Here is a 144,179-nt window from a genome sequence, read left to right as displayed (position 1 = left end):
TGAGGATGTGGGTCAAAAGTTCTCTCCCAGAACAATCTGTAAACAAGGCTAGACCTGAAGTCAAATACCATATCAGTAAACAACTTGAAAAAATCAGGTAGGCCATTAGTCACAGACAGGTCAAGCAAACAAATTAATTCTATAAAACAGTTGGTCATAAATGAACTTGGTACCAATTAGACCACCATGGCAACCATTTTAAACTTCTTAATATAGTTACTTTTCCTGAAAAGATAGTCGTATTGACATATTGGCCACATTGAAAATCTTATTTTCACTACTCCTTCTGAATGGATGGTTGTAACAATCTTAATTATTTGTATTTGGTCAGTAACATTGGATGATTGTAACAATCTTAATTATTTGTATTTCGTCAGTAGCAATGAGGCCAATGTGACCTCCCCATGTTTGAGGGGGAAAATGTTGTAACAGCTAGTTCTTCTAAACAAACAACCATGCCAACAATGAAATGTGTTTTTAATTTTAACAAAAAATATAGGGTTTTTTCTATATTAAAATAACAATCTAACTTCCAAATTGACTGTTTTGATGACCATTCAGAAAATCTTGACATGGCTACTTCTTCAAAATCATGGTTGTATCGACATCAGTTTTTCACCAAAACATTTGAACAGTATGTTGCTGGTGCTGAATTAAGAGGGTGCTCATCTGGCCACTAACATGGTAACATAATGGCTGTCTTGGAAATCCATTTATCACTACTCCTTGCTAAAATGCTTCCTGCTAAATTTAATTGGTTGTGGCTGAAAATGGTGCAGATGTGACCACTGCCATATCTGCACTTTTGTAAAAGAGTTGAGAAAACCAGGTCTAATTGACCTTGGAGTCATATCAAAGATCATTGATTATATTTTTGTATTTAGGTAAGCTTATGAACACTGCCTTGCACATTTACAAGTGAATTTTGAAAAGACTTTTTGCTTAGTTGCATTTCATTAAAAACGTTGATAGCACTCTGACATGGTTTCTAAGATCAAAGCTCTTAATTCAGGATTTTAGCTGTACTTGCTTGTGAACGTGATAATACCAAACAGTCTCCATTTATTTTTATCAAACCAAAATGTGTGGATATATTAGAAGAATACATGGAACGATGCTACTTAACTTATCTCTTCCCACCCACCCCTCAAAAAAACACATGAATAGGTTTAACCAGATTTCCATGTGGATCTATTCAGACATTGTCTGAAATAAGTTCAATGATTTCTTCTTCAAATACGTTACCCAATTACAATACCTTAGGAGAACTACAACTGCCTCACAAATAGCAGAGAGAGAGAGAGAGAGAGAACAGACCTTTTTTGCTAGAATGTCATTTTTGAAAAAATAAGGCTTCCTACAAAAACAAAAACAAAAAAATAATGCCAATAACATCAAACCAGAGCCTCTAACTGACCAACAGTTTTTCTAATTGGGTTAGGTTTTTTTATTGTCATTTGTGTTTACCCGTCTGGACACTTATTTGTGGTTGCACCCTCTCTACTGCTTTTTTTTTTATCCAAAGATTTTATCAAGACCTATACGATATCGCGATAGAGGATCATGTAAATTTATTGTTATAAATCGTTGTGGAGTAGATTGTGCTTTTGAAAAGAGGTTTTTGAACTTAATCATGTCCATGTCCCCACTACACCAAGTCTGATGAATATTTCGCAGAGTATGTTTATCAAATCCATTAAACACAACTAAAATATTACAATTATCTCTGATCACTTTAGGTATTTGTGTATATCACTGAGTAACATAAATCACATCAGTATTTTTATGTCTGCCTTGAGAAAATATTCTTGCTGGATTTGATTGTCTAGCATTACATCGTCATATACTACTAAATATTTAATAAATTCATCGAGGTCATCTACAGATGGGGCTTCATCAATATCAGTGATAAAATCAATATCATTACCCTCTTCATCCAACAATTTTGCATTTTCATTAAAATCTTAAGTACATCGTAACATCTCTGATCATCAACTGACGGAGCTACTAAGTACAACTTATCCCATTTGAGCCATCTCCTTATCAAATTAAGTAATAATTGTGTTTTATCATACCCAGATGGACCTATTATTACCATTTTGATGGAATTTGGTAATACTGAAATATGACTGGCTCTTGCTTTCATGTCACTGAGAAATAGATGACATCCATGTTGTACAAATATAATAAATAATATGGATTTATATTGTGTTTGATGTAGAGCATCTACCCCCACAAATGGATTAACAACAATAATAACAAGAAATAAAAAGCTTGCACTTACAGGCAAGTGTGTGAAATGTGGTACAAATAAGTACAAATTTATTTAGTCTCATATGAAAACGGGTAGTGATATTGCTACTTCATTAGAAAAATTACCAGGGACTTCATGGGCTAAATACCCAGGAGAAAAACATCTTCCAGGATATAATTATTGTGGTCCTGGAACCCGACTTGATATCTGACTTGATGAGCAAGATCAACGAAGACCTGGAGAGTATCCTATAAATGCTATTGATTAAGCATGCCACATTCGTGATGTAGTTTATAAAAATCCAGATCTGCAACGACATGTTGCAGATGTGAAGTTGATTCACTCTTTAAATTCCATAAAATATATATTTTTTAGAGAATCATTAGCTGATTGGTTGATAAGATCTGTGATGAAAGGTAAACTAGTGCTAGGGGCTGATAATTAATATCTGATTATTAAAATAATGGAATCGATTTATTATAGCCCAAGAGGATATTGGAAAGGTAGAGCAGACATTAGTAAACTCGCTGATGCAGCAAATGTTACACGTTCTATTGCTGCAAATTGGTTAGCACAACAGCCAATATGGCAAATTTATATGCCACCACCTAAAAATATTCCGCATGCACATTTTGATGTCAGCACTCCAAACGAAGGTCGTCAAGCAGATATTTTATTTTTACCACATGATACGTTAAAATTGGAAGACGCCAATCACGTACATACAAATACGCGTTAACTGTCTTTGACGTTGCAAGTACATATAAAGAAGCAGAGCCGTTATCAACGAAAAAAGCAGCTGAACCTATATCTGCTTTGAACGAATTTATCAACGAGGACCCTTGCGATGGCCAGAGTTACTACAAGTTGATCCTAGCAAGGAATTTCTTGGTGTAGTATCATCTCTGATGAAAAAACATAACGTGAAAATCAGACGAGGACATACCGCAATTCATCGCGATCAGGCGATCGTCGAACAATTTAATGGAACTCTTGCTGAGTGGTTATTTGGATATCAATGTGCGAATGTAATAATTCAGAACGATATGAGATCTCGCGAATGGGTTGCAAGATTACCAAGTGATAGCTGCATTAAATAATGAAATTATTCGTGCAACTTCTATGAAACCCATTAATGCAATTACAACAACAACAAAAACACATACCAATACAACAACATGAATTTTCAAAATAACCAGTATTAAGCAATGCTACTGTAAGCTATTTATATGAACCTGGTGAACTTGAAGGTGGTAAAAAAAAGAGCGAGTGATCCTATTTGGAGTATTACGACACGTACAATTTCTAGCATGGTAAGATCTACAGGTAGACCTGCAATCTACAGACTAGATTCAACTGCTCCTGAACGTGGATTTGTACGTGAACAATATAAGTAATTCCCGAAGACACAATTACCACCGCATTCACTTTTGTAAACTAGCACGTCAACGTCGATTACATTCAAGACAGGTCAGCATTACATTTTCGCATGTGTGACCAAGACTACTATTAATTCTGTCTACGGTAAATTGTGTTGGATTATTATTTGAATATTGCCACATTACTGTATTACAGCACGCACAATGGATATTTTGTCGTTGTTTCAATGTCATGATAAATTCAGCACCGACATCAAAGTCGCGCTTTTTTTCACATTGTTTATAACTAATTTTTTGCTTACTACATCATCGTTAGTTACTTGAATTTGATTATTATTTTCTGTAAAGACTATAATAACCCTCAGCAACTGAGATAGTCTTCTGACTCGAGACACTGCAAGATGAACTAAATTTGACCATTCGATACGATCATCGACGATCCAAACATTTGTACCAGAGATGGTTAATACTTGTGATGAATGAATTGCCATTTCGTATCCTAGCTTTCATGGAGTTTTGTCTATAGTTAATGCGCTGTCAAAAACACTGGCAGATATTAAAACAATACAATTTAATAGAGGATTTTGTTTTTTTCTGACGATCCTGGTACATCAACGTCGATATTTTGTCGTCGCGTATATGCTGGTCGATAACACAATGGTACGGGTAGATATTAATTTTTTTCTTTATGTAGCAAAAATAATTGTTGTTGAAGTGTATAACGATCTTTCTACTTGCCATTATCAAATCAATTGGTCTCCATAAATTCCAAACATTATTAATATAGGTTTCTTAAATTATTTCACGCATTATTTCAGATTGAATTTTATTTGGTTGTAGTCTGATTAATTTCTTAAAGTCTCTTAATTCTGGATCAAGCGCTCTATGATCACCAGTTTTTTTCTTCATAATAATATACAAAATTCCTCAGTCACATATATGGAGACAATCCAACAAAAGGCGGTAGTTGACCATGATCGCCACACATTATTACAACAGTATTTTTTGTCAATAACCAATCAAGAAATAGTTTTAACGTTTCTAATGAAACAGTGCATATTTCATCCCAAACAATAATCATTGGAATATATTTCTCTCCCATTCGTTCATGAGTCCATTTATCTCCATTCCATCGAAAGAATCTATGAGAAGTGCATGATTTAATATTTCTTTCTTTCATTTCTCTTGCAAGTCTGTGTGTAGGTGTTAATACAACTGTATCAAAATTCCGAAATAATCACACGAGTTGTTTTACCAGAAGCTCCAGGCCCATTGAGATAAATTAACTTTGCGTCTAGCTACTGGATCAAGTACAGATGGTGCAGATGACAATTTTGATATTAGATTTTTTTTGGCAATATATACCCTTAAATTTCAACGTCGGCGGATTCAGAATAATTACGTATATTTTCTTATTTTATTCTCCATTCACCCCATGATGCATAAGTGCCGATATATAGTTGCTCTAGCAATCCTGTAAATTTTATATATATATATATATAATGAATCCGTAGCGACTCTGACAGCAAACTCAGAAGCTCTATTTATCATCGATAATAGATTTATCGAAACGTACGCAAGCACTGAAGATCTTAAATGAGCAAACTGCGGTGACTCATCATCAATATAACTCACAATTATACCTAATTTAGTTCCGTCTGATAAATTAACATTACTTCGACTTATAAGCGCATTTCTATTCTTTGTATCAGCAGTTATAAAATCTAGTTCAGCATCGTCTATAATCAATCTTGTACAATATCGTTTATGATCATATCATCCTCCTTGGGTGAATTTACCGATTATTTTTCTGCCAAGATCTTTTGCGATTTTATTTTCAAAATCAGTTATATCGGGATTTTCATCATTGGAATATTTCTTTTGTTGTGGTAACCAAACTTCTTTCTGCGGGCGATATGATATAATTGCTTTACTTACTGTTAACAATAATAGTACTTTTACATCGAGCATATACCGTAATAATACTGTTGGTGCCCACATGTTTTCTGAAAAATGTTTGCCAAACCAGACATAACAAATCGGATGTAGATTTTCGGCAAACTTAACTGACTCGATACAAGTGAATCCACTCAAGTCAAAATCGCTCAAAATACTTAGAACACTCTCCCATTCCAAGAAAACTTCCCGGATAACATGCAACCATATCAACCGAAATAACATCCCTAAAATCATATTTAATATTCCATAATCCACAGTGTCTATATTCGACACAACTGCGTTGTATTTCTTTAAGAAAATCCAATCTTGTTGGTTTCGACAAGTTTTTCTCTCTAGCAGAATGAGCAGCAACTGAAGGAACGGTAAAACAATTACTCACTAATTGTTCAGTATTGTCGTGGGTATATTCCAACGCAAGATTTTTCATTTCTTCATGGAGAGATTCTGTGCGATAAATAACGTCATTAGGTCGTACAAACTGTTCATAATTTCCATTATCTGAACTTGGAAATAATCATACTGATACAGGATCATTCTTTCTTATTTCGTTCATAAAATCAAATATATCTCCTTAGTAAAATTTAACAGTTCGATTTCGTGGAAATATTGTTGCTGCATTAGTCCTTGCATACGCATTATGATCAATAATTTCAATCGATGCTCCTTTCGATTTATACTTTAATTCGTATAAAATCTCCGGTTATTGTTCTTACCATTATCGGGAATTTAAATTCTTTCCTAGCTCAGGGAAGTTTTCTGACAGATGCTCCGGTATCTTTAACTATTCTCCCAACTCATTTATTATTTTACGTCTTTTCTCTGTTAAACCATTTCCACGTATCGTGATTGTAAAATGTTCCGTTACTCATTCGGCTACACAATTAATTTTTGAAAATTTCATCGGTTTCAGATTATTAACGCTGGGTTTATCATTTATCGGATAAATTCCATAAATAACCGCGTTTACAGGATATGCTCTTTCATAACACGGTTTGTGGATACCAGTCAACATTCCTGGTTTGGAATTTATACATAATACGGCAAATATTTTCATTATGAAGAACAAGGTCACGTTTGCCACTGATAATCCAAGTATTGATTTTTTTCTCGTAATACAATAAACTTTACTCTGAAAAATATCTTTAATCTTCGAGATAATTAATAATCGTTCATTGTAGCATCGACGACTTTGTCGAGACCATCGGTGTTACGTATGATTTTGAACGTCGACCACACATGAGATGCACCTTCTTTGTTATGAATAGTATTAATCAAACTTTTATTCTTCGGATCAACCAGAGCTCGCATCGGTAAGCGAGCGGATATTCTGTCGAGATTAAAGTTATTTCTGGAAAGCTAAATTTTAATCTATGTCAATTCTTTCATATTATAATTAAGACAGATATATATTTAAATTGATTATATATATATATATATATATATATATATATATATATATATATATATATATATATATATATATATATATATATATATATATATATATATATATATATGTATATATACATAAATACATACATACATACATACAATGATTCCAACAAAGAATAAATGCAAATGGCTTATGGTAGGTTCTGCAACTCCCTGTAATAAAGCTAGTGTAAACGAATTCTGTGGACTTCACTTATACAGTGTACGGAGAAAAGTTTAGGACCCAAACCGTGCTTGAAGTGTGGTGTTGGAGTTAGAAGAAACACACAGTTGTGTGCGCAATGTAGTGGTAAAAAATACAAAGAGGTCAAAAGATATTATGATAAAAAAATAACACTGATAATAATGACAAAGTTATAAGAAATGCAGACGACAACTATATAGATTTTCAAAATAGTGATTTAAACAAATGATATATAAATGGAACAAAAAGAATTTGTGAAACATCCTATCATCAAGGATTACGATGTATATCGCGATGGTGTAATCAGGAACTTCCGACTAAAAAAACCAGTCAGTATTGTCACTAATACTGGTTACCTAAGATTTACTGCTGGGGGAACATCATCTTTGTGATAAATTTGTATATGAGTGTTATAATGGAGTAATCGAAAATTGACTTGTAATTGATCATATGAACGGCAGTAAATTCGATAAGTCCTTGTTGTCAAAATAGCGAATTTGGAAATACTGTGAGTTTTAAAAAATTTGCAAGGAAGGTCGTTAAATCTGTAATTACAGAGACTGGTGATGCAGTAATATTTCTATCGATATATGCAGCTGCTAAAGCTTTTGATATTCACACAAATTCGGTACAATATGTCGCACACAATATTACTAAATCGGCGTTTTCGAAAAAATATAAACAAAAAATGTTCCAGTAAATCCCGATTGTATTAGTTACAAACAGATAAGGGAAATAACTCTGTCAAGCTAGTTTTCTCTCCGTAATTAAGTAGTTGCCCCACTTATTGTTACTAATGTTATATTACTATTTATTTAATTTCATTATACTCATTGTTAGAATAATAATTGATAAAACAATTATGTAATCATACTGAGTCTTCATTGGTGAGGAAAGCGCACAATTATGTATAATAATTATCATATCTCTGCACTTTCCTCAGTCGTGAAGTATGTAAGTATTTTTATGTCTATAAAATGTCATGATAGAACTGTTATTTGATCAATCTGAAGACTATATTGTCAATGGCGGAAGTCCGACAATTACATATAAAATATGTAATTGTCAGACTTCCGACAGTCGCAAAATAAGCATGACATAACAGTTATTTGAGGTTTCTATCATTTATATTGTTCACTGTAAAATATTTTGAGACTTCTTTTATTGAATGGAGATAACTCTATCAAGCTTAGCTCTCTCCGGTAGAGTAATAGAGTAATTAAGTAGTTATTTCGCTTGCTACTGCGTAATTGACCTCAGCGATTTATTTATTTTTTGTGTTATCGTAAACCAATTTTACAAATATACCATAAATTAACTATCTGCGTGATAATTAACACAACATAGTTTAAGAAAATATTTCACTTACCGCAGTTCACTCCAGAATGCGCTTCCAGACTGACTGAGATGGCGATTCTGTGCCTTTAATAGTCCAAGCAGAGCAATTTTTGATTGACGGTGGATTTCCAGAATAACTCGTTACTACGTATTTTTGTTTGGAGATTTCCAAATATAAATCAATCACGTGATTTTCTAGAACATTCTGGAATGACGGGGGGATTTCCAGACTTGCTCTGCGTGGAGTATAAAAGGCACATAATCGTTCTATCTTTGTCAGTCTGGAAGCGCATTCTGGAGTGAACAGTGGCAAGTGAAATATTATTTAGTAATCTAGAGGTTGTGATTGCGCTATATTACAAAATTGTATTATATCGTCTTGATTGAGGAATACAATATATATATATATATATATATATATATATATATATATATATATATATATATATATATATATATATATATATATATATATATATATATGTCTGTGTGTATGTGTGTATATATATTTGTGTGTGTGTCAGATAACAAAGTATTAATGAAAATAGTAAAGGGGATTTTGAACGTGAAAGTAATGACGAAAGTGAAAGTTAATATTTATTTAGATAATATTTATTCTTGACTTTGTCAAGGGATGCAGATTTTTTTTATTTTATTATTATTATGATGTAATGTTCTATTTTTTCTGTTTTGGATGAGATTTTCATTATGTTAGTACTATTTACCCATCAAAATTATAAAATCTATGGATCATTGTTATATCTGAGAATATTTGATGATGGGGTTATTTTTCTACATGCTTCAACGATTTATGGAAAATGCTCATTGGTAATATCATTAACCCGTATTTTTAGTTTGTCCGTATTAAATCCTGGTATTATAAATGTTGCTAGAGTTGCTTAAGATATTGTATAATGATTGAGAAATATTTATTTATAACTAATTTTTTTCTGGTAATGTAATTCTTGGATTATTTTTTATAATAGCAACAGTTGCTTGATTAATATACTCAAGGTCTGATGTAATTTGATTAAAATGTTGTATTGTTTCGACGATTTTCTTTTTTAGATTGACATTAAGATACTCCAGAATATATATTTTTTACATAACCGTTCTAGTAATGCTGATATAATTGCATGTTCATCTTTAGTTTTAGTAGATAATGATTTAAATATTCTTTCATGAACAACATGCACATCATTTTCAACACGTCTGACTAAGGAACAAGGATAGAGATATTGAAGTCTAGGGTGCAATGGAGATGCTACTTTTCGATATTGTGGTTCATTTATATAATACAATTTTTTTAGTTAATAGAGAAATCTTCTCGTTGAGGTGCTGGCGGTCTTTTATACACTGGTGCTGTTTCAGGCCACCCTAACACACTTCTCATCGATGATTGATAAATATCTACAACATAATCTTGTGAATTTATTTCTATCGCAGCTGATAAAGTTGGTTCGTGAACGGTGCTAGCTATTTTTGATTCTTTGCCTGTTATAGAATTGTTTCTACGCTGGAATTGATCATTGATTTGTTCAATCTGATAATTATCTGTTGGAATTCCGACAACTTGCCAGTCAGGAGTTCCATCATCTTTATTTTTATTTGCAAATACAAAGGAATTATTTGCTGGCAATCCACCAAATGGTTCTTATCTGATATTTGGCCAGCTTAATATACTCTTACTTGTGCTAGCGCTATTTCTTTCGCTGGAATTGCAGGTGGAAAATTAACACTAAATTATGGATTAGTCGAGCTCGCTGTTATCATTGTTGTATTTGACGGAGTTGTATTAACGATAATCTGCTGAAGTAGCTCGTTCGGAGTTTACATTCTTATTTAAATCCTGATTTTCTAAATCAGGCGTGGATTCTATCAAAGTCATTACTTCTTTGCAAATTTTAATCATCTCGGTGAACTCAAAATCTGATGTTTTTTCCATCACTAAGGCTTGTTGATAATAACGAGGATAATTTGGAGTCTGATGACGTCGCTGTATGTAATTTTATTATATAATCATGCAATTTTGTTTTTTTTTTACACGTGCATATTTTTTGCGATGATATTAAGAACATCTGCAACTGTTGTTGCAGCTGAAACACAAGTTGTTACAACTGCTGGTGAAGTAATTGTTATTGTTGATAATAATACGCCGGTTCCAGCAATAATAGCAGACGCAGAATATACAATTATGTCAAGATAACTACACGTCTGCGATATTTTTTACTTTTACTGTATATTTGTCAACGATAATTGTTAGTTTTGTTTGCCATTCATGTGCTTGGTTGTATCTAAAACGTTGAAAGTTTTCCACTAACATACATCCAGATGATCCAGTAAGTGGAAAACGCCGTGAAATTGTAGTAGACATTGTATATGTTGTAGTGCCGAGTATTGAAAATCTGTATAACCCGGTAACTTCGGTCATATGTTTAATGGATTTATTCAGTGGTGACCATAATGCTGATCCAGATGCTACTGTATACACTGAACTGTCGGTACTTTTTATGTCAGAGGTCTTAATGTCAAAGTCTGGTGGATTTTTTAAAAAATCGTTAATGGCTCTATTTATATTTCTATGAAAATTTCTAAACTCGTTTACGTGAGTAGTATATTCAGATCTAAATGTGATCATTCCATCTTTGATTATCATTAACATGTTCATCATCGGAATGTTGTTATCGTCGACATATTTCTTCGTTGCAGCGTCATAGCTTGATTCTGGTTCTCCAAGACCTGCAATTTTATTATTAGTCATATTGATAGAACCATTCATTGTATCAACAGTGGTTAGTAAAAGATCATTGATCTCAGTTCTGATCATTTTGCTGTCTACATATCTTTCCGTTACAACATCATCGTCTGATTTGGGGCCCCGAGTGGCCGAGTGGTCTAAAGCGCTCACCGTTCCGGATCACTGCCATCTCACTTCTGTCTGCGTGGGTTCGAGTCCAAGGCTCGGCTAGCGTGGGTACGTGGGAAAGCCTGCCAGTAACTTCTCATGGGTCGGTGGTTCTTCCCTGGGTTTTCCAGGGTTCTTCCTCCACCAGTTATACTGGCCTCCATGTATAGCCTATCTTGTGCTGAAAAATGGCGTTAAACCCTAGATCAACAACAAAAAGATCAACATGGTCTGATTTTGGTTCTCTCACATTTATAATTTATTTTTACTCATATGGAGATCGCTGTACATACTATCTCCAATTCTTCTGATACGTCCAGCAATTTCTTCCCTGATGGATAGAACTGATTCATGTTTTTTTTTTTTAATTTTACCGTTTTTAGTAAACACCACTAAGTCATCTTTTGTTGCATCTGGAACCCGCAGAATAATATCTGTCGGCGGTATATTACTCGTCTTTAATCGTCCTTGTTTATTGTGAAAAACAACTTCATTTTGGTCTACATTTGCAAGACTCAAAAGATTAGCGAGTTCATCCTTGACCTCGTCAATGGTTGCATATTTAGATAAGTCGCCTTGCTGAGTCTTACTCGGGCGAGAAGATCTTCCGTAAATATCTACCATTATACTTTAAGGTCTGTTTAAAACAATTAGCGGCTACTTGTATATTCGTGCACGACTTAATGAGGCGGTAATGCTGATAAAGATATAGCGTCGACTACAGAAATTACTTCACGACCGCATATTAGCAGATCAGTTATTGTCTGTGTTGGTAATGTTGAATACCAGACTGTAGTTTTTATTGTGTTTACGTAATTTAAAAATTCTTTCGGTGGAGCCAACCCATACGAATCAAAATAAATAATTCCACGTGGATCAATCGCGTATGCAACCCAGTGAGTACCAGGACCAGAACTATTATCGAGATTAATAATACCTGTTTCAATATTCTTTGGTTGTTTTGGTAATTAATCACGTATAAAAACACCTCTAAAATTTTTAATATTTAATTGTTTATCAGCATCAAGGAAATCAAATTTTGACATTGGAAAGATTAACGAATTGTTCCTGGAAATCTCAAACCTTTTCCGTATTGATAATGGTTTTTGGTAATCTTAGACCCCTTCCCCATTTTTTAAATCCTTGTCCTGTTACTTTCTTTTATGCCATCTCATCAGCAGTTCCAACAGCACCAAGTGCAACTGCTTTTCCAACAGCTGGGGCTGCAGCGGCTATTGACGCTGGTATAGCTGCAAGAAGTGGAAATATACCACCTGTTTTGAGTCGTTAACCGCACCAGCAGAAAGATTGAGTCTAGCGACTGTTTTTGATTGTTTGGCGCTATTGAAACATCTAAATTGCTGAATTTGATTGAAGCTTTTTAATCTGACCAGGAGTCAGACTGACACTAACATGATGCTATGAATTATAAATATCGTGAGCGATTTAATTAAATGTTTTCTACTGGAGCATCGATAACTCTCATTCGTCCACCAACAACAACATCAAGTAGCACTGTTTTGTCTGAGAGTATAACAGCGATCGCTCTGTAACCACCAGCAGGAAGTCAAGCTACAAGGGCTCGAAAATTTATATCAACGACAGATTGCTCGAATAAATCTAAGTGTTCCAACGAAAAGTAATAGATTGGATATACTTTGTGAAAACCCGCTGAGATATCTGTAAACCAGTGTCAACATTTTGATCACGCCCCATAAATGTCATCAACCGATGATAACCACGTGCAACATGATTTTGATCAAAATATAACAAAACTTCTTCAGAAGGTTCTTGACATCCGTTTATCCTCAAAGCATCTTCAAAAACTCCAAGTGTGTCAAATACCATTGGATTTCGTTCCCGTGAATCTATTCTAGCATTTTCCTGAAAAGCAATAAATATATTTCTTGGGGCAAAAACTCCTTGCTGTGTTGCTATTTGCCATGTAAATAAACCAGCCGCATTAATTTGAAAGCTATATGTGGTCACTGTCAACCATGATGAGTCATTACCGGCATCCACAGTTACAGTTTTGTTAGTATTACTTTACCAGCATCAACTGTGTTTGGTCGCCTGATTGCATCATTGTCAGTGGCTTTTCTTACAAGTACCACATTGTGTTTAGCTCCAAATATAACTTTTCTAACATTTCTACAAAATCCAAAAATCCAAATATATGTGATAATGGAATCACACATGAAAAATGTTCTTCTTCATTTAACAATGATCTACCTGCGGCAAATCCTAAGTTGAAAGTTTTGTTCATCGATGCAACTGCGTCCCCAGCTGCATTTAGTTTCACGTTATTACTCATTGTGTGATCAGTGGTATCCTTTGCAAACATCATTGACGGACCAGCTGACCTCGAGTAATCATCGCTGTATCTTGCCAGACGCAATATCGTCGTAGTAATATCAACATTTTTGAGACACGATTCAATATCTTTTCCGTCAATTATGTATATAGCACTGTTAAATAATGCCATGACACCATTATTAACAAAACCAGGTCGATCTAAAAGTCCGTACTCTCTGCTTGTATCTCGAACTTGTAATTCGATTCGACCACGCTGATTTGGTACACGTGCGTCATAAGAATAATACTGATAATTGCGTATAGATTCATCTTTAAGAACCGGTGCGACTATATCAAAGGCTGGATCGGATACACGTTTGAACATTTTCATTATAATTATTATCGTCTAACACTCAGACCACTTCCTGCTATCAGACTAGCAATTATACTTTTTTCTTTTTCTGATTGGGATATATTAGCCAACTCTGTTAATTTGTTGTTTGTTTTTTGTTTTGCAGCTTGATTTTTTTAAATTGATATTTGCAGGCATAACCTCAGAACTGGGTAATATTAATGGCAGTGGACTAATCGAACTAATGTTTCCTTAATTGATGAAAATGCTTTACCGGCAACATTACTGATACTACTATCGCGAATAGCGTCGATAGTTTTCATTCCTAATTTTTGAAATCGGTATTACTTTTGGAGCTATTCTCTTAAATAAACATTGAACAACATCAACAAGTCCATCTCCGTAAATCGCTTTGTACGTTGGGAATCGTGAGTTTGCTACCCTAACTATTACAGGTCCACGCTGAGCATTGTGTATAATCATTTTTAAATTACATGTTAATTAATTGTTTTCAGTCGCTGTAGTAATCATCGATAATTTCATTAATGAGAGATTGATAAACATTACGTTCCATAACACCGCCTGTAGATAATCTTTTGCAAATATCAGATACTTCGTTAATTTCTGGAGAAATATTTCCTGCACGTTTTCCTCCGATTAGAACTTCTAAGCGATCAACATTGGCAAGAACACTGTAAGAACAGATTCCTAATCCGTTTCCAGTTGTTGGTTCATTTTTTCCCAACAGTTCAGTAAGAACATCTTCATCTTCTTTTTCCTCTTGCCCTTGTTGTCGTCTCTGTTCTCCTCTCTTTATTTTATATTCTTTTACTGTTTTTGAAATTGTATTAAACTTGGGTCATTCCAATTAATTTTGTCTAAATCACCTGCAGCTCTATATACCTCATGAGACCATTTTCCTGGAAGTCGCCTTTGAAGAAATTGAGGCATTATATATTTTTTCTTTTTCATCATTTCCATATGCAGCTATATCAAATAGTTTAGTGGGAATTTTAAGTTCTTCAATAAATTCAGGTTTAAACATTTTCCTAAAAGGACTTGGTTGACCATCAAATTTTCTTAAAAGCTCTGATGCCATCTGAGCTTGTTTCTCCGCTGAAAATCCTAGTATATTTTTTCAAGTTTATTTATATTAGATATTTTATAAATTCAGGATCATTATCTCTAGCATGGCTAGTACCTTTATATGCTTGATATACCCATTTTCCCCACTTTTTATAATCTATATTTCCATACCGGGGTTTTAAGTATTTTTTCTGTGATTATAAGGCCAAAATCCAAAATTAGCTAATTCAACGTCATTAAGTCTTTTTATTTTATTAATAATTACTGGATTAAATTTTTCATCTATATTAGTTTTATCTTTTTTTGGGGGGGGGGTTAGATTCTGATTCTTCACCAACGGCACCTTCAAGTATTTCTTCATCTTCATCTTCAAGTTCTGGTTGTGGTTGATGGGCAAGTTGTGGTTGAACAGCAGCTATTTCAGCTGGAAAATTTCTTAAAATCTTTTTGTCTGTTTAGTTTTTCTTGCCATCTTTTCAGTTTGCTTAACAGTTTATTTTAATGCCGGAAGAAGACTCTCAGTAACTCACGCAACTTTCTTAGTGGCGTTTGTAACATGTTTAAGAGATCGTTCTTTTTCTTCTGCATATTCAACTTGTGCCTCTTTAAGTTCTTGCAGTTTTTGTTTAAGAGTGTCACGAGCAGGAAGATATTTTTAATTACTTCTAATCTTTCTCGAGCTAATCTACTAGTGTAAGATTCCATTATTGATATATTAATGATTTAAGTATAGCAGCAGAAAGGATGCGACCACAAATACGTGTCCCGACATGTAAACACAAACGACAAAAAAAAAACTAACCCAATTAGAGAAACTATCGGTCAGTTAGAGGCTCTGGTTTGACTTTATTGGCCTTATTTTTTGTTTTCGTAGGAAGCCTTATTTTTTCAAAAATGACGTTCTAGCAAAAAAAGGTATGTTTGCTTTCTCTGCTGTTCAAAGCCAGCCCTCCCAGATACTACATTTTAGCTAAAGGGAGCTAAAAGTTGTCTGCTGGCGTTTGTGGCGGTAAGGCAGAGTGATCTCCACTTACAAAGCATAGCAACCTAGCAGTTACTACTTCCGATCGTTCCAGGAAGTACGCTCTCATCACGAGAGACCTCGTAACAGCCACAATCTACGTGGAAGATATGCCACTACAAGTTGGAAGAGTTTTTCACTTCTAAGGAAAGTATACTCCATCTATATTTCCAACTTTTCTATCACAACGAAGTTCTGCCATTACAAGTTACTAACACTTTGTTGTCGTCATACATTTAGGTACTTGCATGTGGAGCCTAAGCGACTTCGCATTCAGTTCGAGATATAATTATTTTATTCGTGCAAGTCTCTAGCACTTATATAACTCCTATATATGTGTAATTCCATTACGAACTGGTACATATCGGTGATTTTCTATTCGAAGGAATTTTTAGCATCCGTGGGCCATCTTCAATGTTTTTACTTGTACGGGCGGTCGATGGACCCTTTCCCTACAAGTAGTGCCTCATAATATATATTGTCCCACCTACTGTGTATGTCCCTATAACGGTGCCTCCATTGCCTCTTTGCGTGAAGTTTTTTTTTTGTGTGTATCTAATGTTCAAACTTGTGTACGTTTCTGTATTTCTTCGTCATCAGTTCGTCAGTGGTTCTACATTTGCCCGTCACCAGTCTTTTCTTCGGAACCCCAGCAGTTGACATTGATTTTCCCGCTTTGGGGATGCCACAGCCACACCCTATACGTAAGGATTGGATGGCCTTTGTTGACACTCAGCAATTAGTGAACAATATCGTTGTCATGACTTCGTTGTTGGACTTTCGTTCTCGTTGGCTATCTTCCATCCGATGAAACATACCTTATCTTCTTCCACTCCGAATAACTCAGGACATGCATGGGAGTCAGTTTCAAGAATGGCCCGATTACTGTACAGAGCCATTCAACACACTTTGGCCAATGCCGTAACCGCTGCTTCCAGCCCAATTGGCGGAACACAACTCAGTGCCTTCTGCCTGCACTTACGTAAAGGACCACTATACGGCCAAGCTAAGAGCATAGCCTTTACCCTCAAGCCTTCTGTTCAACGTCCCGATGGATGACGCCTGCGAACAAGCCATCAAGAAGACATATTTCCCTCCCTCCCAATCACCTTTAGTCATAATGGAAGAGAGGATATCGGACAAACACAGAACTTATCCGACCTTTTCACCAACTTTGTGTATTCACGGCCAAAAACGTTAACCATATGCCCAAAGCGGAACCTATCTTGGGTATTAACCTGACTGGCTAAAACACTATTTGAACCAATGTTAAGGGCATCTCTTGAGCTCCAATTCATACAAGACCTGCTTCCTCGTGGCTTTAGCGACTGCAGGCAGAATTACATGGAAGCTCCGACGACACGGGTAAAGTCTTATTCATAACGGCATCCTCTTTCGTCGCCGAGAACCGTCTCCCTTCCACGTACAACTAATTTTTTGTCATGAAACCTCTGTCTCATATGGATACATCAACTGAAGACCACGTACAAGACTCAGTCCGGGCATTCAGTTGAAACTTTAATAAGAACAGAGCCGTTGCGTCGAGGGAGATCACGCCTCTTTATACTTCTCGTTAAAGGAAAGGATGATCTATCAGAAAAGAATACAACGTCCTGGAGTAAAGGGATAATTCGTTGAGCATATTGGGAAATAACCCCAGTTCAATGAACTTATTACGCACTTCGGCTCACGAGGTTCGACCAGTTGCCACCAACTAGCATCAGACCGGAACTGGACGCTAACCGACAACATTCAGGCTATGTGATTTTCTAGCTTTTATCTCCGAGATCTGTCATCCCAGAGGACCCAGTTCGATCTGGTAGGACCTATATCCGCAGCTCAACAGATGACCCTTCCAGGTCGATCAACAGCTTCTGAAGACTTCAATACTTCCAGTGGATTTTTTTGGGGGTGGGTGGGTGGGATTTTCCCCATTTTAAGCTGCGCTCCGACAGAAGGAGTCCCCTTTAATCGGGTCACATAGAAGCTGTCTCAATACCTAAGGAGACCCTAAGGTATTATCACTGGGTAACGTATTTGATGAAGAAACCAATTTTTCCTAGTAAAGTATGTTCCTTCGAGAAGACTTACCCAATCATAATACACATACACCCTCCCATCATCCCCGCAGTTACATCCATAGAGACATTAGTAACTGATAGGTTTTGAGACTTTGCCCTTAAGTCTTACACTTTAGCAGGAATCTCTCTCTCTCTCTCTCTCTCTCTCTCTCTCTCTGTGACCTCCACGTAGGAATGCAGACAACGTTTAGCTCCCTTTAACTAAAAGTTGTATCTGGGAGGGTTGGATTTGCGAGGTAGTTGTAGTTATCCTCAGGTATTATGACTGGGTAAGTATTCTCGAAGAAACATGTTTTACTAGGAAAATTTAGTTTTCTTTCAATCGTCTGATTTTCAGGGTCAATGCCATGACAAATAATTTTTTACAGGGATCCAGTGAATGTGTTAACTTAGACACTTAATAAAATATTTTTGTTATCAGGTTTGTTATGCTGTAGTTCCTTCTTCAAATACGTAACCGAATCATAATACCATAGGAGAGCTACAACTACCTCACAGAGCCAGCCCTCAGATAGGGTTACTTTTTAAATAATTTATAGTTAAAAAATAAAAAAGACAGAATACACACACATACGCATAAGAGGCTTGTCTTTTCCGATCACTGCCATCTCACTTCTGTTTAAGAGGTGGTTTGAGTCTAGGGTTCTTTTGGCAGTCATGTATGCCCTATCATACGATGAAAATGGCATTAAACCCCACCCAGCAACAACAACACAAAATTTGGAATAAGCCATTTGATACTATGTTGGGGGTTGGGGGGGGTTACACCATTAATGTGAAACCAACACAAGAGCAAAAAGGCTAAGGATATTCAATAATGCCAGTTTGTATCAAGTCAGAATCGTTGCACACTTCTGGTACTTCATTATTTTGTTAACTTGATTTCAATGAGACCGCTCCGGTGGCCTAGTGGTTAAAGCGTCCGCATCGGAAGCGGGAGGTCGTGGGTTCGAGTCATACCAAAGACTTATAAAAATGGTACTAACAGCTGCCTTACTTGGCGCTCAGCAGTAAGAGGTTAGTGTTAGGACTGGTCGGCCTGGTGTCAGGATAAATGTAACAGGGTGAGACAACATGTTACGTGTTTGCGGCATGATGCCCCAATGATAGATATCACTATAAACTGCCACACTGCAGACATCGTAGCGATATGACTGAAAAAGCGTTAAAAGCTACGTTAAAAATCCTAATCACACACACATAATCATTTCAGTGACCTGTCCATGAAAAAGCATCATAATTGATGATTATGAAGAGAGTTTTGAATTTCACATTTTTAAGTAGAAGCTTGTAGCAAAGTAGTGAATTTACAACAATATCCCTACCCCGCACCATTATTCATATATGCATTAAAGTTCCTAACCTTGGTGTCCATTGGTGGGATCAAGGTTCCAAAACTGTTGTGCTTATATACAGACCGCTCCCAGTCATATTCCTTATTTTCAAGCATCTTAGACGTCAAACTAACGACCTTTAGTTCGAAGAGAATAAACTCCATATATGGCGCCAAACCATATACTTTGGAACGTCGAATACGAAACTCGAGCCAAATCTCCGACAATTTTTACGCTCTGAATTTCCTTAAAACGAAATTAGAACCGTAGATCTTACGGATTTTACAAATTTGGGATCCTTCCTTGCTTAGTTAATTACAGTGACCTTGATTATTGCGTTTGGTTTGAGGGTTTTGAATCTTACCTCCGTTTCTGTAACTTTGAATTTCTTGAGGGAGTGATCGAGTCGTGGGTTTTTTCTTTTCATCCCTAGCTAATAAAAAAGTGTTGCTAAACTCAAGATAAACGGTTTTTCAATGGCCACTATCAGATGCACGTTAGCATCTCTTTCCTTACAATAAATTATCATAAAACGTATTTTTTATTTTATATAAATCATAAAATAACGTATATTGAAGATCTTTCTACTAAAGGAATTTTGCAGCAGCAATATCAAAAAGATTATTTGGATCTGACAAACTTGTCTCATACAGTATCTTATGTTAATTATCGATCTCAGTCTTTATTTTCCGGAGTATTATGAGTGGGTAGAAAGTTGTTATCCGATCACACTTACTGCATCCACGAATGAAGACGTGGTATTCTCCCTTTGCTAACTTGTTTACTTGCTTGCATAATTAAGTTCACAGTGATAAGCTAAAACAGACCTTAAAATATACCAAGCAAACAAAATTAATGAGATATTAAAAGCGTACGAGTGGTAAGCTGCTGTTTCCTTTAAGAGGGTAATATAACAACACATGCCCATCCACTCCACCCCTCATTTGAGTTTGCTAATTCCTCGCGTACTTCGTTTAGCAGGAATTAAAATTGAAAATTGTCTGAAGTGTTGTTGCAGAAATGTTTATCCGTAAACGACTTGTACGTTTTTTATTCTAGATATACCGCAACATTTCATCTGTTTTTATCCAGAAAACACCATTGCCTGCTAATTTTGTCATCCTGTGTATCAGCGTTGCCTTCGGTTTGCTTGTGTCTAAAACATATATTGTTCCCTTAATCAGCTGCGTAAAAGGTTGCAACTTTAAACATTCTCACGCTTTTCACATATTGTCTAGACCCTCCGCCTCCAAGTTAGTGCATTTCAACTCGGCTTTCGAGGGGAGAAAACGTAACAGACAGACAGATGTATTTCAGTATCTCAAAATCGTTATGTTAACAAAGGGGACGATAATAATTATTTGGTTTGCATTTGTGGGTTGTGATTGCATAAAAAATATCAATTTCTTTACCATATTTTGATTGGGTATAGCATATATTTTGAATGAATTTGGCGTAAAATTATACATTTTTAATAACAAAATAGGGCGCTCTTTGCTATACGTTCATTGTCTAGGCATGAGTCTTTTAAATATGTTACAATGGCTTAACTTTAAAGTAAATGTAATGTAGGCGAGTAATATTTGACCCGTTTTGATAATCTCTCTCTCTCTCTCTCTCTCTCTCTCTCTCGCAATATGCTGATCACGCAACTTCGATAAGAATATGTTCGTTCCTTGGAGTAGATTTCTCCCTAATTTTCTCAGGTGCACCATCTCAAAATACACATCTTTCTAACAGCTTCACGTTACAATTGGACATAGGACACAATTAATTTTACTATATGTTATCTACATTGGTTTCTCAGTACTGACCTTTCCACTGTGTGACAATCAATACAAATCATATGCTAATCTAAACTACCTTCAAAGATGACTTCACGGTGAAGTTCTCGTCAAAGGTTGACCTGCTCTTTTTTTAGATGCTGAACTGTCAACACATCACCATGTACACAGAACACACATTTCACTTCCGGAGCATCACCAAGGCCTTATTACTCACTGTGCACTGTCGCCGAAATACACACATACAACAACACCCTGAGCTCATATTATGAAGAATAAACAGTTACCTTTAAATCCCTACCAAAAATGCATAAATAAAACTCTTCTATCACCACCAAAATGAGAGAGGAAAAAATGTTCTAAAAATAGACTAGAACTACATTCGTGGGTACTGAACTGGAAGTATTAATTGTGAACTGATTCCTGACAGGGTTAGACAATTTCACCTCCATGGATAAAACTTCCATCCATGATCAAATCAATGTCTCTTAAATGCTGCTGCAAAGTTTTAAGGACTTTCATCCATGAATAGGACAGATACAGGCTTTTAGCTGACACCACTGTAACACAGACACAACTCAATTCCAAATGGCCGAATTTCAAAAATGCACAAAACTTAAAGTTTAATTGTGATTTTGCTAATCAAGATAAACACTTCAAATAAACTGTAATTAGTTTTTAGTTCTAACACCAATCTGGAAATTACTAGAAATTAAACTAGACTGTTTAACTTTCTTAGAAAATTCAATTTTAAAAAATCATACATATTTTGATATGAAAATTTAAATTTAACTTAAATTTTAATGAAATTTTAAAACCTGAAGTTGACAAATTTTGTTCTATGGCAAAGTCTCTCCAATCCTTTGTCATAAACATCAATGGTTTTCCTTATCAGGTGTGAAGCAATTAAACCAAAGCTTGTCAATGAAAGGTAACACCTGAAATCTGGTAGCATCTAAATACGCAAGCTAGGTCTAACCAAGTACATGACATCATTTCCACCCATGAAGGGGAGGAGTCTTCAGATGTCAGGCTTCCAGTAGTATTGAAGAGTTGGTGAAGTTCTCTGAAACCAAGCTAGCATGCCTTCTCCTAACTATATAAGTGAGAGAGAGAGGATGATTCTTGTATTTTACATGCAGTTATCGTAACTGAAACCATGAAAGGGTACAAGAAGAGGAAGACAACTTTTTTTAAACCTGGATATATTCCACATAACAAAGGAGTCACATATCTGACTGATAATACTCTACCAAGTTCCAGTGCTGCATCTGTTCCAGTGACAAGAAGAATGGATGCAGACAAGTTCTCTCTCACAGCAGTGACAAAGCCGACAAATGGGGGTCTCAAGTCAGTTCAGGCACCAGACTGTAATGGCACACCTGGGACTGCAAACATTCTACAACCATCATCCAAAGCAAAACTGGACCTGAAAGAGACAAATTTGAATGAGCATGATGGGACACGTATGATCTGTATGAAAAAAAATGTTGAAATGTGGAATGATATCATTCATCGCCATGGCAATCAAGTCAACATATGTGGTAGACCAGAGTTCCAAATTGCTAATGAAATAAAATGGGGACTTGCTTGGAAGCATACTATGATGTGTAAAAACTGCAGCTTTAAGTCACCAGAGTATAAGTTGTATGATGAGATAAAAACAAATAAACCTGGGCCAAATCCTGCTGCTGTAAATATGATGTTTCAAGCTGGATTACAAGATACACCAATGGGCAACACCAGGGCTAGATACTTGCTTGCAGCCACTGACATTCCGCCACCTAGCAGAACATCTATGCAAAGGGCCTCCAACCTTGTAGGCAAAGCAACTGTGGAGCTGAATGAAATGGACATGACAGAGAAGCTGAAACTAGTCAGACAAGTTAATGTTATGCGTGGTGTTCAGCATCCTGAGCAAATAAATGTTGCTTTTGATGCGAGATACAATGCCATTAGCTTTGGACATGAAAAGAAACCTGGTCAAAGTTCATCACAAGCTGTTGGAATTGCCTGCGAAACTGTTACAGAGAAGCAATACATTGTGGGAACTACAATAGAAAACAAGCTGTGTTGGACTGGAGCATGGCTGAAGGGAAAAGGTTTTGATGTGAAATGTCCAGGAGGCCATGTTGACTGCACAGCAAATCTGTCACCAGTTGCACCACATTCAGAGTATGAAATGGCAAGAGAAATGGGACAAAAATTTGTTCTGCAAGAGATTCTCATCAGACATGCAACAACAGATGGAGATGCACAGGCTGCTGCTGGCTTCCAAAATGCTTATACCATTCTGCATCCAATGTGGAAAGTAGAAAGACTGTCGGATCCCATCCATTTGGGTCGTTTACAGTTCAAACGGTGTAATTCTGCAATATTTAGTGAAAACATGTTTCCAGGAATAAGAACAAGAGAAGGAAAAAGGCTCAAACAGAAAATTTTCAGCCAAGACATTAAAGCACGTTGCGGTTTAATCTTCAAACAAATGATGGAGGACAATAGTGGTGATGTTAAAAAAATTAAATGTCAACTTCCCCAAGTATTGGATGCCACTCTGCGCTGTTATTCAGGGGACTGCTCCAAATGCCGGCATTATTCAAAGGTCTGTGGGGGAGGAAGTACTAACAGCTGGTGGATGCGATCAGCATACCTGGGCCCTCATCAAATGACTCATCTCAACATGACAGAAAATGATAAGAACATCCTGCTAGAAGTTCTGAAAATGAAACTCTCCTGTGATGTTGTAGAAAGATTGCGACTGAACACAAACACACAGAAATGTGAGGCAGTGAACAGATCAATCAGTGTTTCATTACCTAAGAATGTGAACTATTCCAGAAACTTTGAGGCAAGAGTGCATTCAACAATACACAGACTCAATAACAGCCTGGGATCATCACTGAAAAAAAAAGTGACACACTTGGGAGGTAAACTTTCAACAAGGACTCTGAGATCACTGGAGACAATGGATAAAGACTGCACTTACCAGCAGTTGTATCAAAAGCATCCCAAAACCAGGAAACGTATTCTAACAAGACGAGGAAATATGATACAGGCCCATCTGAGGTACAGGACACAGCAAGGCAATAGGAAGTCTGATTACTGCAAAGGACTGCTAGATACCAAGGGCGATCACTCCTATGCAAAGGTTTAGCAGGAGCCAATGGACACTGCAGACAGAAAAAGTTATCTTAATTCCATGTGCAAAATGAAAGCGCTCAAATACACCATGAATAACACATTGTACAGAAGGGAAAACTGTAGTGGGGAAATCCGTAGGTAACACAACGCATGTTATGTGCAGTTGTGTTACTTACTACCACCTGATGAGACCTATGGAGAGGTCGAAACAGTTTTCTCTGAATATGAAGACACAAATAAAGAAATTAAAAAGCAAAATAAATAAAGATTAAAAAAATCAAAATTAAAATAACATGACATGACAAGACATGACTTACTAGACTAGCTGAATGAATGAATGAATGAATGAATGAATGAATGAATGAATGAATGAATAAAAGGAACGAAAGAAGGAAGGAAGGAAGGAAGGAAGGAATGTATTTAAGAAAGCACTGTCATACCAGCATGGTCTACTAAAATAAAGACCACACTCTTTCCTTTCTCCTTGTTACTCAACACATACATACATCCATCCATCCATCCATCCTTCCTTCCTTCCATCCATGCCAGACATACATTGATATGGATGTGGGTGGGTGTAAAGGATATATCATGATACCTGAATTTATTCCATATTACAATTTCAACTTTAACATGCAGTCAGGATAGTCACCATGGCCAATGCAATGACCATAACCTTTGCAATCCTGTCTATTATTATTAATGGAATGACGCTCTAGAACCAGATGATCCACATTCACACACAGACTATTATGGCATAAATGGGATGCATCTAGCTCCTTTGGTATAGTCAGACTTCTCAACTTCACCATCAGTGCCAGTCTGTGAACATGTTTTTTCTTCCACGTGTTTGTTGTGGGATCCTTATATGACAATAGGCCATATAATCCATTGGCTGTTACATTTCCTGTCCATATTTTACAAACACTATTATGTGCTATTACAGAATTCAATGAAATTTTTGCTGACAGGCTTTCAAAAAAATTCTCCATTGCAACTTCAATATGGTGTAGGAATACATTGCTGCTAATAATAATGAGTGTCATCTCCAACAGATACCATTTCTGTGAATTTATAGGGAATTTTTTTTTTTTAATTTTTAAATTTTTTAAAATTAATTTTTAAAAAAAATTAATTAATTTTTTAAAATTTTAATTATATTTTCGGATTGCTACAGTCAATATACACAAGGTGTGAAAATCTCATGTGTCTATCATTAATAATAAAAATATTATAGCAATTTAAAGTTGAATCAATGCTTCCCTGACAGGACATAGGACACAATTAATTTTACTATATGTTATCTACATTGGTTTCTCAGTACTGACCTTTCCACTGTGTGACAATCAATACAAATCATATGCTAATCTAAACTACCTTCAAAGATGACTTCACGGTGAAGTTCTCGTCAAAGGTTGACCTGCTCTTTTTTTAGATGCTGAACTGTCAACACATCACCATGTACACAGAACACACATTTCACTTCCGGAGCATCACCAAGGCCTTATTACTCACTGTGCACTGTCGCCGAAATACACACATACAACAACACCCTGAGCTCATATTATGAAGAATAAACAGTTACCTTTAAATCCCTACCAAAAATGCATAAATAAAACTCTTCTATCACCACCAAAATGAGAGAGGAAAAAATGTTCTAAAAATAGACTAGAACTACATTCGTGGGTACTGAACTGGAAGTATTAATTGTGAACTGATTCCAATTATGATTCATCGGCTTAACAATGACAGACTTAACATCTCCCAGTGTTTGAATACACCTCTTAGAAATGAGAACTTCTGTAGCAGACTGGTTCATCTTATCGCTTACCGTATATAGACCCGTGTCGAACTTTTCTGAGTAGCGTTTTAACAATCATTCATGGAAGCAAAACACAATAAATAAATCACAAAAATGCATTTAAAAGCCACAAGTACTAAATAATGAACCAATCGCCGTGATCTGGGTCCATTCGAGTATTTGATCACGGATATTTCAGAAGTAAAACTTCAATTCCGTAAGCACACATTGTAAATTAGAAAGAACAGAAAGCGAAAGGGAATGAGACACACAGACAGAAAATGTTTGAGAGCAATGGAAGGAAAAACCTAGAGGTTTGATGATTCTTACATCTTTAAAGCAATGACCAATCATAACGTATGCATGTCCACCGTAACAAACATTTTGCAAAATTAAACATAACAAAGATAAAACGTACGTTTGTCGGCATTTAATGAATAACGTTAGCATATCTTGAAAACAAAAAAGGAAATCGGCCCAAAAATCTAAACCAACTATAATAAATAAATAAATAAATTATAATAAACAAAAAAAATTCAAGGTACCTTCAATATGAATATTTTCCCCTAAATTTACCCTCAGTTTGCATAATCTTCCAGGGTTCGAATATTACATAAAACACAGATGTAGAATTTGGAAAGAAAGAACAAGTTTAAAAGTGTAATTGTTACACATAAACGTAAGTCAGCATTCTTTAATTATGCATATAACCACAGCTATGACGAAAAATACGCTAGGTGTGGCCGAATGGACTAAATCCAGGGTGGCCGAAACTAAATCCAGGGAGGCTGAATGGACTAAATCCAGGGTGGCCGAATGGACTAAAGCGCTTGCCTTTACCGCTCACTGCCATCTCACCTCTGTCCGCGTGGGTTCGATTCTCAGGCTCGGCCAGTGTGGGTATGTGATAAGGCTGCCAGCAGCTTCCCGTGGATAGGTGGTTTTTACCGGGGCTCTTCTTCAGTGAGTTATACCATCATCCGCCATGTACAGCCTATCATGCACAGAAACGTCGCTAAACACAAAACAACAAAAATATGCATAATCCAGAAAAATCTGCACATGTTGTAACCAGAGGAAATAGGAGATGTATCTCTCTCTCTCTCTCTCTCTCTCTCTCTTATAATTATCTCTAAGAGTTTACAAGAGTTTTCATTCATGCCAAACAAATATAGCATGGATGTAAGAAAGTCTTTATCACAGGATCCGATGTAATTATTTGTATTTCATGGGGGATTGGGGTCATGTGGTTACTTCGAACCTGCCTCTCTTGTGTAATATAATGTTATACGTAATTAGGGTCTTAAGAGTCTTCCACACCTGTTTTATGTGTTTCATTATTTTTTTCTCCCTGATTTAAGTATTTTACACTGTTTGCATCTGAATAAAAATAAATACATTTTCTACTGCCCGACCGTGATGATTTTGCTTACAATTGGAAAGGTGTTTTTCATGAACCTGCAAATGGTAGAGTAGTGAGGGAGAAGAAAGACGCGTTAACTCTTCAGTTTGCCAAAGATATTGCTCCCTTACCATATATACCTAACCATTCGTTCATTTGAGGCATATAAATAATGCATTCCTCTGGGAATTTAGCGATAACGTGTATTATGACAACAACGAACACGCCATAAAACTGCGTAACTGTTTAAGACCATAACCTGTCAACTAGTGACGATATTTGAAAACAATTAAATTTATACTGTATGTAAGATTTGTATATTCTAGTTTTTCGTCTTTAAATAAACTTGATTTTGTAATTTGGGGTTTAACGACATTTTAGTTCATGATAGGTTATGCATTGTGACCAGTATACATGGTAGAGTATGAGACTAGAAAGAACCACCGACCCACGGGAAGCTACTGGTAAGTTTTCTCACATGCTTTACAGTATATTCGCTACATGTAGATAGGGTTATCATATCGGAACCTTGGCTGGACAGAGGTGAGATGCGAGTGATCAGTAAAGGAGAGCGCCTAGACCACTCGGCCACTCGGAGCCCAATAACAAAGTTGAACAAGGCACAATGAATTAAATGGTGTTGTCATCGTAACAATTCCAACCATACTTCAATAGCTGAATAACTTGGAGGTGTTAAAAAAAGAGAAAGTTGATGCCCATGGGTCGCGCAACTTTTAACTTTTAAGCACTGAAATTTGTTGCTGGCGGCAAGAATAACTGGTGGAGGAAGAACCCGGTAAAAACCACCAACCCACGGGAAGCTACTAGAAAGCTTTCTCACATGCACACATTGGCCGAGCCCGAGACTTGAACCCACGTGGACAAAAGTGAGATGGCAGTGATCTCGCTTTAGACCACTGAACACACACCACCCCACCCCAGAAATTTGTTAGTGTACAATTTATATTATAAATAAAATGGAATCGGGTCCGATGCATATAATTTGTTGGTCATTTTCTTCCAAATTCAGCCAAACGTCGATGTGAAAGGACCGGGACAGGCATGCGCTTTTAAGAGCAGTAAGTGGTAAACGGTCTTATTACAGCAGACTGGCTTTGTAAAGAAGAACCGTATAGTTCTGTACAATATTTGAATTTTTTTTTAAAACCATCGGCTACGTTTCTCTCTGGAAATTCAATATGTAGGCCGTTTTAATAAGGTCACTTTCCGACAACTTAAGCGACGGCGTTAATAAATTTACTCGTGTGGACTACAAACTCGTAGCTAGCCTACGAGTCAAGCAGAACATGCAAGTTTCCAGTATTCATACTTAGATAAATTTAGCACATGAACTGCCAATATGGACCATGAGAGAAATCCATTTTTTCACTCAATTAAAATTTGATTTATCGTATTTTATTCAAATTCAATGAATGGTTTCTCTTAACGTGCTCCCTGTTTTAATCAAAAGTAAAATCTAATATGGCCGGCGATGGCATGATCTGAAAACTGTATTTAGAAAACTCTGGATCAAATTTGGAAAATTTCTGGCTCAAGATCAAAATCTCGAGATTCAGGATGCAGGTACTCTCATTAAATAAGGCTCTGAATTATCTGCACCGGCTTGGGATGAACCTATAGTGATGCATGCCGGAAGATATACGATAGGCCTTTGTTTTTGTTTAGCTCAAGTGAATTCAGGCTAATCTTTACCCTCCTCGCGTAGTTTTTAGCACCTGACTTGCTTTTCTTTCCAAAGACAAGCATGGCATGGAACGCGTCTGCATCTTGTTGTATTTAGAGTGTATCACGATTTGACTGTCATTAAATTTCCTGTACCATATATATATATATATATATATATATATATATATATATATATATATATATATATATATATATATATATATATATATATATATATATATATATATATATATATATATCTGGCACTATGTATATGTGTGTGTGTGTGTGTGTGTGTGTGTGTGTGTAATTTAAATTTAGGGACGTAACTTTAATTACCCAAGAAAGCTCCAGTCGCTGACAAGGGTTAGGAAAGATAAATAAATGAATGTCCTTCAAAATGGAATGTCCTTCAAAGAGTTCAATGATTAACTTGATAAAACCTTGTGAGTCAATATGTATTTGAAAATATAGTAACCTATGATACTGAACGAGGTCAACATGTATACACCAATCTGATCTAGGTCAGATCTCCACTGTCCTTCATGTAGGACCATGAAGATCTGATTTTAATCAGATTGGCAATACATTTACCTAGTGCATTGTAACGTGGAGGTCTCTGTAAACAAAAGAAAGGAACAAATTTGCTAATCCATGAGTCGTATGACGCTTAAAATTCTAATAAAACAACTTTATAAAGATATCTTAATGAATTTCGTTCAATAGTGACTCTTTACTGCAAACAAATTAAAAATAAATAAATGGACAATAATAAAATTGGTACTTCTGAAAAGTAAAAAAGAGGACGCGAGTGAAATGTTGCATGAAACTTAAATTTAAACTAAATGAAACACGTTTCTCTTCTTTCCAGCTTATAAATAGGTACACATGCAAAGGTATTGTGGAGAAAGAGAGAGAGAGAGAGAGAGAGAGAGAGATTTTGATTTTGATTTTTTACGTAGCTTTAAAAAAAAATCAGTCATATCACTAAATTGTATGCAGCGTAGCACTTTATAGTGATGTCTAGCACTGGGGCATCATGCAGCAGACAAGTAGCATCGTGTTCCACCAAGTCACATTATCCTGACACCAGGCCGACCAGTCCTAACACTAACTTCTTTCCACTGGCCGCTCTGGTGGCCTAGGTGGTTAGAGCGTCCGTCTCGGATGAGGGAGGTCGCGGGTTCGAACCCTGGCCGAGTCATACCAAAGACTTTTCAAAATGGTTCTTGTAGTTGCTTCGCTTGGCGCTCAGCATTAAGAGGTTAGTGTTAGGGGCTGGTCGGCCTGGTATCAGGATAATGTGACTGGGTGGGACATGATGCTGCATGTCTGCAGCATGATGCCACATTGCTTGACATCCTGTAAACTAACACGCTGCAGACATCGTGGCAATATTTCTAATGCTACGACAAAAATCCAACACACACACACACACACTCCAAATGTTCTTAAACCATGATGCTATGTCGAGTTGCAAACTGAATGACTCGGAGAATTCAGAATGCCTTGCCTATTGATTAGCAACGAGGGAACATAACAGCCACTGGACAGAAACATTTGTTGCATGATGCTTTTCATTTTGAATATTGTACAATTGGTGATTATTGTACAATCAAAAACCAAGATATAGGTAAATTCTTGTATCAAGTGATGTACCTGCTAATCATACAAATTGTATAATGAAGTTATGTTGAAAGTGTGGGCAATATTACTGCAGGGGAACAGATGTACGCGACGCACTGACACACTGGGCAAGCTTATTAATTGACAATCATTAATCCATAAATTCCAAGCTTGCTTCTCTAATGCTTACACTAATTTTATTTTTTTAAAAATTGTTTTAATATCTTGGTTAGGTCAAATGTATGGTTTGATGCCATTGGTCTTCTAAATGATATCACTGTAGTAAAAACAAATGTCAGAATATCTTAGAAAAGAGGAAAACGTCCGATGGAAAGGCAATTCTTCTTGTCTCAGATATTTTTTTAGTTTTAATTTTTTTGGGCACAGTCTTTATAGTAATGGATGGTCAAGAGAATAACAGGGATTCTCAGATATTCTGTCAGTTTTCACTGCATCCAAAGGCCTGTTTTGTGTATATGTCAAATCCAACGGCCATAAAGGAAGTCCTCTTATGTAGGGCATCCAATAAATTAGAAGTCCTCGTATCCACCTACACCGCTTCCGTTGCCGGGTAGTTTTGATATCAATATGGGTTCAGACCAAAATAAAATGTATCCGGTCTGGTTTGAATCCATTTAGTTCTATCTAAATTTAGAGGTGTTGCTTGGTTTTGCCATTTGCTGTGAAATATTCATGATAGGGATTGATTTTTTTAACCATGAAATGATTGTTGGGAAGGAGTTCTTTTTTATTTTGAGATGCCTTTTAGTGTGGTTGTAAAAGCAGTTTGGTGGAAGTGCAGTTAAAGTAAGTATGAAATATGGTGAAGAACTACGATTTCATTGACCCGGAAATGGAATAATGACCTCAATAGGCTTTGATCAACTGTCATTACAAAAAATACAGGGTAACATCTTACAAGTTTTAGTGTGTGTTAATGTACTGTAATGGAACTGTCACCCTTAGGAATCCTAGTGTCTTTGGAATGTTGGTCCGAGTTCAACTTGGAGAAATGCATACAGTTAATATATAGTCAAATTATTAGTGGTCTGACCCCATATCGACGAAACATCAGTTCACTAGATGCAGTGCTACGCATGTTCAGCATTTCAGTCTGGTGGAGAAGCTGAAGGAAGACCGGTTGATTTGGGAGGTGAATCTTTTTTTATGGAGGCTACTCTGTTCAGTTTAGAACGCATGTGACTGGCACATTATTCGGTTATTACAATACTGTATATATTTCTGTACAAGCCAGAAAGAGACAGTCCACGGAAATACCGTTGAAGTACTCGTCTATTAAAGAAATAAAAACAGCCAGAAATCGCTCTAACGTCCTCTAACAAAGATTATTAAAGATAGCGACTGGTTAATGAAAATACAATCCAGTATATGTAATAGACGTATATTACTTATCCTGAAAGCACATTTTCTTTTGAGCAGGGACGTACTCATTTTCGCTAGCCAATGGTCATCGATCCACTTCGTTGGCATCCACTGATGTGGATTGAATTTGATCGTCGACACATGGCTAGCGAATATGGGAACAATTTTATAAGTGTGTATATTTGTTAATTTCCCCACTATTTCTTAATATTTGTGAAGAAATTGCATTAAATCTAATTTTTCACTTTCTAAAGATAGTCGCTTATTTTTTAAAATTCTTTTCTGCTTTCGTTATTTACATAATTTATGTTGTTTACAATTGTCTTTATACGATTAAAAACAATTATGCTGAATGCTTAAGTCAAATACAGCAAATATTATACATCCAGCAGTCGGGGAGAATATCCAATTCTAGAAAATAAATGACAAATGCTGAAGTGATTTGGGGACAAAATCCCACCCCAGTGATTCTGGGACAAAATCCCACCCCAGAAAGCAAAGGAGAATTTATGGAGTGCTGAAGTTTCTTGCCAACCATTTCAGCCTAACTGAATACCCCCCCCCCCCATTTATTTATCAAAAGAAATACATGAGAAATTAATAATCCTTTATATGATAAATCGAATATCTGAAATATTTTTAAAATTACTAATGATGACTTTGAGCTGGTCTAAATAAAAATAAGAATATGAGGAGGAGGAAGAAAGAAACGCCCAAATTCCTTTTAAATAGAAAACACTTTGTTTTATACATGTATGATCTTTGAGTATCTTTCGCCATTCTAACATCAAGACTTGACCTTGCTCTGAAAATTTACTCTGTCGTACCTGGTTTATATTAAACTGGTTTTCTTACGCATGTCATGGATAGGAAATTCATAATAAATGATTAATGGAACATATCTCGCCTGCTAACTGCACAGTGACGTGGCCGCCTTGACTACAGGCTATAACTCTACACAAAATTTTAATTAAACATTTTCACCGTCACGTGCAGTGAGAGAGAAGTGACACAGGTATCTTGATATCTACTATTGCCAAGGTGAACAAAATTTCACACAAAATAAAATAAATATTTATTTTTTAAACTACAGCATTTATGGGAGTCTATGTTTGGGGACGTACTTGACGTACAATACGGAAGGAACTGAAAACTCGCTGTTTAATCCTCACCAGATCCATCTCTCCGACAATTAAACCAGTTGCATGATGGTAGGGTGCAACAGATGAAACAAAGAGGTTTTGTTTGATGCAAAATGCGGCTGCTGTAGCTGAAGGCAGTACAACTGTTATATTGTAATCAAACTATTCACCTGCAAAGATCCAATTACGAACTGCATAAGAAACTTGGACCAGCCGGCTCATTTTTATTAAACGATGATGATGATGATGACGACGACGACGATGAGGATGAGGATGAGGATGATGTTCGTTTAAACCAAAAAGATGCCGGTTTGAATCCTGCCCAAACCTGGTCAGGTCTGCCGCCGTGGTTTGAATCTATGCAGGGTGCCTTGCTCTAATTGCCGATATGCCGATATAAATTCTCATGGTTCATCTGCCTTTCAACACCAACCAATCCTTTACGAAATCGATCAGTTATTTTTATTTACGGCTCAAGTAGCTTTAACACGATTCCCATCTACGTAAATCACCTCTTTTAGTATATTATGATATTGTGTTTTAAATATTGTCGTATATCAGGTTGCTTTGATCCTAAATGTCTGCAAAACAGGTGTCTCCAAATTAACACTTCTGATTTTTCAGCTGAGAAGGTCTTGACCTTTGTAAAGATTACGGTTTACATTTTTAAACATTTCATTTTGTACTTAAAGGATTTAACCCATTTTGCTTTGTTTTCTCTGCAGTTTGGGACATCTTAATTCACTCATCACTGTCGTGAAACCCTATACATATCGTCTGTACTCGCTTATAAATCGATTCAAACTGCAAACAACAAAGATCTTGATCTGCCATAGCATAGTGCGTCTGCAGATCAGGGCCTATGATATTTGTTCTACTGATTACTCTTAACAAACTGCACAGACCCAGATCTACCGGCGCATTATGTTCGTCTTATAAGTGAGTAAATAGGTTCATACGCTTTCAAACTAGAATCAGTGCTGCGAGTTTGTTTATTCCTATGTGAATCGAAATGCAATTGTACAATTTATTGCTAATTATGTTTTAAAAAATACGAGACTTGGAGCTGAAGCATATTAGAGTGCACGTGAATTTATACCTTGTCATAACACATTTTACATTGTCCATTTTATTGATAAATAGGTTTTACGAGACTGCAAAATCTACGTGGCGAAAGATGTAAAAGATGATGATGATGATGATGATAACGACGACGCAACTGCATGATGCAGATGGGCGCAGAATCTCCAAATCATATCAAGGAAAGAAATCGTTTCAGCGACGATGTTCTACTGGCAAATATTACTTTGTTCTTGCATAACTTTATAACATGTTCAAGCAAAAACTCTGTATCCTTTGATACAAATCACGTGATCCTTAAATAAATAATCCGTAAACCTCCTCCTCGCCCCTGCTCATTTTTCCTATTCTTTTTATACCTCTTCTTGCTTCTTCTTTTCATCGTCATTATCAACAGCAACAACAGAAAGCATGCGAAAAATGGAAGCCGAGCACATAAGTAGATGACGAAAGGATCCTGATGCATATATGATGTCGCACTTTGATAAAATACTGTACGTGACCTATATTGAGCGCGTTTCTGTAAAACAAACAAAAATGGTTGCTTTGTTTAGACAAAGACTATCCAGAGTTTCAATGGTTTCTTCAGTCTCACAAATGTATTTCTGTATACAAGTGTTGTATAAAGATGTTACGAAGTTGTTTATATCTAGCCCTATAAAAATGACATAACTGACGTAACGACTACTTCAAATAGTTTACTTACAAAAATACATTAAAAGTATAATGTATGTACCCGAAGAGTATCCATCATCATGATGAAAAGCGTATGAAGGAATAAAGGACGAATATAATTGATACCCTGTTATGTGTGTGTGTGTGTGTGTGTGTGTGTGTGTGTGTGTCAAAACTAAAGAAATAATTTTTAAACAAACTTATTAACAGGGTATACAATTCGAAACAAAAACGACTTCAATCGAGGCTTTGTGTTTCATTTTGATGCCCTGAAATAAAAGGGAAATTTATAAGAAACTTTTTTAAATACGCCCTGACACAGTGCCACTTGTTCGCACACAAACAGCTGCGTCAACAATGCTTTCCACGATTACCACCTATGTAGCTGCATCAAGATCGCAGCGGCTGGATGCACCACACTTCCTGTTACTGCGCGATTTGTGATTGCATGCAGTGTGGTACAGATCGTTTCAAATGTAAACCATTTCATCTCTTTAATTATGCAACTTTCAAGACCGCATCTTCGTTAGACAAGGTTCCGATATGATAACGGTATCTGCACACTGGCGTATCAAACAGATATTTCTGTGCTTCGGATCTGTGAATTTCATTGGATTCGGCGGCAAGCCACCGCATTCAATCAGAATTAAGTTGTTCAAATTTGAACACTGTTCCAACATGATCGAGACAAGGGTAGCACACAACTTGAATGGACTGATAAATAAGCAATTTTCCACTGCAGGTCTGTGTTTGCACAAATGCATTTCACTCAAATAGACATGCAATGGATTCCCAGTGATACAAAGTTGTAATTTCGATGATAAACTTACAAGTATCCTTTTTATGTAAATTGCCTCCACCATTTTCGGCCGATGAACAATGCCCCACGCTATTGGTCAGTTGGCATTACGTACTAAGGGAGACAGCTCATGGAATCCAACAGATGTCGCTAGGTCAGAGCACCAATATATATGTTCGATCCGCCAAGGTGTAGATAGGGTTATTACATCGGAATCTTGGCTAGCGAAGATGTTGTTCGTGCCCTTAAGGGATATTGGTAATGAACAATTCAGTAGTGGGTTGGTCATGGTTCTCTGATTGTGAAGAAATGGCTAAAAATTATGGTAATAGTGATGTCCCATTTTTTTCAATTAAGTATTGTGCACCATTTAGCAGTTAGTATGTGTAAGACTAGGTTATGCTAAAAACAATTTCACAGCTTTTGTCCACCGACTTTGATGCAGTGTACAGCAATATGGAGTCTATATGTGGTGAAAATGTAATGCCACTGACTCTTGTGAATAAGCCATTTAGTGGCAGGGAGAAGTTGATTTTTTAAATAAAAACTTGGAGAAACTGAACATGAACTATTTTCTGCACACACTGTTTGCAAATAAAATGGATTCTAGTCATTCCTGAACAACCTAGACAGTAGTTCCGAAAAAAGGTAGGAAGTCCTGTATTGGTCATAGGCAGCATTTAATGATGAAGATGGTAACACACACACACACACAATTTCCATGAATTTTGGCAATAATAATAATATTAATAATAACAATAACACAATTTTAGTCTAAAACATTATGATGTTCCCAAAATCAAGAGTCTGGGATATTCATATTCCAGACTCACGTCTTTCTGTACATTATGAACTATATATTGTACCACAACTGGTAATTCAGTCTTCTACACTTCATTAATTAATGAAGTTGGAGTTCAAATCTCTCGAACCACTTTCTTGGTATCCTAATAATGGATTCATGGCAAAATGAACGAAATCTAAGACTTTGGTCCAATATGTTCCCTCTGTGTAGACCACCAGCCACTACATTAAACGGTCGGATTGTATCCTAGAAAAAAGCACATGTCATATTCAACGTCCTTCAACAAATTGTGCTAAACTTCTTTAACCTTAACGATTAGTAACAATCATGACAGCTACTAGAACAAAACGAAGTACCATCTTTTCAAGGATGCAGCTTATGATATATCTTACCTGATCAGCTTGTAACTTTGTTTAAATTTGTCCTTTTGTTAATTTTGATTCACACTCCTCTTTTGCGGGCAGTACCTTCTCGTACATTACCGGAAACGCATACCACAACTAGAATAGTTCTCATCATTGCAATTCAATACACATCCCATTTATGCATACATAAAAGGTTTATTTAAGATAAGTAGTTAATGGCAAATATTTTTTTTTCTTTATCTTTAGACGGGTAGTAAGAACGAAAGACTGATGATACTGGAAGATATAAGCTTTGGTGGATTAATACTTACAGAAGTGCATGCCGTGAAAGCTGTGATGAACGGAAGGAAAATGTAAACAAACAAATCAATCATTTCATAGTATATATTTCAGGAATGCTTTGCAATTCTCTTTGATATTATCGGTACCGACGATAAATGTACTTTCTATATATAAAGTTTGATAGCCATCGCGTATCCATGTGTGCGTGTAATTAGACTGTCAGTGAAAGGACCAGGTTGACTGATGGAAGACCAAAATGGCACTCCCAATTGCTTGGCATCGTGATGATTGCCATGTGCATTGTACAGAAGGCCCATTGTATATGAAAAATATAATAACGCTCGTTGCGTCCTGATTAGTCTTCGTCCATCAAGGTAATTAAATTGTAATAGCTAAAAACTATCTCAATGCCATGATCTATTGCCCGTAAATTACAATACCATATTGCATATTTTAGCTCAAATAAGTACATATTCCGCAAAACAAATTGTTTCTGAACATTTAAATGACATTTTTTATGTTAATAATATATAACTTTAAACTCAGTAGTCAGTATGTACTATACGTCATATTTGACTATAACACACCCACCCACCCGTTTAGCCAATTCGTATTACCCATAACCCTTCGCGTGGATTGTAATGCTTATATTTTCATATTGCCTGAAACTATTAAACTCGCCAAAGAAAGGGTTCAGTTATATCTGCTTAATTTATTCATATTTGTAAAATGTTTATAAACTCTCCGAAGTCTTTGCCAGCTGCCGTTTTTATAAACATATTGTGTCTATTTTTGGAAGTGCGTCCATTGGTACCTGCCCCTGAAATAAATGTCACGTGACGTAAAATTAGAATGTGATAATTAGGTCAATATGTCATCTTCGCTAGCCAAGGTTCCGATTCGTTAACCCCATGTACACCTTGGCGGATCGTACAGATATTTCAGAGCTTTTCCTAGTGACAGCTTTTGGATTTCATGAGTTGTCTCCCATAGTATGTAATGCCAACTAACCATTAGCGTGTAACAGCGTGCGTTGTACGTCTGCTGAAAATGGTGGAGGCTATTTACTTCAAAAGGATAATTTGTAAGTTTAACATAGAAAGTATGACTATATACCAGAGAGAAACCATTCAATGTGTATTTGAAGGAAAGTATGTATTTGTACAAATACGGACCGGCAGTGGAAAATTGCTTATGTTTTAGTTCATTCCAGTTGTGCGTTCCACTTGTCTCGATCTTGTAGGAACAGTGTTCAAATTTGAACAACTTGATTTTGACTGGACGCGGTGGCTTATCACTGCATCGAATAAAATTTCACAGACCCGAAGCACCAAAATATCTGAACGATCTGCCAAGTACACCTACACGGTGGGCTTAACACATCGGAACCTGTCTAACGGAGATGAACGAACCATGGCAAGTGGAAGATCTCATGCTTTTTGGTACCACATGATTAAATATACCTGATATTAATGTAGGAAAAGAAAATATCCTCTATATATTTGGAAAGCTTTCGCTTTGGTGCAACTGTGATGGAAAGAAGAGACCGAATAAGCAAGTTTGGACTTTGCACTTGTGTTCGTCACGTGACACTGCCATATTGTCCCTGTACCCTATGCAGCGCTCATGTTTGTAAGTCTGTATTCACTGCCTAATGGGAAAAAAATAAATAGAATTCAGTTCTGTGAAGCGGTACAGTTCTGAGTAGCGGTACAATTGTTGGAGGATTGTGAGTAGCGGTACAGTTGTAGGAACATAAGTAGTTTTTAGTTTCGCCGCGTTTTCTTTAACGTTGGGTTAGGTACGGATTCATCTAAAATTAGATTCATAGTTGGCAGAGAAAGTTTAAAGGAAAATAACGAGATGTTTCAATTAGATAACGGACTAATTCTGTATTCGCTTCTAACCATGGGGGGGGGGCTCTTTTTTCCTAAACTTTTTACTACTACCATATTTATGTGCAAATTATTATGTAACAGTTTTGTGAAAATGCAGTTTTGAAAGTATTTCGAGATAGAGGGATACTCGATGCGCAGAGAAGGATACTCCAGATGTATTTTATTTTTGACATTGAAGGTCCATCTGGAAGGAAAAGTAAGCAAAACCCAATTCTAACTTCAAATCAGTTGATCAATCAATATATAATTAAATCAACCGTTCAGTTATTTCTGGTTGTTAAGGTACAAATTGGTGTAATATTCCTCTGCAAGGAATGGTAAAGAATAAATTGTCATTTTATTAGGATAATTAACAGAAGCAGTTTTACAACTAAGAACATAGTTTTGTCTTTCATGATATAAAACGGTATTAATTTAAATTGAATATCTTACATTTCGCATCGGCATGCAAAATGATTGGCTGAAATATGTTCCAATGATCGTCAAATGTGCCAATCCTGTACCAGCTGACACTGTTTTTATATTTTTTAAAAAAACTAGACAGTAATTGTCTACAGTTTAAATACTGCATCACTAAACTGTCACTGAATTCTTCTAAAATCTGCATACCATGCACATAATTACAAGGCAGAATATCGTATAGGCAGTCTATTTCAGGAGTCTCATACACTGTCTATTTGAACCGTCTGATACGCGGTCTATTTGAACTGTCTGATACACTATTTGAACCGTCTGATACGCGGTCTATTTGAACCGTCTCATACACTGTCTATTTGAACCGTCTGATACGCGGTCTATTTGAACCGTCTCATACACTATCTATTTGAACCGTCTGATACGCGGTCTATTTGAACTGTCTGATACACTGTCTATTTGAACCGTCTGATGCGCGGTCTATTCAACATTATCATGCTGTTGAAAGCTGATGGGCATTTTGATTTTAGGAAAGCAACGTTACGACACAAATAACTACATTATGATAACAGTTTAACAACACGTGACAGATTTAATAGTGAAATTGGACTTCACTGTTGGTGGTGATTGTTTGTATTGTTGTTTACAGAGTGACATCGTTATGAAAATGGCTATTATAGGTAGCATGGTCGGATATAACAACAATTTCCCAAAATCTAAAAACGAATTCGTGTTCGGATTGAACCGTTTCATTAATACTGAGGTAACACAGATTCATTAATACCGAGATAACACAGATTGGTATTCCAATGCTGAAAAACAATATGTGGTAGTACATCAAAACTCTTAGAGTGGACAAAAAGAAAGAAAAAGAGACGGATTCTGGTGTCCATAGTTCTGTTTGCACATCTGCTCTCAGATACTATGACGTTTCAATAACAGTCCATTTTCAACATTTTTATAGACTGTACTTATGTTCTGTTTTGTTCGAGCAATATAAATCTTTGAATGCATTCTTGTACAGCTCTATGGTCTTAAACTAATTAACAGAAGGAAACGAAACAAACAAGTTTAGTAAAATCAACAAATAAGTGTATTTCTCAAACTTGCAAAGAGAAAATTTAATTGAAACTTACAACATTACGAATGAAATCCTAAATAATCCATAAAGTTGTATCACAAGTTCAGAATCATCGAGTGTTCTGGATGAAATCTAATATTGAATGAGCTGATGTGCAACAGGCTTGATGTGTCACATTGATATAAAACAAAATGTCTTTTAATGAATTCACAACTGTCCAAAAATAGTGATTTTGTCCACAAAATAAATGTACAATATCGTTTTTCCAATTAATGTTTAAATAAATGATTCTTGTTAATTTATATCTGAACACAATAGTAAATAAATATACAGACTAAATTTAAAGAAGGAATTAAAAAATGTTGTTTATCAGAACTTTATACAAAAATCTTAAGACACAATAAACTGACCGGGATGTAGGTCAAATGTTCTCTTCAGAACATTCTAGCTGTAAATAAAGCTAGACTCTGAACTCAGTCTTTGAATGCATTAAGTAAACAACCTTTTTTAAATCATAAAACTCAGGTGGGCCCGAAACTTCTCTACCCTCAATCACGAACAATGGTCAAGCACACAAAATACATTATCTATACATAACAATGAAGACTTCATTTATTTTAATTCGTATATATTTTTATTTTGATGAGAGCGAGATCTACTGATTCTTCAATACTGGTGTCAGGAAGAAAGGGTTATAGTCTTAATCGCACGTGGTGTCCATCAGATTTATGACGTGGTCAGCGTTACAAGTTTCCGTTGCCGTTTGTATTTTATGTTTTATTTAGTCATTTACAGAAGTACTTAGCGTATAAGGAAGTGACGAATAATTTAACTTAACTACAGTCAATACCGCTAAATATTCACGGGTAGCAACAACAGCAAACTAATGGGACTTTTTAAACTAACGGGACTATGTATAGAATTTATATTTATAATCATTTATATTGATGCTAATGGTTGCATGAATTGCTTTAGTTTACCTTTTGAAATAGTTTATGAGCTTCACGTTCAGTTAGATATTTTGTCTACTCTTCTGACCACTAATGCAAATAACAAAACAATTAATGCCGAAAAATAAATAATTTGACCTGATCAATTTGGAAAAGAAACAGCTTGGCCAGTACTCTTAAAGAACTGATCTTTCAGATTACCAATAATACCAGGTATTGCAACTACAATATTCTTTTGCTCACGCAAACGAATAATTGGATAAGTTTGAATATACGTCTGAAAGATGAAGATGGAAAACTAATAGATTTTGACAGTACATGTATCCCTGTAACGTATGTTTTAATGTCAAATAATCAAGGAGTAAGTACAGAGCACATTTGTGACATCTTTAAGAGGTCCTGTTTGAATTTGCTTTACTTTGAAATATTGAGCCATAAAAAGTATATTTAAAAAGGAGAAGACTGTTAATTATTTTCGAGTCAGAAGCTAGATCCCAATCATTGGCTAAAAGTTAGTGATTTAGCCATGATCCATTCGCTTTAACGGAAAACAAGTTACACACAAAAGAAAACAGGTTACTCATTAATTCAGTTAAGGCGATATGGAATTCTAACAATACAAGTCAGGCATACACATTTTTTTAATCAACTTGTATATTGGATTAGATGCAAATACTAATCGTTTGGAATACGCAATCAATATATAAATTGTGTCTAATCTGTAAAGGGTAAATTAATCATAGGCAGATTATCAAGAAGAGAACAATACTTTCTAAAGATATCATCGATCCAGCAAGATAAAACAGATAGCAGTATGCCAGCGTGTTACTCTTACATCGCAAATATCTTTCAGAACAAACCTTTTATTATTTATGAGTATAGGAATAACAAAATGGCTACAAGAGCAGTGTATATTGTAAGAGCAATAACTAATCAATCTACCCAGGTTATTTAATCCATATGGAACGGATGTGAGAAATTATGCACGATAAATATCAGAAGAACTTCAATGAATACATTGATGATACACTTGGTTACTTAATGAAAGAATGAAAGAATAATGTTGATGATTCACTATTTGAACGACTTTGATGATATTTACTCAAAATACCTCTACTCACCCAGAAAATAATGTAATACTTAAAAAAACCATGACAGCCTAAAATTTATTACTTGTACCAAACATTTAAGGATCAAGTAAAATAACAATATATATTCGTTGCACCTATAATGGGTGTTAGCGTATATAAAGCTGGCAACTTTCTTTGTTAGAAAAGGTCCATATTTTGTGCAGTAAGTGTATTGTACTTAATAGATAACAAATGAAGTATGATAAATACATAACGGCCTAGAAGTGTATTGTAGTTAACAGATAACAGATGGAGTATGATAAATACATAACGGCTTGAAGTGTATTGTAGTTAGATAACAGATGAAGTATGATAATTACATAACGGCCTAGAAGTGTATTGTAGTTAACAGATAACAGATGAAGTATGATAAATACATAACGGCCTACAAGCAAGATCAGATATCATAAGGAGATAAATACATAAGTCCTACATGTCATTGTATCATATTCGCTCCAAGCAGAATTAAACCTGAATAAATCTCACGAGAAGCATACATACATTGATTTTGCCAGTAGTTTGATACGAAGGTAAAGGGAGATGCTAGCCTTACAGAAGTAAAATTTTAAATAGAATGCTTGTTAAAGACGTCACTATATCAAACGGAGATCATGGTTTTATCAGGCTGAATTACTACAACATTGTTATACACGAAACGAGCTGTGATCACATGTTGGCTTTGAGAAATATAATTCAACAAGGAATCTACATTATAAATTGAGAAAGTTACATTCAGGCATTCAGGGCCCATTATTATGCAAAAATAGTGATGTTAATTCTATATGGTTCTCTGTGTGCCGAAAGCAATTTAAAATATTATTAGTCATTAAGATTCTGACAGTTTATTGTCTGCTGTGTCAAAACACTTTTCTTCTTAATTTAATATTTAACATTTGTCAAAAATTTGAAATAATTTAAGGTTCTAACCATGGTAATGAACTGGAAAATATTTGCTTCAAATTACGTTACAATTACTTCGAAATCAATTGCGCAATCAGTAAATGACATGTATGGAATTGGTACGGCTTTCGTTTGTAACTGCATCACTAAGGAGAAGACTTTCAACATAACAGCCAATACAACGTTATCGAAACTAGAACTTTATTCTCCCAGAATGAGCTTAAAAAGTCTTTTGATACTTTGCAACTGAGCGGAAAATATTGATCCAGAAAAGTTGTGTGCGTCAGCAACACAAATAGTCGTTGTGGCTAAGATCATTTCCAGGGTTTCCAGTTAACGCAAAAGTTTGAAGAAGCCTGAAAGTATATCACAGGTAAGTAAAGAAAGCAAACTTTACTCAACAATACAAGTACTTATAAGTTTCACACAGGTAACCATTGCGTCTGGCTTGATTCTAGAAGTACACATAATAACAAATTGAATGATGGTAATTGTCCTAAATTAGGTAATGATCAACAACGTATTAACCTCGCTGTACATTTTGTCTTGGTCAGCGTGACACGTAATCATAAAGATTCAAGTATGGGCTATGCTCACCATAAATTGGTAGCTTGCAATGGTTAATCTATTCTCTGTTTGGGGCATGATTGAATTTAAGTAGGACCTGCTAGGATAACGGTTCGACAGATCAGGAAGGGTTAAGTGGGGGAAGTGACAAAGTAGAGACAGCCAGAGACAAATTTTGGGAAGTATCGGGCCATTTGAATGTGTCATAAAAGGATATTTGCCAGTATCAGCAGTATCAGTATCGGTGATCGTGGTAATGTGCAGCTCTGTTACCAAAAATTTAGGAGAGAAACCGCTTTGTTTTGGTAGTCTTTCCCTGTGATTACAGAAAGACAATGGAATTTGTCCTTGGAGAAAACTGTTATTATGACAATGTGAAATAAGAAATTGTATATACTTTCAAGCAGAACAAAAACAAACCTCAAGCTTTTAATGAGAGCTTAAAATCCTTTCTACTGCAAGGTAATGAAGTGGCCGTAAGATAATGTGTTTGTGTTGTCAACCAAAATTACGATTGTTGCCATGCATGGAGAATGTTGTTTTGTAAATTTGATGCTATACATATCGTGACATCGTGACTGTATTATCTGATATTCACTAATATTATGTTCCCTTCTTTCCCTAAGTTTGAGGATTACACCATCGGCACGTAGATACATCGTGTTAAAACACTGTTGCAAAATATACAGTCATAAATAAGCCGTATTACTTAAATGTGACCTGTCTGTATTATTGTGTGTGTAGTGAATGTGTGTGTGTGTGTGTATGAGAGAGAGAGAGAGAGACAGAGACAGAGACAGAGAGAACACGTCAAATAATAGACCATGGTTAAGCCTGACTAAACCATACCTATTGCGATTATTGACTGATCAACACCTATTCCAGCTGACCAACAACGATTTTGACTGATCAACACCTATTCCAGCTGACCAACAACGATTTTGACTGATCCCCCCATTCTGACAAACCAGCATGTATTCTCTATGACCTATTCTGATTTACAGGCACCTATTTGGACTGAACAAACCCTATTCTGACTATCGCCCAATGTAGACAAGCACCTATTCTGACCGACTAATTATTTTGACTAACTATAGTTACAATATTATATTCGGACTGATCAACACCATTTCTGTCTGACCAGCACCCATTCTGACTAATCAGTGCGTATTCTGGCTGAACATTGCCTGTTATAACTGACCAACACTTATTTTAACTGGGAAGCCAATACCTATTTTGAACGACCAGTACCTATTGTGACAACATGTGATGTGCTATCATTACCGCCATGATCATCACCACCACTAACACCATCGCCGTGACGGAGAGTGTCGGGATGCATCCAAAAGAGGAAGTTGCTCTATTGCTCAGATGATTATTTTCATTCTAAACCTACCAACAAAGTGACTTCTATAAATTTCGAACAACGCCTTATACTTACTTACACTGTCAAATTAAAAAAAATTTAAGTCCTTGCACGTAAAGTTGATGGGTTTATTAATTGTTTTTTCATGTTTCGAATTTAATCGGACTGAAGATCTAGCTCAGTTGAGACTTTCCACCTTCCACCTTCTGTTGAATTTAACAGACCAGCTGAAATAACGGCTTCCAATATCATTGAAAGATAGAGAATGTGCAACATTCCAATGACAAGTTTGACATCAGTGATAGAAAAGCGACCGTGTATATGACTCACGTTTCCTCTACTTAGGACCACGGTACGGATGCGAGTTCCTAACTACAACACCGTACCATGGAGTCAAAGAGAGCAGGCGGTTATCACCATAGAAATCGACATATTTCATATGTCTTTTGAAACTGTGGAAGGTGATGTACAGTTGCAAGCAGTCTTTGTTTGAGCCGACACTTTCGTTTCAGCTTTAACAACATAGACTTGGTAAATGCAAGAATAAGCACGGTCGCCTTCTCTATGTGGATTTAGGATTTCAGTCTTTGAATTTGTCATTGCAAAAGTAAGACATCGTTCGAAATTTCTGGAAGGCACAAGTTAATAGGTTGAGTATGAAAGTTAGTCTCCGCGTCAACAGAGCGACTTACGCTTACACTCTTGGACGATCGACTTCGTGGTCGCCCCTAGCAATATACACGTTTGTTGTTGCTGTTATAGGCTTTAACGCCATTTTTAAGCACAAGATAGGCTTTACATGGCGGACCGACCCACGAGAAGCTACTGGCAAGCTTTCTAACATACCCACATTGGCCGAGCAGACATTGGTGCGATGGCAGTGATCCGTAACGTTGAGCGCTTTAGATCACTCGGCTACTCGGGCCCCATACATATATATATATATATATATATATATATATATATATATATATATATATATATATATATATATATATATATATATATATATATATATATATGTATGTATGTATGTATGTATGTATGTATGTATGTGTGTGTGTGTGTGTGTGTATGTATATATATATATATATATATATATATATATATATATATATATATATATATATATATATATATATATATATATATATATATATATATGAAGTAAGGTACTTACACCGGTTCAGTTATTTGTTAATTTGTAAGAACCACTACTTTCATGTGTGTGCGTGTGAATTCTACTGATCATACCATGCCCATTCTCACAATTTTATTTGTTTTTAAGAACAAAACATTTTCTCTTTCCGTTGCTAATTTACTTTTAGTTGTTGATTAAACAGCAAATAAAAATGTAACATCCCATTCAATATAAAAGCACACAATACATTGCACAGTGCTGTACGCGTTTATCGATGTCGCATTCGGTAGCGTACAGTCGACAAAATGTTTCTTAACCACTCTGTAAATGTTTATCGATGAACCACTGCGTTCCACAACGTCAACCAACTTACCTCACCGTATGCGTTTAACATGTGGCATTATATAGGGCAAGCTCAACAACGAAGAACAGATATTGCTCAGTCAGGTAGGTGTTCGTCATTTAGGGTAGGTGTTCGTCATTTAGGGTAGGTGTTCGTCACTAAGAATGGGCGTCCAGATTCGAAAGGTAGTAACCTCGACGTCGTTCCCAAACATAAAATCGGAATTATCATTGTGCTTTCCAAGTTTGCAAAGATAGTAACATAGTATTCATTTAAATGTAGGACTGGAATGTCTAATGTTCTTTCCACAATTGTAAAGTTACTAAAACGGCGTTACTTCTAACTATAGAACCGGAATTTCCATTTAGAAAGAATGTGAGAGGGTCATTTGGCAAACTGCATAGCTATTGCTTGGACATTGTCAAAATAGGTGTTGGTTATTTAAAAGAATTGTTGGTTAGTTTTTATCAGTCAGAATAGGTTTATGTGCTGAATGTGTAAGTCACCTTAGGCATTGGTCCGTCAAAATGGTGCTTGTGCTGAATAAATGTTTGTTCAGTCAGAAATGGGGTTAGACAATCAAAACAGGTGTTGGTTAATCAAAATTAAAGTCGTCCAAATAGTTAAGTCAGGATGAGTCCTTGTCTGCTAAAAAGAACGTTCTCCTTACCCCCTACTCCTCTCTCTCTCTCTCTCTCTCTCTCTCTCTCTCTCTCTCTCATATGCAACATTTAATCAATGCGGCAAATTTGTACCGTCCAACAATAATTTATCACAGTGTAACCATATGCTTCTGGCAGATTCCTTAAAAGTACACAGAGTAGAGAACAGTCAGTTTCAGTGTGGTTGTTGTCAGCCGTTAGACGTATATTTGTCTTTCCTTTGATCTTGCTAACATTGTCATAGAGGGCTTTAACGATATCGTCATGTTATATTCCCATAAAGCCCAAGAGTTCACTATGCGTAATATTAGAATTCCCACGCAATTAATAATGAATGTATATATAAACACTGGCCGTCGACACGGTTTCTATCGCTATAACTTTTTGAAGAAGAAAGGGATCAAATAATACCAGTTTGAAACTGTTAATAATAGGACTTAAGTTTATTCAGTTGCTTTGGAGTAAAATACAATCAAATCGTTTGAACGAGTAGACAAAAATATTGACTCCAAGTGGAAGGTTATCACACTAACAAGAATAAATGTATTAGACTTCAATGTACAGTACTTAATAACGCGCATGAATAGCCCAGGAAGATTGCCCAAATTTATGAATGTCTAAGACACCTTAGAGTAGATGTTGATTTGATTTTCTCATGGATTAGCTATCATACCTTCTTCTGTGTCTACCGTAAAATTTTCCAAATATTTCTTCAGAAACCATATTTTGCCACATGCAACATTCATTCGCTTTGTACAATATATATTAGAAAACAAACAAATATAAATGAATCACAGCGAACGAATTCTGCAAACAAATCACTTTAGGGTATCTCCTTAAGCATATCATTAATCTTACTCTCCCCACCCCCCAAAACTGACTAAAATGATTTATGAAATACATACATACATACATACATACATACATACATACATTCAGGCAGACATTGGATGAATTGGATAGTCTGAAAGCAGGCGAAAGTATCCTGGATTTATTCAAAGTACTATAAACACCAAGGAGGAAAAGCTCCATTTTGTCAGACCTATACATGTCCCACACAGACGAGATGTGTTGATTCTGTAGCGATTATGTTCTTTCTTATTATTCATACCAGTTCCTTGAAGCCTTCTGTCATAGTACTGAACTGAACTTAAATTGTAATACCCGAGAACAGTTGGTGTTGATTACAGTAACGACTTAACAAATTTTATACAAAGTATTGATTTGCAATAATGTATTCTCGAAATTAGCTCTCAATACATGGAAACATGCGTATATGGTATGTCGTACGCCATGAAAGCCATGTTCAATACAACCTGGGAACAACGCAAATTTAAATTCCATCGGGGAAAAAGGAAAATACGTTTCATTCCTCCTCCGCGCACGTGTCTTTTATTTATTTATTTATTTATTTATTTCCAGCATAAATGTAGTTATTTTAGAGATGTGACTAGACCGATTTTCCACTGTCTTATATACAGGTTTTAAATTATTTGGCTTTTTTTTTTTTTTTTTGATAATTTGCTAATCAGTGGCTTTTATTATGAGACACTTGCCTTTCGATGAGATGGCGTCCATATCATTCGGGTTACCCATAACTCTATCACAAGGAATTTTACATATATCAATGACACCTTCATTATTTTGATATAAATATTTGGAATACACAGGAGTCGTCAATATTTGTGAAAGTACAAAGACGTCTCTCCCTCAATCTGGCATTTTTTTAAATACATATTTTCTGCAATCATCCAAGCTAAGATGATATAGAAAGCTTAAATAATTAATTTTACACTACTTTATACGCAGCCGCTAATACATGATATGTGTCTCAGCCTGCCATTGAAAATACCCTTGTGTACATGAAATGTAACGTCATTTTATCATCACAATGACGAAATGTTCACCTTATCTCATCAGCCAATGAAATCACTTCTTCAATTTATAGGAATGTCTCGTCGTGGCGTTACATTAAATACTTATATTTTACCACACACTCGTATGGCTGGGATCTCACGAGGATATTCGGATAGGAGCAGAATGCCTACACAAACCGTTTTAAACTTGGCTAAACCTCCTTTGAAATGTTTTTTTTTTAATGTCATTTTACCGAAAACATTTTTGACAAATAGATCCATATATTTTTCTATGACAGCCTAGATCTGCTAACTTCATACACGGTGGGTTTTTTTACGTCTTGCATTAAACATTGTTAATATCAATGATTATATACTGCTGAAGGACTGAATTTAAACACTGTAGTCTGATTGGAAATGTATAGTGGCTTGTAGTGTGACTGGAAATGTAGAGTGGTTTGTAGTATGATTGCAAATATAGAGTGGCTTGTAATGTGATTGGAAATGTAGAGTGACTTGTAGTGTGATTGGAAATGTAGAGTGGCTTGTAACGTGACTGGAAATGCAGAGTGGCATGTAGTGTGATTGGACATGAAGAGTGACTTGTAGTGTGATTGGAAATGTAGAGTGGCTTGTAATGTGATTGGAAATGTAGAGTGACTTGTAGTGTGATTGGAAATGTAGAGTGGTATGTAGTGTGATTGGAAATGTAGAGTGACTTGTAGTGTGATTGGAAATGTAGAGTGGCTTGTAATGTGATTGAAAATGTAGAGTGACTTGTAGTGTTATTGGAAATGTAGAGTGGCTTGTAATGTGATTGGAAATGTAGAGTGACGTGTAGTATGATTGGAAATGTGGAGTGGCTTGTAGTGTGATTGGAAATGTAGAGTGGCATGTAGTGTGATTGGAAATGTAGAGTGACTTGTAGTGTGATTGGAAATGTAGAGTGGCTTGTAATGTGATTGAAAATGTAGAGTGGCTTGTAATGTGATTGGAAATGTAGAGTGGCTTGTAATGTGATTGGAACTGTAGAGTGGCTTGTAGTTAGACTGGAAATGTAGAGTGACTTGCAGTGTGATTGGTAATGTAGAGTGACTTGTCTTATGTCACGTGTTTAGGCTGGAATAAACAGTAACAGAAGAAAGAGTGAAAACAACAAGCTTGGAAAAAAATACAGTTTGAGTTTTAGAAGGGCTTGTATTAGGCTCAAATACTTTTCTACCAGATGACTGTTGAGTAGAAGTCTTATTTACAAAAGGAACTTTATGAGTTAAAGAATACTTATCAGCAGCACGAGCAGCATTTTCCAAGGTTTCAATCTGATGGTCGTCAAGATAAGACGTAATGTCACTATGGACACAGTTTTTGAAATCTTCAAGTAATACAAGTTGTTTGAGACTTTCATAATCTCGTTCAACTTTCCTGGCTAAGCACTATCTATCAAATAATTGCTCTTTTTCTCTTACAAATTCGACATGAGTTTGTCCAGCTTCTTTTCTATAGTTTCTGAATTTTTGCCGATAGGCTTCAGGGACTAACTCAGAACCCCTTAAGATGCATTCTTTGACCGTATCATAGTCACAAGTTTGTTGAACTGACAGTGAATTGTAAATAACACTAGCCTTACCAGTCAGTACACACTGTAATAACATTTGTTCTTTTCGTTCTCCAATTTCATTTGTTCTTTTTCTTTTTCCAATTGCAACTGCATTTGCATTTGTTTTTCTTCTTTATCTTTCTGAAGTTCCAGTTTCCTCAACTCCAGTTCCAGTTTGTATTTTAATTCTAATTCCTTCATTGTTGTGTCATCACTGCCATCTCACCCCTGTCTGCGTAGGATCGAGGCTCGGATTCAGCCAATGTGGGTATGTGAGAAAGCTTGCCAGTAGTTTCTCGTGGGTCGGTGGTTCTTACCGGGCTTTTCCCGGGTTCTTCCTCTACCATTAATACTGGCCGACATGAATAGCCTATCGTGTGCTGAAAAATGGCGTTAAACCCTACAACAACAACAACAACAACAGCAACAAGTCATTTTTTGTGTCAGAGTCTGATTCAGATTTACTGATCGAAGCCAAAGGATTTTTATCCAAAACATTCTTTTCTACCAAATACTGAACCAAAATATTTCTTATTTTCTGTTTCGTTAAGGAAGCCTTTTCCTCAGAAAAATCGTATTTTCTGGCAGGTGGAATCAATCATCTTTTTTGAAAAAATCTAATTGTTCCTGGGCAGGATTTGAAAGAAAGATTTCCACTTTTGATGACAGTTTAGAAAAAGCTTGCCGATTTCACCAAGATTTCAAAAACTAGGGGAATTCAAATTCAAAAAACAAAGTTTTCTGAAATATTCTATCCAAAATTCTAAATTATCCCGGACAAGCCCCCAGTTTCTTATGTGTTTAGGCTCGAATAAACAGTAACAGAAGAAAGAGTGAAAACAACAAAGTTTGAAAAAATACAATAATTTATTTCCCTGGGAAAATTCTGTAAAAAAAATTTTTTAAATATGAACTTAAGGTTTTATAGAATCAAACCCAAAAATAGTCCAAGAATAATCCAAGAATAACGTTTTTGTAGGTCTAATAACAAAATGTTCTACCGATTTCAAGTTCGAATCCCGACGAAGAATCCAAGATGGAAGACGATAACATATGGTACAATCTGTAGTGTTGAAGTCTACAGTTCCTTGTAGAAAAAAGAATCCGGTTTCGGATATTTGGATAATTTTTTATAAAAAAGATTGTCCTTGTTCAACAATTTCACATGAGCACACGTATTATCCAGAAAAATAACAGAATTAATCCTTTTGAATCCAAGTAATTTTAAATAACTCCAAACAGCACACATACAACTTCCAGTGTAAGAGAACGCCCAGCTGCAACTGATAATAACTCCCCAAAACAGAGGTTATATCGTCTTCTAAAACGTAAACAAGGGGTCACGTGATCATGTTGTAGAAACTTATAGAAATTAGGTACTTGTTAAAGATCACGTCTACCCAGCGTGGCCCTGATGAAAACCAATCATTTTACTCTAAGAAATGAAAACAGTTAGAATTATTGTTTACATCTTAAACACATAGTCCCATTATTACCTCGACAACAACCAATCATTTTAAATAAAAATAGAACTTGTTTACGTGGTTGCTACAAATTTTGAATCAAGGTCAGGCTCTAGATCAACACCTGGTGTTTATAACACGGTCAAGGTCAAACTATTTTCTGAAAAAAGTATCATCTCTAGTAAATACATTTACATTACAATATCATGTAATGAAAAACAAAAAAATTAAAACTGAAAACAATTAAATTGAATAAATATTTATTAAATCAGATATAATTAAATCAAATACACATAACACTTGTAGTGTGATTGAAGATGTAGAGTGACTTATAATGTGATTGGAAATGTAGAGTGAATTGTACTGTGATTGGAAATGTAGAGTTACTGTAGTATGATTGGAAATGTAGAGTGGCTTGTAATGTGATTGGAACTGTAGAGTGGCTTGGAATGTGATTGGAAATGTGGAGTGGCTTGTAATGTGATTGGAAATGTGTAGTGAATTGTAATGTGATTGGAAATGTAGAGTGGCTTGTAATGTGACTGGAAATGTGTAGTGAATTGTAGTATGACTGGAATAGAGATCGTGACTTACACCGAAATATGTATGCAATGGCTCTTGTTACGTGTCAAGTATGATCGCCAGTCATGTAGTGGCAACTGCATTTTCATCAAGTTCAATCTTGTACATCATTAAATACTCATAAAACCTTTTTGAATCTTACTTCATATGAATTTATCGCGCCTAGAAATATATTTATCATGCCTAAATTTCCGACCAACTCAGCATTTGAACACCAATAATCTTGATGACTTCATCAGCTAGTACTACAAAATACTAGATCACATGACCGGTTTTACACACTACATTTCTCCAATATAAGCAATTTTTAAAATTTGATTTCACTCTTTCGTTGTCAATGCTGTCTCTCTTTTATATAAGTATGGGCATGTTTTGAACTTTTAATATGATATTCTTCATTTTTATGCTAGTATTTGTAGTTTCAGTGTTGTCAGCGTTTACTGGTTCTTGTTTACTCTTCATACATACCTAGCAGCCTTGGTTAATACGACATAAAAGGCTTTAATGTTTGACGGACAAGACATAATACAAAATGTTTACATATCTGCTACTGATTGAGTGTCAACGGACATTGATGCTAATTAGCTATATGATAACCCACAAGTTGTGCAACTGGCTGTAGAGTATCAGTTCGGTGTCCCGGACAAACTATGATAATCAAAATTAGGTCATATGACTATTTTCCGAAGAGTATAAAAACAAGAGCGAAATTCGATGTTCGGCCGCACACGTCAACACAACGTTAGTCACTCAAAATCCACAGATAGCTACCAACAGCCATAGAGTCCAAACAGACAGGTCTCCAATAAATAAAAAGATTATTGACTTGATGTAGTTATAATTACAAATTTACTAAAACACATTAAGAAACAGATAGATAATTATAAAAATAAGAAAAGTCAATGAAATTTAATTTGTTTATTATGGAAATAGACAGAAAGTACATATGCAGTGCAATACTCGGAATCAATTAAATTCAATCAAATTCGAATCACTGCTATTGGTTCCGGCTTAACGCAAAAGTAATATTTTGCCATAGTAAATATAATCAGCTATCTTCCGTCACACTAAGAATTTAACGCTACCTTACAAAACATTAACAAAGTAGTCTGAATTATTAGACTGGGGTTGTGAAGTTCATCGTATAATAGAACATCAGATATTACACATAACCATATATATATATATATATATATATATATATATATATATATTAGTCGGTATTTTTTTTTTCTTTCTTCCTTTTATTGAGCTTTTATCACAATATGATACAGTAAAAAATGAAAAGGTCCTGAATGGAAGCATTTCTTTAAACTTATGTTTACACTTAAATAAGTTAGCACATAATCATACGCACCCCTCCCCCAACTGTTATAATATTATGACTGGGGTGTAGTATATTTACGGTAATGCATTCTGAGATCGCGTGACCGAACTGGTTTGAGCATGTAGTTGTTCATTTTACCTTTTGATCTTGCCAGCATGGTCGGAGGGCTTCATTATTTTAAGTTTATCGAGGTGGATTATCTGTGAGGAGAACTACTTCGGAAGGGATTAACAACATTAAATGATTATAGTTGGGTTACTAAAGATCCCAATCAACAGAAAACAATAAACATTACTTTTAATCCCTCCGCAAGATATGTTTTGATTCGGTGCTTAAAATTATCATGATGGATTAGAAGTCCATGTTCGCGGAATTTTCATCAAATGTGGATAAAGTTAGACGTGCCGAGACACCATTTGCCAACTTTATAGCCGAACATAATCTCTCATGAGTGACCATAAGGATAACGTGACCAGCTATCACGATTTTCAAGCAAATATTCATTCAATGCTGTTATAAAATGACCGCATCTCAAAACTAATATAAACACCACTGAACTTGATGTAATCCCTTGTAAGGGGACATCCATTTAGTACGTACGGAAAAATCTGGCAAAGCTTGACCCCGACCCCTCCCTGTACACATTGCGTACTTTTTTACACCCCACCAACACACACCTGCATACGTACGCTTGACGCGCCCCCCCCCCCCCTCCGATTTCTATATTTAATCCACGCAAAAACCATAAAGGATTAAAAATATTAACGTGTTTAATAAAACAGATAGTCTACCGACGTTGAATGTCTGGCATCAAAGAAATAAGCTGCGTAACTTTAAAGTTTGTCTAGTGTCCACTAAAACTGAAACGCCGACTGAACCGCAGTCAAACAGGTTACGTATTAGACACATGATTATCGAGGTTTCACCCCCACCCCGTTTCCTATGCGTACGTACGTTATCAGTAGACCCACCAAGTGTGTGTATTTTGGGTTACCCATCCCCTCCCCCTCCATGCGTACGTGCTAAATAGACGGCCTCTAAGCATGAAGATAAACCAGAGTACATTTCGCTAACTGGCATTGTAATCAGTAATGAGTGGGATGAATGGTGTGAGTGTGTGTGTGTGATTTGGATTTTTATCACTAACCTCTTAATGCTGAGCGCCAAGCGAGGCAGCTGTTAGTACCATTTTTGTAAATCTTTGGTATGACTCAGCCGGGGATCGAACCCGAGGCGGACGCTCTAACCACTAGGCCACCGCTCCGGTTGGGATGAATGTTAGTACTGAATTAGTTTAGATTATGAATGGTAGTATTGTATTAGTTTATAATACGTGTGTGTGTGACTTGGAATTTTAACGTAGCATTAAATATAATTCAGCCATATCGCTACGATGTCTGCAGTGTGCCAATATATAGTGCTGTTTATCACTGGGGCATCTTGCCGCAGACATGTAGCATGATGTCCCACCAGGTCACATTATCCTGACACCAAGTTGACCAATCCTAACACTAACCTCCTTGGTATGACTCGGCCGGGGATCGAACCCACGACCTCCCGTATCCGAGGTGGACACTCTAACCACTAGGCCACCGGAGCGGTATATATATAATACTAGAATATGATAATTGTTTCTGTATTTGTTTGTCATTATTAAAGAGTGGTGATGATTGTTGTTGTTGTAGGGTTTAACGCCATTTTTCAGCACATGATAGGCTATACAAGGCGGTCAGTATTAATGGTGGAGGAAGAACCCGGGAAAGAACCACCGACCCTCGAGAAGCTACTGGCAAGCTTTCTCACATACCCACATTGGCCGAATCCAAGACTCGAACCCACGCAGACAGAGGTGAGATGGCAGTAATCTGTAACGGAGAGCGCTTTAGACCACTCGTCCACTCGGGGCCCCGAGTGGTGATGATAATGACAACAACAAAAGTGTATGCAAATTATGCTTAAAGTCACAAGGGTGGGATGGCAGGGACGTCATTTGCATGTACTGTAACATTGATGTAGCCTATATACGAAAATTAACAACCCCGTCAAGTTTTGCCCCACCCCCACCCCCACCAAGTTTTCTCACCCCACCCACCCACCCCATCAAGTCCCCCCCCCCCCGAAAAAATTTGAAATGACGTCCCTGTGTGACGGTATAGTGTGTGTGTTTGTGTTACACTGGATTTAAAGTCACATGGGTGTGACGTAGTACTAATATTAGTACCCTTACTCGTACCTCGTGAACAGGGTACTAACATGCGCACATACGTGTTAATGGAACAAGCCGGGTGTGATTCACACCCGGCGCTCTTTTAGCCTAATAATAACACTTTAAACATATTCCTTGCATATAATCCAATAAATTGAATAGTCCTCTTATTTAATACCGGAGGCATCGAAAATCATTGTAGAAATAGTTGAAAAATCTCGTTTACCTTTTTTACCCGATATTTTCGTCTAGATCGTCCGCCATATTATTTCAAATAATGATTACTTCCGTTCTCAGCCTCGTTTGTTTGTGTGCCATATAAGGACATTGACGCCATATTTGGAAATGTAAACAAATCGTAGTAAAAATTTGGCGCCGTTTGGGTCAGAAATTCTGCGCATATAAAGTTAATACGGTTTATCGGCAACTTTGAAAGTCCACCAGGAAGCGTAGAATATCCAAAATATGGTCTGGCAAGCCTTACGTAGAAAAGGGGTCACGGCGAGAGTCTCGCGTTATCTGTCATGGCGGACAGGATAAGGTTAGAGTAACCATGCCAGTTTATTTTATCGTGAAAGGGCTTAATAAATTCAAAATAAGCCAAACTTCTTTCACAACATGATTATACTTATGTAGTTGATTTCTACACTGTTTGTTTTTCTGACTTTTGTGATGATTTTTTTTTTTTTTTGCTCCATTACATGATATGGGATCAGTTCGTAGCCTCAACCACGACAAATCAAGTTGAGGCTACGACATCGTAGCTAGGGTGTGACGGTATAGTGCGTGTGTTACCAGGGCCGTCTTAACAACACTAGGCAAAGCAATGCACTGGGGCCCCCTACCGGCCCTACCCACCCACAGGAATTCCGCTAGATGTCACTATTTTTTTTAAATTAGGAAACGTACTTCCCACTGCACTTTTAAAGCAAATTAAATTGCCAAAAGATCTTTCAATATTCATTAACAATATGGGCAGCATGATGCCCCTAGAAGCTTGAGGCCCTGGGCAACTGCTCAGTGTGCCCATGCCTTAAGACGGCACTGTGTGTTACATTGAATTTAAAGTCACAACGGTGTGACGATATAGTTTTGTTTGATGGTGATACGCTGAAATTAAAATCAAAAGGGTGTGACGATAGTGTGTATTTGTGCTACACTGAATTTAAAGTCACAAGGGTGTGACGGTATAATGTGTGTGTGTGCTACAATGAATTTAAAGTCACAATGGTGTGACGGTATAATGTGTTTGTGCTACAGTGAATTTAAAGTCCCAAGGGTATGACGGTATTATGTGTGTTTGTACTACACAGAATTTAAAATCATAAGGGTGTGTTTGTACTATACAGAAGAATCTTACTAACGTTGAAACAATATTAGAATTAGATCCAGAGAGTAACAATATTAGAATTAGATCCAGAGAGTAACAGTATTAGAATTAGAGAGTAACAATATTAGAATTAGATCCAGAGAGTAACAATATTAGAATTAGATCGAGAGAATCAATATTAGAATTAGATCCAGAGAGTAACAATATTAGAATTAGATCCACAGAGTAACAATATTAGAATTAGATCCACAGAGTAACAATCTTTCGCAGTTCTGGCAGGCATTCAGCAGTCGGAGTCTGCTCACAGTCTGAAAACTTATTGGTGGAATCAGTAAAGTTGCATTGACCTTGCCACATTCCAATACAGACACTAAAAAGGACATTTTCATATCAGTAAATCATCTGCTAAGCAGGTTCCTTTAAAAGGTCGAGTGACGCCCGGGCCACTTCGAGAGTTTGAGGCCAGTAGACTCTGGTTATGATTAAGTAAACAACCCCATATGATTTACCACATAAAGAATCAAAAGACGACTAAGTACTGTTTATTTAAAATGCGCTTTTCGGGGCACCTTGGGGGTTGAGGGCCGGGTTATATGCACCCCCCTTCCGATTGGGACTGCACCTAAGTGTTAGTGATGAGGATTGCCGTCTATATAATCTAGCAATGATCTATGAAATGTTAAGTATGCTTGTAGTACACATATAAGAAGAGATTAACGGCAACATGTCACTGTGAACGGACTGCATGACTTGATGAGATGATGTGCATAATTTAATACTATAAAAAAATGTGAATTTGCTAAGTAGTTGTGATTTTTGCCCATTTGCATGCTAAAAATCGGGTCGATGAAAAACGTTCCGTCATTTGAGGTTAAAAATCCTGACAAAGGTGTGGAAATCTCATAATCTGTCCTGTCACATGTATGTAGCTTAAGCATTACATTTTATATTATATTTTATCCGTTTCTTCGAGCGGGGGGGGGGGGGCGCATAAAAGTATTTCAACAAGTTTCCAGCAGATTTCAGCTTCTGGTGTAATTGGTGTTGCCCAAGATACAAGGGAAGGTTATCCAGTATAATAATAATAATAATAAGAAGAAGAAGAAGAAGAAGAAGAAGAAGACGTTGAATCCAATATGGTGACATATTTAGCTGATGCTAATCTTCCGCAAGAAGAAATAGTGGACACAAGTTAATCAAGGAATTTATATTACAGTAAAATATTATGGCCCCAAAATGGCAAAAGCCTCTACTTCAATCGACTAAACACGTATAGATGCATTCTAACACTTGTACTCTCCATAAAGGCATTAACCTAGATACAAAATTCTGTGTGTACCTCACCTGCTTTACACGCATGGCTCTGACAACGTGAGTGTGTAAGAAAGCTTGCCGGTAGTTTCCCGTGGGTCTGTGGTTCTTCCCTGGTTCTTGTTTTACAAAAAATGTACTGTCCGCTATGTCACATGCACCTGATTATATTAGTGAAAAGAAGGAAACTTATATTACACGCTACTCTAACTCTTGACATCTGGCCCCTTGACGACTCCTTGCTGTTTGTCTCGTACTTAAATCACTTGCGAGATCTAACTTCAACGAAACCTGCACCTCTAGCTCCATGTGATATTGTAGTTGATGGCACTAGTTATACTGATGAGCTCGATATTGCAAACCAGCTGAACCTCTGTTTTACTAATATATCCCAAACCCTTGACAGGTCTAATTTTACACAGCCTAATTAAGACAAACTTACTAAATTCGTGAATGAAATGGTACCCGATCATGTTAGCTTCAGCATTCCTTTAATAACAATAAATGACACTTTTTATATTCTCAGTAAACTAGATAAAAACAAATCAGCGGGTCCAGATAGAATTCACCACAAAATTCTTTTGTAATGATTGGTCTTCGACCACCGAATCTGGAGATCGTTGTTAGACCTTGCCATAGTTGGATGTTCTATGATATAACATATTATTACGATCTGTTTACCTTTCCAAATAAGAACAAGATATCTTCACATGGCACACGAAAATGAGGCTGAAAACGGAAGTAGTTATCAGAAGAGCTAATATGTCAGACAATTCAGAAGAAAAGAAAAAAATCACATAAGAAAGGTAAACAATATTTTACACGTATTTCTACAATGATGGGCAAAACTTTTGGTATTAAATAGTAAGAGTGTTTTATTTCTTTTAAAATGTGTTAGGAACATGTTCAATTTTTTTTTTTTATTGTCGGCTGAAAAAGCACGGGTGTGAATCACAACCGGCTGCTCCGTTGATACACATAGGCTCATGTTAGTACCCCCGTTCAAGAAGTATGGGGTACTAATATTAGTACTTTCCACGTTAACTTGCAAGTCGTCAAACATAGGTAGTGTCGGATTATCATTAAGAACGCTAAAGACGTGCTTAGAGCACCAGCACAACAGGGGCACCAGAAAAAAATTCAAATAAATTTTTTATGATAAAATGTACTTACATATGACCATTTCGATCTGCATGTATAAGTAGTTCGAGTTGGAATGATAACAAAACGTATTTTCCCACCATATTGCTTTTTTGTGTTTTTTTCTTCTTCAAATATCACATTTTGTGTGAGGGGCGGGCCACCGTGTTATTTTCAGTGCTTAGGGCCCTGGAAGGCCTTAATGCGGCACTGAACATATGCTTTGATCCGTAAATATTATGTACATATCGCCAAAAGAACCCTTCAACCAGTAAGTGTAAAAAAATGTACACCGATTTGTGCAAATTAAACTGTCTACAAATAATTGAAAATTTTAATGGATAGGCGATATCAGCCCTCTCCCCGTATGACATTTTTACTGGGGGTGGCTTTATACTGATCTTTTTGTGTGTTTTGAGTCTGTTTTTACTATTTACTTAGAAAGTACACCCATAGTTGGACTGCCTTACTCATCCGTACATGAAAAGATTTAATAGATTAATACTGTAAATTGAATATCGTACTGTAGCTACATATATTGAATTGTTCATGTCCCACGGTTTAAAACAACCGGAATTCCCCAGCTTTCTTCGCTGAACGTAAACTAATGCGCATGCACCGTATTGCGTCGAGTTAGCTGAGAACTTTCGTGCATGTTGAAAATAAGACTATACTCAGAATTTTTAAGAGGTATACATGGTAATAAGTTCTTATTTACTGGATCAACAGTTAAAATAATTGCGTATATAACAGATGTATGTTGTTACGTGTTTGGGCTCGAGTAAACAGTAACAAATGAAAGAGTGAAAACAACAAGCTTTGAAAAATTTAACAAATATTTACGGTTTTAAGAATCAAATTCAAAAATAATCCAAGAATAATCCACGAATTAAATTTTAGAAGGCCTAATGATGAAATGTTTTAATGAATTCAAGTTCGTGTCCCGACGAAGAATCCAAAATGGAAGGCGATGACGTATAATGTAGTCGTAGTCAGTATTGTGTTGTATCGTCTACAGTTTTTTTTAATTCCACAGTCAATAATATTCCGGTGTTTGAATTTCAGAATAAAATTTAAATAAATGTCTTTCTCCAATATTTCTGCATGAGCACTCAAATATTTCTCGGAAAAAGAAATAATATTCTAGAATCCAAATAATTCGAATAAAAATTAAAATGTAATTCCCAAACCGATCACAAACACACACTTTCCAGTGTAAAGAAAAAGCCCCAACTGAGAAATATCTCTATAAGCATCATTATTATAACTAACTATTGCGCAATTTCGGAAAACTCAGAATTGTGAAATAGAGGCTGTTTACATATAACAAATTACGTACTCCTAGTATGACCTTGATAAAACCAATCATTTTACTCCAAGAATAATTTTTTTTAATAAAAAGTTGTTTACTTGACCTCAATCAAGGCCAGAAACTAGGTCAGAAATATAAACAGTGTTTATATTATTAGGTATTTATGAAAAGATTCAGGTCAAACTGAATTTTCTGGAAAATATCAAATTTGTAGTAAACAAAATTACATTGTAATGAAATTAAAAATAAAAAAATTGAAACTTACAAACAGACAATTAAATTAAATCAAATATAAATTAAATCAAATAGACATAACAATTTATATATTTTTTTTTAAATTCTCATTCATACGGTATCTACAGTGCCGGATTCAACCCTGTGGAGGCCCTTAGGCAGTCTTAACCTAGTGGCACCCCTCGCAAGTTATCTCCTAATACGTTTTATCAGTATTATTTTGATCGGTTGTCGCCAGTGTCTACTCTGCCTATTTGGTAATCCGGCACTGGGTATCCAGATCCAGTCTCTTTTTGTACTCTTCCATCATAAAATCAAGCCGAGCACAATGTAAAAAAAAAAAATGTCTGCTTAACGATTTAAACAAGTCAAGCGTGTCTGGTATAGGCCTGTCTCCATCCTTAGAAAACCTGTATTTTCATGGTATGTTAATTTTCAGCAGAAAACCTGTATTTTCATGCATTTCATATTTTTTTTGTGTAGAAAACATTAACACTTTCAATTAACAGTAACTGCCCAAAGTTACCATGGTATACATATGTAAGGTGCCGTTACATGGAACCAGGACTGCATATGATTGTACAATTTATTCTTTACACATAGCTTATGGGAGCGTTTGTATCATTATCATGTGTATCACGTGATGCAAACATTGACCTATAGGATTTCATGCTTTTGACTAGTTCGCAAACTGATGTTAACCCTTCAAAAGCCCTGATTGGGCACACATCAAGTTATAATACGGTCACGTGCAGTTGCAAACAAATAAAACATTATTACATGCTTTAAGAACACGTTCAATACCACACACAAGATGTTAGCTTGAAATGTTGCACCATAATTTCATTGTTTTAGAATACTTGGAAATGACACAGAAAAATGTTCTTTAAATATATGTTCATGCCTTTTGCAGTGATTTACTCCGGTGAAAAGATGTACTCCTTTTAAAGTGTTTGTCAACTCTATGTATATGCGTAAAAGTGCATGATAGCACGTTCCTGTTGCAATGTCCCTCTCATAGGCTTCCTTTTCCTTAGATGCTGACCACTCCGGTGGCCTAGTGGTTAGAGCGTCCGCCTCGAATGCGGGAGGTCGTGGGTTCGATGCCTGGCCGAGTCATACCAAAGACTTATAAAACTGGTACTAACGTGCCTCGCTTGGCGTTCAGCATTAAGAGGTTAGTGTTAGGAATGGTCGGCCTGGTGTCAGGATAATGTGACTGGGTGGGACATCATGCTACATGTCTGCGGCATGATGCCCCAGTGCTAGACATCACTATAAACTGCCACACTGCAGACATCGTAGCAATATGACTGAAAAATTGTTGAAGCTACGTTCAAAATCCAAATCACACACACACACACACACACACACACACATTTATGTGCTTCCTTGTCCTATCACGTATCAGTGTCATTATCAGTGGATCACAACTGTTGGTAAGTAGGTAATTTACTACTAGGCAAACAGTTTTCAAACTGGTCTCTTGAGAGAGTATTTAAAGCATGATAAAACCGGTTGATATCCGTATCATTTGGAGAAAATCACAGCCCATCCGAAAATTAAATGTTCAGTACGTTTATAGAAGATAAAGTGTGATGAATTATTATTATTACACTATATGTGATATGAAAGAGAGCGTGTAGACATTAGAGAGCATATTGAAGCTTACAATTTACTAACTACGTTATTGATAAAATTGGCAAGAAAACTTTGAGTGGTAAGTCAACACCCGGACAATATATTTATCAGAGGGCCAATAAACATAAGCAAACTTAGTCAACAAACGAGAAGATAATTAGTGGACATGAGAAATTATGTAATGTTCAGACAGAAAGCAACTACGTTCCAGAAAATCTTTGGATGATTCGCAGTCTTACAAAGGAGAACACGTACTAAACGAACGCACTTACGCTAGTCAACAACTAAAACATGACGTATGTTGTGGGGTGTGCGTGATTTTTGATCCGATATTGTTCCAAACGTTTGAGTTAGCCGGAATATCTTTCACAGCATTTCATTCGGCCACCGCATTGGTATGCCTGACACACGTGAAACACTGTGATTAAAAGATCATGCATATAATTATATTTGTAATATTAGCTATTAATTTGTCCCAAATACAATCGTTTCATAAAAAGAGATAATTTTGTGAATTATTTTATAATGAATAATGAAAACATGCTGTTATTAATATTAAAGTCGTAACAAAACTACTCAGAAACTTCCATACATTCCATACTGACGAAAAAATTCGACGTACCGGTACAGAGAAAAGTAAAGTATCGTATCGTGGTACGTACCACCGAGGAAGAAAAAAAAAACACCTCGGTTAACTGGTATGTCGGTGATACCGCGCTCCTCTACGAGATATAATCTTCTACGAGATGTACGTCAGAGGCAAGGTCAGTCTCTGTAGTCTAGAACCGAAATCAACCCCATCATTCAGCTATCATATAAAGGAAAAATAAAGGGCCGTTAAGTCTATCTTTTACGACTCCATGGTCTTAAACTAAGTAACAGAAAACAATGGAAATCAATTTTTTTTCTTCAAAATTGAACAAATAATTTATTTCCCCTGAATACAAAGTGAAAATGTAAAAAGAACTTACAGTATAGTGAATTAAATCCAATATAGTACTAAACGTTATGTCACAAGTACAACTGTATAAAGGTCCAATTTAATTGAAGTTGTATTATAAATAGGTTTCAAGATTGAATGTGTTGATGTGCCTGTAATCTCGAGCATGCAGATGTGCCAGTAGCATGGTTTGAGGCGATGCACTAATAGTCTTTTGATAAGTCACAACAATATAATCCAAAAGGCTTTAGTCTAAATTCACTATAATTCCAAATTAATATTCCAGTCCAAAAATAGTATTAATGAGCACGTTGTATTTCCAGTTAATAAGAAGCTGAATACACAAATTGACCCAAATGTAAACCTGAACACAACAACAAAAATGATTCTGCTTCGAGCTGTTAAGAATGAGTCATTTTGGTTGGAAATACCCTGTCACTTAATGGAATTGTCCATTTTAGAAGACTCTAATGTCAGATTCCAGCCTTTATCTTTTAACTCGAATTCAAACACACATGTTAACATTAATAATGATTTGAATATTCAGTCCACATAACAGAGAAATATTTGTTATGTTGCTTACAAAATAAATGTTGCTGGTCTGATACACAGTGAACTTGATTTAGGAAAAGTTCAGGTACTACATACAGATGTATTTAACATATAATCATTTGGAAAAGATAACAAATTAAATATGCATAACACTTCCCTGTGATATGCAGATAGGAAAATCAAGGAATATGTGTGTGTGTGATTTGGATTTTTAACGTCGCTTTAACAATTTTTCAGTCGCATCGCTACGATGTCTGCAGTGTGGCAGTTTATAGTGATGTCTAGCACTGGGGCATCATGATGCAGATATGTAACATGAAAAATCAGGGAATACTTTTTAAAAAATAGAATGAGGAACATAGAGCTAATTAATTTTGTTTTCAACTTAAATTTTTATTTGATCTTTGTATGAACAGCATTTGGAGGTAATTTATAAAACTGTTTATCAATAGAACATTATTGTTTGTCGTATAAGGCCATTGGCCCAAGTGCAAGATTATACAATGAAGAAAATATAAACTGTTTATCAACGCATCGGTTACAATACCGTATATACCTACAGACAGCTCGTCCCCTTTCCTGTGTGAACATTCGGTGCTCATCTTGAATTCGTCACCAAAAAGTATTACTTTCTTCGTACCTCCCAACCAATCATTTAACAAAATTATTTCTAGGTCAAAACCAGTTTCAATTTTATAAATGGTTTTCATGAAACAATCAAACAATATGAAAACAATATAACAGTATACAAGTTTAATAACTTCATCTAATAACCAAAAATAAAAATGCACAATTATAAAATTAAATCCATTTCCATAATTTATCGTGCGTATGGCGATACGGAGTTTTGTTAGAAGTAATAAGTAGAATAAACAACATAGACCCTGATCTGCAGGCGCTTTATGCTACGGTAGATCAGGATATTTTTTCTTCGCCATTTGGCTAGTCTTATTAGCGAGTATAGACGGTATTATTCGACATTAAAATTATCGATATTTCGCATATGCGTACTTGTATTTGTACAGCTCTATTTATTTGACTTGGCTATTCACAATATTGCGCTCTTTCCTTGCAACCAAGACTATAAAACACTGCCATATCAAGATAATTTTGTTAAAAATCAATACACTGTCTGTACTCGCTTATACGTCGAGTCAAACTGCACACAAGAAATATCATGATCTGTTGTAGCATAATGCACATGATAATCCGGGCCAATATTGATTGTTCTACGGATTACTCCTATGAAACTGCACAGACCTAGATCTGCTGGCGCACTATTCGATGGCAGATCTGGGCCTGTGCAGTTTTAAGTTGGATTCGACTTAAAAGCGATTATAGACGGTATTGCATCACACTATGACACATTCTGTGGATCATAAACAGGGGTTATATGTGTTGTGGTTACTATACTATTTGTATGAAATTATTTTTAATTTCTGTGACATGAAAAAGTTATACCACATGCATAAGTATGATACGTAACGGCTCTAAAACGTATTTTCCAATAAACAGTCAACGTTTCTAATACAAAAATAACTGTACATTACAGCAATACAGTGTGCAAACGGTCTCTATCAGTACAGATTATGAACTTGGAGAGAGAGAGACAGACAGACAGAGACAAAGAAAGAAAGAAAGAAAGAAAAGGCGAAAACATACTGTGGCTCGAGGTCGTGCGATTTCGCCAAGTTGTCCATTGCTTTCCACACATATTCAAGTCAAACATGTTTCCTTGCAAAAATCTCAGCATCATGCATGTGTGCCAATAATCGTAGTGTTTGATTACATGTACGAGTATTCATCAATTAATAGGCATATAAATTGCTAGGAATATTTTCCATTGTTAATAATAAACTCGCATTGAATACATGCTGAGAATGTTCTAAATGCTTATCACATGGCATATAAAGGGAGGTCAAAGAAATCGTCGTGAAAACTCGCCGGGTACAATTTTCTCCTGAAAATGTCTGACAAACCATTTCGTCAATGTGAATGAATAACAGTTTTTACTGAGATCGAATGAGTAACCGTTGTCTATAGACTTTTTGTCTGTAATTGAACATCATTAAATTTATACGTCTGGCTTCAGTCTTGGAAGTAAAAAGGCTGAGTTTGAAATGCATCCAATTTACTGTTAGATCGACAGGAGCACGAAAATAACACGATCTAAAAGTAAAGGCGATAATTGTAGCAGAGAAATTGAGAACGTTCTTGAAAAGAAAAATGTCTAGAATTCGGTATCCTTGTTAACGTTGCTGTCTTTGCAAGTCCTGCATAAAGTGTAATTATTCCTGTTATTATACGGAAAATGAAAACTGGAAATGTACGATTGTTTCCTGTAGCTACAAATTTGTTTTCTTCTAAAATCTCAGTGACAATGGACTCTGGAGATGACATAAAGAACAGTAACGTTTCGTGTAAATGCAATATCTCTAGCGCGAGAACACAAAACGTATTGCGTGTGTACATACCATTATTGTACGTTGAAGCAATATTATATGTTGTCAACGTAGTATTTTGTTTGAACGCAATTTTTATTGCTCGAAATGATAGTAACGACCTTCATCAAAGTCAGTACATTGAAACCCAATAACTTTGTGTTCGCACTTAATAATATTTCATTCTCACGCAATACAATGCATGGCCGTATTTTTTAATTCTCATTGTATTTATTTTGCACTTGCGCGTCTTTCATTACAAGCAAGGTATTAGAAGCAAGTCATTAAATTTGACTACGTACACGAAAAAAGCGTATAGTAGATGGGGTTTTAACTGGTGTTCCTCTTGATATTCCATATTCGCACTCCAATAAACTCGAAGAGCGCATACCCAGATCTGCCATCCTATAATGTACTGACAGATTTGAGACAACGTGGTTTGTTCCACTTGTGAGTACGTAGACTCTGGTAAAACCTAGACTCTAAACCACACTGGGTTTAAGACCATCCAGCTGAAACGATAAAAAAAAGCATAGAACCTATTTTTCAAACTATGTATTCAGTAGACCTCGTTACTAAGATTATTACAGTTAAAAGGCAACTTTCCTAAAATTTCCTGAGTGGTCTTATTAGCAATTTAAAAAAAAAATGTATTTGTATATTAGTTTTTATAGAGTCGCCATTTCGTTAATCAACTCCAGGAAACTACAATAAAACGAGACTATTGAAAGGTGCGTCAAAACCTGGGACTAAAAGACGGTGGTACAGTCCACTAAAATGAAAATGAAATTAAACGCTCTTGGACAAAATAGTTGCTTTAAGACGGAGATAACTCTTTATTTGAATAAGTTATCTCCCTTCACAACAAAGGCTGGCCGCGCCATAGAAGTTTTAAAAAAAGTTTTATACTGTATCTTGCTGAAAGAACACTTTTCTCAGTTTACAAAGATTCTATAGAAATTGTTGCCGGTCAGTTGACTGAAAATCATCCATTTATTTAATATTAACAAAACCATGTAATTTTTGTTTTCATTGTTATATCAAAACTTGTACCAACTAAATATGAATGAAAATTTCACTGTTTGACTGTTTATTACAAAAGTAATCAACCTTAATTATACAAAAAAGTAAACTGCGCTAAAGTTACTAAAATATATATGATATACGACGAAAGGATTTCTGATTGGGGTTAGGGGAGTCGAAAAGTTTCAATCATTCTCTCGATATAAACTACATGTCATGTTGATACAAAAATGTCAAATGTTCGAGTCGAGTATAAAACCACGAAAAAATTGCTACGCTTTACGTCCCTTAATTGGATTTTCCTCCTTGATTCCAGTTCCAAGGAAGATGTTGTTCAGGAAATATTTCCCCAGTTGGCAATAAATCTGGGAACTTGACCTACTTGCACTACTAATATTATCTTGTAAAAACAGGGTCTGGTGAAGACAGACAACAGATACCGCAAGAAAGTGTCAGCTAGTTCCTTGAGCAGTATGCGAAAAAAAAAAGAGTTACTGATTACGATGTACAGTAAGACAAGGAGCATTTTCGAGGTGAACACCAGCACAATCTTGACAGCACAGTACCGAGCAAAATCTAGGAGCAAGAATTGTAAGGGTAAAAAACTTGCCATAATCCTCAGGATAACAAACCTCTCCAGTCAAAAACAAACATGTAACGTGAGACATAAAATGTAAAGATGCTGCGACCCACACCCCACAAAACCCCCTAGAATACAACACAAAGTTAAAGAACAGCCACGGTCTTATAAAAAAAAGATCCAAATTCTCACTCGGAACATCATCATAACATGAAACCCACGGCAGATCTGTTACCTGAATTACCACATGCAAGGGGATGGGGCATGGGGATTATTCTCAATACATCCTAACACTAACCTTTTAATGCTGAGCGCCAAGCGAGGCGGCTGTTAGTACCATTTATGTAAGTCTTTAGTATGACTTGGGCGGGGATCGAACCCATACTTCCTGCATCCGAGGCAGACACTCTAACCACTGGACCACCGGAGCGGTTACCAAGCATGAAGAAGAAGAAGAAGAAGAAGAAGAAGAAGAAGAAGAAATAAATTAAGGAAACAGGCTCTTAGACTTAAGGCACTAACAGGTCACGCAGTGTGATAGTCGGACTCGGTAGTGAAATAAATTTGGTTGAATTTTATGTCCACCTTGACAGACTGGTTAGGTCCATTTTTAACAGGATATTTCGCTGACTGCTTAGAAATATATTTAAAGGTAACATAGATCATGTATCTGTTTTGACCGTATGAATAGAGTCCGGAATAAACGTGGTACATAGTTTTATCTATAATACGTATTCATTCGTCAACATTCGGCAAGCTGTAGACGCTATTTATAAATAAAAGAAGGGGCAGATGACCCGGTTATACCTTTCAATGAACTATCCAGCCTGACATTTGAAACAAGAGTCCTTAGATGGGATTGACGCTTTACTGGGCGAAAAGAATATCCAGGAGCTCAAGATAAGATCACTGTCGAGTGTTGAAATCATCTCATATTCTTCGGCGATAACAACATTTTCAAATTACCTCGTATGGTGCATATATTGGATGTCAGATTGGCATCATTTTCATTTACGATAAAGTAGAGATCATTATAAGTCTTTGGTGAAAATTCCATGTCATAATGATCATCCATTCTGGATAGTAGTGACAAGAAGATTTGTAAGACATTCGTCGTGGCAGCCATATTGGTTATACTACTGGCACCATTTTCATTTAGGACCAACTAGGTACCATAAAAGGTCTATTAGTATTAGTAAAAACCTAGTGCTGATATAGCCATTCTCTGGAGCGGAGTAGATATAACAATATTTTAAAGATATGACTTTCCATTCAAGCGTAGTAGCAATAACAATATTTTGAAGATGGTTGCTGTGACGGCCCTATTGACGTCAGATCAGCACCATTCCTAGTTAAGATCAACTAGACAGCGGAAGAAGTCATCGGGTTAAAATCCTTCGTCAGTATGTTTTTCTGTTTAAGTAGAGTTGGGATAAATGGTTTTAAGGTGGCTGATATGACAGCATTGTTGAATGTCAGATCGGCACCATTTTCATTTAAGACGAACTAGACACTAAGAAGTCCATTAGTATGTGTGTGTATGATTTGGATTTTTAACGAAGCTTAAAAAAAAAAAAAATTCAGTGATATCGCTACAATGTCTGCATTGTGGTAGTTCATAGTGATGTTTAGCACTGGTGCATCACGCCGTAGACATGTAGCATGATGTCCTACCCAGTCACATTATCCTGACACCAGGCCGACCATTCCTAACACTAACCTCTTAATTCTGAGCGCCAAGTGAGGAAGCTTCTAGTACCATTTTTTGAATAAGTCGTTGATATGTCTTGACTGGGGTTCGAACCCGCGACTTCCCGCATCCAAAGCGGACACTCTAACCACTTTAAACATCGGGGCGCTCATGTATATATGAAAATCCATTCAGGAGGAGTAGCGAGAACAATATTGTCCAGATTGGACATCAGATCGGCAGCGTTTACAGTTCGGACCAACTAAAATTCATGGTTTAGTGAAAACCCCATTTTGATATGGCCATCCAATCAGGAGGTACAAGGACGATAATATTTTTAAGATGACTACCATGGCGGTTATATTAAAATTCTGAGCGGGACCATTTTCGTTGAGGACCGTGGGATAAATGTGCGCATAAAGTTTCATGGCAACCCTCCACGCAGATTTTGGTGAGTAGCGATAACAAACCTAAACAAACGGACGGACGGACGGACGGACAACATACAAAAGACAACAGACCCTCCCGTCAGCACGTCTGATCTAAAATCAGAATAACTTTTTTTTTATTTTTTATTTTTTGGAAGTCGTATCTTTAGATGTCGTCACACATTAACATTTCTGACCCGTATCTCTGAAAAGATTTCATGATGTTTACAAGTTGTAATTTTTTAAAGATTTTCGAAGGGAAAGTGAATTATAATATGGCATTTTCACAATTTCAAATGAACAAAATGACAATTTTGTCGTGAGATTAGCTTTTGTTTGGCTTATTGTGGCGTTTCATGATACAGCAACAAAATTAGGTTATTTCCTGCAGAGACAATCCGAGTGAAGTGTTTTACCCAAATAAACATACCAGTAGCCGCTGAGTCGATGGTAGGATTAAAACCGCAATACTTCAGGTTTTCAAATCCGGTATACAAACCACCAAGCCACCGCCGCTACTAGGTATTGAGCAATAAAATAGACACACACAAACACACACACACACACACACACACACATACATGCATACATACATATGCACGCACGCACAGACATACATGTGGAAAGAAAGCCAGGCTTGCCTTGAACAAGAGTCCCTGACAGTAAGTTATGTTGTGCAGATAATTGGCAGTAGATAGCGAATAAAACTATTCCAAGGAAGAAACAATTCAACAACCTCTTGTCTTAACCACACCAAACGATTGTAAGCTATCTAAATTGGAATACCAGAATAGTGCAGGACTTCTTCTCTGCCGAGTGTACTCCGCGCTTAGTCATGACGAAATCCTAGATTAACCGCCGTTCATTGTTAGTATTAAATAGAGTCTGTAGAAACCGAGCTTAAAGATGGGGAGGAAGATATATAGACAACATGCTAGAAGATCATCACTACCATTTTCCATTCAACTCAGATCACCTGATATTATAAAGTGCTGTGAGGTTATCGCCCTTCTGGCAACCATTCCCGTGTACTCTTGCTGTATCGTCCGCAACCGCGTTAGGAAGCGTGTAGAAAATATATAAACACATCGTGGTATTTACATTGGAATGTTTCCATTTCAATTTAATTTAACACCAAAAGATGAAAAGTAGATTCATACTTTCGAACATATATTTTAGGTCGATAAAACGAGGTATGGTTCTTTCCGTGGAAGGGTAGTAGATACGTGGATGTGTATGTCTTTTTTTTTCCAAACGCGCCATCGATATAATCAGCCATGCAAATTTAGGAATAACAAGTACCCACTATTTTGTTACGAGCCAGTGTAGGTGTAGTTCCTGGCAAGGGATCCGAAATCAATTAGGCTGCTCATTTACATTAGACTTGATAGAGATTTAGCAACCATTCCCCCCCCCTCCGTAAGTCTACAAAACACGGCCCGAAACGGTAATCCATTTGCTAAATCAATTATCCTTTTAATCTACCCCTTTAGCCGTCGTAATATATATATATATATATATATATATATATATATATATATATATATATATATATATATATATATATATATATATTAGTCCGTCCATGCTTTAATCTTAGAAGACAGATGGAATAATCTAAGAACTTAGTAACAAGCATTCTTTTCTTTCTATTCACTTGTTTCGTTCGATTATTATTAGAAATAAGCAGAACAGTCTTTCTGCAATACAAATTTTAAAAGTAAATGAAATCTTCTACACCCGAATACCAACAAGTAGTTCTCCGCATTTTTCTGACATTATTGGTGGTGGAGACCAACGATGTTTTCAGCCTCCTACTTTGTCGAACTATCGGGCCGCTCGCTTCCACGCAGGCGTCAGCAATTTAAAATTTTCCAGGTCAATAACCGATGGATGCACAGGTGTTCTGTTCTGACAAGGGTTAACACTTAAGTGAGTGTTCTGAAGTATTTAAAGCCATAGGTCAAAAGAAAGGGGATTTTACTTACTATCCGCATACAAAGGTCAGTCGAAATAAATTTATTAATTACTAGCGATAGGTCGATAGTCCGATACGGCTGGAGGCTGAAAGCTCCAGCACAAATAATGCCACACATCGTTGGTCTCCGCCAATAGTAATATTAGAAAAAAGGGGGAACACTACTTGTTGGTCTGCTACGTCTGTGGTTAAATAGTCAGGGTTAAGGTAGTTTCCTCTGATTCTTCCCACCCCATTTTAGATATTTTTACGTTTATGTTGGGGTGTGGACTCAGAGCAAATTGCCTAACAAAAAGTTGGAATTCCCCGCCACCGCACAAGGTAGCCGCTTTCCAGCAGGTTTATCAAGTTTACACGACCTTACATCGAGCCATACCTGCATGAAATCAATATGAAGATGATTCAGGTTCTCAGAAATTACGTGGATTACATTCGTTCCATCTTTAATCTAAAGCACTGAATTTGACCTGGTGCTAATCACATGATTACACAAATCTCGGAACCTAAATGTCAGAGACATCGGAGGTACAATAACCGCGGGATATCAACAATAAACCCTGTTCTAATGTTGTTGACCCCCAAAATTAAAAAAAAAAATAAAAGTCGCGTAATGTTTTTGTAATACGTGACCATACAGGACAATTGCTTCTCAAGATATTTATACTGAGAACAACGACCAGAAACACCACTGTCGCAGCAACCTGGAGAAAGACAGGTTCATCAAGCACAAATCACGTGTCAACTCAGTGGTCACGTGACTCCAGCACACACACAAAATCGCTGACACGTGATCTCTGCTTGCAAGCTTCACAAATTCCGGTGTTTAGCGAAACCGATCACTTCTATTTAGGTATTTTAGGAATGTGGACAATGAGCAAGATTTTACTCACCTCAGAAATTAATGAGATTTACAACGAGCAAACTAACATACCTCCGAAAATGAAAACTTGACAACCGAAGTGTTCCAAGAAGCTTCGTGCTATCATGCTGTGACGTGTTTCTGGTAGTTGTTCTCTGTACAAATATGCTAAGAAATAAGTGTCCTTTTGTTTTTGTTTGTATTTTTTAAATACAAATATATGTGACTGTCATTTAATATTTTCGAATTTTTTAAGCAACAATATTTGAAATATCACGTGACTATTGTACTGCTGATGCCATTGACATATTGGATGCGAGATTTGTGCGGTAGCAGGTCAAATTTCCCCAACGCTGTTTGTGTCATCTTCCATCGGATTAGAGACAACGAATGTTATACTGACCATTGTTTAGAAAATAAATCATCTTCCGATTCGTTTCATGTAGGTATATCTCTATGTAAAGTCGTTTAAGTTTGCTAAGCCCGCAAGTAAGCAGGTCCCGTATGCCGCCACTGCACGTTTCCAACCTTTGAGAAGGCAACTGGCTCTGATCCCACATAAATGTCAAAATATCTCAAATGGAGTCGGAAGAGTCAGAGAAAACTCGGACTTTGGTTAAGGTAATTCTCACGAGGTTGGCCTCTATCTTTGCTAATTAGAATTATTTGTTGAAGTCATATTCATGTTAAGACGAGAATAGTCCCCATCAGAAACTGTCGTCCTACTGCATAAAAAGAATTTCCAAAAATCCAGAATTAAACTTTTTCTTCTTTATAACTGCTGAATACTGAAATAAACTGATCTTCCTGAGAAACTCCAGCGTAACAAACTTTGTAAACATGTTCAGAATATACATTAAAGTTCAGCACATTTTTTTTATCATGGCATTTGACCTTGAACCTGATGACAAAATGTAACTGAACTTGTCTCAGACAATATCCCAATATAAGAACATGTTAAGTTTGGTCAAAACTATAATAGTTTTTTTTTTCGGGGGTGTGGGGAAACAAAGTACGAATCTTCTAGTAAATCCACATGCTGGGTTAAATGATTAGAATATATTCATATTTATTTGTGCCACCATGTTCACAAGCACGTACAGCTTTAACCCAAGTAAAGAACGTCTATAAAATCCAATTCCGAGTGCCAACTTCCTAATTGTTCATTGGAATGCAACTAAATAATAAGTCTAGTCAAATTTCACACGTATAAGTACAGGTCAGTGTTCACAACCTTACTTAAGTGTAGAAATGCAAGCAATGACCTTGGACTTAATCCCAAGGTCAATTAGGTCTGGTTTTCAATGAATTAAATAATGCAAGGAGTGCTTTTATGAAAATCTAGTCCATACCACCAATAATGGAAGAGGAATATTTATAATCAGATTTTCGAGATGGTCATGGCGCCATGTTGGAGGTTAGTTGAGTACCATTTAACAAATCTTTTGATTAAATCCCCATGTAGTTAGCTATGGCCATTCATTTAGGGCAAGTAGCGATAAAACGATTTGGCTCCAAATCATATTTAGATGCATCTTCTTGGGATCATTAGTAACAAGCCATTCAAAATGGCCACCGTGTAGGCCCTGATATATATCAGATCGGTACCATTTTCATTTAGAACCAAGCAAACATCACACATATCTTTCAGAGAAAATACCATTCTGGACGATTAGTGAAAGCAAGATATTCAAGATTGCCACAGCGGTGTCCACATGGTATATCTGAAGGTTTGTTCTATGGGCACCGTTTTCATTCAGGTCCAACTAAACAACTAGCATTTTCGTGAAAAATCCGAGTCAATACGACCATCTGTACCGTAGTTGTAGTGACAGGAAATTTTTTTAATAAGTCCAACAGGCACTATTGTCATTTGGAACTAACAAGACGATCAAGTCGATGAAACCATTCATTCATGAAAGCAATTTGATTTTTAACGATGGACGCCATATTGGTTATCAAATTGGCAACATTTCACTTACGACCAACTAGACATCGTAAGACGTCTTTCAGTGAAAGCACCAAGTCGATTTGACCATCTGTTCACAGGTAGTAGGGACAATATTTTCAAGGTGGCTGTTGTGGTGGCCATAATGGATTTCCATTTCATTTTGAACCAAGAAGACCCTGGAATAAAATGCATATAAAAAGTTTCGTAGTAATTCTCCCTGCAGTTTAGGCATAGGCGCCCGCACATACGGGCAAGGGAACACTAGCCCCCCCCCCCCCCCATCCCCGATTCACCTCTAAACATGTTTTTGGCCTGCATCCATAAAGCTTACCGTAATAGCTGACCACTACATGTCCCTGCCCCAGCCCAAAATAACTCTGCGGGTGCTCCTACGTTTATGAGTGGCGATAAGAATTTTGCAAATGACTGATAGCCGACATGCTGTACAGCGTGCAATGGATGAAACGCCATCACATGAGGCTAACAAGAGTATCTTTAACGGCACAGTATATGCCAACCCCATGATTAATAATCCTCTGTGTAGATAACTTAAATTTCTGACCATGTTTCTTCTGTCAGAGTGATCTTCACTTTTACCTTTTTGACCCCAAAATCGATAGGCTTCTTTCTTACCCTAAGTGCAAACCATCTTATATCTTGGTGAGGTCTCGTATATAAACATTAAGCAGAAACCATTTTTGTCCTTTCAATCAGTGACCTTGAACTTTGACCCCAAAACCAATCACCAACTTCCTTACCACAAGTGCAAACCATCTAAAAAGTTTATGGTATATCATGCAGAACTAACATCCTTGTGCAGAAACCATTTTTCTTCATTTAATCTCAGCGACCGTAACCTTTGACTATTCGACTCCAATATCAATAAGGTTCTTGTACTAGGTGCAAGCCATTCAGAACGTTTGGTAACCGTAGATGATGAAAACGAAATTATTGTCTGGAAACCATTTTTCTTGCATACTGACACTGACCTCTGACTATCTGAGCCAAAGCTGATGGGGTTCTCCTATAGCCTAAGTGCAAGCCATCTACTGATACTCCAAACATGGAAATCCTCTCAATACAGAGTATCTAAGGACACACGGTACTAATGATATAGAAAAATGGGAACCAGCCATGAAAATGGGTGAACATAAAATAGAGTATATTAGGGTTTGGCTGACGAGGATTGGTTAATAATGTAAGTTATGTTTTAGGAAAAGGTATCTTTTGAGAGCTTATCCTTGTTGTAAGTGAATTTTTTTTTAGAGACATTGTTTTATTGATGGAATTTCAGTCTCCTAACAGTCTTGAGCTTGGAACACTCATTACTAAAATTAGCACTGGACTCTTTGGTGCGGAATCGAAAGCACATGTTTCAACCAAATGCAGGTCCAGAAAATGCCGCGGCTCATATCCAGGTTTCATCTATACTGATAAATATAGGTTTGATCACGAGCACTCAAACATTTTAAGTTATTAAATTTTTAATATCATGGTATTAACATAATGATGTTCCTATGTCAAGGAAATCTTTATGCTATTGGTCTTTTGATCTCATTCATTTCAATGATAGTTCCCCTGCTAATAACTCCGTTTATCTTGTTCTTCATTTACGGTTCATAATCCATGTGAATATGCGCTCTACCAACAAAATACGCTATTTGTGGAACGTTTCACTACGCCATGAACAGGACAAGTTTTAAAGCTACAAATTTATGTCGATAGTTAATTAGAGGCTTAAAATATACATTACGGAAATAATATTATGGGTTGTATCGTAGTGGTACTTTGTGAACAGAAGCTGGACTTTATAACACGAACAAATTAACAGTTTCAATTCAGTTTCTTGTTAAGACCAAGTATGCAAAAGAAAACAATCAAATAAAATGAGTACCAAAAATAGAACATTACATGAATGTTCTGTATTAAATAGTCCCTTATGTAGGCAATTGTCACACTGAACTAAATGCCAGGAAACTAATATTATCCTGTTCAATTTACCATGACAATGCCCTCTGACCTTTCAGGATAAAATCTTGAGGTTTCTTTATTACTCTATATGCAAGCTGTCCACAAATTGTTTTCAAGAACAAGAATTATTCTGCAAATCTGATTTTCTTTAGCCACCATTCTTTAACCATTGACCCCAAAATCAATAGGCCTGTACAAAACTTGGTCAAAAAGCACATGGCCTAGAAGTAAAATTATGAGCCAGAAAGTCATTTTTTGTCTTTTGGTCAGTGATCTTGACCACTGAGGTTTTAAGTCCAAAATCAATTGGGTTCATTCTTATTCAAAGTGCAAGTCATTCACAATAACTCCAGATGAAAACAACTGCAGCTATTGTTCAGAAACAAACTTTGCAACTGACAAACTGAATTGATGGTTGCACAACAACATAACATAATACGCTCTAATAATGGTGGGCTTTGAAAAAACTCACAATATAAAATCTAGAAGTATTTACATAATTTAGAATTTTATTAATATTTCTAACAATGTCATTCATCAATATCAAGGTTACATGTACACTTGTTAGTTTAAATTTTTGTAAAGAATAAAAGTTCAAGTTAAAAGAATAAAAATAATCAATGGGGGAACTAACTTTAGTTTGCACAAAAGTACATATATAAGGCAATTCATTCTAAAAGTTTAACTGATATTAAAGTTTTATTACAGGAAGTGTATTGTTGCTAAGAAAATACATACACATATACTTTTCGCTTAAATGATGAAAGATCCAAGGTTACCAAAATTATTTTATTTTTCATTTCAGGAAAAAATTATGATGACCATTGTAATACCACCAAATTTGTTTTACCATACCACTAGTGTGAAGAAAAGAATGGTCTTTTTCTCCTCACAGTTCCATGCAATAAAAGGTTTGGTTTGGTGATTTATAGTACAGAAACACATCAAGGTTTTTGAGTACTGAAAAACAATTGGTCAGTGACAAAGCACAGCAGCCAATCAATGATGATCTGATGACTGGATTCAAAACTTGCACCCTATCAGTTTTTTGGAGTCATGTACACTATCCATTGTGGCTCCCTACACAGTGAAAGAATTATGTGGTATATTTTCTGGATGGTCATGGATTTGTACAACACTATGACTCCCTAAACAATGAAAGGATTATGTGGTAAATTTTCTGGATGCCCACGACTTTCTTTAACACGAAATATTCTGTAAACAAAAATAGAGACATAAGTATTGCTGAGAATAAATTCTTTTTATTCCCTCTCAATTATACACAGCTACCTACTCCAGCAGTTGTCATTCTTTGATTTTTTTATTCAACTGTGTCATTTATCCTTTATGAGCAGTATCACCCTTTTATTTTAAAGTATCAAGCAAGTAAATCACCTAGTACAAAAACGACTAACCGTTAAGATAAAATCGGACTTTTGTAAGAACAGCGGCACCGTGGTCTTAATTGAGGTCACTTTAACATTGTTCTTTATGCTGGTGACATTATGAAATTTGCTTTTAACTTATAGATATGGTCCATGCACAAATTGCTTCATATTTATTTTCCATTCTATTATCCAGTGGTTAAGGCAATGGACTTGTGACCAATGGTGTGTGTGTGTGTGTGTGATTCACAACATCAGATCTGCCGTGATCAGCTGCCCTCAAAGTGGGTCATAAATGGGCAAGGAATTTTACCCATACATATTCATTTATAAGACATGTCCAACTGCAAACTGTAAAGACCCAGATCTGCCAATGAATAATGTGCCAGCAGATCTGGGTCTGTGCAATTTGTTAGAAGTAATCAGTAGAACAACAAAGACCCTGATCTGCAGGCACATTATGCTATGGTAGATCAGTATCTTTGTTTTCTTTTGCAGCCTGACTCGACTTATAGGTGAGTACATATGGTATACTGTTTTCCAGGGTACAATATAACCTTCAAGCATTGCAGTACAGCAAAATACCGAAACCAAACTGTCAACATTACTGTTCGAAGAAAACAAGTGACTCATCAACCATACGCTGAAAGTGCCTGTATGAAAAAAAAAAAACAATTTCAGGTGTATGCATCTGATTGCTGCATCCAAACAATGGCACCTTGTTACATGTAGCTCTTACTCATGCAGCATCAAACCTGGGTAAAGTGGCTGCACTAAAAATATAATTTCTTGATTATTTTCTCCAGACAGTTTTCCCAATGTAAAAAAAACCCCAAAACAGTGACTTATTCATCAATCAATGCAAACAGAAATTTTAACAGTAAATAAAGCTGGTCATGAAAGAATGCAGAGAATTTGTTTTTAATTACTTCCCCCCCCCTCATTAACATATTTAATGTTCATATGTTTGTGGAGCAAGTAACAATGGGCTCATTAACCCAGAAGTTTCTTACTAACTTCCTTAACTTATAAAAATTGATCCAAATACAGACTTCCTTTTAATTTTCCTAGCAAAAATGAAGTGTTTTATGATAATATTCAGAGTTTTGGATATTAAAATAACTTTTTTTAAAACAAATTCAACCAAAAGGTAATGTGCACATGTTTGTATAATATGTTACATTTTAAAATTCTCAGTAAATATTTCTTTGCTAATAAGTTTCTATTTCCCCTCCTTAGAAGGTCATTCAAACATGTGCATTATTTACAAAAAAAATTATCAACACACAAAAACCAACATGAAAGTCATGTGGTCTGGATTTCTAGAGCCATTCTGACAACCAAATATATTTCATCTGACACATTACTATGAAAATGGTCAGGATACTAGACTGGTACAAAGTCAACACACACAAATGGTGTCACAGGCAAACTACCAACTTAGTTTTTGATGCCACTGTAAATATATTAAAATTTTTTAATTACTTCTTGGCGTTCGTCATTTCGCTTAGTTTCTATTCCACGCTAATTTGACATGTAACCAGTTTAAGCTTTAATAATACACATCATTCATAGGTCCAGAGATATCGTCGTATGACACAAGCGAAAATCCACAACGCCCATATCTTGTTATGATTGTCCAAAGAGAGAGAGAGAGAGAGAGAGAGAGAGAGAGAGAGAATACATATCAGTCAGTGAAAACAAATATAAAGCCTGCATATGCATTATTTTAAAAAATTACTTTTTGTCTAATGTCATTTATACATGCCAAATGATGCAGACTCCACTCTGCTTCACAGAAGCAGAATTTTGTGACACAAGAGGTCATCCAGTGCAATTCCATCTAAACAGTGAATATTTATGGTTATGTGTTGAAGGCGCACAAGATATGTACTGCAAGTTATTTGCAAAAGGTAATAATATAAACTCTAATGATTCAAAGTCACAAATCCACATGATTGTTATTAAACTTAATTTGAAACATTATTATTACAGCCTTATTCCAACATGGAAGCCCTCACTTCCAGTCAAAGCAAAGCAAATGGTCACAAGCTTAAACTGGTAACATGTCATATTTTGCTTTCATCATGCCACATACAGAATTCAGTCCAAAACTCTATAATGTTACTTTAAATTGGAGTAAATTTAAACTTTTGACCCCCTATGTGGGGGGCCTAAAGGCAGAGCCAAAATCTAACCCCTTACCAATCCAAGTTCACTGAATTTCCATCCACTAGTTTGAGTACCATCTGTACATGCTTCTAAGTCAGATCTGTCTGTAAACTGCACAGACCCAGCTCTGCCTTTGCAAGATATGCTGGCAGATCTGGGTCCATCAGCAGAGGGGTAAACAAATGGAGGGACAGACATGGTGAGTATCACAAGAGATGCTTGAATGAATACTGGTTCTCACAACCAATAAAAAATACATCATCACAAGTTCCAGAGAGATAAGAAAGTAGTTTGCAGTTCATACATTTAGGACACAAACTACTTATTCCAGTTTCCTCTGGACATGCAAACCTGTCAAAATAAGACAGAATGAAAAAGGTCGGGGGAAAATGAATCAACTATGCTGTACTGGTCAAGCATCCAAAATAAAGGCATGACAGAAATTCAAAGTTGCACTGACCAATTATTGGTCCAACAAAGTACAACTGAGGGACAAACATATCATGAAGTAGTGATTTATTCCTGGAGTTAAGAATATTGTAAACTAAATGTATGTAAAGGTGGCACAAATCTATCATGAACCTGTAAATTTTCTTCACTTGCTGCGTATTATTATCCTAATACTTGTATCCATGTGTAACATGTGCCTAACAACTGCAAACAGAGTAGACCTAGATCCACCTGTGTACAATACACCTATAGAACATGACTTACACTGTATATATTCTAGGTTTAATATTTGGTAAACAGTTCTGACTATGATCTACCAGTGCATTATTTGCCTAGAGGTCTAGGTTCACAATGTTCCCAGGTCCCATAATTATGAAAGTGTCTGAGCACAAAAAAATGAACTTGCACTCAAAACCCTCCCATTAAAAATCATACTTATGGAACAACCATTTAATTTCTGCAGGGGTGGATATGCAGCTGGGATATTCTTCTTTGAGATGAAATATATATATTTATTTTCATTTACCTGAAGATCATTTTTTCAAGTTAAATAATGGATACAAGTTCTTATTTTTCTAAAAATTAGAACAAGATTAATTGTTCAAGTAATCTGGAAAAAGTATTTTTCAAAAAGATCCCAGGATCCTCTAATATTAAATGGTTGGTCCCTTAAGTCTCTCAATAGGAATATAAATTTCAAGTTTGTTGAGATACCCCAAAAAAGGTTATGCCCCAGAAATTATATGATTACAAACTTGTTCAGGAAAACATTAAAGCAGATCCAAAGTGTTTAAATCTTATCTAGCATTAAGTTTGTGCTCAGACAGTTCAAGGTCACAAGGCCAAATGGGTGAAGGAGGCCAAATGGGTGAGTATAATATACATGTAAACATGGTTTTAAAAATATATGTGGATGGCATGAAATATCTATCCATTTCACTCTCCTCTGGTCATGGAAGCTGAAAAGCCTCAGCTACATGTGTGACAAAAATAAACAGACATAACAAAACTGTCAGCATAGGAAGGACTTATAAAAAAACATTGATGAAAACTGAAAAAAATACACAAGTTTAGGATGGATTAAGTATAAAACAAAATTTGGGAAAGGTAAAAATAAACCAAACTTGGACGGATTAAACTAACATAAGATACGGGACGGATTAATCCTGACAGTAAAAATTAAAAAATTGTGTATATCACATTCTGCATAAAAATTTTAACAAGGTAATACATAACTAAGCAGTAATAGTCATGGTAACGGATTTTGTTCATTAATAAATGGTGTACATGTAGTGTAGAATTAAAATATTTCCATACTTGTTCATCTTTCAAAATTAAGGGAAAAATTGTTTTGGAATTTCTCATCTTAAATATCAAAAACCGAAGAAACAAAATTGTCTAACATATGAATTATATTTTGGAGTATAAACATTAGTTGGGCAGAAAATGAGTTAATGTGAATAAATAACAAAATATATTCCTTCAGTCATGTATATATGTATTAAATATACACAATAATCCATACATATCTACATGTATCATTGTAAGAAACATTTTACATCAATTTTCAGTGGAGAACATCCACTGATACATCCATTGTTAAAACAATTTACCAGTAATTGAGATAACTAAAGTAACACAAGTCAACATGTAATGTTTTGTTCCTTCAGCCTTTTAATAAAAGGTAAACTGTGAACAAACTAAAGGCTGGTCATTATAATTATTCACCATACAACCGCCTCTCTCATGTTCAGAAATAAGTTGTATGCCACTGTGGTTCAGTGCTGAAGGCACTGGATTTTTAGCCAACAAGGGTAACAGTTTGATTTCAATCATTTGATCAGCCCGCATTGGCTACCATGGTGTATCTTTGAGCAAGGCACTTTACTTGCTTTGGCATTATATAACCTTGGTGGTGCTGATGTGCCACAAAACGCCAAACACTAAACAAAACCAATATGCAACACGTATAGTACGGGAAAAACATTGCCAAGATATAAACCAGCATTCAATACTGCCATCCACCAAGTAGTCTGAAACCAGCTATTTTAAGAGTAGACCAGTAACTTAAAATAGAATTATTTCTATTTATTTCAAAAGTTGCTAACCTGAAGTCAAGTAGGTTCTGAATGTAAGTTATTGACACTGAAATAAACACATTTTGATGAGTTGGGATGATACAAACTATACAGAGTCAACAATGTAACAAATAAACAATAACTTGACTGTATTATAACTATTTCAATAAAACTTGGCACTAGAATCTGTGAGAATTTCTAAATCCAAATGAGAAAAAAGAGAGAGGTTTGTTTGTTTTTCTATTTACAAATCCCTGCTGAATTGTACCTACATAAATAATACTGTATTTACAAATGTACCGGTCAGCCCTTACTACGCTGGTGATGAGGAAGATTCTTTCCTTTTGTTAAGGTGGTGGTAAGTGCATTGGAAAATGTTGCCTGGTTGAAGGTTATATTTATAATTAATATAGAACTGACTGAAAATTCCCGTTGGACAAGTCCTTTACTACATTACTCGTGAGAAAAGGACTGACTTGTACACTTACACATACAGTAAGTACAATGAAAGCACCACATGGTAGAATTCTTGCTCACTGCACTATGTGTAAATACATCTGATATCCCATACAGCTCACATCATTATTGGTTCAAATATTTCAACACAGTCAATCACAGATAATAATGGGATGTGCTCATCCCATCGAAGCCAGGTCTGCCTGAACTTCTGGATCTCGGTGAAGAGCATCAATTTCCTCCGGTTGTACCCGTTTGTGCTCTGACCGTAAAGATTTGCCCGACTTATTTGACTTGTTGCTTTTTGTTGACCTGGTAGATTTGGCACTTTTGGTACTGTTAGCCTGGGACCGTGTAGACTGCCGCTGCAGCAGATTATGACTGATGGTTCTGTGGAGGTTCTTATTGCTGGATCCGGCAGCCATTGAAATTATCCATGGGTGCTTAAGAGACTGAGCTGAAGTCAGTCTTTCGTTAGGGTCCAACACTAACAACTTATCAATGAAATCTTTTGCCACCGATGAAATTTCCTTCCAGTGCTGTAAAAGATAAACAGGGAGACTCTGTTATATACATGTATAAATATAAGAACTCCTGTAAGATCAAATTCAAAATATATGGTGAATGAAGCAACCAAATGCAATCATAATATCCTGGTTTACATTTGAGTCAAAAAACACCTACATGTAGGGTTTTCCATACAAAGAGACAAGCTATTAATCTAATTATCCATAACTCTCATCTTCCTTAGTTGTCAGGTATTATCATTTTTGATAATTACTGGCTATTATTGCTGCTAATAATACTAATACTAATAATAATAAATGGTAACACAATTAGCTAAAAACTACTTACCCTTGAAGATCTCTAATTAACCAACACAAAGATGAAAAAGCTAACAGCTACAAAGCGAACTATTTGTTTATGTTTACAAATTAGTGTGACATAGGATCACCTCAAAAATAAAAATGGTGTGAATGCCATCCTGGCTTGTCTCACACAGATTATGAAATTTATTTGAAAAGGTACAACACTAAGTTCACTTCCTTTGTGAACAGAATATTTCAGGCAAAAACTGAAAACTAGTTTGCCAGTTCCAAGTTATGAATTAAGGAACAAGTTTTGGTAGAAAGAGCAAAATGTCATTGACGAGGAAGAGAAACATTCTCATTTTAAAAAGAAAAAGTGATAGTAATTCAACTTGATGAAAAGGGAGAAGAATTCTATTATCTTTGCCCAGAAATTTGACATTGGAATGTAAAATTCAAATACACATAAACAATGTCAATGATAAAAAACCCATTGTGCAAAGTGGCAAAATGGAATGGATGTATAAAGACAGATACAGCCATATGTTCATTTTAATGGCAAGGTTTTTGAATGGTTTTGAACCTTGATTGATGATTGTTCATAATTATTTTAAATCACATTAAATGAAGCATTATCACTTTGATTCCATAATAATAATAATACAATTTTGACATTAAATATTTTAAATTAGTCATTTCCTTTATACTTTATAGGTAATTATTTGTCATGTCTGTGATCTAGCAAGGCCACAGGCCGTATAAGGATACCTTCCTGCTGCAAATGGGATAGCCTCTTAGAAGGGTACCTCTTAAATGCCTTGTCAAGTTAATTCTGCACAAAGATGTTGAAGAATTCAAGTACTGAAGAAATTCTCAAATTTGTACCTCACATACCTCTTCTCTGTTGAATTCAAGATACAGGAATTTCATTCCAATATAGAGCGTTAGCCAGATGTTCAGTGAGAGATTTATAACTTGAGTTTAATTCAGGGTGAAAAAAAAATTCAATTTGAGTAGAAAATCTTTAAAAAATTAGTGAAATTGGAGCCAGCATTTTCTGTCAAACATAGCCTAAAGATAGCTCTGGGTACTGAAAAAGTCTTGGTACATGTACTTTCTTATAACAATTAAGGTCACACCTGCTGTTTTACATTATAGTAGGACCTGTGATAAATACCATATTTTCTAGAAGTCTACCTGTCTAAAGAGACCACAAAATTGGATGAATTAAAGCTGATCTGTCTTCAGAGGGTCTTTTAGGTATATCTAACAACAGAATAAGAGAAAGCTGGTTGTTAAGTAAATAACTTGTTCTCCTTATTTGTCTTCATTTAAAACATCCTCTCATGCGAAAATTACATTGTTTACACAGTAATCAATTTTTGATCAATAACTGCCATTGGTGAACCACCACATGTACTTGCTTATCACTCGAGTCTAACTGTGAACAACACAGATTTTGGTCTGCCGTGTCTTAATGTGATTGCAGATCAAGGTCTATAATGTTTGTTCTCCTGATTACACCTAACAAACTGCACAGACCCAGACCCCTATTATGCAACAGTAGATCTGGGTCTGCACAGTTTGTAGTTGGACTTGTCTTATAAGCGAGCACATACGGTATTTTAATTTAATCACAATATGCTTCAAAAAGCACCTGTCATGATCTGGTAGTTACTGTCCTGATCAATTTACCATATATATGCCTTTGTTAAGTCAAAGGCCCAATGGAAAATTGCCTCTGTACAAAAAGTACTTCATAATTTCCTTTTTACTTGTATCAGACTGCCTCGCTTGGCACTCAGCATTAAGACGTTAGTGTTAGGACTGGTCAGTCTGGTGTGAGGATAATGTGACTGGGTGGGACATCATGCTGCATGTCTGTGGCATGATGCCCCAGTGCTAGATGTCACTATAAACTGCCACAATGCAGACATCGTAGCGATATGCCTGAAAAATGGTTAAGCTATGTTAAAAATAAAAAAAAACACACACACACACATTGTATCAGAAAATGTGTAGACTAAGCGTTCCTGCCTATTGATGTTTATGTGGGCATACAGACTTTTACTGTAAGATCATATACCATATATACTAACTTATAAGTCATCAAACTGCAGCAACAAAGATTCTGGTGTGCCATAACATAAAGTGCCTGCAGATCAGGGTCTGTGTCGTTTGTTGTACTGATTACTCCAAACAAACTGCACAGATCCAGATCTGCTGGTGCATAATGTGCTAGCAGATCTGGGTCTGTGCAATATGCAGCTGGACTGGACTTATAATCAAATGTATATGGTACCACCTGAACTCCTTTTATGGCATGATTGATATACAATAGTGATCCTTTACTATAAAGTACCTCAATATAACAAAGTCCCTACAATATCATGGGTATGGCCATGACTCTCATTGTGAGTAGGAATGATCCTGTCTTCCATGACAGATAACGCAAGACTCTCGCTGTGACCCCTTGTTAACTTGCCTTGGTATATAAACACCTGAATTATAATGAATGCAATATTGTTTTATGTCTACCTGGACAATGACAGTCACTGTATGATGCTAAAGATGGGCATAACAATTGTTTTATAATGTTCTACATGCACCTTTCACTTAAGGGATGAAGTGAGTGTGGGGCTGGAAGAGATGCAACAATGCTGTTTCAGTCAATCTGAAATGATATCATGAACCATCAAAACAGATAATGTGGTCATTCATTAGAAAACCCTTTGCATACTAATTCCCATCTTATCATGATAGCAACGTTATGCAGGGGTAGACCTGACAATGATTTTACCACTGGTTAGCTACGATGTCGTAGCCTCAAACACAACAAATCAAGTAATGGAGCAAAAAGAATCATCACTAAAGTGAGAAAAACAAACAGTGTAGAAATCAACTACATAAGTATAATCATGTTGTGAAAGAAGTTTGGCTTATTTTGAATTTATTAAGCCCTTACACGATAAAATAAATTGGCATGGTTACTCTAACCGTATCCTGTCTTCCATGACAGATAACGCAAGACTCTCGCTGTGACCCCTTGTTAACGTAAGGGTTGCCAGACCATATTTTGGATATTCTACGCTATATTATTATCAATCAAGTGCGAATAATCGCTTCTTGGTGGAATTTGAAAATTTGCCGATAAACCGTATTTACTTTTAATGCGCAGAATTTCTTACCCAAATGGCGCCAAATTTTTACTATGATTTGTTTACATTTCCAAATAAGGCGTCAATGTCCTTATATGGCACACAAACAAACGAGGCTGAGAACGGAAGTAATCATTATTTGAAATAATATGGTGGACGATCTAAATGAAAATATCGGCTAAAAAAGGTAAACGATATTTTGCAACTATTTCTACAATGATTTTCGATACTTCCGGTATTGAATAAGAGGACTACTCAATTTATTGGATTATATGCAAAGAATATGTTTAAAGTGTTATTATTAGGCTAAAAGAGCGCCGGGTGTGAATCACACCTGGCTTGCTCCATTAACACATATATGCTCATGTTAATACCCTGTCCATGAGGTACGAGTAAGGGTACTAATAGTAGTACTAACCACTGGCCAGCAGGCCTCTATAAGTCAGCTAGCCATCCATTGATAATGATGCTGGAAAATTTAACAGGTGGCCAAACTGACAACAGGCTATGGATCCCATTAAATTAGTTAAAATTCAACAGGTGGCCAAATTGACAACAGGTTATGGATCCCATTAAATTAGTTAAAATTCAACAGGTGGCAAAACTGACAACAGGCTATGGATCCCTTTAAACTGGTTAAAATTTAACACGTGGCCAAACTGACAACAGGATATGGATCCCATTTAATTGGTTAAAATTTGTTTCAATTACAGATACTTAATAAACCCAATTTTAGGTTTTGGTTTAAGAGATGCACTGTGGTTTCAGAATAATAAATACCGTATCTCGTGATTGCATGCACTTAATGACACATTTTTGGGAGAACCCACAGAATAAAGCTCCCACTTACATTGTGGGTAACTTTTATCTCTCTAATAAACTTAGTTATTAACATGGAATATAGATAGATACAGTAGTCTGCTGTAAATATTCTTCTATCATGATTACCAGTCTCACATCATGGGTTTTCATTGTTTTTTTCTGAAAATTATGTCATTTTTTTCTCCCATGTCTTTCTTTCAATCTGTTTAACTTGCTTCCCTAGGTTTTGATGACATGAATGTTTTTTTTTTATTTTTTATACTTCACATGGCAATGTTAAAGACCTTAGTAAAGTACCAGTATATAATACACCTACCATATTAAATTATTTTGCAGGAACCAGTTTTTCTTTTAGCTTCAGTGACCTTGATCTACTGACCCAAAATCAATATGGTTCCTTTATTGCCTCAAACGCAAGACATGCATAAAGTTTGGTCATGGTTTTTGGCATGGAACCATTAATTTGTGGAGACATTCTTCTGCTTGGCATTACTGACCTTGCCCTTTGACCTTTTAACCCAAAAATTAAAAAGTATCTTCCCTGTCTCAATGCAAGTCAAATGCATAGTTTAAATGCGATACAGAACCTGAGCAGTTTTGTAGAAATTACTTTTTATTCTCTCAGTCCTGTGATCTTGACATTTAACCTTTTGATCTGAAAATAAAAATAGGCACTATCCTAGTATCAAGTGCACAACAAAGTCTAATCAAAGTAGGTGACAAGGAACAAGATATTATGGAAATAAGTTTTCTTCTTGGAGTTCCTGTGACCTTGACAATTAACCCTAAACTCATCAGGTGTCTTTCTAACCTCAAATGCAAGCCAATTAAAAATTTTCATCCAGGTGTCCTTTATACAGGTCAAGTTATTGTGTGGAACCAACTTTCCTTCTTTCAGCCACCATGACCTTTGAAACTGAAACTGAGTTTTTTCCTTTGCCTAAATACAAGCTAGTTACAAAGTCTGGTCACATCTGAGAGCTCTGCTATTTTTTCTTATGCCCTGTAGCATCAGTGGAAGGGAGTCAATGGCATTAATATATCCATGCATCACACCCCTTTGGTTCCATCTTGTCCACCATAAGGTTTCCACTCAATAACTTTTGAGGTTTTAATGCATTTCAAACAAAATTTAGCAACAAGTATATAAAAAAAAAAAAGAACTAGGCCAGTTTTAGCTTCACTAGCCAAGGTTCAAATATGATAACATATCTACACCTTGGTGGATTGATCCAATATATCAGTACTTTTTTTACTAGCAACATCTATTAGAGTTCATGAACTGCCTCCTTTAGTCTGTAATACCTTTCAACCAACAGAGCAGCATGTAACAGCAGTGCATTGTTCCTCTTGGCTGAAAATGTTGGAGGCAGCAGACAGGTTGCCAGGTTGTTGACACTGACAACTATAAATGTAAGTCTGATTTTCTTTGCATGCAGCACTGAATGAAAATCACAGACCTGAGGCACTGATATATCAGACTGATCTGTCAAGATGTAGATAGGTTAACATATTAGAACCTTGGCTAGTGAAAATGGGTCAGGTTAGATTTTCACCATTTTCCCAAAACATTTTAAGGAGTTATGGCCCTGCTGTCTTGGAACTTTGAGTTTCAATTAAATTAATTTAATAACATCATACCATGTCACATGGAACCAACGAAGAGTTTAGAAACAATCTGTGACATGGTTATGTTATGACGTGGTTAGCTCCCTTGATATAATGTAGTAGATTTAACCATTTGCTGTACAAGCTGGTCTCTTTTAATTGACTGTATTTGGTACCTGGTAGTATTTAGTTTCAAATAACAGCACATTATTAAGGACACCTGCACTATAAATCTGTAATTACTGTCAAGCATGTGAGAACTCCAATACCTGGTAGTGAACAAAACAAGCAGAAACATTTTAAAAACACTTAAAAAATAGTTACTCCCACTTATCATGAACCAGAGCTGTCAATAGTTAAGAGGTGAAAATAGTCCATTCTTTGCCTCATACAAGATCTATCATCAACAAGGTTGAAAAGAACCCTTTATGTTTTTTTTAAAATTGTACTTGGAGGACAAAAGGTAGAACCCAACAAATAATAGCAATGAGTAACTGATTAAGGGCATTTCAACCAATCAATTTCTTTTGTTATTCCTGAGTCTTGTGGAGTGTTTTGACTTCTGCCCTTTTCAAACTTTTTTTTAAAATGTTAACTAAATTGTGAAACTTTCTGCTGATGTTCCACCTCAGAAAATATTGGAATTTTTTAGGGAATTTGGTTTATGTAACGAATCTATCTCTATATTGGAAAGATTTTATATTTTCTACCTTTAAATTTTTTTTATATACCTTTTACTTTGTCAGTACCATACTACAGCCTTTGTCAGCACCCAACAGTCTAACTTTTGTCAGCACCCTAGTATAGTCTTTGTCAGGACAAGAGTTTAGACTTTGTCAGCACCCTGGAGTCAAGCCTTTGTCTCCACACTACACTCTAGCCCTTGTCAGCACACAACAACCTAACCTTTTTTTCACATCCTAAAACCCATCTTTGTCAGCATCCTACATTCCAGCCTTTGTCAGCACCCTACAGTCCATCCTTTGTAAGCACCCTACATTTCATCCTTTGTAAGAATCCTACAGTCCAGCCTTTGTCAGCACCCTACAGTCCAGCCTTTGTAAGCACCCTACATTCCAGCCTTTGTAAGCAACCTACAGTGCAGCCTTTGTTGGCACCCAGTCCAGCCTTTGTCAACAACCTACATTCCAGCCTGTCAGCACCCTACAGTCCAGCCTTTGTTAGCAGCCTACAGTCCAGCCTGTCAGCACCCTACAGTCCAGCCTTTGTCAGCACCCTACATTCCAGCCTTTGTAAGCATCTTACAGTCCAGCCTTTGTCAGCACCCTACATTCCAGCCTGTCAGCACCCTACAGTCCAGCCTTTGTTAGCACCCCACAGTCCAGACTTTGTCAGCACCCTATAGTCTAACCTTTGTCAGCACCCAGTATAGTCTTTGTCAGCACAATAGTTCAACCTTTGTCATCACCTTACAGTCAAGCCTTCGCCTCCACACTATGCTCGAGCCATTGTCTCTACCCTATCGTCAAGCCCTACATTCTAGCCAGGGTCTACACTGTACAACACTTTATTGGGTGTGGCTTTAAAAATCACTTATCTGGTCCATGCTCTGTAGAAAGTTGGCTAGCCTTTGTCAGCACACTCTAGCCCAGGCTAGCCAACTTCCTCCAGTGCATGGGCCAGATAAGTGAATTTTAAAGCCACACACAATAAAGTAAATTGATAGATAAAACCAGATCAAGGGTTCGATCCAGTCTGTAGACCATATTTGCCGTCCCCCCCACCCCCGCTTTAGCCTTTGTTGGTATTTTACAGTATTTCTTTTGTCAGCACCCTGGTCTACCCTTAGTTAACAAAGTACCACCTACCCTGTCATAGGCAGCTCCAGAGCTGGAAAGTAGAAATTTGACCTTTTAAGACAGATGGTTTCATAATACTGGCTATAGGTAATTTTTGGGTAATATTTTCACTCATCCAAGCCCAACACTTTGTTCATATTGTTCTCTCTTGTTTCATGAAAAGTTATGCTGAGCAAAATTGCAATTCCAGTAGAAAAGACAAAATACTGCAAAATAATGACATCTTGTTGACACAAGTTGTTGCAAACAAGCATCGACACATGAAGTATACCTACAAGATATATTGAATGATACAGTAAATACTTAATTCTGCTTATGTTTTTTCCCCCACTGACCATCCATGGTTACGTAGGGCTAATAAACTTCACTTCAAGTATGTCTGCCTTGAGTATCCAAGGATGCCTAAACCTTTGTTCAGTAAATATTATTGAGGAACAATATTAGCAAGTGGGGTGAATGGGGTAATAATTGTATCCATTCATCAAATGCTTCTACCAGTTACTGTGGACCCTTAGCAAGTGCTAGCCATGACTGTGTATTTTTATTTGATTATATTGTACTTGTGGACCTATAAACTGATTTAAGCTTTGTATATTGTACCTGCATTGTACTGCTAAGTAGCTTTTGATAAATCCTTTAATCAGACTACTTGGTAGACCAGGTTAATCCCTGGCAATCCTCTGTATAAAAGAAATGGTGCACTGAAGGTGGGATAGGTTTGTTGGTGCAAATGTGTTTGGAATTATGTGAATTCTATTAAAATATCTCTGGACTGCTTAATACCCAATCAGTGTTGCATTCTCTGGAGCATACCCTGCCCTCTGGCTCTTCAACTCCTGCAAGCCTTCTTATGAAGCTTAATGCAGTGCATTTGGTAACATTCTACAAGCACAGTTTGAGCATCAACTTTGCATCATTTACCCCTAGTTTTCCAGACGTTATCTTATATGTACCAGTAGAGTGCTTATAACTGCGTTGTTTTGTAAAAGTGGCATTTAGAAGAGACCTCACCAGCAACCAGCACACTGTCCTGCTTGTGGTCTGGGGTGAACACTGGTGATTATCTATGTCCAACCTAAGAGTTGCAGTTCATGTACTACATTTTATTTTTTTGACAAAAAAAGACCCCAATACATGTACATGTATTGTTATTTGGATATATTTTCTTGATGCAGTGCAATGTCTTATAGCAACAACTACCTCTCTTATAACAGTTCATCTATGATATTTCAAACTATACATTTTCATTTGTATTTTACATCCTTAAACACAGAATAGTTCCACATTTATATGTTACATCCCTTAAACAAGTATCTTAAATACAAAATGGTTACAGGTGCATGACAATGACCATTTTCACTCATGACTGCATGTGACCGTCCTGGCTAAAAAGAGCATAAGATGTACAAACACACAATGTGCAACTACTATCAAAATATAACCGCACAGGTGGCCTAGTGGTTAGAGCATCTGCCTCGGGTGTGGAAGGTCATGGGTTCAATCCCCAGCTGAGTCATACCAAAGACTTACAAAAATGGTACTAACAGCTGCCAGTGTTAGGACTGGTCAGCCTGGTGTCAGGATAATGTGACTTGGTGGGACATCATACTAAATGTCTGTGGCATGATGCCCCAGTGCTAGACATCACTATAAACTCCACATTGTACACATCGTAGTGATATGACTGAAAAATTGTTAAAGGTACGTTAAAATCCAAATCACACACACACTATCACAATAGAGTATACCAATTTTGGGTCTTCAGCAGCTCAGGTTATATTCTTCCAAAGCAACTGGATTCAAGTGCAGGCCTGGTCTGGGCAGGATTCTTAACATACCCTTCTGTTTGTGAATCCAGAACAATGACAACTAAGCCGTTTGACTCCCAATACGTGTACGAAATGTCTTCATTTACCCATGATCAGTGTAAGGAACCATATCCAAATAGCCTAGAGTACAAGTCTAAGGTTAACAACTTCGAATTTGGAAGTAATTAATTAGTTCTACCTGTCATCATTTTGCCAAAGCCAGGAATTTGTTTTGGGTGATTGGGAATGGAGCATAGGGCATAGTTCATGGGAGAAATCAAATGATAAACCAGAAATAGCATTTTTTGGAATGATGAAATCAGAATTCTGCACAATTTAAAAAACTGTATACTGAAATTTTGAATTTTTGTAGCCCCTGAGGTTTTATTTAAAAAACAAAAACAACCTGCAAGTCTTAAAAAATAAGAGATACAAATATACCTAATTTTACTCACCTATATAAATATAATCACTATCTCAGCATTGATTAGAGAAGTAATTTTAACAACCAGCATCAACCCCTGAACAGGGATTTACAAACCAACTTGCTTGACTCGAGGACAAGCTCAGATCTGGTTTGGGTAAGCTCAAGTTTACAAGGCACTTGCCCATGGGCAAGCCCCCCCCCCCCAAGCACAGAAAGGAATACAAGATACATGAAATTTTATTTAAGGTAGTAATCTGGGTAAAATACATAAAACACTAGCTGTGTGGGCTGTTTTACTGAAAAGAGGTCATACTCAGTTCCCAATATTATTATGTTCTGTAAGTTTTATACTCAAAATTTTGTCATAGTCACATATCAGCACCTTTACTTATAATTTATATGATGCTATTTTTCTTCAGCATAAATGACCACATTTTCTTTTATTCAATTATATGTGTCATTTCCATCTTGAAGTCTATGTCAATGCCAGTCTCACATTTTCTTGTGCAGACATGATAAACTGAAAATATACCATTTAAAACAAGTTTTGTCAAATAATTTAATTCATCAGTTATATTTTAATTATAATATTTGCAAGTATCTGAGATTTGCAGCCTTCAGCTCTTAAGTTAGCCTCGTGCAGTTTGTCAGATTGCTGACTATAAACAACTGACTTTTCAAAGCTTGTTTTTGATTCAGGTCACCGATTGTTCATGATAAAACTTTTCAGATTTGCTTACATGTATGTCTGAAAACAAAAGGCACTTGTCTCTGATGATTAACACCTAGAGGATTTCGTTATTAGTGTGACTAATGTGACAAAAATGTGGTACCCACAAGCAGTGTTTATGATGTGTTGTTTACATAACAATTACAGGAGACCGCTACATACCTAATGCTCAGCAAACAAGTAAATGGGCAAAAATAAATGTTCACAAATTATTCTGAAAGTTGGACTATCAAATATTTTATGCATGTTGATGATTTTAAGGTGACTAGACAGTAATTATTAAGTAAATGGAAAAATAAGTGTCCAAAAATTCTTCAGTTGTGAATATAATTAAATCAAAAATATAGTTTTCATTCTATCTCTTAAAATTCTTGCAGTTTTCAAACCCTTTTATACCGATCAATTTACGTCTGTATCAGCACTTTCAACTATCTACATTCCAACTTCTTCTAATATACATATCTATCTACGTGTATTGTTTACATACATTTTCTCTTTCTAATATACACATGGTTCCCATGCTTTTCTAAAGATAAATTTCCAGGTAATATACAGGGTTTTTCCAGGATGAAATTAATTTTTTTCAAGGTTCACATATGACCATTACTGAATGGAATTAAAGAACATTTTAGATTTTAAAAAATGCATTTTCTAAATCCAAAGATGTTTCTCTTTCAAGACTCTCCAAAACAACTAAGTCAGAAAAGATGATCATGTACAAAACCACAAAATGTATCACACAAAACAAGTTTGATTATATTCCTATAAATTGGCATGTAAAGTCGTTTCAATGCACAGAATAAAAATTCTAACTTTACTTTGCTGACCTGCATTATGTTGCTAAGTGGGAACAAGATAATGCACATAAATTAGTTTTGTTTATTTTCAAACCTTTAATTTTAAGAATTCTAAAGCAATATATATTTGCATCTTATACAAAGTAAATATTTCCTATTACAGTATATAAAAAAATAAACACAAAGAATTATAATCTTGTTTTGTAATGAAAAGAGTTTAACCCTGAAATAACATGTGCCAATAAAATCCCAAACAAGATTTTTCAAACAACCTAATCTCCTTAAAAATCCATCATTTAAAAAACATTTTTAAAAGTGTAGATTTAAATTTTGACAAAACACTTTCAAAATTATATTTTGTTGTATAAACAAAGACTGAATTTTCTGTAAAATCAACTTGTTTTCTTGTAATTTGTTAAGCCAGTCTCCAAACCTGTACTGATACAGGGGCTTGCATCATTTTTCAATATATAACACAAGGGACAACAATTTCTCGTTTCAGCTCCGAGATTTGTCATTTTGGACAACAAATCTGGCTTAAAACAAATAGCAGTCTGTTTTCTAATCTGGGTTTCCTCCAAATATTCCCACCCCATTTTTCACATTTGGACATTTATGTTGGTGTGTGGGGTCATTGCAATTGCATATCGAAAATTAGGAATTTGCTGCATATGGTAGTGGCATATGGTTGTGCAAATCATGAGTATCAGGTCACATTTCATCAATGCCAGAGTTTTATCTTGTCTTTCAGCAGATTAACGACTTAATGATTTTAATACTCGCAATTTCAGAGAAAATAAGAATGACTTGATTTAAGAACATTTAAGTTTGCAAGGCCAACCGGTAAGCGGCCACGCTTTGCCACCACCACGTTGGCCTCTTGTGATGCATGACTGGTTTACATACTCCATGTAAGGAAAGATATGGATATTGAGCTGACTGTGAAAATAAAAGTCTACTAGACGAATCTAACCCACTGAGTGTTTGGACTGACTCAGCATATATGTTTATTGCAAGCACCCAAATGATACATACTGCACCCTCAGAATATTCTGGTTAGAACTTGATAAATTAAACTCCTGATCAGTTTAGTTATGACTCAATTATGTGATGTTTTGGTCATCAAGTGGTGGTGGAAAATTCCTGGGTTTTTCCATACTTTCATCTATATTTACAAATTCAAGGACTTTTTACAGTTGGGAAAAAATTTCTCCCAACTTTTTCCCCGATTGCGTGGGAACCCTGTATATATGTTATGTACAGCATACTGTGAGAACAAAATGACAAAAAACTAAAGAATTAGGTTATTCTGAAAACCAGCTAAATTTTAAACTCACATTATATGCATAAATATCAGTAAGCATATGCAAATAAATATAAAATATCATTGTACTGAAAAATTCATCTCTGAAAAAGATCATTAAGCAGAAAAATGCAGAAGGTATTAATAATACTCTGAACTTTTTGATTGTCTTAAGACTTCATCCATTTAAGACAATGATTATGAAAGAATTACTACAGGCTTGCCTCATGTCACCGGAAATGATTAATCCGTACTGGGTGACAAATATAATGAAAACTTAGCATCGAATTTACACTGGACAATTATACACGAGATTTCAATTAGGATCTATAATCAGAACAAACAGGTTTTTCAGTATTAGTCTTTAAATTGCTTAATTAAGTGAAATATATATGACATTACACATAACAAAATGAACCAATATTTACACAGGTTGGTATGATGTGCGAGTGGGATGTTAAATGGCATTTTTTAATATGGGTTTTCTATGCTGAAAGAAAAAGATGGAGGGTCATAAAAAAGTAAAAAGCTTATGAGTTATGTAGAGAAAATATGAAATGAACAGTTTTCAAAGGAATTCCTTCAAATATGGGATGAGTAGTCTGGCTATACTGTAATGATGGACCAGTAATGAATTTGTTAAGGAGAAGCTTCCTGACTGGCCAAGTAATACACTTGTCAAAGCAACTAGGTTCTGTGAGAAGCTGCCTGACTGAGCAATTAATAAATTTGTCAAGGCAATTAGGTTCTGTGAGAAGCTGCCTGACTGAGAAAGCAATAAATTTGTCAAGACAATTAGGTTCTGTGAGAAGCTTCCTGACTGGGCAAGTAATAAATCTGTCAAGGCAATTAGGTTCTGTGAGAAGCTGCCTGACTAAGCAAGTAATACATTTGTCAAGGCAATTAGGATCTGTGAGAAGCTGCCTGACTGAGCAAGTATTACATTTTTCAAGGCAATTAGGTTCTGTGAGAAGCTGCCTGGCTGAGCAAGTAATAAATTTGTCAAGGCAATTAGATTCTGCGAGAAGCTGCCTGACTGAGCAAGTGATCTCAAATAAAAATAATGCCAAGCCTCATATAGCTTTTTGTTGGCAGAGAGAAATCCTTTTGGACATGAACTTATATTATGAAGTATGAACAATTGAAAATTATAAACCGCTGCAAGGATTTCACATTATGGGCAAATTCTGAGACCATCCGTTTAATTTTGTTAACATGGGCTGCCTGAGAATTTTGGGAAAAGAAATTCTGGCTTCCTGTGTAACATAGCAAAACTGCTCTTGTTCTGATTCATTTGAAACAATCTATCTCTATTCATCATATTAGTTTTTTTAAAAAAACACTTATCTTGAGACAAGGTTGAAAAACAGGCCCTGGTTCAAAAGAAAATCTCAGGCACTGCAAATATGATTAAAAGGTTGATTACTCGAGTCTAATAAATATCAAGAAATGATTAACATACCACTTTACAGATGTTTTATTTTTCTTATCATTCTTTAAGGCAATACTTAATTCTTAAAAAGAATTTGCTTAAAAAATATTAAAAGCTCAAAGCTTAATGAAATTACTATAAAATACTGTTCTAATCTACTGATAAAACCAATCTGTTCATAAAAATGTCTATTCAAATAAGTTTCCAAAAATTTGTGATCTCAGTGTAGATAGTCCCAAGACAGTACACCATACAAAGTTACCAATGTATATAAACCATATATACTCACTTATTGGTCCAAATGCAAATTTCACAGACCCAGATCTGCCATCACATAAATGCACCTGCATATCTGGGTCTGTGCAGTTTATAAGGGTTAGCATGTATAACAAACAATATATACCCTGGTCTGCAGGTGCATTATGCTATGGCACATAAGTATCTTCGTCGTTTACAGTTTGACTCGACTTATAAATGAGTGTAGATGGTACCCAAAAATGACTATCCAGCTATTGAAGTCGAACAATTGTCTCAAGAACTACTAAAACCTTACAAGTTCAAGGTTTCCTTACACACAGACCAAAACAACAAGTTACTTTATATACCTGTTTATTACTACTTTATGTATATGTGTATATTATGTACATGTTTATTATTATATTATGTACATGTTTATTATTACTTTATGTATATGTGTATAATTGCTGTATGTACATGTTTATTATTACTTTATGTATATGTGTATAATTGCTGTATATACATGTTTATTATTATATTATGTACATGTTTATTGTTACTTTATGTACATGTTTATTATTATATATAGTATATGTTTATTATAATATTATGTATATGTGTATAATTACTTTATGTACATGCTTATTATTATATTATGCACGTTTATTATTACTTTATGTATATGTGAATAATTACTTTATGTACATGTTCATTATAATATTATGTACATGTTTATTATTACTTTATGTACATGTTTATTATTGCTTGATGTACAATGCTGTCAGGCATTTCTGTGCACTTAAGGTTTCCATCTCCAATACTGAAGCAAAACGCATACCGAATTCGAATGAGTGACGAAAATAAAATACTCCAATGCTTACCATTTGAAAAGAGGCAATTGTCACCAGAGCATTCGGCTCAAAATAATATTATTGGAAGCACAGGATACCACCCTCACGTTTTTATGACTTGCGATATGTCGGCCTATTCTGCGCACAGCTTTGAAAAGATGTAATGTTTATCCATCGAGCTAAAGAAATGAAATTCATTACTTTGGGTTGCTTCTGTCAGCAGTTCAGTCAAGTAACTAGGTCAGGTTTATAGCTAGTTTTACAAAATTCAACATAACAATGCCAATAAATGGCAAGAAATATTAAGCAAACTAAACAAATCTTGTAAAAGAATGAGTAAACTTTGTGAATATCACTTTTCTTAATTAAAGTATAATTGTTCTTTCTTGATACAAAATGGATTTTTGACCAAAAATAACAAGTGATCCAATGTTTACAGAAATGACATATTGTTGCGCAGAAATACCCAACTTGAAGAAGTGGCCGACATGGTGGTATATGTGAATAATTACTTTATGTACATGTAAGTTACTTTATATACATGTCATTTTATGTACACATGTATAATCACTTTATGTACATGTTTATTATTCCTTTTTGTACATGTTTATTATTTTATGACAATGTTTATTACACTGGACAACAAATTTTTACAAAAGTCATGTTACTGAAATAAAATTAGTCAATTCTTATCAATTTTTATGTGCTGAACACGAATATGACAGTCAAATTGCAAAATTGGCTCTAGTTTTTTTGTAATCTGCAAGAAATTAATGTTTACATAACGAAATGCATTCCAATAGTAAAAGGTCAACTGTAATAGCCTACCTATAAAAAATCAAGTCATTGACTACATCTTAGATTTCTTCGCCTGTCTCTTGTACAGCTGTTCGGGAGCATCTCTGAGGAGTGTCCAGCAGTAGTCAGCCAGCATTGTAGTGGACCATTTTCCCTGGTATCTTTGTTCCATTGTTGCGATATCTTGATGAAAACGTTCGCCATGTTCATCACTAACAATACCACAGTTGCTAGGAAAGAAATCCAAATGGGAATGAAGGAAGTGAATCTTTAGAGACATATTGCAGCCAAGTTTCTTATACTTCATCAACATGTCTTCTACTAGTTCCTTATAGTTTTCTGCCCTAACATTTCCGAGGAAGTTTGTAGAAACTAGGCGAAAAGCATTCCATGCTTGTTTCGCGTCACCTTCCAGCAAGTTGTTGAACCGGTCATCTTTGAAAAGCTCTCGAATCTGAGGACCCACAAAAACTCCCTCTTTAATCTTTGCTTCGCTGAGTCGAGGGAATTTTTCATGCAGGTATCGGAATGCTGGCAAAGTCCGGTCAATGGCTTTCACGAAGTTCTTCATCAAACCTAGTTTGATGTGAAGGGGTGGTAGCAAGATTTTCTGAGCCTCAGCCAGAGCTGGGTGTTGGATATTCTTCTCTCCAATGGCTACATTCTGCCTGTGAGTCCATTCCTTCCTCATGTAGTGCATTTCCCTTGCTCGGCTATCCCACTCGCATAAGAAACACATGTATTTTGTATATCCTTGCTGCAGTCCCATTAAAAGGGCAACTACCTTCAAATCACCACAGAGGTGCCAGCTGTACTTGTTATACTCAATGGAATTCAGTAGCTTCCTTAAGTTATCGTATGTCTCTTTCATGTGGACAGCATACGCTACTGTAATAGATGGAAGAATGTTTCCATTGTGCAAAAGCACAGCCTTGAGACTCAGTTTCGAAGAGTCCACAAATAGTCTTCATTCTTGTGGGTCATGAGTGATTTTTAAAGCATTCATGAGGCCCTCAATATCGGAACAGAATATCAGATTACTTTCCTTTCTGAAGAAAGGCTCCAATTGCTGGTGGCGCTTTCGATATGCAGTAATTGTGACATCTTCTTCTAGAAGATTCCATTGTTGGAGTCTTGATCCTAGCAATTCTGCCTTGTTCTTTGATAAGTCCAAATCACGAATCAGGTCATTTAGTTCTTCCTGTGTTATTCTGTGTGGGGTTGATGATGCACCACAGTGAAAATCTGGATCACTGCATGCTGATGGACCAGGAGAAGAACAGGTCGACTCACCTTTGTCTTCGTCAGATGAATCAAGAGAATATTCTGCTGGAGGTTCTGGAATAGGAAGTCCCTCACCATGTGGAACTGGTCTCAATGCAGACGGAATGTTTGGGTAGACTATTCTCGACTTCTTTCGCTTCGTTATTCCGCTGGAAAGAGGAGGAACCAAGCAGAAGTAACAGTCATTTAGGTGGTTGCTTGGCTCTCTCCACACCATTGGGACTGCAAACGGCATTGATGACCTTTTGCAATTCAACCACTGTGAAAGCTGTGTTGTACATGTAGCACAGCATATATGCGGAGCCCAAGGCTTGTCTTGGTCACCAACCTTGCATCCGAAGTAAAGATGATATGCCTTCTTCACTTGAGAATTGATACTTTTCTTCTGGTTGGCAAATGTCACTTCCCCACAAATATAGCAAAAATTGTCCGCGGTATTAACACACTTTCGAGGCATTACTGTTCTTTATTGTACGTAAATGGATAAAATAATAAGTTTTATGTAACAGTAGCTTGAACTGTCTCGCACAACGTCTAAAATATTTTAAATGCTGAACCTATCTGATTGGGCTTTATACAGTACACTGCTTACGTCAGCTTCAGCAGCCGCCTGGCATTAGTATAATAGGCCTACACATGTATAGTACACTGCTGACGTCAACTTACTTCAGCAGCCGCATGGCATTAGTATTGCATTGCATCAGAAAATGATGCAATCAACTGTGGATGATGTGAGCATGATGGTATTATGCAATGTTACATCATTATTCCGGATGTTGCTGCAGTCCTACTGGAGAAATTTACACAGTGAAACATAGAAAATGAGGTATATGAATATCTTCAAAACGAGAGCCAATACAAATTTTTCACGGTTATATTCGTGTTCGGCACACCAAAATACTGCAGATTAGGGCCTTTTCAAGTCAGTAATGATTTCACTGTTGACCAGTGTTATTGCTTTGTACATGTTTATTACTATTTTATGTACATGCATACTAGTTGCAATGGCAGTGTTCAAAACCACATTTAGCCTTGTTAAAAAATTAAAAAATCCTAGATGTCAAATCCAAGAAGAAATCAGTTTCTTGACTGGCAATCAGGTGCTTACTATGATGGCTACCTAAACCCCATCAGTTTAAGGTTTCCTTGTGCAACTGCAGTCTCCTTGGAGGGTCAGATACAAAACAAAAATGTATTCATTCACCTCATAGCTTACAGAGAGTCTGTGCAAACACTGTATACAGACAATCGCCATACAATTCATATAAAATCAAGTGCCAATCAATAAACCAATGCACATGAACGTGTAGCCTTGTGGCTGCTGAGCTAAAAATTCACCTTTCAATATGTTCAACAATTTACACTGCAGGTGCAACTTTTCTATGTTAAAATATTGTAGAGTGATCAATATCTGGGATAACCATAATAGGTGTGTTAGTTAAAGCGAATTTGAACAAGCATATTGCAAACTGTCACAGAGTGTTTGTTCAGGTATGCTTGCTCTCTGACACCAGGTGGATTATATTTCAAAGTACTCAGTAGGTACAAGTATATGTACATCTGTTTTACAAAGTTGTCAGCACAGATGTCTGGTTGTCCTAATTAGAGAATAAGTACTTTTTAAAAAGTACTTAGAGTACATATGGAGTACATTTATATTGCAACTGCACATAATTCTTAAGTCTAGCCATCTAGTAGTTGGATGAAAAAAATAATGAAAAACATATTTCACTTCATCCCATATTTGTTTAGTCTAAGCATCAGTAAATTTATATTAAAACAGGAGTCCCTTGAAGGGTCTGATGCTCTACTGGGAGAAAACAATTTCCAGGAATTCAAGAAAAGACCATTTCTTCCTTTAAACCGTCTCTGATAGTCTGCAGCAATAACAAGATTTTCAAATTACAGATACTGGATGTCAGCTTAGCACAATTTTCATGCATTACGAAGATATATTGGCAGTCTTTGGTAAAAACCTCTTGTCATAATGATCATCCATTCTGCAGAAATTGTGAAAAGATTTTTTAAGACAGTTGTCATAGCAACCTTGACTGGCACCATTTTCATTTAGGACCAACTAGGTAATGCAAGAACTGTACTGGTGAAAACCCCATATCAATAAAGCCATCAATTTTAAGATAACTTTCCATTCAGGAAGAGTAGCAAATATAACAGAGAAAACCCCATACCAACATGACCATCCATTTAGGGGTTGTGATAAGATTTTCAAGATGGTCACCATGGATGCCACATTGGATATCAGATCAGCAAAATTTTAACCAAGGCTAAACTAGACATCAAAATAAGTTATGTTTTTTTTTGTTGTTGTTGTGAAAACCCAGACCTGCCAACCCTAACAGGACCTTCTAAGTAAGGAAGTAGATTTTCTTCCCTAAGTTGAACCAGTTTTCAGTAAGGCGTAACAAAATTTCATGTGCAGGACTGCTACTGTTGAGGTGGAAAACATGCATTTAAAAGTCCAGACATGCGATTCATGACTTTTAAATGCAGTGGTGGTAAACATCAAGTTCAACTTAAAAAGTTTGTAAAGTTTACTTTAACCTTAATTCCAAACCCTGCCAAGCCCAATGGCTTCTTGATATCTAAAAAATGAATGTAATCCTCAAGAACAAAAAATAGTTTTTCAATATATGATTTGGACTTGCGAGCAGCACCATTTCCATCTAAGACCAATTGCACCAAAGGACGAATGCCTGTGTAAAGTTTCATGGCAATTCTTCAAATAGTTTAAGAGGAACAGCAATAACAAAACGACAGACAATGTATGATGGACAACAAACCATCCCAAAAGCTCTTCTGGTCTATGATCAGCAAAGCCAAATTTTTGTTCTTCAAACCATAAAATTACAGACTAAAAAAGGTGCCCCAGGTGCCTGAGTGGTCTAAAAAAAGGTGCCCCAGGTGCCTGAGTGGTCCAAAAAAGGGGTCCCAGGTGCCCGAGTGGTCTAAAAAAGGGGCCGCAGATATATGTGGTCTAATAAGTTCGCTTTCACCAATCAATATCACCTTCCCTCCATCCACAAGGGTTTGAGTCTTGGGCATGGCCAATGTATGTAACAAAGCTTGCAAATTAGCTTCCCACAGGTCGGTGGTTCTTACCAGGGTTTTTCCCAGGTTCCACCTCCACAAGCTATATTGGTCACCATGTGTACCCTATCATGTGTACACTATCATGTGCTGAAGAATGGTGTTAAACAGAATACTGAATACAAAAATATATACATGCATTTATGATTTATATAATACTATCAGGTTCAAGATTATCTAACTCAAATGATCAAAATTACATTTATTACCATATATACTTGCTTAAAAGTAAAGTCAAACCACAAACTGTACAAAACCAGATCTGCCATCTCATAATCTTCCAGCAGGTCTGGGTCTATGATGTTTGTAAGATGTAGTGTTATTTGTAGTTGACCTCAACTATAGACTTGTACATACAGTATTGTAAATCTTGCAGACTAGTAGTTTTAAGTGCGATTCCCTCTATCTGTGTCATCTAAACTTTAGACTTAAGTTCTCCCCTTCTGTCCTGGGAATGTTAGTTGAATAAATCTTCCCTCCCAAACCTTTGCTGATGCAGATGGATGGGTTTTGGGATCAATGTCACCCATCAAATCATGAACATGGTATGGACAAATAGGTGTGTGACACACTGGTATACAGTTTAGATGCTTACCATAATGTTTCACAGTCAGAAAGTTCCAAATGAGTCATATCAGATTGGTTTCTGTATGATTAAACAGCATTATGTAGCCATGAACTTGCAAATGGCCACAGGAGGTACAATTGTATTATTCCATGTAGATTTACAAGTTGTCAAATATAGGATTTGATAGAGAAATATTCTGTACTTGTTACTAAAAGAACCTTTTAGCTAGCCATAACTAAAGCCGTGAGGAATACTCGTCCATTCCTAAAATGTACATCAATGTGTTGTGGACACAATTGTCTCTATCAAGGTGACATCAAAAACCAGAACTGTCCACTAGTATCACCACAAAAAAAAAGGGGGGGTGGCAGAAGACTACTTATTGGACTATGGGGATGTAAATTAGGTTCAATGTGCCCCCTCCCCCGCCTTATGTCCTAAAAGGCAATTAATAGTGGCAACATTTTTGCTCTGAGATGCATTCTGTGATGTCTTAGACATCTTGAAAGAGATTTAATTTGTATTTTAATGGCTTTGTCCTTAATGCTTCTGGATAACTAAACTTATTTGGCATTAGATAACCTGGGCTATACTGATGTGCCACTGAACCCAATACATACATGACTGAAGCTGTTTATATTTTTTTTTTTACTGTAAAGCAGGAACATGGATTGTGACTGTAGGGCATCAACAACTAAATACATTTGCTCTATGTCTTAATTGAGAAAAGTAAAACAAGCTCTTCATTTAATGATGAACACAGTGTAGTTTTAAAACTTGTGACTCGCATGCTGTTTCCATGTAAGGCGTGATGACATTTATGGCCAAGATAAAGAAGGATTTAACATTGTGATCAAGTCATACAATTTAATTTCAGTACAATTCTTTACGATAATGAACACTTTTCAGGGTAAGCTACTTGTATACTGGCTCCACACTATATATACTCATGCTGCACCACCCCTCCCACCATTTTGACTGAGAAAGTTACAGTACTAGAATACTGGGCCTATACTGTATGTTCTCATGCTGAACCACCCCTTCTCGCCCCCATTTTTACTGGGCTGGTGACAAGTATACTGTACACTGGGTCCACACCACATGCACTTGTTTTGCCCCCTCCCCCAAATTTTTACTGTGAAAGTTATTGGTATGCTAAGTCCCCATCATAGGCACTCATGATCCCCCCACATTTAATAGCCTGGTATTTTCCAGTAGATTCTAGGAATATATTAAAATTAACAAATAAAGGTCACGCAAGAAAAAAGGATAATTAGATCTAAGAGATTAATTCTTTCTAGATTCATAAATAAAGGTCACTCAAGAGAAGAAAAAAAATCATGTATGAGAATTAAGTACTTATAAGTTTTCTATTTTTTCCTAAGATTAATTTAGTTCACTTATTAATTTTAATTTGGATTTTCAGAACTCCAGAGTGCAAATGAAATGAGTAGAGTGTACTCTGTCTCATGCCTGGTTGCTCAGTACAGTATATACAGTGGTTTGATTCTTAACTTGCATGCCCTTAAGCTAAATCAATTCTCCTGATAAGGTGCAAAGCAACAGTACGCATGTGAAACTATTTCTGTACTATGTTAGGTCTGATAACTTGTATTAGCACCCTGTGAGACAACAACAACAAAAAAAAAATTGAGAGAAAAAAACTGAAGTCTCAATTGAAGCCAGGTAAATTAAGTGAAGTATTGCAAACAAAACCACTACTTTTAAACAGGCATTAATGATCCAATGTTTTCCTTTACCCAATCTTGAAATAAATTTGTATCAAATGTCAGGGTCTGTCAAAATTCTTGTGCCTGGTGACCTGGGGCTACCAAACATACTGCATCTGGCCTTCTGTATTTGAGTATATTTGCATTTGTTCTGATGTTTCTTTAAAAATAAAAACAAATAAACATATATTATGACAAAGAATTAACAATGTCTTGCATAATGGAAAGAGAAAAGACACACTAATAGCTTAACATCACAATGTCTTCTCTGGGCTATCTATATCTAGTTTATTTTAAGCTTGGATACCAAAAGACTTTTCCCAGTAAACCATGGAGCTATGATTTCATATAGAAATTTCTATAACCCTGATAAATACATCTTAGATAAATTACCTTTATAATGTTAAACATGAATTTATTTACTGGCTGATATCTCTGGCTGGGAGATGGGGGCAAGTTATATTGCAAAATATGTACATATTTGACTTGATCTCTGCTCAAGTACAGGATCAGCCATGGCCCTATCTTAGCTTATAGAGGATACACTTGGAAAAAACACATTTCTGAGTGAATGTTGTTGTTGTTGTTGGGTTTAATGCCATTTTTCAGCACACGATAGGCTATGCATGGCGGCTAGTGTTAATGGTGGAGGAAGAACCCAGGAAAACCCCAGGATGAACCACCGACCCACGAGAAGCTACTGGCAAACTTTCTCACATACCCACATTGGCCAAATCCTAGACTCGAACCCACACAGAGGTGAGATGGCAGTGATCCGTAATGGAGAGCGCTTTAGACCACTCGGCCACTCGGGGCCCCCTGAGTGAATGTTAACAATTGCTATTCCAGATTGTAAAAATAGCACAGTGTTGGCTTAATTTGCAATGAAACACACCATTTTGTTTTACTAAATACTGGAACTGTATGCTGTGGTGCAGTCTGTGAGCAGATGTCAACATCCATGAAAGTCAACTCATAAATTCTGTCTATGGAAATTGTAGTTCAAAAAGCTACATTGTACCACTTTTACCAATTATTAATTTGAGTTTATTTGAAACCTGCTCAAGCAAACTCTCAGATGATTTCTTTGTTCTATCAATATCCAGGACAACAGTCTCACTTTTTGATGGGATATCTTTCCAATTCAAGCATTAAAGAATCATCATTTCTTTTATATTTCTAACAAAGTTAATCATTAATATTATTTGATACAAAGTATATTTAAGCAATATTAATAGCAGGATGAGAACAACAGGATTCAATATGGCGGATCTACCCCATTTTGCTTGTGGTAGAAGTTTTCAGTGTTGATGCACAAAAATGTATCAAAGAGACTATGAACCTCACCATCAGACTGCCAATTCGCACCTTATGGTATACTTAAGTGTCTTCATGTCCTGTGTAATGGTAGCAATCTGAAATATGCTTCCCTTTCCTAGGACCCCTAGTTAGATGAGTAGTCTATGGCACTCCCCTAGGACCCATAGTTAGAGGAGTAGTCTATGGCGCTCCATTTACAGACAGATTACTCACATCTCACACTGTCCACATGGATTATCATCTGAACTCAACCAATGTGGGTATGTAAGAAAACTTGCATATACCATCCTGTAGGTAGGTGGTTCATACTCTGCCAAAATAAACTGGCTAACATGTATAGCCAGCCTATCATATGTTGACAAATGGCCATTAACCCCTCCCACCAACCAAACCATTTCCTTTCCACACTCAACCAAAGATTACATTTTCTTGCAATCTATTCAACTAAAGTTTTAAGTCTAATACTGTATGGAGAAAGCTTAATGTTTAATAATAATAATAATAATAATAACAATAATAATAATAATGCTTATCCAAAACAATTTTTGTCATCTTTAATCCTTACTATAATAATCTCTAAATCCATTGTGTTTGATTTAATATACTTTACTTGAAGCCAGCTTCTCTGGATTCTCAAAAAGCGAAACAGATAACAGCTCCCATAACAACTTTCTGATGTTGATGCTGACAAGTAATTTAAATTACAACACAAACTCTATAAAGATTTGTAATATACAGCTTATATCTGAATTGCAGATGTTAAACTATATCCAGTCAAGGAACTACCTCTTAGAATTGGAGTCCAACCGCAAAGTGCTGAGACCCAGATCTGCCATCTGGGTCTATGCAATTTGTTATGAGTAATCCATGATCTACCTGCACATTATGTGACATCAGATCAGGGTCTATGTTTGCAGCTGGACTTGAATTATATTCAAATATACAGTATAAGGTATTCAGAAGCTTTATGGCTAAATATTTTCAAGTTTTAATTCTTTAGAAAATGAGAGTAAAATAATCTGAAATAAACGTTTCCAGGTCATTTATTTCTGGGGTTTTTTCCTGGACAAAATGCATATTTTCAAGGTTCATGTATGATCATTACTGCATATAATAAAAAAAAACAGAAATACGTCATTTTAGATTAGCAAATGTGTATTTTTAGAATCAAAAGCCCTTTTCATTTTGAGACTCTCCCAAAACATCTGAATTAGAAATATAACCATGTACTGAACAAAAGAATATATCAATATAAACAATTATAACTAGTGACATTCATGTAACTCATTTTAATTTACAGAACAAAAGTGTTAACTTACTCTGCTTAATTGATTATTTGTGTATGAAGAAAGGTTTATAGAAAGCGGTGTTTCAAATTTTGACAAGAAGCCACTAAACATTATATAACTTTATATACAAAGGAGGATCAATTCTTATTTTCAAACAATCCACTTATGAAAGTCTCATGGAATTATTTTTTTTTTGGGTGGGGGGGCAGTGGTTCTTACTGGGTTTTCCTGGGTTCTTCCTCCACCAGTTAAACTAACTGCCATGTATAATCATTGTATTGTACACCAGTTATACTCTCACATACAAAACACTAGCACCCGATGCTAGCTTGATACTAAAAAGGTTTTTAATCTGCGCTCTTTACCCAGAACATAAATTTTCCAGATTTTAACCCAACTTATTGTCAAATTTGTATAGAAAGCAACTGTGACAAGCTCTGGACTGTCAAGCAGGCAAAAGTAACAATAACTGGCATATTCTAGATGAAAAGCAATGTTGACCTTTGGAACTTTTTAAGGACAGAAAATACATTCGCAAAGTTGTGAACATGCATCTACTTGACCCAGGGAAGAGTAAGGATTCAAGGTTCTCTTCAATCAAGACTAGAGGATGAGTCGTTCTCCTGAGCATTGCTTGTGCCTGGTTAATGCCCTAACATCAGACCTGCCAACCCTGATGAGACTGTCTCCATAAGGCAGTTTATCCCCCACCCCACCCCGGGTGTATGACCAGTTTTCAGTAAGGTGTAACAAATTATCATGAACTGCTATTGTAAAACTGGAAGATATATTTAAAAAGTTTGGTATTTGAAACATGCAGTGATGGCAGGCATTAGGTTCAAATGAAAAGTTTGTAAAAACATTTGGACCTTATTTACCACTTGTTCCAAACCCTATGCAGCTCAATGGTTTGTTGCTATTTCTCAACTTGATGGAAGTCTTGGGTTTTTTTTCCATTTCACAAGATGATGGCTATCATATCTCCCACCACAAGACCTCCTCAAATTTACACATACTGTCCAATAAATGAATTCACAAGAATGTGAATATTCCGTTTTATTCTTCTGTGCTGACTACTAACACTTTTAAGGAGGCTTTATTTCCATTTCATCTTTACCATGCATTGCTAGCTTGACACCTTTTTTAAAAATTCTACAATAAGCAGTTTGATCATGCAGACACAAGAAAAAATATGTGCAGTTTAAAGTGTCTGAGGTACTGCTCTTAAGTTAGTCTGGTTCCCTGACTAATTCCACTATGAAACCTAGATTCATATCAAACACGGATGAAATATTATCAGAAATTTTTGGCAACAATCATTTTTCCGAAGTTTTTGCTTTTATCTTTAAGTCTGTATTTTGAGGGTCATTTCATAAGACTTATGGCAAAATCATAAGGGTTGGCAGGCCTTAACATCTACATGTACTTTCAACCATTCTGGTGGCCTAGTGGTTAGAGCATCTGCCATGAATGCGGGAAGTCATACCAAAAACTTATAAAAATGGTACTGACGACCCCTTCGCTAGGCACTCAGCATTAGGAGGTTAGTGTTAGGACTCGCTGGCCTGGTGTTAAGATAGTGTGACTGGGTGGGAAATCATGCTACATGCCTGTGGCATGATGTCCCAGTGCTATACGTCACTATAAACTGCCACAATGCAGACATTGTAGCGATGTAACTGAAAAATTGTTAAAGCCAGGTTAAAAATCTGAATCATACACACACACACACTCTACATGTACTTTCAATGTAATCTGACTATGTACTGTATATTTGATGTAGTCATCATCAAGGACACACAGAAGACAGGAATCTGCATTGAAATTGCCCCTACAGATTTCTGTCTTTACAAGATTCCACCACAATGGTGGGGTGTGGTTGTTGAAGGTTACTACTGGTATTCACAGTAATGCTTACTACTTTGTTCCCAGTGCCAACTACCAACAAATCTGAAATGTTTATTACAATGCTTTTTCGTTAAATTTACAAATGAAAAGGGGAAATGGAGAACATTTACCAAGATTACATGCTGCAGACAACATGCTGGTACAGTGTGATTCTAGACACATCCTGAATTTCCACATTAGAAAGACGCTGACATTCCATTTAGAACTCAAATACATTTCATTCATCATCAGTTCAGTTTAGACTCAATTATGTATTCATCTGTCATTAAATGGGGTCGGAAAATTCCAGATTTTCCCCCTGACTTTTTATCAATATTTTCACAATTTTAGGGTTTTCCCGATCTGGAACAAACCTATTCTTTCTCCCAACCTTTGGCCCAAGTTCCTGGTTGCAGCAGAACCCTGTTTAGTTATTCTGGAGACCAATTAGAAAATATTAAATGACAGCAAGACAGTAACATTCATCTCTTAACCACAAAAATTAACTCATGACAATGAAAGCAATTGTAATATAAAGAAGGCCAGCACCATCCGAAACCAGTCTTTGTTAATACTAGTGGGACTACTCTTCACATGTCCAAGATCAAATTACCATATATACCAGCATATGAGTCAGAACCAACAGCAAACTGCACAGACCCAGATCTGCCATCACATAATGTGCCAGCAGAACTTAGTCTATGCAATCCGTTAGGACTAATCACTAGAACAACATGGACCCCAATCTGCCAGCACATTGCACAATAAAGTATAGGTTGCTTGTAGTTAAATCCAACTCCAATGTGGTGTATACAGTAATATTCTCCTCACTGCAATTCATATTCCACCAACTGATTGGAAAACCCCTCTTCATCCCTTAAAGATCCAAAAGCCTAGGAGAGCATTAAGACATGCCAGCTGACAAGCAAAAAATTAATTACTCCCAAAAAAGCATAACAATCCAATGCTCAATTAGATAATAAGTCCATAAAGCAGGCTGTGATTAAAGGTAGTGATAATGACAGCCCTAATGAGGGAAAATACATTACCACAATGAGATCAAAAGACAGTAAAATCCCTAATGAGGGAAAATACATTACCACAATGAGATCGAAAGACAGTAAAATCAAACACAGTATGAATCTTTAAACATCAGGCAAGGAACAAATAAGAAAAACTTGCAGGCAGCTATCATATTTGAAGACTATCTTTAGGAAAAGAAAAAATATCAAACATATGACTTAAATCATCTGAAGCTAATCTTGAAGAGATTAACACAAATAGATTAACACAAAACTGACAAAGTGGGGCAGTTAAATATGGACAAAGACCTTCTCCTGCCTTAAATCGCAGAATCTGAGTATAGACATCATATAGTTTTCATTCTGACATTTTCACATCAGTTAAGGAAGACATTACAAACATGGAAACAGGAATACTACTGTATAAGAAACAAAAGTAAAAAAAAGCAGATCAGTGAAATTAGTGGGCTAATAAAAACCAAAGAAAATGCGCAGAAAAGAAAATCATTCTACCAAGAATCACCCAGAATATATGAAAAAGTCTCAAAGTTGTTCTGACTACCGTGGAAACTATTCAACCAAAACATAACACCAGAGAAAAAGTGTCTTCTCATCTTTGAGGTAGCTAATTTGGTTCTCAAATACAGGAGTATACATGCACTAAAGACAGAAGAAAGAAAATACCCATCAAAGACCATGCTTACCTGCAGTATGAACTGGTAATATACCTAATGCCATCAAATAAAGTAACCTCTCAATATCACACCATCATCATCACCAGTGTCAGTTGCAATGCCCTTCAAAATAACATACACTAGGAAAATCCTTTATGCTCAGTTTTGTGCGCAATGCATTGCCTAGAATTGACACAAATGATGAGTATTTTTGTTGTTCTAGGGTTTAATGCCATTTTTCAGCACAAGATAGGCTATACATGGCGGCCAGTATAACTTGTGGAGGAAGAACCCTGGAAAACCCAGGGAAGAACCACCGACCCACGAGAAGCTACTGACAGGCTTTCCCACTTACCCACGCTAGCCGATCCTTGGACTCAAACCCACGCAGACAGAGGTGAGATGGCAGTGATCCGGAACGGTGAGCGCTTTAGACCACTCGGCCACCCCAAATGATGAGTGTAATCTTCTACCTGAGCATCTATTCCAAGAGTGTAATTACAAAATAAGAGATAGAACTTAACATTTGTGGCAATGTCTGATCCAGATTTGGAGCATCAAATGGTAAATGACAGAATCCATCTGAACAAGATTTTATTGTACTTTATCCATGCCATAAAGTAGATTTTCACTTTTTTAGTGGACAACCATGACTATCAAAAAAAGTCAACTGGAAACATTTTAATTACCATTGATAACATGGACATTAGGCAAAATGCCGTAAAATGTTCTACTCGACTACATGACATTATGATTATGAAAATGAAGATTTGGTCACTAGCTTAACACACAGACACAATTTTCCAGACACTTCAAAAGCAACTACAGGATCTATTCTATATATACTCTTGTAGAAGACAAGTCCAAGTGCACAATGCACTGACCGGACCTGCCAGCCTGCACATCTGGGTCTATGCATTTACTTAGAATAATCAATAGAACCGATGGTATAGGCCTTCATCTGCAGGTGCATTATGTTATGGCAGATCATGACTTTTATTGCTTGCAGTTTGACGCAGCTTATTAGCAAGTATAGATGGTACTAGAACCCCACAGAACGATGATGCCCATGGAATTACCCCCCTGGTAGACTTTAACTTCCTCCATCAATCAAAAGTGACTATATCATCTGCCAAAGAGAAAACTGCTCAAAGTGCTAATGCTCCACAATTTGTTACAAAATCTTATGACAAGACAATTTATGGTCATAATTTAGGACACTGTTCTGATGATATTTTGGAAAAATGTCATGGTTCATATATGTGCAGTTATTAACTCAAATATTCTCTGTCACTCGTCACAAGACTACCAAAACAAAGAGATGTCTCAAATTTAGTACCTTGAGCAAACATATTTACAAACATCCAGTATATTTATTCCAAAACTTGATGAAACCAATTATTTCTGGAAAATTCATCAAGTGATGTTTCTGCATTGAGTGAAACCTTTGAACACAAACATTTTTATGATGATGAACTTAATCACAAACTGAAGTTTATAAAGAAAAATAACCAGTCCTTCATGAAAGGGAAATCGATGTTTTTGATCAGGGAACATGGTCTGGAGGAAAACAGTACAGTCGACTCCGGTTAACTGCACAGCCTCGGGCTCATCACGAGACTGTGCAGTTAAACGGAGTGTGCAGTTAACCGAAGTACGGTACAGTACAGCTTTAAATCAGCACGGCACGAATATAGGTGAAGCATAACGTATAAAGATGATTAGAATCCACTCTTTCAACGTTTACTTAAATGAAACATGAGTCTACAATGAACAGCACTAACATAATATTGTTAAATCAAACACAATGAAATTGACGATTTCCGAAAGAAATCGGCAACTGATGTCTGCACACAAGTTTTACTAATAAGTTGGTGAATTGCCAACTCTATTTTGTAAAATGGTTCAAACAGCTCACATTCTCTCTGTTTCATGAATCTGCATAAATTCTGGAGTGACTGGATAGCGACTTTAGATGAAACCTGGTTATCTACTGTGTCGTCGTCATCACTTCTTTCGTCATTTTCTACTGGGTCGTCGATTTCACCTTCTGTCTGAAGACCATCATCTATTGCAACATATGATTGTTCCCACACTATTGCTCCCTGGTGGGCGGGAATATACATGTATCTACCATCTACCATCTATGGCATCCTTTACATGTCAATCATTTACAAAGTCGTATTTACCGGCTTAATTGTCGGCTTATTTGAAGCGCTACAGCAGTGGACTGGCAATAACTGATCCTGACAATACATTGTGCAGTTAACCGGAGTAAAATTGTAATGAATAATGTGCCAAGGGCAGAACATTTATCGTGCTATTGTCCGGAGTGTGCATTTAAGCGAAGTGCAGTTATCCGAAGTTTGTTCCCATTGAAAAGCATTGGGAAAAAACGGGACCAGCGTGACTACGTGCAGTTATTCGGAGTGTGCAGTTAACCGATGTGCAGTTAAGTGGAGTCGACTGAATAAAAACAATTTGGCAAGAAATATGACCTAACCCTTAAAGTGCTATATTGTTTTGTAGTACATGATCCCTCAGTGCTGAATTGTTTGAGAAAAAAAGAAGAAATCTGCACAGTTTTTAAATTGCATGTGTTTCAATAAATATACACATTTAATAGATACACAAACCCCATATGAAAAATGATGGTGGATGTCTAAACTTTAAGATTAGCATCAAGGCACATGTGTAAGTTTAACATATTTGCATCTGCAGGTGCATAGACAGGTAAAATGACAAGATACAATTATATTTCATCTGTATTTTTGTTTGTTTTTTAATGGAAAAGTTCAAATATATCTAACAAATATTATATTCTTTAGTAGTTCAACCATGTACATGTAATGTCTGTCACAGTGTTATATCAAAATTGTGAAAATCACAGGTTGCTGTTGTTGTGGGGTTTAACGCCATTTTTCAGCACACAATAGGCTATGCATGGCAGCCAGTACTAATGATGGAGGAAGAACCTGGGAAAAACCCGTAAAGAACTACCAACCCATGAGAAGCTACTGGCAAGCTTTCTCACATACCCACATTGGCCGAATCTTAGACTTGAACCCATACAGACAGAGGTGAGATGGCAGTGATCCATAATGGAAAGCACTTTAGACCACTCAGCGCCCCTGAAAATCACAGGTAAAGAAAGGTAACAGTTTTGTAAACATCCTCTCCCTGAATCTCAGAGGTAAGTTTAGATCTCCAGCCTCAGTAATAAATGTTTATGAAAAATGTTCACTTGTTATTTATTCTAATATCATCAAAACTGAGGTTTATTATCTGGTGAATACACCTCAGCAAATGCTATAATTTTTTCAGTCACTGGGCGGATATTGTGTAAATGGTCACCATGATTGTTCTCGTTGTCTGCCAGGTGTAAATTGCTTAGAATAGCTAGAAATCTATCCCATACTCATTCGTTTTGCTGAAGTATGGGGTTGATATCACATCATCAGTAGCCCAGTAGGAATCGAGATCAGATTTTATGTACCAAACCCTTTGCTATAATCAATGCGAAAGAGTTTTAGCTGCTCAGGTGTGACAGGCTACCATTTCTTCATGTGACTGTTCTCCATCAAGTCTGCCCAATGAACTCTCTGATCTGCATAACAATTTGTTTGATCTACTGTCATATGCAATAACTCATCATAAAAAAAAGTCTTAAACAGTCCATAGGTTTCAGTATTTGCCATCTCAACATTTAATTCAAATTACATGGGGGGGGGGGGGCTGACAGGCATGCCATCTTTTCTTGTCCAGCCAGCATGTGTGTCAGACTCCAGTTTCACATCAATTCCTAGCTTAAAATCACTCATGGGAATTTCCATCAAAACTTTGCCAGCTCCAATAATTTCATCCTCCTCAAATCCTTCAAAATTATTGCCATCATCACTATCAGAAGCCAGTATCTGTTGCAAGAAATCACCATTGTATTCAGCGTCAGCCATTTTATTTTTTTCCAGGTACCATGTGTTCAAAAGTGAGGATTTGTAAAACTTCTTCTCTAAATGCAAAGTAAAGTATAACGGAATGCTTGTTCCAGGTCTCTATAAACCAATCAAATACAGTTTTACAAGCAGTCATGGCTAGTTGAAGTAATAGGATGCGTATAATTTTGCTTACCGGGAAAATGACTTAAGTCGCAACACGAACTATGAGACATCAACCGACAGTGCAACTAATGTCGTGACTAGCACTTTAAGGGATAATATCCCAAACACAGTGATAAGTCCCTGGTAACAATTTTGGAAAATATTCATGTATATGAAATAAACTCAATCCGAAGCAACTTTTGCTTTTACTAGAGCCAATCCATGGAGACCCTTCCAACCTCTGTGCAGTCAAGTGGATAACCGCTCCAGTGGCCTAGGGGTTAGAGAGTCCGCATCAGATGCAGGAGGTTGTGGGTTCAATCCCCAGCAGAGTCATACCAAAAACTTACAAAAATTGTACTAACAGCTGCCTCGCTTGGCACTCAGCATTAAGAGGTTAGTGTTAGGACTGGTCGGCCTGGTGTCAGGATAATGTGACTGGGTGGGACATCATGCTACATGTGTGTGGGATGATGCACCAGTGCTAGACATCACTATAAACTGCCACACTGCAGACATCGTAGTGATATGACTTAAAAATTTTTAAAGCTATGTTAAAAAGTCCAAATCACACACAGTCAAGTGGACATGTCCATGATCTTAGGCAACATTTACAGAAGCAAACCATTTTTATGGTTTTGTGAAATTCAGTAAATCATTATACTGGTATGTACTCACCTGTAACTGCCTTGTACAAGTTCCCTACTATTCTTCTCATAAATATTGATTTCAATGAAATATAAAATAGTAGAACCTGGAAAACTTTCAGAAGGAGTGAAGTGTTGATGTAGGGAGCAAGAGCGTTGAGGCAGGCAGGTGTGGGCTTCCTTTACACCCCACCTCACCCCCAGCTGAAATGGTGTTAGTGCATGAACTAAAAATAGGCTATGTGTCTGATTGATAAATGTGAACTCTGTTTGAAAATAATCTTGTATTACACAACTTTTTTCAAAATTCATCTGGAGGGGTCTTCGGCATGACTTTATTTGTTGCGTCCTATTAACAAGGAAACAATTTATCATTCAGAACCAGGATCATTGATATTGATACTGATACTAAACCAGTGCAATATGTTCATACATGTAGTTCTTTGAATGCTGGGATCGTCCTGGGCTTCGCCAATGTCGCAAATTGCGATTTTTTTTCCTTATTGGCGACAAAAATATCCCATCTGGCGATTTTTTTGGCATCATACTTTTTGGTTATTTAATTTGTACATACAATCATGGATTTGGACTGGATAAATTAAAAGGCAGAACGAAAGGAAGCCACAAACTTGACTAAGCAATGCATTGGAATCAATCTGTTACACAAACGATCCTTTGTTCTTATTGACAACCCCATCTTTACAGTGCATTGTTACATCATAATCTGCTTATGCTGACATCTGGGCTGAGGACTGTATGCTGCGATACAGTCAATCATGCTACCGCACTATACCTACAACTGACCGACTTCTGAAGACGCGAATAGAACAGATACAATTAATTGTATGGCTAATCCTTCTGTTTTTTTTTTTATACATATACCAATACAATAGTTTTGCTGAACCTTCATAGAAAACTGATAACCTTTGAAGTACCGACTACTGTGTATAAATACAAAGCAAATGGAAAAAATCTCAATCACAATTACATCTGTCGCCAGTGCAGCATTTTACTCATTGATCTTTCCTTTTGCCATCAGTCCCGTGTTACGGCTGCAGAGACTTAAACTCCGCAACAAGAAATAGCAAAAAAAAAACAAAAAAAAAAAAACAGTTTTGCATAATTAATAATAATTATTTATTTCTCAAAATACAGGAGTGAAAGAATCCCTAACTTGGGTGTGAATTTATGTTTATATATATGGTCCAGTATTGCCAGGTGTTGACTCGTGTACGTTTCATTCGTGGGAATGGAGATCCTATTTTTCTTGTCGAGAAAATTTATACAGCATTCAGTGATCATTCTTGGGAGTTAGGAAGCAATTCGCTACAAGCTTTGTGAAGCTAGCCGGGGTGGGTGGGTGGGTGGGGTGCTGCTGAGAGACTACTAGTGTCACCTGTCAGCACTGTAGACTGTGAACGTGGATTCCGTATGATGAACCTCATAAAAACTGACATCAGAAATAAGCTCTGCATCTCATCTCTTGAGAATTTAATGAGAATCAGCATGTACAGATGTGAAAAATTAGACTTTGAAACTGCATTCAACAAGTGGGCAGCCCTAAAATCGCGACGGATCTTCATGTAACACTTTGTAACATTTTGTTAATGCTTGTTGTAATTAAAGTATTAACTAACCCATCTTTTGTAATTTTCATTGCCTGTTACATTAATAGACTAAATTAACACTTGGAAAAATGTACACTACTTGCTTTGGCGACACTTTTTGAAAATTGGCGACAAAATATTGAGGTTGGCGATTTTTTTTGCAACAGCTTTTTAAATGCCAGGACCATCCCTGGAATGAAATCAATATCTTTTTATTAGCTGATAAAATAGATCAATAATTCTTTTGGAAAAAGAAGTATGGGAAATTGCAAATTGCCAGGTAATATAATAATAATGGAAAAAAGTAAGATGACAAAAATAAAGGTTTTATAATAAAACACAAATATAAACAACAAAAATTCACTCAAGCAGAGGATGTTATTAGATTTGTGCAAAACCCTGCATATAAGACACAGGAGACCCATTTCATAATACCATGCATGTGCTGAACATTTTACAAATTGTAAACAAATTTCAGCTTCAATAAGACCTGATGGAATTAGACTTGCTTTCCAATGTGCTGTGTGTGTGATTTGGATTTTTAACGTAGCTTTACAAAAAAATCAGTCATATTGCTACAATATCAGAAGTGTGACAGTTTATAGTGATATCTAGCACTGGGCATCATGCCGCAGACATGTAGCATGTCTCAGCTGGGGATAAAACCCACGACCTCTCGCATCTGAGGTAGGCGCTCTGACCACTAGAACAACCAGAGCAGTCCAATGTGTGTTGCGTTTATGTTGTATTTCATGTTCATCCTGTGCTTTTTGTGCTGTATTTAGATAAAAATGGTATCATTCACAACATGTTATACTGTATCAGTGTCGGGTGGCCTAAGCCCAAAAATCCTTATTATTACACTTGTTTTAATATTAAGGTAAGCAGTCGATTGTTAATTTTTTTAATTTTTTAAAAATAGATTGTATATATTTAGGGTGATTTTTTATACAAATTTCGATTGGAAACAAGTGCTGGGTCGGCAATGAGAAACAGGGATGGTCAGCCAACTGGAAAAATTGTTTTGAGCCCTATCTTATGTTTATGTTTCATGCCATCCCATGTGTAATGTGTAATACACAGAAATCTGAAAAATTGTTTCTGAACATTTTATTTTTTATTTACCCAAAAGTCAAGCATGTACCTTGCTTCAATATTAGCACAGGATCGCTATTAATTGTGACTGATTGTGCAAGAGACTTAACATTTATGGCTATCCTTGATGTGGATACCATTATGTATCTGAGAAGCACTTTCAGTGAAATTCTTGAATTGCAGATGTGAACATATATGGTGAAAAATCACTGGACACCATCTTCAACTGAAATGCTCTATAAAGTGCTGAATCTTAACACCTAGTGTAAATCAATTATCTAGACAATAATCTCTGTTTAAGGACAATTCAACCAGATGCAAATGTAAATCATATAGGTATAGTTGCAGAAGGCTTCATGGATGATAGGTCAGATGACCAAAGGTACTTCTGTAAATAAAGTCATCACGATTTGTATTATCCTGATATACCTCAATATCCAATCTCAGGTCTTTAAATAGCTCTGAATACATCTAGCAGCCAATGGTGAAATAATCCGTAACTACTTAAATGGAGTAGTCTGCATCCCAACTGTGTAGTCTGTTTTAATCATATATTGGTATCAGTTCACTACATCCATGTCAAATGCTCAGTTGTTTTCCTTAATCTCCCCAACAGCAATCAGTTTAGAACCACAGGAGCTGTACTGCACCAAAGCTTGCCAGTGCCAATAGCAATTTTTATGAACCCTACATACTCACCTACAGGTCCATCCCAGTTCCGACATCAACAGTGCTCCTTTTCAAAGAGCACAGAAGTGAATAATATATTGTTCTAATATAAATTGAACTCAAACTTCAGTCGCTGGAACCTAAACCAAGCCAAACTTGAGTGATGTCACACATTCTCGATTCAGCATTCAAGGGCATCTAATACACATTTTCATTTCTGTAAAGGAACAGGCTCCAACAGAAAAGTTAGTTCAGAGAATGCACAAGTTTCATTTATTACAATTCAATACAAAGATAAGATTTAAATAAGTTAGGTTATTTAGATGGCATTTGAAAATTAAAACAAAAGAAAATACACTGTTCAAAGGGTTAAAAATGATAACAGTTCAACTTGTAACAAGGATCTCTACTGATAATGAGACTTGGGAAAAAAAGTACTACAACCACTGGTGTATTTTGAGACTGTTCAGTCTTTTATTGCTAGGGCATCACAATTATTTATAAAACCCGCTTTGCTTGCTTGACTGGAAACTAAAAAGGGAAATTCACATGCAGCCAAGTAGATATGGTACATGTAGCTTGGCTACACCTGGGATTATCCACAAGAGAGGTGGCAGCAGCTGTAGCTTCTACTGCTAGTACTGACAGTTTTGAGATGACCCCTTCTGGCATCCTTAACACTGAGGATTATGTTACTGTGTTTGGTTCAAAAACAATACCCTTAGTGCAAGGAACTTAAACACATCCCCAGTTCTCTGACAGCTCAAAGAGCACACCAGGAAGCTGACTCAGAAATAGATGGGGTTCTTGAGGGGTGGGGGTAAGAGAAATCATCATCTACTCTATTAAACTCAATTTGTTTGAATAAATACACTGAATGAGCTGGACAGTTATAAAAATGTGTACATAAATCCCCACATTATACACCCACCATATGGTAAATTTGTTATTATACTTCTGTTTTGTAAAACCTGCTTCACTAGTTGGAAACAACCTTATGAATCCTAAATCAACAGGTTTCAGGTCTTAAACGCAAACCTACCATGAAACTTAGTTATGGGAAACAGCACAGAACCCTGGCAATTCTGCAGAAACAATCTTTATATTTTCAGTGATCTTGACCACTAACCTATTAACTCCAAAACTGACAATTGCCTTTTTTTGTCCAAAATGCAAGCTATCCACAAAGTTTGGTCATGCTTTTGTGAGGAGTTATTTTGAAGAAGAAAAAAAGTGTTTTCCTACTGGACATCCCTTTGATCCTGACCTTTGAAGATATTAACATAAAAATCCATAAGTGTCTGTCTTCCTTGTCTCAAATGCAACTAATATACAAAGTTTAGTGATGGCATGTGGTACTTGAGCAGTTTTGTGGAAATCATTGTTCCTTCTTTCTCTCCATTTGACCTTGACTATTGTCTGTTTAACACCAAAATAAATTAGTGTCTTCATTGTCTCAAATACAAGCCATCCACCAAGTCTATTCACAATAGGAAGTGTATCCCTCAGGGGTGTGAAGTTGAGGGTTTAAAAAAAAAACTTGTCAAAACTGGGGGTCAGATAAAAAAAATGGGGTCAAAAATGTCCTGACAAATTTTCATCTCACCCATACTTTTTCAGCTTGAAATGGGATATTGCAACGTGCACAACATTCTCTCTCATTCAATCTCTCAAAAAAATACAAATAAACCAATATGCACAATTAACAAACAAATGCATTGTAAATTCAAAGAATAATTTTATTACTTCATTTTTCTTTTAGTTTAAAGTTGTACTTTTAACACTCTCCTTATAATCTTTTTGTAGCAATATTAAAGACCAACACATTACATATAAGCCAATGCAAAAAGCCAAATAAATCTTCTTAACCAAATGGCAGTTTATTTACTATCATAAAATGTGTACTGTCATTGGTTTCATTTTACTTCGTCCAAAAACACATTTATCCAAAAATCAAAAAGGCTAATGATTAATCTTCTTTCTAATAAGTTACACTTGAACTTTAAGATCTTTCTTAAAATCCAACAAAATCTGCACTGACCCCCTGACTTTGCAATCCAAATAACATATTTGTCTTGGCAAGTTTACTGATTTCTTTGTTCTAAAAGAATGTCTTGGGTGATAATGTGTTCTCCAGATATCTTGTGGTGAACAAGGGCAGATTTGTTAAAATTCTTAAACCCTGTCATGAAAGGATTATTCACTTTTGCAGTCGTCAGAATCACACAATCGAAAGTCACACCGGTAATCCTAATGGATGTGCTGTTTTCCAGTCAATGGAATTATTTTCTCCATTTTTCATCAAAGTTAGATCCACAGTTACTCTTCTGTGTTTTGCTTCTTTCACTTTCTTCGCTAATGATTCTTAGTCCACGCCATTTTAATCTGATCACTTTCTAGTGCAACAAGCATTGACGTTAAACATCTGGATGATATCTTGATGAGCTCGATGGAAATGGCATGGGAGCTCACAAGATATGGGGAAGTTACTCCATCATAACATTGCCTATGCTAGTCTGGTTCCCTGTTTCATATGCTCCCTGCGTTGCTCTCCGCTATACGAATAGTTGAGTTCAATGCAGGGCGCATACGGAGCAGGGACCCAGACTATGCCAATGATCAAAGTATACATGATGCCATCCCTCATCCAAAACATTGGACATTAAATAAATCCTGATCGCATTATGTGAATCCTTTGCGTAAAAAAAAAAAAAAAGCACGGCAACAAAATGTGAGCATCAATTTTCTCCATCGTGCGTCCCTGATGCACAAATGTGCGTAAAGGGAAACACTGCAATAGGTAACATAAAACTTGATAGTGCAGAAACTATTGTCTTTTTAGAGCCACATTGCACTGACCTTTGAGCTTACTAACTCAAAAACAGTTGGCATGTAAAATGCAAGCCATATATAATCGTCAAGGTATTGGGTACACAAGACAAGTTATTGTGTGCAAAAGGTTCCCTTCTTTTAGCTCATAATCATTATTACATTGTGCATGACAGGAAAGAACTTTTTGATACTACAAACATCACTCGTATTATTGAGTTCCTGAAAGCAGTAAATATTTACTCTAAACTCTAACTTTTAAGCTATATTGTGCAGTTTTATGCATTATATATACCGTCCCATTTTAATACCTTTTCATCATTTTTCATTAACATAGAACATTTACATCCCCCGTTGATCGGGAAACTTTATTTTGCACTGTTACCATCTTACCGTTTTAATTTCAACCATTTGTTCTTTTATATCGCTTGTTGATATAGGACCTTTTATAATTTTTAAAAGATTATACAAATAACATTTTGTTTGGCGCTAAATAGCCTAACAGTGCTGATGCTCTGTTAAAAATATAAAAAAATCAATAAATCAGTTCATAATCCTAACATTTTAACCCAATATTGAAAGGTTTCCTTGCTCCAAATGCAAAAGAAAAACAAAATCTGTCTCCATGAACACTCAACACTATTTTACATTTAAAGAATCTACATCTATGCTGACGACTTACAGCTGTACTTCACAAAAGCTAATACAGTAAGGAAGGATTAACACTTCCTGTTAAAATGCTTAAAACATGTTTCTAACCATGATCAAAACAACTTCTGCAGAAAATGAATCAATTTTTCCCTCACAATTTCAGACAGACTGCTGTTTAGCAGTAAGTCAACAAATGAAAGGTTATATCCTGCCAAGGCAACTTGAAGTAAAGTGTCCTTCACAGATCCATCACAACAGCAAACCTGGACTATTTTAAGCAAGTTCTAAAACTAACCCCGTTTAGTTGCCAAGTTAAGCCACCGAGCCACTGTGGCTCCACCCTAGATACTGATGAATGGTAGCCAGAAATTCATCTCCAGGGCAAGTACTGAGTATCTAAATTTGAAATACTCCTCTGAATAAGATCTAATCACAGACCTGAGAATTAATATAGAAATATATAAATAACTTATCCACTGCTGCATGAATGAGTTTATGTGGGATGGGGATTTTAGCAGTAACCATTGGCTGCAATGAGATTCTGTCCCAATAAGAAATATTTCAAGTCAAGCAGAATTCCAAATTAAGGCAACCTGATCCTACAAACTTGGTTTACAAATGTTGTATATCTTTCCAATGATGTATCAAGGTATCATTCTAAAACATCACAGAAATGACAAAAGTGGAATATATCCCTAGGACACCATGGAAAAGACGCAAGTCTAATATGTTTCAAGGACATTAATGCTCCCAACAAACTAGTTTATCTGAGAACAAGATAAAGAAAAAGGTAGTAAATCTGCAAAATTTCAATGTAATTCTGTGACAAAAATAAATTGGCATGGAACTTGTTAATACAATAGTCTTTACAACAAGGGTTCTGTGAAAATCAAAGTAGGTCTGGTCAGATCAATACTAAGGCTTAACATCACAAAGGTTCTGCAGAATACAGCGTCATGCCTTTTCTCAAAGTTATTTTAAAAGTTATGGGGTTTGCTGAAAAACTAACATGGAACTGACTCCAGTACTAACAGATTCACTAGTCTTGTATTTTTCTTACACAAAGGCAAGGCAAAGAATAAATACAAGAGCTCTTTATAGGCATTTTATACAGAAATACTTCCTAAACTGTGGAAATACTGATTAAAATGCCTTTGGGAAATTTAAATTTTATGCAGAATAATTTAATTTTTAGCTTTAGTCCAAAATTGTCAGCATACATGTGTATAATGCTACTGCCACAGTTCATCTTTTATGGTGTGTTGCTTAATCAATATTTATTCTGGATGTTGTGCACATTTGAAATAACAGTACGTAACAGCCAGAGAAAACTCGCTCAAACATAACCAGAGAATCAAATGCAATTAGTCTTTATCTCTAAGCCACTGGATATAGAAAGGCATTGTTTTTTCCTACATGATTTGGAAAACAAGTAAAAATGTGAAGTATCGTGTTTTTTTAGTACGCAAGCAAGGCAGATTTCCCCAATCATCTAGTGGACGAGTTTACTTTGTTGTTAAAACAGTGTCATATTGGAAGAACATCACTGGAGCTGAGGTCTCGCTATGATTTTAAAACCACGAGTCTATGACTCTTATTTTAGTAAAAATAGGAGTCCCACCAGCAAAAGTTGCAGTCCCATAAGCATATTAAACATACCTCAAGTGGCTAAATTTCCAGATGAGAAGAACCAGTGGGTGTCATTGAGTTTACTTTTCCAAATTCTTTACACTACTGACATACAGCTCTTGTCTGTCTTTCAGAGTAAGACTGAATTTTGTCAATCCAAGGAAAGGTATAATTCCAAACACTAAGCCAAGCATCACACACTTTCTTACACATAGGCACTGTTCCATCCAAACTACCAGTTCTAGCAATTGTAGCATTCTTCTGAATCTCATTAAAATCTTCGTCAACTTGCCGTTTAACACCAAAAATACTTATCCAAATTTGCAAATGGCATTTTGTCTAAGTATCGATATTCGTTGATTTCGAGGTCACTACTTATCCTGCTGCAATAGTAAATGAACACAATGAAAGCTAAATTTGCTCATTTGATGTACTCTTATAAAATGACCACATGTACATCTCTGGGTCTTTCTGCTTCTGAGCTTATTTTCCCACCACTCAGCCATATTCAAATTCTTTGAACTTGCTACCAGTAGACCAAAAATAGGTCTCTGCTTATTTTTCTGACATTTACCAGCAGTCAAAAAAGAGCAACAAAAAGCAGAGATGTACTTATTGGTCAAGCCACCTAACTATTGTATCACATTCTTTTGATGCACTTTTATACGCCACCCAGCTGTAGTGAGCATATGCAGGACTCCTGTGTAAATGATTTTCTGCGTCCCAGGTATAAAAAAATTGCATCTGACTGTGCGATTAAGTATTTCCGAGACCTCTGTTTGGAGGATGGCATGTACAAGGTCACAAGAAGAGAAAAATAATGGAAACAGGAATTCATATTTTGTTTACTTCTTAATAACTATTTTAAGTCAAAACATTTCATGCAATATATACACATACCAGTCCAAGTCTGACGCAACTTAGTAGTATCTCTCTGATATTAGTAACATGAAATGTAGGGTACCAAGTCATGAATTTAAATACATGTAATACGATAAAAAAAACAGAGCTTGTTCAATCTGTTCTTGTTAACTATCATTACAATAATTTTCAAATATCTTTTCTTAAAATTATAAAAACAAGACAGTGATTGTGTCCTGGAATGGCCAACTTGGCAAAATTACCATTTGCACAAGCCAAACACTAATGGGACCAGCAAGAACACTGTTCATGAAAAGTCCCAAGATAGCTGCCCTGGACAAGAGGGTGAAAATAGTAAATGCTAAATTGGAGAACAGTTCATCTTTGCTAGCCATGGATCATCAATCCATCAACACTTGGCATAGTGTATATAATCACTTACGAGTCCAAGTGCACACTGCACAGACCTAGACCTGTCATTGCATAATGCACCGGCATATCTGGATCTATGCAGTTTGTTAGGTGTAATTAGTAGAACAAACATCATACACCCACATCTGCTGGTGCAAAATGCTATGACAGATCAGGGTCTCTGTTGTTTGCACTTTGACTCGACTTGTATGCAAGTATACAGCAAACTGAAACATGTCAACAAGTACCCTCGTAACACATTAACCCTCGGAGCTTTTTGACATTTTCAACTGAAAATCGAGTAGGAAACACATTTTGAAAGCTATTTCTGAATAGACTTGAAAACACCAAATCCCCCGTCATCTTTCAACAACATACTGCCTAGTTGTGTTAGAAATACTGTTTTTCGTTGTCTATTTGACTCGCACATGAACAGAAAGGTAAAAGTTGGGAGTTCTCTCTTTTTTTTTTGCTAAACGTAGCCATTATTTTTGTATGGAGACCACTCTTTATTCCAAATGCCCGTCTTATTCTACTTTTTGCAAAGGTTCATCTGTCTGTTTGCAGTTCATACCAGTTTGCCTTAGATCTGAGACCAAAAGGTCTAAAATCCGGACACAAAATCGGATTCCGACCACAGACGAATTTTGGGTAAAATAAAGTCGGGTCCAAAACATGAGGTTTTTCTATCTGTATTTTGTAATGCAACTAGATATTCAGTTTATTTGGTATCATTGTAGAGCTACATCTGTCTACCTTTCTATAATACCACCCACTTTAGTGTATCATGCATGACCATGACGCTACAGAGCTTGGCAGTAGGCTACTACCTCCTGCCCCATAAAGTTGTCGCTAGGGGTTAATGTGTTAAAGAAGAGCTTGCTATACCTGTTGCACCCCAGAATTATTTTCGGGGAGTGGGGTGAGGGTGGAGGGGGTGAGGCAAACATATAGTGGTCAGCTATGATGTTTTATTTCTATAGGCCAAAACATGTATAGAGGTTAAGTGTGGGCACCCAGGTAATATGGTGACTTCCATGCAATCCACTTCTTAATTTGAGGTACATGTATTTACTTCTGTGTGAATAATTCAAGCCAAGAAAGTCACTGCCAAAAAGTGACTACCAGTGCTGACTGCTCTCTTTTCAATGTGTTGATAAAAGTGTATTTTCCAAAGTTTCTGGATGGCAAAAGAATCCCAATTACTTTCTCACTGTCCATAAGATTTAACTGCATCCAAAAACAAATGAAAGAGAAATGGAAGCCAAAGAAACCAAACCCATACATAAAATATATGGCCAGGGTTCAAAATTAGCAGTAATCGTCTAACCACAGATTAGTGAAATTCTTGTTTTCATATCTTCAATAGTCCTGCCAATAGTCAAGTTTCAATTGCTGCCAACCAGCTAACGAAATACTATATATAACTGATTATAAGACAAGTCCAACTGCAAACTTCACAGACCCAGATCTGCATCACATATTCATAATGTACCAGCAGATCTGGGTCTGTGCAGTTTCTTAGGAGTAATCAGTAAAACATACACACTAATCTGCTGACACATTATGCTAGAGATCAGGATCTTTGCTATTTGCAGTTTGTTGCAGCTTACAAGTAAGTATACATTGTGCTAGTGAAGATTCAGCAGGACTAGTAAACTTATCAATCTATTAGTCCTGACTACAAAGAAATTTGTTAAATTCTAGGTTTCAAGGCTATCTCTTACGTCACACAGCCAAGTAATCATACTTTACTTGTTCATTAATAAATAACATATGGACATGACTTGACTAATTGGATCTACTTTCTCAGTACACAAAAACTATATGTTAATCAAAAGATACCACCCTGTCTTAATCTATTACCATCATCATCTACCGACTCCTCAAATCTGCATAAATGTAATTGAGAGTGACCACAGAATTTGTCAGTAAATAAAATGTAAATGAAAATAGATACATGTATGACAGGATGTAAATTGACTAATTTTCCAAGCAGTTAAAAGGTAGGATGTTTCAGAAGCAGGTGAGAGAGATAAAGGTCAGTCCTAAATAAATATTACTAACAGAAATGAATTTATCCCAATATGCAGTTCGTTATGGAAACTTGCAAAAAACTAATAGCAAATACATGTAATTACATTTTAATATCCATAAAGTCATAACAACATAAAAAACAACTGAAATAATGACCTTTTTTGTATAATCCAGTGAAGCTAATTCCTAATTACATGACCAAATGCAGGTTTCTGCATCCATGATCAAAATGCTATATAAAAAAAGTCTGAGATGAAAACTGACTTCAAGCAGTTTTCTGTTTTAATAATAGTTATTTATGATTTTTCTGTGTTATGATTTGAATTATTCCATAAAGACAGTGTAACTCAATTTTAAAAAAATTCTTTATATCAATTAATTGTGACCTAAAAATTGCAGTATATGGTTATGCTAAGTTTGCTAAAATTTTAATCATTAACTTCTTGAGGATATTTCTGATGGTATGCAAGTCATTACTCCACTTTCTGAAGGTGTTATTAGTCTATCCCTTTTGATTTGTCATTACAGAACTACAACTATGTCAGAAAATATCAGTGCCAGGAATTATTCCAACAACGTTTTGGGGCCCCATCCATTGATTGGAATTTTTCCTTGCAAAACAGATACACATACAATACTTCCTGAACCGCATCACTCACAAATTTTACCGCAATATATTTTCAGATTTCCTTTATAGCAGATACAAAATTTATTTAAACACCACAAGTACTAAAAGTTGTAAAATTTTGCTCAGTTTTGTAGAAGTTATCTTTTTAATTAGTGGTGATAGAAGTTGCTGTCCTTATTATGTTCTTGTCGTTACAGACAAAGGTCTACAAACTAGAATACTAAACACTTCTTAGAACTATATTCCATTTTTTTAAAAAATGAAATAGAAGGTCTTTAAAAAACAACATGACCTGGTTCATTAAAAGTAGCTGAAAATTCATTTAGCATTTCATACTAGACCTGGCAAATGAATCTCTGTCATTAGGTGAATATAAGCAATTCAACTCACAAAAATAGGTGTACCAACCATTACCAATATTTACTGTTAACTATCCAAACAGTTAGTTGGCACAAATGTTCTAATTATGGAAGGAATATCTGTCTGCTGTTATGGAAAGGGAGAACTGGGGGCTCTCATCAGCTTTTCAACCAAGCATGTATGTTGGAGAATCCTTGAACTTATGCCCATGTTAGGGGGTGATTCAGGTCAAATAGTCACCTTAGGGTCAGTCATTTTGCCAAACTACAACCAAGGATCTTTGCCTTGAATTGACTATAACATTCAGCTTGTCCAATTTTGTTTCAATACAATGCATTAAAAATCAAAGTAAATGTCAACTTTATTATCAACTTTCCCTTCAAATGAGGAGATGGAGAATTAGAAAAAAGTCTTGTGTCTAATTGTCAAGTTCTGTGCTGGTATAATAATCATAAATACATGTACCAGAAATTGCATCAATATGATGAAACATTCACACAATTTAATTAAGTTCTGTAACCCAATCTAAGGCAAATTATGATGTAGTGGACTGACCCAATCTATGGCAAATTATGATGTAGTGGACTGACCCAATCTAAGGCAAATTATGATGTAGTGGACTGACCCAATCTAAGCCAAATTATGATGTAGTGGACTGACCCAATCTATGGCAAATTATGATGTAGTGGACTGACCCAATCTATGGCAAATTATGATGTAGTGGACTGACCCAATCTAAGGCAAATTATGATGTAGTGGACTGACCCAATCGAAGGCAAATTATGATGTAGTGGCCTGACCCAATCTAAGGCAAATAATGATGTAGTGGACATATCCAGATACATTAATAATACAATTAATAATTTTATCCAATACTTTGTCAAAACAACATGTGAAAACAGGACTTCTTAATATGGAAGGTGTTTCAGATTTTCGACACATAACCTAAGTTTGAAGTTGCTGTTTATTGATACACAATAACTGTGCTTAGTGAAATAATAAATGTTCTAATACTTTTACAAACTTTTAATAATATTATTCACACTTTATTAATCAGACATAAAAATATGTAACAACATTTGTTTGAATTTTTAACACCTGCTTCTCCCTACTTTTCTTAACTCAGTCTAATTGTCCAGATATCTGGGTCTAGCTTGAACCCTGACTTTTAATGATCAAATGCCCTTCAAAGGACCAAATAGCTTTTGTATGATTAAAATGACTTCTGATAAGGAAAAAGGGAATGAGGGAATGGTCAAAGCATGGTTCCAATTCAGTGACACACATGATGGATACAAATGGAATGAGGGAAAGGTAAAATCATGGTTCCAATTCAGTGATGCACATAATGGATACAAATAGAATGAGGGAAAGGTCAAATCATGGTTCCAATTCAGTGACGCACATGATGGATTCAAATGGAATGAGTGAAAAGTCAAAGCATGGTTCCAATTCAGTGACACACATGATGGATACAAATGGAATGAGGGAAAGGTCAAATCATGGTTCCAATTCAGTGATGTACATAATGGATACAAACAGAATGAGGGAAAGGTCAAATCATGGTTCCAATTCAGTGACACACATGACGGATACAAATGGAATGAGGGAAAGGTCAAATCATGGTTCCAATTCAGTGATGCACATAATGGATACAAACAGAATGAGGGAAAGGTCAAATCATGGTTCCAGTTCAGTGACACACATGATGGATACAAATGGAATGAGGGAAAGGTCAATGCATGGTTCCAATTCAGTGACACATATGATGGATACAAATGGAATGAGGGAAAGGTCAAATCATGGTTCCAATTCAGTGACACACATGATGGATACAAATGGAATGAGGGAAAGGTCAAATCATGGTTCCAATTCAGTGACACACAAAATGGATACAAATGGAACGAGGGAAAGGCTCTGTTAATCAAGATTTACTAATTTCAGGAGAAGCCAATGGTAGCTGGGACTGCCGAGGTGACCCTGATTAATTATAACAGAATCATCACTGCTGTACACAAATAAATTTTTTAAATGATGTCAAAAATGACAGGGCATAGTGATTTCCCCAATACAGAAATCCTACATCTAGAATGCAAAATGGGAGTCTATTAGATATTCAATACAGGTGACACTCTATTTATGCCAATTCAATATAAGTACTGTTATTTCAGCACCACATATAATGAAGAAATAACATTCAATCTGCACCACTGTGCAAGATTTTATGGCATCGCTGGAACCATGTGCTGTAACTGCACACAGCTCACATACATACTTTGCAAATTATGCATATTTAACCACTGTATGAAAACTAGGAGACACAATTTGTTCAAGAACTTCCTTAATTTACAAGTATCCTATGAGAAAATTGCTTTCCATTTACATCAAAACCTCAATAAAGCATATATGGCATAAATTGATTTTTACCTGTTTAGTAAAATAGTTTATCTCCTCACATAATTTATACTAAATTGAAAGAGACTGACCAGTCATGACCTGCAAATGTTTGTCACATTTTGAAACAAAAATTTCCTGGACTTCATGCTTGGACTTGATAGAAAAACTTGTGTGTGAAAGATTTACATTGGAGAAACTTGCATGAAAAATGTCAATGTCTGCAGTGGTTGCTTCAATTATTCCTTACTACCTTCAGTCAGTTTCTTTCAGCTTTATAACAGAAACTGATACCAAGTGGTCCATGTGAAACAAAGTGGATCAATGACAATTAGCTAAAGAAGATGCAATACATCATGCAGCCACATGCCTCCAAATGAGCACAGAAAAAACTATAAATTGTAATTAATTTCTACATGCTAAAAGAACCAGTATTACCTACCACACACACACACGCACCCCCTAAAGGATTGGGGAATACCACAGCTCACTGTGAGAAACCTAAACATAACTACAGGTTTATGGATTCCATTAAACAAAAAAATCGTAATCGTAAATGTTTTGAATCCATGTGAACATCTGGTGAAGCTTTAGAAACTAACAAACAAAACAGCTTCTTTGTTCATGGGTTCATGTATGAAATATTTTTTTCCCTTTCTAATTTCCATAGTATATTCTTGGTACTGCTGGAATTAATTACAATGTTTAATTCCTGCCTATCTCATTTGAAGTCACATGGTCAAAATGTATGGTATAAGTACTGAAAGTATGAACCTTAAGACCAATTTTCTTTTAAACCAGCCTTGCTCCAGGTTTACAGATCAAAGTTCAATCTAGGTTGCATTTTTGCACCACTAGCATAAAACTGATGGCTCACTCAAATACAAAAGACACATCAACATGGCGTAGTGTTGAAATAATCAGCACAAACATTGCACGAGTCTGCACCCGTCATGCTAATGGTTGTGAAATTCATCTCTGTACCTCTAGTTGCATCAAGCAGATGTGTGATTTGGATTTTTAACATAGCTTTAACAATTTTTCAGTAATATTTATATGATGTCTGCAGTGTGGCAGTTTATAGTGATATCTTACACTGGGGCATCATGTCACAGATATGGAGCATGATGTTTCACCCAGTCGCATTATCCTGACACCAGGCTGACCAGTCCTAACATTAACCTCTTAATGCTGAGCAACCAGCGAAGCAGCTGTTGGTACTATTTTTATAAGTCTTTGGTATGACTCGGCCAGGCTTTGAACCCGTAATATGCTAGTGCAGATCAGGATCTTTGTTGCCTGAAGTACAACAACTTATGTGAGAGTATATATGGTACTACTCATCTTGTAATTATAGAAATACTAGATTATTTGCCTATCCTGGGACGGGAATTTACACAAAGTTACCCCCCAAAAATTGCTAAAAAATGGATGAGTGAATTTAAGAGGAAGTATAAACATAAAAAGAATAAAGTTTTAAATGTCAGGATGCTACCGCTAGTTTTGAAATTGCGACCTCTTGTTTGGCAAGCATTAAACTCTGAAGAATAACAAGTGTTAGTTGTTTATATACAAGATAAAGTTTATGATGCCAAAATGTAAAGTTGATAATATGAAAGGCCGTTTTCCAGAACTTTTTGTGACCATTATAACACCAGGTTTATGTAATTGCAATCAAGTAGTAAAGTCCTGACCCCTGAACCACACCCCTTCCTCTGCAGAAGACTACAACCAGGATTTAAGTCCCTCCTGTCATCTGAGGCCTCAAAAAATGCGTTTCTGGTCAGATGACCATCACTGTTTCATTGCCAACCCTAGCAATTTTTCCATCTAGGTAATAATAATAAAATTAACAAAAAGATTTTTTTAAAAAAAATTCCCAAACTTCTTTTGTGCATCTAATTGAGATGGTTATGCCCACTACTTGAAGTGCTGTTTTATATTATATACTAATCATCATAATGTTTTTAAAAAAATCCTACCCACCATAATTTTAAAACCAGTGCAATATGAAGCACACACATTTGCCCAAGAACTTCCTTAATTTCCTGATCATCTTCCTAAAACATCATACCAAATATGATCACTCTCACTCAAACTGTAAATCTAGTTCCTTTACAAGAAATGAGCTGATTGGTTTTCAATGACACTGGCTTTGTCAATATCAAAGCTATCACAATACATCTGCAAATATGCAGACAGAATTACAACCCAGTTGGCAGGGTTCAAACCTCCGTAGCTCCCTTCTTCAATCTGTGGTCTGGTTAAATTTCAAAACTTGATGAAAAAACTAATGTAGCACATGACAGTGATCCCTACATACAAATATGAATCCTCATATAAAGAATGCTATCGCTTCAAGTAAAGACGAAAGATTTGCATAAAAACATTATTTTGAAGATGTATTACCTCCCCAGCATAGCTGTATTTGGCCTTCAGGATAAGCCTGTACAATCGAGTTCGATTTTCATCATCAAATGGCATGGTTCCACTGAGAAGAATGTAGGTAATGACACCTACTGCCCACATATCCACCTGACATGTGTACGATTTACGGGCTAAAATCTCTGGGGCAATGTATTCTGGTGTCCCGCATGTAGTCCGCATCATATTATCCGGACCCTTTACTGTAGCACTTAATCCAAAATCTGTTATCATGATTTTTGAGTCATGTCCTGGATGGTAGTAGAGGAGGTTTTCTGGCTTAAGATCCCGATGCGTTATTCCTAAACCATGTAAATATTTCACACCCTCCAACACCATTTGTAAAACACGTGTTGCATCCCGTTCTGTAAAATTCCCTTTCGCTATAATGCGGTCGAAAAGTTCCCCTCCTGTTGCAAGTTCCATCACCATATATACTTTATCTCTGGTCTCGAAAACTTCTATAAGCTGAATTATATACTGGTGCTTTACTCTACGTAAAACACTGAGTTCTGATTCAAAAACCTCTCTCCCTTGAACTCTGTCAATCATCTTAATGGCATATGGTTGTTTTGTCAACCGATGTTCCACCCGTACCACACGGCTGAAACTCCCCCTGCCGATGAGGGCTTTAATGTCATATTTGGCTGTTACCCTAGGATCAAATTTGTCCCTATACTTCTTCACCTAAGAAACAGAAAACAAATATTAATGAGTCTGAGAATATTGCAAAGCAAAACATGCAGGCTAAGTAACAGAAAATATTAATTTATTTAATCTTATTATCACTTTGCACTAAAAAATATAAATGTACTTCTGACAAATTCAAATTTATATATGTACATAGATCAGTACTGAAAGCTCACAGAGCCACATTTTTTCTGTTGTCACTTTTTTGGTTAAAAAAAAGAGACTGATGAAACTCCCAAACTTATCTACATGCATCTGTCTGCTTTACTTTCAGGAAGACACAAAAAAATGCATCATAATTTACGATTCTCAACTTTCTAATCACTATCATAATACATGGGGGAAAATAATCTATGTTCACATGTGGCTGTCAGCAATAAGATTTGATTCATTTCTCATGAACATGCATAAACAAAAAGATGCCATCAATGAGCCAATTAAATAAACTTGTACATTAACATCAGTGACCTTTTATCAATGAGCCAATTAAATAAACTCTTGTACATTAACATGAGTGACCTTTTATCAATGAGCCAATTAAATAAACTCTTGTACATTAACATGAGTTACCTTTTATCAATGAGCCATTTAAAAAAACTCTTTTACATTAACATGAGTGACATTTTATCAATGAGCCAATTAAATAAACTCTTGTACATTAACATGAGTGACCATTTATCAAGTAATATGTGACTATTTAGAAGAGAAATTCTGTCACTCAGCCTGAAACGTCATGTAGTGTCAACCTTCGAAGACAATTTTTATTCAGGCTCACAACGAGTAGGTAAGCAGGCTTATACATATTCATTACGAATAATAATAATTGCAGGCAACCACTGATGAAAAATAGAGCTCAGCAGATTTTCACTCCTGGATTTTACCAATGCTGACACTGAGACAGATTGCAAATGCTACAGAACCACAAATTTGTGCCATGACATACTCTTATCGTTTATTTTTGTTTAACATATATGTACGTTTGACTCCACAGTATGTAATATATACACATTATCAATACAATTTCAAAACATATCTGGGATTGTTTGTTACTCATGGAACAAATGGATGCTCAAGATTTCTTACAACTTTAAGAGATTTATTCTGCCTCGGAGACAGAAAAGAACATACTCACTGGGTCATTGTGATAATTAATATGCATGACAGTACACATGAAAAAGGAATATGTGTAGTTTATGGCAAAGATAATTTTGCCAAATAAAATCTACAAGTTTAGTTTAGTTTCTTTTACAAGAGCACGGACTAGTGACCACTAATGTCATTAACTGTGATTAAGTTTCACACTTAGCAGTTTCTGTTATTTTCTGGTCGATATTTTTCCTTGAATCACTTTCAACAAAGTTCTGATTGCTTTCCAATACTCCTCCAAGTTGCATACATCCTGTGGAAGAAGCTTTTCTCAGTTGGACACTTGATACCGGATATTCCCAAATTTCTTATTTCTTAGCCAGTGGGGTGTTTTTTAGCTTTTGGAGAAAGCATGTTTCTTCATTTCGGCATGAATTTAATTAAGTCATACCAACTGCCCTTAAATATTTTTCTAATAACATATTGAACAATGCAATAAATACAATCAAAACACCTATTCAAAATTTTCTGCCATAATTATTGTTTGGTCTCTCCTTTTTATCTCGCATCCAGCAAAGGTTGGCAAAATTTTAACAAATGACCTCAAAGCCATCACGATCCCATTATTATTTATAATACTTCCTAAAATATCCTGCACTTGGCACTAAATTCTGCCGATTACAAGTGGGGGGGGGGGAATCAGTTAAAAGCTTCTTGTGTACAAATGTTAGCCTTTGTTAGCTGAATGCATGGGTATAGCATTTTTGGTCCCCTGTTGACTGGTTCTCACTGGTTTCTCTAATCTCGGAATCGAGAGAGCGAGCAGATATACTAAATAATAATGAATATTATAATACAGTTTATTTTTCAAGAGACAGGGTAGATTTCAACAATAAAAAATTGTATGCTGTAGGTGGCCTTCAAGTGGCACTTTTGTGGTAGAATTATGTGCAATCAAACAGTGAAAAAAGATCAAAAGCCAATCCAAACAAGTCTTAATTTATTCCCTCTTTCTCTATAATAAACATCAAAGATCATTTTAGACAATCTAACCTTAATTCAACCATGCCCACCTAAGCATAACATCTGTGACCTGTTGGCTCTTCCCAGTTCATACTAATTTTGCATAGGTGAGATATTATAGGATGATAAGGTGTAAACAGTAGTCCATATTAAATGCTGGTCACTGGTGCATATTCAGTGTGTTATAGACAAGGCTCACTTAAGTAGAAAATTATGTCAGCAATGATTCAGGGGTTAATAAATTGATGATCCAACCCAAATCATCTTTTGAGAATGATGAAATACAATAACTTATCTTCGTGCTTCGATCATATTGAGTGTGATAGCATAAGTACACTGGATCTGACAACATCCGAAGTTTCAATCATGATCCAATCTATTTCTGTTTTCAAACTCTTTGTGATACAAATGACAACACTGTTACCTTACTGATGAGGTGCCTATTCCACACAATTATTTCATACTAAAAATGTTGTTGTTGTGGGGTTTAACGCCATTTTTCAGCACGATAGGCTATACATGGCGGCCAGTATTAATGGTGGAGGAAGAACCCGGAAAACCCCGGAAAGAACCACCGACCCACGAGAAGCTACTGGCAGGCTTTCTCACATGCCCACATTGGCTGAATCTTAGACTCGAACCGCCGCAGACAGAGGTGAGATGGCAGTGATCCGTAACAAAGAGCGCTTTAGACCACTCGGCCACTCGGGGCCCCTCATACTAAAAAATACAAGCTTTTGTATAAGGACTCTAAATCTGTAACAGACACACATGAAAAAAGGTTTCCAATCAGTCTTGGAAAATGCAGCCTTCATCATGAGTTGTATAATAATGGGTATCACCATGTTGACCAATTCTGCATGTCGAGTAATTCTGCGCAATGATACGTCATTTCTGTAAATATTGGATCATGTGTTATTTTGGGCCAAAGATCCATTTTGTATTAAGAAAGAACGATTGTACTTTAAGAAAAGTGATACTCATAAAGTGTACAAAAATATCCCACATTGTGACTCGAAATGCATATGAAAATGTGATTTCTAAATGTCAACATGAAGACCCACTCTATGACCTTCTCCCTAAAAAATCCTATTTACTATGTATCTTTTAGAATCATACATATAATTACATAAAAGATGAAAATGTATACCTTAAAAAATTCTGCAGCTTAATCAAAGTTTCCAATTTTGCAAGAAGTTGTTTCACACTTACATAATCGTCTGCTACCCAATGTATCAAACTGCTGCTAAAGCAGCATTCTCAAGAAATTTCCCAGCGTATAGTCTGTTTCTACATTCTTTAGTTTTTCCCCATAAACAAAACATTGTAAACATGTTACAGCCTATTCATTATTGTTTCTCTTCCACATAACAGCCTATTTTGTATAAAATGTTGAACTTTACTAAAAAAAAATGTACAAGATTGGTTCAGTTTGCCTAATATCTCTTGCCATTTATTGGCACTGTTACATTGAATTTGTAAAACTAGCTATAAACCTGACCTTACTTGATTGAACTGCTGACAAAAACAGTCCAAAATAATGTATTTCATTTTTATAGCCATATGGATAAACATTACATCTTTTCAAAGCTGTGCGCAGAATAGGCCGACATACTGCGAGTCATGAAAATACAGGGGTGGTATCCTGTGTGTCCAAAATTATTATTATTTTGAACAGAATATTTTGGTAACAATTGCCTCTTTTCAAATGGTAAGCATTGCAGTATTTTATTTTCATGAATTCGTCAAATTCGGTACGAGTTTTTCTTCCATATTGGAGATGGAAACCTTAGGTGTGCAGAAATGCCCGTGACAGCATTGTAATAAATACTGAACATGTAAGAACAAAGTCTACTCAAAACCTATAAATTATTCCATCACGTTCAGGTCTTTTGCTCAAGGCAAACTTGTATCCAGGTAAGCAAATATCCTCATGAAAATTACCAGTCAGTAAAACTAAAAGCTGGAAGCTGGTGTTCCTGTAACTATACTGTACAGCAACTTGACGTTGTTGGTAATGTAAACAAGATTTGAATGAAACGTGCTGATTTATTTGACATAAAACTGAGTATCAGCATAACCTCTCAAATTTTCAATTTGCTTAAAATAACGGGAAATGAACAATTTGAACAAAAGCTCTCAAATTTATTTGCTCATGGACAAGTAGATATCCAAAAGAATTTTGAAGGTTTGATGCTTTCCTTCACAACCAGTTCATAAAGAATGTCCACTCTGTGGTCTTTCCAAAATGAGATCGAATCAAAGCAAAAACCGAAATCATGATAAAACAAGATATGCTCATTTTGGGGCACAACCCTTACAGATGAGTATAAGGGCTTCAAATTAATTTTTTCAGTCATAGAAATATAATTTTTATTTTCTTAATTTGTAAAATTTGGGCTATTTTCAATACCCACTAGTATATTTCATATTTTGAAGTAAAAAGCTGAACACACTTGCAAAATATCACAAGCAAAAAAAACAAACCTAATATCATCTATCCATATTAGTGTCAGTTCCAACCCCTGGAGTATACATGGTAACATTTAAAAGACAGTGTATCTTCATGTAACAATAAACAACGTAACATGTTATCATTCCATACTGCTTACAAATTTAAACAAAACTGATCCATACCAGGAGCTCTATTCAAAAAGAAATTATTTATATCAATGCAATATCCACAATTAAGATGATCCATTCTTAATGCAACACAAATTAAGATAGAAAGACAATCCTCAATTTTACTTCACAAAATTCCAACACTTGTCGTAATTAAAAGTAACTGAATGCCTTTATTATAAGAGTCATAATTCAGTGTCTGCACGAGTTTGGATACATATGTGTGTGTGTGTGTGTGTGTGTGTATATATATATATATATATATATATATATATATATATATATATATATATATATTCACAATTTTAGCTCATGATGTATCGAACTACGACTATACTCGACTTCCTCGGTCAGATTCCAATCGGAAGCAAAGTTGCAGACGTTATTCGAATGTTGTTCTTTCCACAACTTTGTTCGCACCTACTGGCGAAATTTTTGTTGCAATGTCATGGATTAATAATTAAAGTTTAAACAAAGTTTCAACAGCACATACAACTAATATACAAATCCTGTAACAACTGAATTATATAGGCAGCACTGGCATCAGGTGAGAACGGTTGCGACATACTGACATTTTATAACCAAGCTTTAGTAACACTAACGCACAGCGTATTTGATCGGCTCTAAACGGACCCCTAATTTCTCACCTTATTACTTGTCCTGACCTGCCCCTCTGGAGGAGGCACTTTACCCTTTTGACCCCTGTTTCCAACTGGCGGATAAACCATTGTTACAGGGTGGCCATTTCCATCCGGTGTTTCGGGCACAGTTTTTACAGTTTTGCCGCTTACGCAGCCCATCACAAAACGAAAATTAAAACTTCTTTTGTCCACATCCCCTCCAAATTTCAAGAGGAGATGGAATCTTGTGGGATAGGTCAAAGAAATATGGTGAAGTTTCAGCAACACGTACGATTCCTCCTTCCCCAAGTCTACTCCATTCTGATCTTAGGAAAATGGAGTCGCGCACCTGCAGTTTGTGTATCCGCTACAAACTTAGTTCATTCAAAAGTGTTTCAAAGTAACAATACCAAGGTTATTTTAAATCCAGCTTACAATATAATCATATAACATATAAAATACATAAACTTATCACCAGCTTTTGTCAAAAACAATGAAAATAAAGATCACCAATTAAGTTTGACCTATATTTCAGCGCAGGAATAATTCCCGTTACAAGAATAGTGTCCTGACACGGTCATAATACCCACGTGATCCCAGTTCGTCTACGTCATACAGTTGTTAATAGCTAACCTACTTAATGCTTGAAGGTACGTCGTGATCCGTTTCTTAAGATTGTTGCAAGAATATTATGATCGATAAATCATTGAAACAATTTTATCAAAAATATTATCTTTTTTTTCCTTTTGAATCTGTAATGGACAAATACTAAATAGTTTTTATAGTAAACTCTAATCAGTAATTATTATTTTACAAGTATGCACATGTCACATATGTGAAAATAATTTAATGTGACATAGTTTCACTTATTTCACGAAAAAGAACTTCACATATGTCAAATAATTGCGAAAAAAGAAGACTTTGTTACAATGTGAACATATTTTCCACAAATGAAACCATTATTATTTCATATGTGGAATTAATTCCTTGTTTGACATATGTACTTTAAGAGTTTTCGACTGCAAAAAAAAAAAAAAAAAAAATAAGATTTCACATATGCAAATTAAGTCTTTATTGCACATGGGCAAAACATTTTTTTGCGTGTGAAATAAAAATGTTATGTGATTAAAATGTCACATTCGGTGTATCCCTTAGGGGTGCAAGACTGAGAGTCAAAAGTTTCCTTGGTCTCAGAACTAGGGGTCAGACTGAGTATAAAAAAAAAAAAAAACGGGGTATCAAAACTGAGTGTAAAATAAAAAAATTTGGGGATCTCAGATGCGCAAATGAGGGTAAAGGGA

General features: G+C 36.0%; 1 protein-coding gene across 2 annotated transcripts; it reads right to left on the bottom strand.

Moving 5' to 3' along the window:
* Positions 1 to 68,282: 68,282 nt before the first annotated feature.
* Positions 68,283 to 143,430, bottom strand: LOC149782947 (serine/threonine-protein kinase H1 homolog). 2 transcript variants are annotated; one of them, XM_089934504.1, is made up of 3 exons: positions 142,906 to 143,430; positions 136,823 to 137,524; positions 68,283 to 68,507 (listed from the first exon to the last, which is right to left on the bottom strand). In XM_089934504.1, exons 1-3 carry the CDS (start codon positions 143,056 to 143,058, stop codon positions 68,478 to 68,480), a joined length of 885 nt encoding a protein of 294 aa, XP_089790630.1. In that variant the 5' UTR covers positions 143,059 to 143,430; the 3' UTR covers positions 68,283 to 68,477. The 2 variants fall into 2 exon arrangements, with proteins under 2 accessions (XP_089790630.1, XP_089790629.1); XM_089934503.1 differs by lacking the exon at positions 68,283 to 68,507 and adding an exon at positions 78,965 to 85,555 and having other exon boundaries at positions 142,906 to 143,428.
* Between the last annotated feature and the right edge of the window lie 749 nt (positions 143,431 to 144,179).

Source organism: Sinohyriopsis cumingii, chromosome 15, assembly GCF_028554795.1.
Source record: "Sinohyriopsis cumingii isolate HCF-2022 chromosome 15, ASM2855479v2, whole genome shotgun sequence".
In the NCBI taxonomy this organism is placed as follows: Eukaryota; Metazoa; Mollusca; class Bivalvia; order Unionida; family Unionidae; genus Sinohyriopsis; species Sinohyriopsis cumingii.
This window is presented reverse-complemented; position numbering and strand designations above follow the sequence as displayed.

Excerpts from the sequence above, each read along its gene's own strand:
- LOC149782947 (XM_089934503.1), bottom strand. The coding sequence starts at position 143,058 with ATGGGCTGCGTAAGCGGCAAAACTGTAAAAACTGTGCCCGAAACACCG. Across the intron at positions 137,525-142,905 it reads AGGTCAGGACAAGTAATAAG|GTGAAGAAGTATAGGGACAA; the intron begins GTGAGAAATTAG and ends TCTGTTTCTTAG. Across the intron at positions 85,556-136,822 it reads AATACAGCTATGCTGGGGAG|CACTGGAAGGAAATTTCATC; the intron begins GTAATACATCTT and ends TATCTTTTACAG.